Source organism: Anabas testudineus, chromosome 5, assembly GCF_900324465.2.
Source record: "Anabas testudineus chromosome 5, fAnaTes1.2, whole genome shotgun sequence".
Classification (NCBI taxonomy): Eukaryota; Metazoa; Chordata; class Actinopteri; order Anabantiformes; family Anabantidae; genus Anabas; species Anabas testudineus.
The window spans coordinates 22455294-22599472 of NC_046614.1; the positions used below are offsets into that span (position 1 = coordinate 22455294).

Here is a 144179-nt window from a genome sequence, read left to right on the forward strand (position 1 = left end):
TGCAGCCAGTCAGAAGGTATGAAACTGTAAAAACAATGACACTAAACAAGTGAGTACATGAATGAAAGAGAGAATGGGTTACTATTAGCAAAAATAAATCCCAATAATGATCCACTGTGATCATGAAAAATCTTATTAAGGACAAAATACAACAAATTAACTGCACACTTGATTCATGAAACAACATTTTAAATATGTTCAATCTGTTTATTAGTTGCTGTTTGTTGTTGCTGAAATACTGTTTGTCATTCTGGACAAAAGTCGACAATACATGCATTAATTTAAAAGTAAAATTGTAAAAGTATGTTAGGTTTAAATTAAAATGCTAAAGTAAAAGTTGTCTATGTAAATAAAATTAGGTAAATGGCTACTAAAGGTATGATGAAGGAAAATGTCATCTGTTCCAATGTAATACACTATATTATTAGATTATTTATATGTTTTGCTGTAAATTGTAACCATAATGTGTAATTATAATCACAATTAATCGATCAATTGGATTTGTGAAAATTCAGAAAATAGTGAGTCACAAGATTAAAAGTGTAAACATCAAAACAATAAATACAAATCTTTACATTTTAAGAACATTTTGTATTGAAAATAAAAAAAATATTTGATAATTAACTTTTAGTTAATTGTCAAATCAATTAACAGACAGATTGTTTCAGCTGAACAGTTTCATGTTTTAGGAACAATTCAACGTTGTATTCAAAAACCTTAATTTACTGTATGAGGAACTAATGTTTTGTGTGTAGTGAAGTAAAAAGTAAAATATTTTACCCTGAAATGTAGTGCAGTACAAGTATCAAGTGGTATGAAGAAGTAAATATTCAGGTCAAGTACTTCAAATGTTAAAGAACAGGTTAACATTTAATCTGTATAAATTAAACTTTAAACTTTAATGAAAGCTAATAAAAAAACTGTTACAACATCTGAAAAACATGTGACGCAAACAGCAGAAATAATGTGAGAAACAGCTTTAACAACAGTTTTGTGTCGTCTGTGTTCCTCTTTGTATTTTTCCACTGAGCGTCCACATCTTTAGCAGTAAACAACTATAAGGAAATAAAAGTATAACCGGACTAAAGTTCAGCATAAATCATAAAACATGAATTTGCAGAGTCACATGAAGAGTTTGTTAGAAAATGATCAAACTCTGAGCTTCAATGACTCAGAACAGGCTGAGAAAACAAGAGCTCCCACTCTGTTTACATTTCTAAACACCAGGTATAAAATATAAAATAAACCAGAAATCTAACTTAAATATTAACACAACAATGGTGAATTACTGAATGAACGGGCAGCCGCAGTATGAATGGACGACAGCTGCAGTGCTGAACACTCGTGATTAACTTCTGCTTGTTCTTGAAACCACATGATGGATAATGTGTGTGTAGATGATGATGAAGCTGTTTTCAGCTTTGCTCACTGGCTTGGATTTTACAACATTTATTACATCATACATTGTTTTATTGGGATTCAATAGCTGATAGTTCAAATTATGATGCAATATAAAACAAACTTTCACTCAGTAAAGTCAAATATTTGTACTTCAAAGGTCATACTTTAATAAGAGAAGGAGAATAAATAAATAAAATGCCAATTATTTATAGGAAAGAGCAGGAATGTGAGCTCTGGTTTTAAGAATCACCACAGAACGCAACTTTTCCAAATAAGCAATAATTAGCTACAGAAAATCCAACAATAATAATAATAATAACGATTTGCCGCTTGAATCACTGTGCAAATATTCCTCCAACAAGAAGGGGACATTCATTCACTTCCTGTTAATGAATGCTGCTCTGCACGTTTGTTACTGTTTCATAGCAGCTAAAATTTCCTTTTCTTTAAATGTGTTTTAACTTTTTCCTCTAATAAGATGGATCCAAGACGGCAGCTTCAGGTTTCACACAGTGTGGTGTGTAAAGGTTTTCATTTTAAGAATTCAATTCTATCATTTATTTATAATTACTGACTGTTTTGTCTTGTTTGTTTCAGTTATTTATGGGCATATTTGCTATTTAACTGTGTGATCACAGCTTTAGGAGTTGGGCTGGGATTGATGGGAGTTCCCCTGTAAACACTCATCCACGCCTGCAGGTTTTGGGGCCACTCTCGTTCCTGTTTCACCAAACCACCATCTCACACTGATAGACGATCTTTGTTTCTACGCCTGCGCCGCCGAGGGAGGGGTGGGAGACCGGGAGCGGGGCCGCAGCTGATTGGCTGACGCGCTGGCCCCGTGTGTGTGACGCTATATAAGCCGCAGCGTGCCGCCGGGCCGTCAGCTGCAGGGCTGCGCCGCACGTGTCCCGAGTCGAGTCGGACTGAAGCCGGAAACAAAGCTGCGAAATGTCCGAGTGACACAGAACCAGAGGAGCCGAGAGGACCAGACGCGAATCCGCCGCTTCCCCGAAAGGCTGCGACAGCTGGAAGACGACCCGGACCCGGACTCGGACTCGGACCCGGACTCGGAGACCCCCACCGTGAGGAACCAGCGCCACACGTGAGGAACCTTCATTTATTCTCCAACGCCTTCATTCATTAGCGGCGTGGTGCGCGTGTGGAGCGCATGCGCCTGGTTTCTGCGCGTTATTACGCGTTACCGAAGCGGTGTTTGTGCGTTAATGGTGCGAAGGAGGAGCGGGTGCGTGTCCTCGGTTCACACTGACGTGATGTAATGTCGGGGGGGAGAGGGAGGGAGGTGTGGGGTGGGGGCGGTAGTCCCTCTGCATAGGAGGATCCGCGTCACAGCCACATACCGGGATCGGCTCCCTGCTCAACATACACCCCAGATGACATAACAGCAGCACACCCCAGACTGCATTCAGAATGTATTCACTCTTATATCATAGTGAGTGGATTGAAGGTCAGAGGTCACAGGTAGCACCCACAACCAAGAGCTCAGACTGATCTGATTGTAATCTGTAAAATATGAGACCAGATGAAAGGCGGCGTCTGGAAGGAGCTCCATTACCATTGTTTCCTCTCCTTCTCTGGACAAACCCTGCTTTCATAGGTTCCAGCTGGGTTTTTCCGCTCAGAGGCCAGATCATTAAAATCCCATTAGCCGTCTGGCCGGTGCAGGTAGCAGATGGTCCAGCTGCAGGATCATTTCAGGGAGGTGTCAGGACAGGTGCCATATGGAGCCGGTGTTGGAAACGGTGTCATCGGGGTGTGGGTTTAAATAAAAGACGCGATCAGCTGGATGAGACTTTGCAGAAGTGGAGCACGAGTCCTGGCCCATTGTTCCAGACATTAGAGCTTCACACAATAAAAGACGACTTGACTTCTAACTGTGCAGATATGTGCTTCAATAGGTCTAAAAGGTAAAACTGTGTTTTAAATCTCAGTTCTTCAGTGTGGGTTTGTTTTGCAGAGCGAGCTTCACGTTTATGATCACATAGTGCAGTTATGAATGGAATGAGATGATTTGAAACATGACTTACATCATCACCATCAGAGAAAGTGTCAACACATCTCATCACCTTACCCAACAAAGCCTTGACACACTGCGTTGTGCACATGCACGCTGATTGAAAAGTGCTTGCTCATTGTTGCTGTGGGTGTGTTTAATAAGGTAATTACATGTTACAGCACTGAGGGATAAACACAGACGCACAATTAGTGTTTCTGTTCTAACTCCAAAATAAACACAGGAAGAACTGGAGTAGATTAAACAGAAATTCAAGTGAAGCGCCGTTGGTGATAAACATATTTTCACTTTTAAGTTATTACGTGGACTGAACCTTTAACTTTTTAACCTGCACTCAGGTGCAGTAAATCTAATTCTCCAGTTACGGTAAACGAGGAGCTGTGAGACTACAACATGTGTCCTGCACATCAGATTTTCAAAAGGCTTCATTATTTGCTTCTTTATTAAAAATAAACACAGCTAAATTCCCCCGTTTTTGGAATAATAAACACAGAGAGCAACAATGGGCTCCAGTACCTGTGACGACTCAGCTCTTTACTGTAACTCAGGCCTTAGTCACCTTTTCTGGGCGGACACACGCTCGGCCGAGGAATAAAGGAAAATTAATGAGCCTGTCAGTGAAGTGGGCTAGTGGGGCTGCTCCTAGTCACGTACTGTGTGTGTGTGTGTGTGTGTGTGTGTGTGTGTGTGTGTGTGTGTGTGTGTGTGTGTGTGTGTGTGTGTGTGCTCTCTAGTAAACCCGCCGGCTCTCTAACACACTCCACTCTGGGCTCGGTGCCAAAGTCTGCTCTGCCCTTACGTAACCTTCTTTATCTCTCGTTTTTCTCTCTCTCGCTCATTCTGCTTCATTCCTTCCTCTTTCCTTCGCCTTCTCGCTTTCTCTCCGCCGTTTTTCACACCACTTCACGCTATTGCTCTTCCGTCTTCCTCCTCTGCTGCGGTTTATCCTCTGCTCACCTCACTGTCTACCTTGTGTAAGCATGATTGTGCAGTATTTTAAAAGGCGGCCGCCACTGGCCTCGACTCACTCCACCCGCTTACAGTATGCTTCACTCCCTTCTGGCTCGTTGCACTCAGTCAGGAAACGTCCTGCAACTTGCTGCAACAACTCGAAGCATTCATCTGTTGCTGCAGAGACTGTTTGTTTGGGTGGATATTACAGATGTGCATATTTCACCTCTTGGCTTTTTGCTTAAGGCCTTATTACCTCTGTCAAATGGTGCACAGTTCATTAAAAACTCAAAGGAAAAGCTTGGACATCCTCCCCTTACTTAGTTTTATGTAATACTCCACACATCCGAACATAGAAGCTCCAGCTGCTGTTGTTATTACATAAGAGAGTCAGATTCAAGCTTGTGTCTCTGTAATAGCAGGAGTCCTGTTTCACGGCTGCAGATGCAGCGATCAGCTCCGTTTTAGTCTCTCATTTGTTCACCTGCATGTAGAGATATTGTCCAGCTGTCCTTCACTAAACCGTTTAATGTGTGTGAACCTGGCCGGCCGTTATAAATCACACGTCTCTGAGTTATTATTCGTACCTGCACATCCTGTTGGTTTAAGTTATAAAAATTAGAAACACCAGGTGCGACTTGTTTATAATGTCATGTTTTCTGGGTCATGACCCTTTGAAACCAAAGAACTAAACTAGTCAGATTCACCTAGAAGTTTTTTTAGCCGCACACTGTAGAAAATAGATGATAACGTGTCGTGTTTCTTCATCTCTGCCTGTGTACGTGGTTTTTAGTGCATGTCAAATCACCACGTCGGCTCTTCTGGTCTTTCTCTCTCTACACGAGGTCATGTTGCTGTGTTAAACTGCGACAGGGGAAGTGTGTGCGCGAGCGCGTGTGTGCACGTCTTCCTGTGGTTGTGTTTAAGGGTTTAGGTTTGACTCGGGTTAAGTTCGGGGCAACTGAAGGGCTGGCGTTGGGCATTTCAGTCGTGGTGATTAAGGTTTGGGGAATGTCTGAATCATTCATTTGATGAATGTCGTCATAGCTACAGGAAGACGAGCTCGAGTCAGTGGAAATGTACTGACTGATCAGGGCGACGGACAACAATCGTGTAATCAAACACCTACTTCACTTCACTGTGGATGTGCCAGAGTTCATCATCATTTACATATGTTCCACCTAAAAAGAAAATGACAGATTAAACATACAGCACTGATAAAGACCATTTAAAAGCATGAAGCAAGAAATAATATAAACACACAATACAACACAAAACTAGAGCATGAACAATATTAATGAGGATAAACTGACTCTGTAGAAAAAGATCTTACGTCTCTGTGATGATAAATTACTGTACATGATTATGGTCTGCAAGAAATAAAGAAAATACTAACAGCAGTATCCTTCTCTTCTCAGTGAATATGGATCTTCATGATAAAGAAATTCTCCCTGGAGAGATTTTACCTGTGGTGATCATCGGTAAGAAACACACAGACGCTTATTTGCACTTCATTTATTTATCTTTATGCTGTAAGGAAACCACATGCGCGGCTAGATTTGCATAGATGGTTGTAGTAACAACAGCATTTTGTAACCTTATAATGAGCACTTGCATCATTAACAGTTTCCCATGATACATTTTAAATCACATATATGGTCGACTGTGATTAGTTTTTTTAGCTGAGGTCAGGATTTAATCTGCTGTGAAACATTCAGATGGTTTCTTAAAAAGTGAAGTGAGTCACGATGACACAGCGAATGAAAGTTTATACTGCTCGTCGTTCGTCCTGTGTCCGTGTGGCCTTGCTGAGTCACTGGCCCATTGTGCAGGTTGACAAAGTAAATTAATTCTCGATGAGTCATGCTGTATTTTCTATCTGCTGTAGTTATTCATTAACTGTAGCTACGTGTATTTCTGTTTTCGGCATCACAGGAGCTGCTGTGTTAGGATTCATGTTAATAATCCTTCGCTGTCAGCAGAAACTTTTAAGTTCAGAAGACAGCTCGTTTTACTGCAGGCGTAACCATAGTAACCAAGTACAGACGCAGCACACGCAGGAAAACATCTACCAGTGCGACAGCCGAACAGTCCCAGCAGCACTCACCTCTGTCTCTCTCTGTTTTTGTTTCTCAGGTAACGGCCCATCAGGGATCTGTCTCTCGTACCTGTTGTCAGGTTACACCCCCTACCTGTCACCTGAGGCATCGCATCCCAACCCCCTGCTGCACAGCAAGCTGGCAGAGCAGCCTCACCTGTCGCTGCTGGAGCAGGTAAAACACACACACACGCACGCGGTTGGATGGTTACAATTAAAAGACATGTTTATTAACTCATGCATGTGTCTCTGCAGGATCTTGAGTACCTGTGTGAAGGGTTGGAGGGAAGATCGTCCAATCCCGTGGCCGTCCTCTTTGATTCCCTGCTGCTCCCCGACAGTGACTTCGGGTTGGACCACACCTCCCCCTTGGAATGGAGATATGAGCCGGAGCGCGCCATCCCTCACCTGGTGTTGGGGAAGGGTCCACCTGGAGGAGCCTGGCATGTAAGAAGTTAGAAATGACTTTCTGTTTGATACTAAAGCTGCTGTTGTTGGTACAGTCAAGAACGCTGATCTGTGAGAGCTGAAATTAGAGAAATATTTACTACCCACATACCCTCAAGATCATAAATCTGTTTCTAATCCACTTTAATATATTGAATTGTTACAACCCAAATACACGTGAAGACAAATTTACTCAGTAGACTTTATGGTAATGTGTGTAAATATGCTTTGTTTCCCTTTGTCAGCTGCTTAGCTGCACACATGATACTAGGTGTGACGCAACATGTGACAGAAGAGTCTAACAACCTTTGTTTGTGCCTATTTGTTTTCAGGCTATGGAGGGCTCCATGCTAACTCTGAGCCTGGCCAACTGGATGGAGCTCCCAGGACTCAAACTGAAGGACTGGATTCGGGACAAACGCAGGTCTGTCCCCGATGAAGCCGCCAAACTTGTTGACGTGGGCTAAATTCACAGCAGGGTTAATTAAACATGACCCACATGTTCAAAATGGGCGACAGAGGGCGACCTCTGAACGTACTGTAGATATAAGTAGTGTTGTTTGTATTTAATTATCTGTGTTCATATAATATAATAATATTTGATGTTCGTTTTATTCCAGAAACCTGCGAAATGACCGTGCCACGCCAGCAGAGATCGCCTCCTACTACCAACACTATGTTTCCCAGATGTCCCTGGAGCAGAGCTTCGCCTGTGGAACCACCGTTACATCAGTAACCAGGCAGCCTGGAAACCAGGACGGGTCACCAGCCTGCTGGAGGGTGATGGGACTGCAGCGCAGAGAAGGGGAAGAGCTGGCAGGTACGGTGAATAAAAACACTTAGTGTTAGTGCAAAAATGAAAATGAAAGTGCAACATAATCACCTTCATCTTCTCTCTCCTCTTTATAGATGGATCCTCTGTTTCGCAGGAGGTGCCGTTCTCCATCTTGGCCCAGAATGTGGTGTTGGCGACGGGGACCCATGACATCCCGGCCAGGCTCGGCGTGGAGGGCGAGTCCCTGCCCTTCGTCTACCACTCGTTCTGGGAGCTGGAGGCAGCCATCTCCCGCGGTGAGCTCGACCAGTCTTCAGACCCGGTGCTGGTGGTGGGAGCGGGGCTCACAGCGGCGGACGCAGTTCTGGCCGCCCATCACCTCAACACACCCGTCTGCCACGTCTTCAGACGCTCGGTCACTGACCCCGGTCTCATCTTCAACCAGCTGCCCAAACTGCTCTACCCCGAGTACCACAAGGTACGTTTCTTTGTTTCCTTACTAAATCTGTCGGGGTTCAAAAGTGAAGTGACGTCTAATTCGGTCCCTCCATGTCTTTGGTCTGCAGGTTCATCAGATGATGACACAGCAGCAGCACCATCCAAGCCACCAAGCACAGGACCAAGCCCAGAACCTCCATGGCTGCTCCAACCCTTCCTCTCCTTCCTCCCTCTCTCCACCCACCTCTTCCACCTCCTCATCCCCCTCCTCCTACCCAGGTTACCTGAGCTTCCCGCTTCACAGAGTTGTGAAGTTCAAACCTGACCGGAAATGTGTTCTGGAGTCCGACTCTGGCCAGAGGACAGTGGTCCAGATCTCTAAGGCGCTAGTTCTGATCGGTGCCCACCCTAACCTCTCCTTCCTGGACAACAAAGGGCGTTCGCTCGGCATCGACCCCAGTGAGCCAATTTCCTGTCGAAGGAACCCAATCGAAGTGGATCCGTTCACGAGCCAGGTGATTGCAGCAGAAGGACCGGGCATGTACGCCATGGGGCCGCTAGTTGGCGAGAACTTTGTGCGGTTCTTAAAGGGGGGCGCCCTGGCTATCGCTAGTGACCTCTCCAAGAGACAAAGGGAGGGAAGAGGAGAAGAGGATCTGACTATGGACAGATGGGTGGACAGACAGGTGACCACACAGACAGAGGCAGAGGTTTGTCTCCTGGACTTGTAGCAGTTTCACGTGGACTGAATGAAACCGATCTGCTCTTAACGGATCAAAACACGCACAAGTGGACGTTACAGCTGGACGTACGCTGCTATAAACAAGTCTGAAATGTGGTACCTGAGGCCTGCTGAAGGCTAAGTTGTCTTGAAAAATGTCCAGGTTTAACACACAGAAGTGGTTCTGGGATGTTTCCACCTACAGCCTGAGCAATACAGGATCTCTTATATTTGTTTTACATAAACAAAAATTAATAAGGATCCTTTAAACCTTTGCTAAATGTACTTTCAGTGCCATCTAGTGGTCAAATGCAAATGACCCCAACCCAGCTCTTTATGAATTACTACTACATTTACATACATGACCTGTTCTGCTGCAACATGTCGTTATTTACTGACTGCAACATTTGTAAAAGTAGAAAGAAAACATCACCGAAGAAATGTGAAAAACTTTCCAGTGGCCGTTCTGATGAGCTCATTGTTCCCTGATCACTACAGTAACTTCATCATACATGAGGAAAACCACACACATTTGTTTTACCCAGTTTTTCTCTGTGAAACTATACAGTCACAAAACAGACGAGCTAAATGTTAATTCCTGGTTCTTCCTTTACATAATTTGACATGTATGTTTTTGTACATTATGGGATTATTTCTCTGTGAATGTCTGGTGCTGAATTTTTGTCTATTTCTAATGATAATTTCTCTTGTAACAAGCAGCTATACCTACCTAGTATTGTAAATGTTTCATGATTATGAAAATATTTTGTACTTTCCAACAGAGAAAAATATTTATTTTCTAATTCCTCTCATTGAAGATGATTAATTTGCAGCTTTACTGTGAACGATGACAGAACTTTGAATGAAAACCAGCACTGATTTTATGCTGTGTATTAACAGATGTTATTTCCATGTGGCGCTATCGCTGCGACTTTCAGCATAGGTGTGGTTCCTTACTCTTATTTACTTTAACCACAAATTAAGTTGAAATATACACTTGATTTAATTGGGTGGGATCCAGATCTCTTGAGTCTCGAGTAAAGAAAAGCGAAATAAAATGATATAGCCCAGAATATTAGCTCCAGTGTAAATGTGGTTCAACTAGACGAGATGCTCCATGTTGCATATTCAGTTGCACAGCAGGACAAACCAATAATGCACTTACTGTATCTCATGCACTCTTGTTTTAACTGAAGAAGTTTAACAAGCCAAAAGCAGACGAAGCAGGAAACTAAAAAATAAAAATTAAAGTCAGTTTTCATTTGCACCGTTTTACTTTAAACCTATTGCAACAATTTCTAACATGAGGATGAAGAATAAAATAAAGAAGTTTGCTTCAGTCTGTTTAAATTTAACCAAGAGGAGGATGGTTTTCATTCTTTTCAAAATAAGATTAACAAACATTACTCAGACCAAAGGGACTATTTTTAGTGGCGGATTAATCTAGATTTGGGTGCTGTAGTATATTATGGCCATGGTTATTTGACACTGATTAAATAATCACATTTAAGAAGCTGCAATCAGACATGTAAATGACCAAATTTATGTAAAATGTTTGTTAATTAATTGGGGAATTACAGGTAGAGTTTTATTAACATGAGAGCCAAACAAACACTAACCATGCTTATTAATGAATGTGTTTTTATTTAAGGGTTGATTGTTTTAGCCTTTATTTTGTGTCATTTGATTCAAACGCCTCCAAACTAACACGTGATCTGCAGGAACCAGCAGTGCCTCAAGTTATTTACTTTACTTTAGTGTCACAGCTGAATGAAAACGCCAGAAAAAAAAGCAGAAGAAAAAATGTGTACAGTCATGTTTGCAGGTGATTTATAATCCCAAATAAATTTTCCATCTGCATAGTTGAAGTCTTCCATACTAATTTGTATATGGATTTCTATTAAAATGCCATTTTTCAGCAGCCGTGTTTGGATGTGTGCCTCTTTTTTTTGGGTGGTGTTTGCTGTGTGTTACTTTATTTAAAATCAAACAAACCATTTGACACCAGCAGATGTGGAGATGTTGGAGACATAGTTTAAGTCCAGTCTATTTATTTATCTGGATAAAAGACAGATCTGAGATCTGCAGCCTCATGTCCAGGCTGTACCCGGTTTTTACCCTGGGACAGACCCCTGGCATCTCTCTGAACACATGGTTATCGACCAGAAGTTAAAAGTGGCTCTGAAAACATTTCACCACTCTGACCCTTAGGGGGCTCCATAATAATATGTATATAAAGGTGTGTATGAAAACACTGAGGATGTCACACACAACAACAGGAAACGAGAAGACGACACACCGTGAGTCATTTCCTGTTTCAACGTGCTGATTTTTATGTTTTCAGTTTCACTTGGGGACTAAATGGCTTCTGGATCAGAGAACGATCTCTCCTGTCCTGTTTGTCATGAAATCTTTAAAGATCCTGTTCTTCTGACGTGCAGCCACAGCTTCTGTGAAGACTGTGTGGAGACATGGTGGAGAGGGAAACCAACAAAGAAGTGTCCTGTCTGTAAGGCTGTGTCTGGAAGAAAGAACCCACCTCGAAACTTGGCTTTAAAGAATCTGTGTGAAGCCTTTTTACTGGAGAGAGATCAGAGAGGATCTGAGGATCTCTGCAGTCTGCACTCTGAGAAGCTGAAACTCTTCTGTTTGGACCATCAGCAGCCGGTGTGTGTCGTCTGTCTACATTCAAAAACACACACTGGTCACAGATTCAGACCCATAAATGAAGCTGCTCAGGATCATAGAGAGGAGCTGAAGAAAACCCTGAAGACTTTACAAGACAAACTGAAGCTGTTTAAACAGGTTAAAGGAAACTGGAGTCAGACAGTAGAACACATTAAAGTCCAGACCCAACACACAGAGAAGCAGATTAAGGAGCAGTTTAAGAAGCTTCACCAGTTTCTACAAGAGGAAGAGGAGGCCAGGATCACTGCTCTGAGGGAGGAAGAGGAGCAGAAGAGTAAAGAGATGAAGGAGAAGATTGAGGCTCTGAGTAGAGAGATATCAGCTCTTTCAGAAACAGTCAGAGTCACAGAGGAGGAGCTGAGAGCTGAAGACGTCTCATTCCTGCAGAAATACAAAGCTGCAGTGGAAAGAGTCCAACAGCGCCCCCTGATGGATGATCCACAGCTGGTCTCAGGAGCTCTGATAGATGTGGCCAAACATCTGGGTAACCTGACCTCCAACATCTGGAACAAGATGAAGGAGATGGTCTGTTACAGTCCTGTGATTCTGGATCCAAACACTGGTAATCAAGAACTCGACATCTCTGAAGATCTGACCAGCGTGAGATGTGGAGTTCAGGCATTGAAGCTTCCTGAAAACCCAGAGAGACTTGATTACTTCTCTGTCCTGGGCTCAGAGGGCTTTGACTCAGGGACTCACAGCTGGGATGTTGAGGTTGGAGACAACACGTACTGGATTCTGGGTGTTGCAGTGAAGTCTTTTCGACTGAAAAAACTAAAAGTCATGAAGTCTGGAGTTTGGGCAGTGAAGTTCTTTGAGGATAAGTTTATAACGTTCTCCCGAACAAGTCCCCCCACTGTTCTTCCACTGAAGAAGAAGCTCCAGAGGATCAGAATTAATCTGGACTGGGATGGAGGACAACTGACATTCTCTGATCCTGATACTAACACACACATACACACCTTCACACACACTTTTGATGAGAAGGTGTTTCCACTTTTTACCACTTTGAGTGGTCGCTCACTGAAGATATTACCAGTGGTCTCTGATGACAGACATGATGATGACAGTGATGACAACAACAGCAGTGACTCTGATTCTGACTAAACTTATTTACAATGGTAATGATGTTCCTTTTTAACGCACATCCATGATAAATAGAAGAGTTCCTTTCAATCAAGTCAAGTTAAAGTTTAGTAACTCTGTTTAATTTTCAGTTGGGAAATTCAAACAGTGCTGTGGTTGTCAGATTTTTACAGTGTACTATCCCTCTTTAACTTGTTTTATAAATGTGTTTTAACTCATAACTGTAGTCACTTGTTTTGTTATGTGGGATTTAAATATTTGAAGGTTTAATGATTATAATGATTCACATTAAAATTAAAGGTGGAAACATGATTGTTGAAGTGTTAATAATTTTACACATTTCTATTCATATATTAATTTAACTTTATTTATTCTATTTACAGTTGTTTCAGCTTTAGTTGCCACTTATTTCTCTTAAGATGCATTTTAGAGACTCCCAATACTTCTCCCACCATCACTGTGATGTTTAAGTAGAAAATATAACGAGCGTGGGGGAGTCTATTGTTAGTCTCTTAATTCACCTCACAGTGGAGCTCTGAAAGGGGTCTAGGAAAAACTTTATGGAGGAAGGTGTGAGAATCCTTAAAATGAATAGAAAGGCAGACAATGGGACAACAACTTTGTCGCTAACACAGACAACGTGAGCCGTCCCTCTGATGTACTCGTTCCTTATTCTGTCTAACCTGGTCACTCCTAAGGAGAACCTCAACATCTTCATCTCTGCTACCTCCATCTCAGCCTCTTGTCTCTTTCTCACTGCTACCGTCTCTAACCCATAGAGCAGAGCTGGTCTCACCACTGTCTTGTACACCTTTCCTTTGAGTCTTGCTGACACTCTTCTGTCACACAACACTCCTGACACTTTCCTCCACCCGCTCCAACCTGCCTGCACTCTCCTCTTCACCTCTTTTCCACACTCCCCATCACACTGAACTGTTGACCCCAAGTACTTAAACTCCTGCACCTTCTTCACCTCAGTCCCCTGTAACCTAATGCTTCTACCTGGATCCCTCTCGTTCAGACACATGTATTCTGTCTTACTACGACTGACTTTCATGCCTCTTCAGTTATATGTTTCATTAAAACCAGATAAGATCAAACAGCTTAATAAAGTTAAGCAATGTGTAAAGGATATACAAGACTGGATGCTAATTAACTTCTAATACTAATTAACTACTAGTCATAGGACCACATGCAACTAGAAGCAAGATTTTAGATCACATCGTAACTCTAGATGGCCTTTCTGTTACATCTTCTGCAGCAGTATAAGACCTTGGTGTGATTCTAGATTCCAGAGAGCTTTCATTTGAAGCTCATGTAGATAATACCACCAGGACAGCTTTCTTTCACCTCAGAAATATAATTTAATTAAATGTTATTACAAAAATAAAACACACTGAAAACTCTAGTGTTGCTGCTGCTCTAACATAGAAAACTGAAACATCTGTTAAAAGAGCAGCTCATGATGCTAGTGATACCTCACAATACCGCACCATGTTCAGGAAACTACTGACCAGAGACCAGCATGAGAAGAAAGAATGAGACCCCTCATAGAGAGGTATCAGCACTAGAAACTATCAAAGCCACAGAAGACAACAAGACAAACTGAGAGCTGAGGACGTCTCATTCCTGCAGAAACACAAAGCTGCAGTGGAAAAAGTCCAACAGCGCCCCCTGATGGATGATCCACAGCTGGTCTCAGGAGTTCTGATAGATGAATCAAACACCTGGTAACTTGAACTTTAACATCTAGAACAAGATGAAGGAGATGGTCTCCTACACTCCTGTGATTGTGGATCCAAACACTGCTCACCCACATCTTAAACCCACTCACTGTGATAATAATGAACATGAATAAGAACCCATCCAGGTTCACAGCAGACAGAACCAGTCAGTGAAGCTACTGATCAGATTTGTGACTATATACCTGCAGCTCTGAAGCTTTATTATTACAGTCTGTACATTTCCTGTAACTCTGACATTTATTAGTTTGTGAGATATTACAGTGATTATTTGTCCTAGTTGGATTTATGATAAATTTATATAATTAAGAAAATGGAAACATTTGATTATAATAATAAGTTTGACTCATCAATTATCATGACTGTTAAATGTATCTACTACTTGTATCTCAGATTAATTGTGCATCCTGGAGTCTGCATTTGTTTCAATACTGCTCATTAGAAGCAGACAGACTCCTCATATTTCTATGTTAGTTGTTTAGCAGGGGTCACTTGATAAATGAAAGATACACGAGAAAATCAAACATGACTAAGTCTGATACTAATTTCAAGTTTCAGAGAACATTATTAATCCCAGAGGAAAATTCCTTTGCATGTCACAACTGCTCTATAAGGAACAGAACACACCCATAAAACCAAATCATCAAAACAGAAACAGAAACTTTATAATGCACCCGGGTGAACAGAGGAGGATTTATAAGAAACCAGCTAACAAAGCTCCACCCACACTCTGAATAACCTGAAACAAAACAGACTGAAAAGATTCAACATCTCACTCAATCCTCAACCTCCACAGAGGAATTATAATACTGGAAAACTAAACTACAACCTGAAGCTGACTTCAGCAGAGAATCATAAGTTGGACTGTAACTAACTTTAGAAACTTGCTTCATGCTCCAGTTTTCTGTTTGTTGTGTTTTCAGTTTTACTTGGAGACTAAATGGCTTCTGGATCAGAGAACGATCTCTCCTGTCCTGTTTGCTGTGACATCTTTCAAGATCCTGTTCTTCTGACGTGCAGCCACAGCTTCTGTAAAGTCTGTGTGGAGACATGGTGGAGAGGGAAACTAACACAGAAGTGTCCTGTCTGTAAGGCTGTGTCTGGAAGAAAGAACCCACCTTGTAACTTGGCTTTAAAGAATCTGTGTGAAGGCTTTTTACTGGAGAGAGATCAGAGAGGATCTGAGGATCTCTGCAGTCTGCACTCTGAGAAGCTGAAACTCTTCTGTTTGGACCATCAGCAGCCGGTGTGTGTCGTCTGTCTACATTCAAAAACACACACTGGTCACAGATTCAGTCCTGTCAATGAAGCTGCTCAGGATCATAGAGAGGAGCTGAAGAAAACCCTGAAACCTTTACAGGACAAACTGAAGCTGTTTAAACAGGTTAAAGGAAACTGGACTCAGACAGCAGAACATATTATTGTCCAGACACAACGCATGGAGAAGCAGATTAAGGAGCAGTTTAAGAAGCTTCACCAGTTTCTACGTAAGGAAGAGGAGGCCAGGATCACTGCTCTGAGGGAGGAAGAGGAGCAGAAGAGTAAAGAGATGAAGGAGAAGATTGAGGCTCTGAGCAGAGAGATATCAGCTCTTTCAGAAACAGTCAGAGTCACAGAGGAGGAGCTGAGAGCTGAAGACGTCTCATTCCTGCAGAAATACAAAGCTGCAGTGGAAAGAGTCCAACAGCGCCCCCTGATGGATGATCCACAGCTGGTCTCAGGAGCTTTGATAGATGTGGCCAAACATCTGGGTAACCTGACCTTCAACATCTGGAACAAGATGAAGGAGATGGTCTGTTACAGTCCTGTGATTCTGGATCCAAACACTGCTCATTGCCAAATCAATGTCTCTGAAGATCTGACCAGTCTGATACTTGGAGAGACATTGAAGCTTCCTGAAAACCCAGAGAGACTTGATTACTTCTCTGTCCTGGGCTCAGAGGGCTTTGACTCAGGGACTCACAGCTGGGACGTTGAGGTTGGAGACAACACGTCCTGGTTTCTGGGTGTTGCCGTGAAGTCTTTCAGATGGAAAACAGTAAAAAAGATGAAGTTTGGAGTGTGGATGGTAAATTTCAATCAAGGTAAATTTACAGCATTGTCTCGACCAGGTCCCTCCACTGTTCTTCCAGTGATTAAGAAGCTCAAGAGGATCAGAATTAATCTGGACTGGGATGGAGGACAACTGACATTCTCTGATCCTGATACTAACACACACATACACACCTTCAAATACCCTTTTGATGAGAAGCTGTTTCCACTTTTTACTACTACGGATCTGCACCCACTGAAGATATTACTGGTGGTCTCTAATGATAATGATGGAAACAGTGACCATGACGATGCAGATTAGAGTTATTCTCCTTTTTGATGTGAAGCTCGTCACACACTTTTACTCTCAGTGTATAAACCATGTCGCACCTTGTCTGAAACAAATAAAAAATTTTATTTATGCCTCCTCATTAGTAATTTGTTTTGCTAAATGATTCATTTGAAAATGCAGGTGGAGTTGTGACTGTCTTAATAATGTTACACATTTTTATTCATGTATTTATCTTTATTCCCAGTTGTTAGATTCTTAGTTTGTATTTGTTTCTATCAAAATGCACCGAAATTCACTCTTCACTTCACTTCAAGTCAGTTTTATTTATACAGCTCCAAATCACAACAGAAGTCATCTCAAGGCACTTTACAGTGTTTAAGATCTTACAGAATATAACTGTTTACAGAATTATATTGAAAACACAACAACCCCACTGAGCAGCACCAGGAGACAGTGGAGAGGAAAAAGCAGGAGCTGTGCAGGATATGAGGTGGAATAAACGCACATTGGAGATAATAACAATAATAAAGAAAATGTTCAACAGTAGACGCCTGTTGAATAATTTAAATTTATTGTTTAAACATATTCTGAAAAACAACAATAGACAATAGAGAGGAGTTAGTTTAGACTGGTGTTAATATCAGTGATGATTAATTATGAACTAATTTAATTAAAATTTTATTATTATTATTATTGTTGTTAGTTAAGTTCTGTGTGTTTTGAGGATCGTTGGTGACAGTGTTCCCCCTCATGGTCCAGATAAACTCTGATTCTCTGCAGCTTCGTCATCAGTAGGATAACCATATCTGAACCTGGTAGTGTGCATGTTGTGTATTCACCTTGGTAGAACCCCATTCCCCAGGAATGCGTCTCCTTTTCTGTGGACAGACTCTGCTGCTACACCAACCTTCCAGTGATTACCGTCTCCAACCTCGACGTCCCAGCTGTGAGTCCCTTAAACCCTCAGAGCCCAATAGTTCAATCTTTCCGGGTTGTCAGGAAGCTTTTGTCTTTCTCCACGTCTCACACTCATCAGATCATCAGACATAATGAGTTGTTCATGAGCAGTGTTTGGATCCAGAATCACAGGAGTGTAAGAGACCATGTTTCTCTGTGTGTTGGGCCTGGACCTTAATGTGTTCTTCTGTTTCATTGCATTTGTCTTTAACTTTTTTTAAAGAGCCTCCGTTCCTCCTGTAAGTGCATCAGAGTTTTCTGGAGCTCCTCTCTGTGATCCTGTGCAGATTTATCAATGGGTCTGAATGAGTGGTGGGTCTGTTTTTGAATGTAGACAGACGACACACACCGGCGGCTGATGGTCCAGACAGAAGAGTTCAGCTTCTCAGCGTGTTCACTGCAAAAGGCCTCAGACTCTGTTGAAGATCTCTGATCTCGCTCCAGTGAAAAAGCCTCACACAGGTTCTTTAACGGCAAGCAAACGGGGGGTTCTTCCTTTGATGCTCTCCTCTCCAAAATAGGACACTTTTTCATTAGTTTCTCTGTCCACCATCTTCACAGACAGTCTTTGCAGAAGCTGTGGCTGCACGACAGGACGACAGGGTCTTTAAAGATGTCATGGCAGACAGGACAGGTGAGATCTTCTGCTCAAGAAGTCATTTTCTCTCCGAGTAAAGCTGGAAACAAACAACAGACAGCATGAAAGTTAATCAGTGATGGCTTCACTCCCCCCCTGTAGAAAGTCCAATAAAAGTTACTTCACTTTAAATCAAGTTTGTTTTTTATAAAACTCACATGCAGTGTGTTGTATTTTAAGTTGTATGTAATGTTCCTGTATTCTCTACTGAAGCTGTCTTCTCTTTGTGGAAACTCTTCTCATCTGTTTTTGTGTCCTCATGGAGGAAATTCTGCCCGAGTTTGTTTTGGATGAGTCCAGTGGGAGGTGGAACTAAGACCTTCTCTGTTGATGTCTCTGTATGATCTCCTACACTCTTGTGATTCTGGATCAAAACACTGCTCACCCACATCTTAAACCCACTCACTGTGATGATAATGAACATGAATAAGAAGCCATCCAGGCTCCCAGCAGACAGAACCAGTCAGTGAAGCTACTGATCAGATTTGTGACTATATACCTGCAGCTCTGAAGCTTTATTATTATAGTCTGTACATTTCCTGTAACTCTGACATTTATTAGTTTGTGAGATATTACAGTGATTATTTGGATTTATGATTATTATTATTAAGAAGATGGAAACATTTGATTATAATAAGTTTGACATCTCAATTATCATGACTATTAAATGTTTCTACTACTTGTATCTCAGATTAATTGTGCATCCTGGAGTCAGCATTTGTTTCAATACTGCTCATTAGAAGCAGACAGACTCCTCATATTTCTATGTTAGTTGTTCAGCAGGGGTCACTTGATAAATGAAAGTTACACGAGAAAATCCAACATGACTAAGTCTGATACTAATTTCAAGTGTCAGATAACATTATTAATCCCTGAGGAAAATTCGTTTGCATGTCACAACTGCTCTATAAGGAACAGAACACACCCATAAAACCAAATCATCAAAACAGAAACAGAAACTTTATAACTGACACACCTCCAGGTGAACAGAGGAGGATTTATAAGAAACCAGCTGACAAAGCTCCACCCACACTCTGAATAACCTGAAACAAAACAGACTGAAAAGATTCAACATCTCACTCAATCCTCAACCTCCACAGAGGAATTATAATACTGGAAAACTAAACTACAACCTGAAGCTGACTTCATCAGAGAATCATAAGTTGGACTGTAACTAACTTTAGAAACTTGCTTCATGCTCCAGTTTTCTGTTGTGTTTTCAGCTTCACTTGGAGACTAAATGGCTTCTGGATCAGAGAACGATCTCTCCTGTTCTGTTTGTCATGACATCTTTAAAGATCCTGTTCTTCTGACGTGCAGCCACAGCTTCTGTAAAGTCTGTGTGGAGACATGGTGGAGAGGGAAACCAACACAGGAGTGTCCTGTCTGTAAGGCTGTGTCTGGACAAAAGAACCCACCTCGTAACTTGGCTTTAAAGAATCTTTGTGAAGCCTTTTTACTGGAGAGAGATCAGAGAGGATCTGAGGATCTCTGCAGTCTGCACTCTGAGAAGCTGAAACTCTTCTGTTTGGACCATCAGCAGCCGGTGTGTGTCGTCTGTCGAGATTCAAAAACACACACTGGTCACAGATTCAGTCCTGTAAATGAAGCTGCACAGGATCACAGAGAGGAGCTGAAGAAAACCCTGAAGACTTTACAAGACAAACTGAAGCTGTTTAAACAGGTTAAAGGAAACTGGACTCAGACAGCAGAACACATTAAAGTCCAGACCCAACACACAGAGAAGCAGATTAAGGAGCAGTTTAAGAAGCTTCACCAGTTTCTACAAGAGGAAGAGGAGGCCAGGATCAGTGCTCTGAGGGAGGAAGAGGAGCAGAAGAGTAAAGAGATGAAGGAGAAGATTGAGGCTCTGAGTAGAGAGATATCAGCTCTTTCAGAAACAGTCAGAGTCACAGAGGAGGAGCTGAGAGCTGAAGACGTCTCATTCCTGCAGAAATACAAAGCTGCAGTGGAAAGAGTCCAACAGCGCCCCCTGATGGATGATCCACAGCTGGTCTCAGGAGCTCTGATAGATGTGGCCAAACATCTGGGTAACCTGACCTCCAACATCTGGAACAAGATGAAGGAGATGGTCTGTTACAGTCCTGTGATTCTGGATCCAAACACTGGTAATCAAGAACTCGACATCTCTGAAGATCTGACCAGTGTGAGATGTGGAGTTCAGGCATTGAAGCTTCCTGAAAACCCAGAGAGACTTGATTACTTCTCTGTCCTGGGCTCAGAGGGCTTTGACTCAGGGACTCACAGCTGGGACGTTGAGGTTGGAGACAACACGTACTGGATTCTGGGTGTTGCAGTGAAGTCTTTTCGACTGAAAAAACTAAAAGTCATGAAGTCTGGAGTTTGGGCAGTGAAGTTCTTTGAGGATAAGTTTATAACGTTCTCCCGAACAAGTCCCCCCACTGTTCTTCCACTGAAGAAGAAGCTCCAGAGGATCAGAATTAATCTGGACTGGGATGGACGACAACTGACATTCTCTGATCCTGATACTAACACACACATACACACCTTCACACACACTTTTGATGAGAAGGTGTTTCCACTTTTTACCACTTTGAGTGGTCGCTCGCTGAAGATATTACCAGTGGTCTCTGATGACAGACATGATGATGACAGTGACGACAATAACAGCAGTGACTCTGATTCTGACTAAACTTATTTACAATGGTAATGATGTTCCTTTTTAACGCACATCCATGATAAATAGAAGAGTTCCTTTCAATCAAGTCAAGTTAAAGTTTAGTAACTCTGTTTAATTTTCAGTTGGGAAATTCAAACAGTGCTGTGGTTGTCAGATTTTTACAGTGTACTATCCCTCTTTAACTTGTTTTATAAATGTGTTTTAACTCATAACTGTAGTCACTTGTTTTGTTATATGGGATTTAAATATTTGAAGGTTTAATGATTATAATGATTCACATTAAAATTAAAGGTGGAAACATGACTGTCGAAGTGTTAATAATTTTACACATTTCTATTCATATATTAATTTAACTTTATTTATTCTATTTACAGTTGTTTCAGCTTTAGTTGCCACTTATTTCTCTTAAGATGCATTTTAGAGACTCCCAATAATTCTCCCACCATCACTGTGATGTTTAAGTAGAAAATATAACGAGCGTGGGGGAGTCTATTGTTAGTCTCTTAATTCACCTCACAGAGAAGCTCTGAAAGGGGTCTAGGAAAAACATTATGGAGGAAGGTGTGAGAGTCCATAAAATGAATAGAAAGGCAGACAATGGGACAACAACTTTGTCGCTAACACAGGCAACGTGAGCCGTCCCTCTGATGTACTCGTTCCTTATTCTGCCTTACCTGGTCACTCCTAAGGAGAACCTCAACATCTTCATCTCTGCTACCTCCATCTCAGCTTCTTGTCTCTTTCTCACTGCTACCGTCTCTAACCCATAGAGCAGAGCTGGTCTCACCACTGTCTTGTACACCTTTCCTTTGAGTCTTGCTGACACTCTTCTGTCACTCAACACTCCTGACACTTTCCTCCACCCGCTCCAACCTGCCTGCACTTGCCTCTTCACCTCTTTTCCACACTCCCCATCACACTGAACTGTTGAACCCAAGTACTTAAACTCCTGCACCTTCTTCACCTCAGCCCCCTGTAACCTAACGCTTCTACCTTGATCCCTCTCGTTCAGACACATCTATTCTGTCTTACTACGACTGAATTTCATGCCTCTTCAGTTATATGTTTCATTAAAACCAGATAAGATCAAACAGCTTAATAAAGTTAAGCAATGTGTAAAGGATATACAAGACTGGATGCTAATTAACTTCTAATACTAATTAACTACTAGTCATAGGACCACATGCAACTAGAAGCAAGATTTTAGATCACATCGTAACTCTAGATGGCCTTTCTGTTACATCTTCTGCAGCAGTATAAGACCTTGGTGTGATTCTAGATTCCAGAGAGCTTTCATTTGAAGCTCATGTAGATAATACCACCAGGACAGCTTTCTTTCACCTCAGAAATATAATTTAATTAAATGTTATTACAAAAATAAAACACACTGAAAACTCTAGTGTTGCTGCTGCTCTAACATGGAAAACTGAAACATCTGTTAAAAGAGCAGCTCATGATGCTAGTGATACCTCACAATACCGCACCATGTTCAGGAAACTACTGACCAGAGACCAGCATGAGAAGAAAGAATGAGACCCCTCATAGAGAGGTATCAGCACTAGAAACTATCAAAGCCACAGAAGACAACAAGACAAACTGAGAGCTGAGGACGTCTCATTGCTGCAGAAACACAAAGCTGCAGTGGAAAAAGTCCAACAGCGCCCCCTGATGGATGATCCACAGCTGGTCTCAGGAGCTCTGATAGATGAATCAAACACCTGGTAACTTGAACTTTAACATCTAGAACAAGATGAAGGAGATGGTCTCCTACACTCCTGTGATTGTGGATCTAAACACTGCTCACCCACATCTTAAACCCACTCACTGTGATGATAATGAACATGAATAAGAAGCCATCCAGGTTCACAACAGACAGAATCAGTCAGTGAAGCTACTGATCAGATTTGTGACTATATACCTGCAGCTCTGAAGCTTTATTATTACAGTCTGTACATTTCCTGTAACTCTGAGAATTATTAATTTGTAAGATTTTACAGTGATTATTTGGCCTAGCTGGATTTATGATTGATCATATTTCTATGTTAGTTGTTCAGCAGGGGTCACTTGATAAATGAAAGATACACGAGAAAATCAAACATGACTAAGTCTAATACTAATTTCAAGTTTCAGATAACATTATTAATCCCTGAGGAAAATTCCTTTGCATGTTACAACTGCTCCATAAGGAACAGAACACAACCATAAAACCAAATCATCAAAACAGAAACAGAAACTTTATAACGCACCCGGGTGAACAGAGGAGGATTTATAAGAAACCAGCTGACAAAGCTCCACCCACACTCAGAATAACCTGTAACAAAACAGACTGAAAAGATTCAACATCTCACTCAATCCTCAACCTCCACAGAGGAATTATAATACTGGAAAACTAAACTACAACCTGTAGCTGACTTCATCAGAGAATCATAAGTTGGACTGTAACTAACTTTAGAAACTTGCTTCATGCTCCAGTTTTCTGTTTGTTGTGTTTTCAGTTTCACTTGGAGACTAAATGGCTTCTGGATCAGAGAACGATCTCTCCTGTCCTGTTTGCTGTGACATCTTTCAAGATCCTGTTCTTCTGACGTGCAGCCACAGCTTCTGTAAAGTCTGTGTGGAGACATGGTGGAGAGGGAAACTAACACAGAAGTGTCCTGTCTGTAAGGCTGTGTCTGGACAAAAAAACCCACCTCGTAACTTGGCTTTAAAGAATCTGTGTGAAGCCTTTTTACTGGAGAGAGATCAGAGAGGATCTGAGGATTTCTGCAGTCTGCACTCTGAGAAGCTGAAACTCTTCTGTTTGGACCATCAGCAGCCGGTGTGTGTCATCTGTCGAGATTCAAAAACACACACTGGTCACAGATTCAGACCCATAAATGAAGCTACACAGGTTCATAGAGAGGAGCTGAAGAAAACCCTGAAGCCTTTACAGGACAAACTGAAGCTGTTTAAACAGGTTAAAGGAAACTGGACTCAGACAGCAGAACACATTAAAGTCCAGACCCAACACACAGAGAAGCAGATTAAGGAGCAGTTTAAGAAGCTTCACCAGTTTCTACAAGAGGAAGAGGAGGCCAGGATCACTGCTCTGAGGGAGGAAGAGGAGCAGCAGAGTAAAGAGATGAAGGAGAAGATTGAGGCTCTGAGCAGAGAGATATCAGCTCTTTCAGAAACAGTCAGAGTCACAGAGGAGGAGCTGAGAGCTGAAGACGTCTCATTCCTGCAGAAATACAAAGCTGCACTGGAAAGAGTCCAACAGCGCCCCCTGATGGATGATCCACAGCTGGTCTCAGGAGCTCTGATAGATGTGGCCAAACATCTGGGTAACCTGACCTTCAACATCTGGAACAAGATGAAGGAGATGGTCTGTTACAGTCCTGTGATTCTGGATCCAAACACTGCTGAACCACATCTCTTCATATCTGAAGATCTGACCAGTGTGAGATTTGGACAGAAACAGAAGCTTCCTGAAAACCCGGAGAGACTTGATTACTACTCTGTCCTGGGCTCAGAGGGCTTTGATTCAGGGACTCACAGCTGGGACGTTGAAGTTGGAGACAACACGTCCTGGTTTCTGGGTGTTGCAGTGAAGTCTTTCAGATGGAAAACAGTTAAAGAGATGAAGTTTGGAGTGTGGATGGTAAATTTCAATCAAGGTAAATATAAACCATTCTCCAGAACAAGTCCCCCCACTGTTCTTCCAGTGAAGAAGAAGAAGCTCCAGAGGATCAGAATTAATCTGGACTGGGATGGAGGACAACTGACATTCTCTGATCCTGATACTAACACACACATACACACCTTCAAATACCCTTTTGATGAGAAGGTGTTTCCACTTTTTACTACTACGGATCTGCACGCACTGAAGATATTACCAGTGGTCTCTAATGATGGACATGATGACGACAGTGATGACAATAACAGGGACGGTGCCAACAATGATGATGAAGTCAATAACAGGGGTAAACTTAATTACTTCTATAACTGCTTTAACCAAACTAACAGAAGATTATTTGACTGATAACTGATGTACAATGGTAATGATGTGCATTTTAACACATCCATGGTCATAAGACGGGTTCCTTCCAATAAGTCAGGTTGAGATTTAGTAACTCAGTTTAATTTATCCAGTGTACTATTTAAGGATATTTTAGAATAGAAAATCAGATTGAGGTTGATAACTGTTGTTTCATATGAATAGAAGATATTACCAGTGGTCTCTAATGATAATGAGGGAAGTGATGACAATACTGATGACAGTGACCGTGATGAGAATGATGCTGATGAGAGTGATTCTCCATTTTCCTTTTGAGTTTTGAACAATGTGGAATTTATTTCAGTGTTGTTCTCAACATACTGTTAAAGAAGAGAAGAGATGACCGTGACCTTAAATCTCCTGCAGGTTATGTTTACAGCTCCACTAACAACGTTTCCTTCTCTCTCCTGTTTTTGTGGTTTTCACAGACTCTACCTTCACATGGTGGTGAATCAATAGAAACCTCAGGATCAGACCAGGCAGGAGAGGAAACTGTGATTAAAGAGTAGATTACATTAAAATCCAGGCTCAGCACGCAGAGAAGCCAATGAAGGAGCAGTTTACCTCATAGAAAAGGACGAGGAGGCCAGGATCACTGCTCTGAGGGAGGAAGAGGAGCAGAAGAGTATGAGGATGGGAAGAAAGGAGGAAGCTCTGAGCAAAGAGATATCAGACAACCAGAGCCCCAGAGAAGGAGCTGAGAGCTGGAGACGACTCTTATTTTAAACCTACACTTCTATACTTTCATGGTTCCAGCCTCCTTGCTGCCTGGCTTTGCCCCATGCCCTTATTTGGTCAACTTCCTGTTTCCTCCTCCCAGCCTAATTACCCTCACCCCCTGATTGGCTGCACCTGGTTTTCCCTGGACTATATATACAGAGCTGTTTGTCTTTCCTCTTTCTGTCAGATAGTCTGATCTCAACCTCAGAGTAGACCTCTCCAGTGTTTCATTTGGACTGACACTTATTATATATTACGGATATTACGGACTGTGCCTGTCCTGGACCCTGTCTCTTGCCTGACTCCGGGGTACTGTGAGTTCTGCTCCCCGTCATTCCTCTGCTCACAATACCAGATCTGGACCTGTATCTGCCTGATTCCCCTTCCTCGACCTGCCTGACCTGACCCTGTTTTCTGTCTACCCCTGTTACAGTGAGTATTTTCCCCTGAACGGTTCTTTCCCTCCGTTGTTCTCTACCCTGCTCTAACTCTGTGTGGACCTCCTTGTGTTTTGACCTGGACTGTCTTTCTGTTGTGGATTTTGACTATCGGACTCTTGTACTGTCTTACTGTGTAAGACCTGGATTGTCCCTGACCTCTGATATCAGCCTGTTGGACTTATTGTTTGGACTGCCTATGTACATCACGCAGAACTGTTTCATCATCAGTGTTAAAGTTTGGACTGTTTTCTCATTGTGCTTTCGCAAAACTATTGTTACTTTACTGGACACTCTCCACTGTTGTCAGCTACCGTTCCCGGCATTCACCATCTCCATTCTCCTCCATGTGCTCAGTGTTGGTCGGCCATCTTGGCAGTGACGTCTCACCCCTCTTACTGTAAGCAACCACTTCCGGTTCTCACCCAGACCTCCATACTAACTCTACGCCATTTCCTCCCAACTGGTATCTGTAAAACTCATTGACTTTCCCTTGTACTCTTGTTATAAATAAAAGTTGAAAACTCTCTTCTGTACTCTGTTATCTCTGGCCATGGAGTCCTTCATCCAGCTCTTGACACATACTGTATATTACCCTGCTGCCGTTTATCATTTCAGGTGTGATGAGGCTGATGTTGATTCTTTTGACAGTACTGTAGAACCAACTTTGCAATTCAGCAAAAGGAATCATGTTCTGTGGTGTTTAATGTATCGCAATGTAAACACCATCAAATAAAAGATGACACTCTGAGCTCATGTCCGTCATTATGTACAGCTAAAACAGAAAACCTGGCCTTAATGATGCTGCTTTATAGGAACTGAGGAGACTGTGTCCTGTGGCCAATTCAGATGAATGTTTTATGTTAAGAGTTTAAATTTTAATCAGACAATTAGCCGGTGTGTGTCGTCTGTCGAGATTCAAAAAACACACACTGGTCACAGATTCAGTCCTGCCAATGCAGCTGCTCAGGATCACAGAGAGGAGCTGAAGAAAACCCTGAAGCCTTTACAGGACAAACTGAAGCTGTTTAAACAGGTTAAAGGAAACTGGACTCAGACAGCAGAACATATTAAAGTCCAGACCCAACACAAAGAGAAGCAGATTAAGGAGCAGTTTAAGAAGCTGATATGAGGCCAAACACCCGGCTAACCTGACCTTTAACATCTGGAACAAGATGAAGGAGATGGTCTGTTACAGTCCTGTGATTCTGGATCCAAACACTGGTGATCAAGAACTTCCTGATCCTGTCTGAAGATCTGACCAGTTTGAGATATACATGTCAGACATTGAAGCTTCCTGAAAACCCAGAGAGACTAGATCACTACTCTGTCCTGGGCCCACTATTTGAGAGCAGTGCTGTGTGACCCCAGGAAACATGCTTTTTGGCCGTACTAGAATAAAGTGTAATTGCACATCCAGTACAGTAGATGGCAGTGGCGCTCTCATTGTCAGAGTGTGTGCAGAGACTATTAGCTCTATGGTGTTATTGCACCGAGCATGCGCACATACTGCACAAAGCGGGAGGTATGAAGTGTAGTGAACAAACCCTCAAGAGACACCATGAAAAAACGTAACAGAAAATAACTGAGAAGCACTGCTTTAGAGGAAGAAACCTCCAGCAGAGCCAGGCTCAGGGTGGGCGGCCATCTGCCTCCGACTGGTTTGGGTGAGTGGAAAGAGGAGACAGAAAAGAACAGCAGGCAACAAAAACAACAAAGCAAAACATTAGGAAGGTCAACTGGATTCTGGAGGTATAGAGCTCCAAGGCCGAGGAAACCGGCAGAAACGTACAGAAATACAAAATATGGAATTATGAGGTGTGATGGCCGCACTTGCTGCCACACAATTGAGGTGTGGGTAATCCTCAGGTATTGGTTTAGATTTATATATACTTGTAATAAAATGTTGTGAGCTATAGTGTTGAAAGCAGCATTAAGATCTAACAAGTCGTGTATAGAGAGTAGTCCGTCCATTGTCTGATGCTAATAGAATATTGTTAGTCACCTTTACCAGTGTTGTTTCTGTACTATGATGTTCTCTAAATCCTGACAGTAAATCTTCATACAAGTTATTCTTGATGAAGAATATTGATACCACTTGATGTGTTACATTACAAAGACAATCATTATGCTACTCATTGTTGTTCCATTGTACTGCAAATACTCAACTATTACTCAAGAAGAAGAATTTCTTCCAACAGATCGTTTAGGATGTCACAGGCAGCTGAAAGTCAACCTTGTTATTTAGGATGTAGATGGATTAGCTAATTGCTAAAGATTAAGACACAAGATTCAGGTTAATATTAAAAATTTTAACTTTGGCTTAATGCAGCAACTAGTCAATAAAAGAAAATCTAAAGCCAGTTGCCCAAACGTGTTCTATTGTATCTCAGATTATTTGTGTTTCCTGGATTTTTTCCACACAACAAGAAAATGTTTCAAAATACTGACTAGTAAGATTAATTAAAAACCAAATATCAAAAGTGCTTGTTAAAAACATACAAACATATTTCTATGTTAGTTGTTCAGCAGGGGACACTTGATATATGGAAAATACACAAGAACGTCAAACATGACTAATAAGCCTGAAAATTATACTATTTTCACATTTCAGAGAACATTATTAATCCCAGAAAGAATTTCCTTTGAATGTTACAACTGCTCCATAAAAAAAACAAAACACACCCAGAAAATGAAATAATCAAAACAGAAACTTTATAACTGGCACATCTCCAGGTGAACAGAGGAGCATTTACAGATAACCATATTAACAGATAAGTCATATTAACAATGTATACTCAGCGCCGCGCTATCGCATTAAACGTACATTTACATCAACTACCGCACAGAGCTTTATTGTAATCTTCCAGAGTATCAACTTTGATTGGATCCCCGTCTGACACCAAGAACTTAGACCAGGCGATGAATATTCTCGAGTCGTCATTACGTTATACCTTAGATAAAGTAGCTCCAGTTAAAAGAAAAGTCATTAGAGATAAGAAACTTGCTCCTTGGTATAACGATGACACGCGCGTCTTAAAACAGACTACTCGAAAGTTAGAACGTAAATGGCGCCAAACTAAACTGTTAGTATTCCAGATAGCGTGGAAGGAGAGCATCCTGAACTATAAAAAAGCTCTTAGTGCAGCTAGATCAACGTATCTCTCCACTCTCATAGAAAACAACAAAAACAACCCTAGACTTTTATTTAATACAGTAGCCAAATTAACTAGAAAGAAAACTACTGCAGATATCTCCACAACAACGTTGTGCAGTAGTGAGGACTTCATGAACTTTTTCAATAACAAAATTGTAAATATAAGGCAGAAAATTCAAGCTTTAAAACCAGACAATTTAGTTGACGCAGGTGACGAGCTAACCTCAGCAGATCAGTACCTAGATTACTTTACTCCTCTTGAAGAGAATGAACTAATTTCACTCATCTCTTCTGCAAAATCTTCAACCTGTACATTAGACCCTATACCGACACACTTTCTAAAACAGATAGTGCCAGAAATAATAGAACCCCTGCTGACAATCATAAATTCCTCACTCAGCTGTGGGTATGTCCCAAAGTGTTTTAAATTAGCAGTTATTAAACCGCTAATCAAGAAACCTGATCTCGACCCTTGTCAGCTGTCAAATTACAGGCCGATATCAAACCTCCCCTTTATCTCAAAGATTCTCGAAAAGATAGTAGCTGGGCAGCTATCCTCGTATCTTCATAGAAATAACATACATGAACTCTATCAGTCAGGATTTAGGCCTCATCACAGCACAGAGACGGCCCTTGTTAAAGTAGTAAATGACCTCCTATTGGCCTCTGATCAGGGTAGTGTCTCTTTGCTTGTGCTACTCGATCTCAGTGCAGCTTTCGACACCATTGACCATAGTATTCTCCTTCACAGACTAGAAAATGTTGTTGGAATTAGGGGAACGGCCCTCTCCTGGCTTAGGTCCTATTTGACTGATCGTTATCAGTATGTAGATCTAAATGGCGATTACTCCACATGCTCTCCAGTGGAGTTTGGTGTTCCACAGGGTTCAGTTTTAGGCCCCCTGCTTTTTTCCCTCTACATGCTTCCTCTGGGCAACATTATCCGTAAACATAGTATTAACTTTCATTGTTATGCTGACGACACACAGTTATATGTTTCATCAAAACCAGATGAGATCAAACTGCTTAATAAAGTTGAGCAATGTGTAAAGGATATACGAGACTGGATGCTAATTAACTTCCTTCTGCTAAATCCTGATAAGACAGAAGTACTAGTTATAGGATCATCTGCAGCTAGAAGCAAGATGTTAGACCACACCGTAACTCTAGATGGCCTTTCCGTTACATCTAGTGCAACAGTCAAAGACCTTGGTGTGATTCTAGATTCCAGTCTTTCATTTGAAGCTCATGTAGATAATGTCACCAGGACAGCTTTCTTTCACCTCAGAAATATTGCCAAGATAAGGAATATTTTGTCACTAAATGATGCAGAAAAATTAGTCCATGCTTTCATCACCTCTAGGTTGGACTACTGTAATGCCTTACTGTCTGGCTGTTCAACCAGGTGCATAAACAAGCTTCAGTTAGTTCAGAATGCAGCAGCGAGAGTCCTCACTCGAACCAGAAGATACGATCACATCACGCCTATCTTATCTACACTTCATTGGCTCCCCGTGAAATTTCGCATTGATTTTAAAATACTACTTTTGACATTTAAAGCATTAAATGGTCTTGCGCCGCATTATCTAAGTGAACTGCTAGTGTCTTATGATCCACCACGCCTACTTCGCTCAAAGGATGCTGGCTGCCTGTCAGTACCTCGTATCCTAAAAACTACAGCTGGGGGCAGAGCTTTTTCTTACAAAGCCCCAAAGTTATGGAATAGCCTTCCAAATAGCGTTCGGGACTCAGACACAGTCTCAGTGTTTAAGTCTAGGCTGAAAACCTACCTATTTAGTCAAGCATTTGAGTAAATAGATCTGGGAAGGACTCATGGACGTAGAGCATTATGGTGAACTGGTATGTTTAGATGCTGTCTTCCCAACTCTCACTGATCACTCGGGTTTGTTGATGGTGAAGTGTTTGGTTGCTCTACATCCCAGTGCGCCCTCATGTCTGTGTTTCCTTCTGGCCCACCCGTTTAGTTAGGCTGTCATAATTAGTCCTGCCGGAGTCCCTGCTGCACTACACTAAATATACATTCACCTCAAACTTTATCTGACTGTGAATACAACTAACTGCAATCTCTCCTCTTCTCTCTCTGTCCCTCTCCCTCTCTCTTTTCCCTCTTCCTGTCTCTCTGTCGAGCTACACGTCATTCCACCCTTTGCCCTCTGGACCTGTCTGACTCGTCCTGATGCCCAACTTCTGGCTGGAGATCTCGTCGCCTGGATCCACCGTTGCCCTTTGGGATGCGTTTGGAGACTGGATTGGTCACAAGCAAACCAGCTAACAAAGCTCCACCCACACTCTGAATAACCTGAAACGAAACCGACTGAAAAGATTCAACATCTCACTCAATCCTCAACCTCCACAGAGGAATTATAATACTGGAAAACTAAACTACAACCTGAAGCTGACTTCATCAGAGAATCATAAGTTGGACTGTAACTAACTTTAGAAACTTGTTTCATGCTCCAGTTTTCTGTTTGTTGTGTTTTCAGCTTCACTTGGAGACTAAATGTCTTCTGGATCAGAGAACGATCTCTCCTGTTCTGTTTGTCATGACATCTTTAAAGATCCTGTTCTTCTGACATGCAGCCACAGCTTCTGTAAAGTCTGTGTGGAGACATGGTGGAGAGGGAAACTAACACAGGAGTGTCCTGTCTGTAAGGCTGTGTCTGGACAAAAAAACCCACCTCGTAACTTGGCTTTAAAGAATCTGTGTGAAGCCTTTTTACTGGAGAGAGATCAGAGAGGATCTGAGGATCTCTGCAGTCTGCACTCTGAGAAGCTGAAACTCTTCTGTTTGGACCATCAGCAGCCGGTGTGTGTCGTCTGTCGAGATTCAAAAACACACACTGGTCACAGATTCAGTCCTGTCAATGAAGCTGCTCAGGATCACAGAGAGGAACTGAAGAAAACCCTGAAGCCTTTACAGGACAAACTGAAGCTGTTTAAACAGGTTAAAGGAAACTGGACTCAGACAGCAGAACATATTAAGGACCAGACCCGACACACAGAGAAGCAGATTAAGGAGCAGTTTAAGAAGCTTCACCAGTTTCTACAAGAGGAAGAGGAGGCCAGGATCACTGCTCTGAGGGAGGAAGAGGAGCAGAAGGGTAAAGAGATGAAGGAGAAGATTGAGGCTCTGAGCAGAGAGATATCAGCTCTTTCAGAAACAGTCAGAGTCACAGAGGAGGAGCTGAGAGCTGAAGACGTCTCATTCCTGCAGAAATACAAGGCTGCAGTGAAAAGAGTCCAACAGCGCCCCCTGATGGATGATCCACAGCTGGTCTCAGGAGCTCTGATAGATGAGGCCAAACATCTGGGAAACATGACCTTCAACATCTGGAACAAGATGAAGGAGATGGTCTGTTACAGTCCTGTGATTCTGGATCCAAACACTGCTGCACCTTTCCTCATCCTGTCTGAAGATCTGACCAGTGTGAGATTTGGACAGAAACAGAAGCTTCCTGAAAACCCAGAGAGACTTAATCGCTGCTCTGTCCAGGGCTCAGAGGGCTTTGACTCAGGGACTCACAGCTGGGATGTTGAGGTTGGACAGTACATGTACTGGATTCTAGGTGTTGCAATGAAGTGTTTCAGATGGAAAACAGTAAAAGAGATCAAATCTGGAGTTTGGGCATTAAAGGTCTTCCCTAATAAGTTTGTAACATTCACTCGAACAGGTCCCTCCACTGTTCTTCCAGTGATTAAGAAGCTCAGGAGGATCAGAATTAATCTGGACTGGGATGGAGGACAACTGACATTCTCTGATCCTGATACTAACACACACATACACACCTTTACACACACTTTTGATGAGAAGCTGTTTCCACTTTTTACCACTTTTAGTGGCCACTTACTGAAGATATTACCAGTGGTCTTTAATGATTGAAATAACGATGACAGTGACGACAACAGAGGATTATTTGACAGATAACTGATGTACAATGGTAATGACGTGCATTTTATCACACATCCATGATAAATAGACAGGTTCCTTCCCATAAGTTAAAGTTTAGTAACTCTGTTTAATTTTCAGTTTGGAAACTCAAACAGTGCTGTGGTTGTCAGATTTTTACAATGTACTATCCCTCTTTTACTTGTTTTATAAATGTGTTTTAACTCATAACTGTAGTCACTTGTTTTGTTATATGGAATTTAAATATTTGAAGGTTTAATGATTATAATGATTCACATTAAAATTAAAGGTGGAAACATGACTGTCGAAGTGTTAATAAGTTTACACATTTTTATTCATATATTAATTTAACTTTATTTATTCTATTTACAGTTGTTTCAGTCTTAGTTGCCATTTGATTCTCTTAAGATGCATTTTAGAGACTCCCAATACTTCTCCCACCATCATTGTCATGTTCATGTTATCGTGTGGAATGATTCTGTTTAAGTAGAAAATATAACGAGCGTGGGGGAGTCTATTGTTAGTCTCTTAATTCACCTCACAGTGGAGCTCTGAAAGGGGTCTAGGAAAAACTTTATGGAGGAAGGTGTGAGAATCCTTAAAATGAATAGAAAGGCAGACAATGGGACAACAATTCAGCTCTGTCAGAACTAATCAGACAACTTCCACCAACATTATTTAATCCATATATTTACTCTTCATTTACCACTGTCAGGTGATTTCAAGATTTAGGTTTTACTGTAATTTATTAGCATTTTCTATGACACAGTCAAAACCTTTCTAAGCCTTATTGTCCATCCTCCTCCTTCCTTAATGTGGAATTTATTTCAGTGTTGTTCTCAACATACTGTTAAAGAAGAGAAGAGATGACCGTGACCTTAAATCTCCTGCAGGTTATGTTTACAGCTCCACTAACACTGTTTCCTTCACTCTCCTGTTTTTGTGGTTTTCACAGAATCTACCTTCACATGGTGGCGAATCATTAGAAACCTCAGGATCAGACCAGGCAGGAGAGGAAACTGTGATTAAACAGCAGATCACATTAAAATCCAGGCTCAGCACACAGAGAAGCAGATGAAGGAGCAGTTTACCTCATAGAAAAGGACGAGGAGGCCAGGATCACTGCTCTGAGGGAGGAAGGGGAGCAGAAGAGTATGAGGATGGGAAGAAAGGAGGAAGCTCTGAGCATAGAGATAACAGACAACCAGAGCCCCAGAGAAGGAGCTGAGAGCTGGAGACGACTCTAATTTTAAACCTACACTTATATACTGTATATTACCATGCTGCCGTATATTATTTCAGGTGTGATGAAGATGATGTTGAATCTTTTGACAATACTGTAGAACCAACTTTGCAATGCAGCAAAAGGAGTTATGTTCTGTGGTGTTTAATGTATCACGATGTAAACACCATCAAATAAAAGATGACACTCTGAGCTCATGTCCATCATTACGTACAGCTAAAACAGAAAACCTGGCCTTAATGATGCTGCTGTATAGGAACTGAGGAGACTGTGTCCTGTGGCCAATTCAGATGAATGTTTTATCTTAAAAGTTTAAATTTTAATCAGACAAATTAAGGAATATTCAATTAAATTCAGTGTTAATTGTATAGAGCCAAATCACAACATCATCTCAAGGCAAGGCACTTTACAGTATTTAAAGTTTAAGACCTTACAAAATAAAACTGTATACAGAATTATAGAGAAAACACAACAACCCCATTTGAGCAAGCTTTAGGCAACAGTGGAGAGGAAAAACTGCCTTTAGAGGAAGAAACCTCCAGCAGAGCCAGGCTCAGGGTGGGTGGCCATCTGCCTCGACCAGTTGGGGTGAGTGGAAAGAGAAGAGAGAAAAGAACAGCAGGCAACAAAAACAACAAAGCAAACATTGAGAAGGTCAACTGGATTCTGGAGATATACAGCTCCAAAGCAGAGGAAACAGTCAAAAGTACAGAAATAAAAAATATGGAAACATGAGGTCTCTAATATAAGATGGAGCTTGATTATTAAGTGCTTTAAATGCATGGAGAAGGATTTTAAATTTAATTCTAGATATTACAAGGGACCAGTGGAGAGAAGCTAAAGTAGAAAAAATGTGACCTCTCTTGCTAATTTCAGTCAGAAGTCTGGCTGCAGCATTTTGGATTAACTGGAGGCTTTTTAAGTAAATCCTCCAGTGAAGAAGAAGCTCCGGAGGATCAGAATTAATCTGGACTGGGATGGAGGACAACTGACATTCTCTGATCCTGATACTAACACACACATACACACATTCAAATACCCTTTTGATGAGAAGCTGTTTCCACTTTTTACCACTGGGGATCTGCACCCACTGAAGATATTACCAGTGGACTGGAATGACGGACATGATGACAACAATGATGATGAAGTCAATGACGGTGGTGAACAGCTTAAATTTCTATAACTGCTTTAACCAAACTAACTAAGCTTAATTTGACTTTGATTCTGACTAAACTGATTTACAATTGTAATGACGTGCATTTTAAAACATCCATGATAATAAGACGGGTTCCTTCCAATAAGTCAAGTTGAGGTTTATTAACTCTGTTTAATTTTCAGTTTGGAAACTCAAACAGTGCTGTGGTTGTCATATTTTTACAGTGTACTATCCCTCTTTAACTTGTTTTATAAAGGTGTTTTAACTCATAACTGTAGTCACTTGTTTTGTTATATGGGATTTAAATATTTGAAGGTTTAATGATTGTAATGATTCACATTAAAATTAAAGGTGGAAACATGACTGTTGAAGTGTTAATAATTTTACACATTCCTATTCATATATTAATTTAACTTTATTTATTCTATTTACAATTGTTTCAGTCTTAGTTGCCACTTGTTTCTCTTAAGATGCATTTTAGAGACTCCCAATAATTCTCCCACCATCACTGTCATGTTAATGTTATCGTGTGGAATGATTCTGTTTAAGTAGAAAATATAACGAGCGTGGGGGAGTCTAGTGTTAGTCTCTTAATTCACCTCACAGTGGAGCTCTGAAAGGGGTCTAGGAAAAACTTTATGGAGGAAGGTGTGAGAATCCTTAAAATGAATAGAAAGGCAGACAATGGGACAACAATTCAACTCTGTCAGAACTAATCAGACAGATAGTGCCAGAAATAATAGAACCCCTGCTGAAAATAATAAATTCTTCACTCAGGAGTGGGTTTGTTCCAAAATCTTTTAAGTTAGCAGTTATTAAACCGCTAATTAAGAACCCTGATCTCGACCCGTCAGCTGTCCAATTACAGGCCGATATCAAAGCTCCCCTTTATCTCCAAGATTCTCAAAAAGATAGTAGCGGGGCAGCTATGCTCTTATCTACATAGAAATAACATACACAAACTCTATCAGTTAGGATTTAGGTCTCATCACAGCACAGAGACAGCACTTGTTAAGGTAGGAGATGACCTCCTATTGGCCTCTGATCAGGGTAGCACTATGCTATGAAAATGGTTCTGGCTTCGACGGACGTCGGCAGCTGTTTCTCTGAGGTCTCGAGAAACGCTTGATGACTTGAATTTCCTACAAGTCTACCAGAGCCTCCAATAACTAACTGGATTCCACATTAACTGTTATACTAGACTGCCTGCTGCCTAACACAGCATGTAATCACCCATATGAGGATGGGTTCCCTGTTGAGTCTCAAGGTTTCTTCCTGTTGCCTTCTCAGGGAGTTTTTCTTTGCCACCGTCGCCCTTGACTTGCTCATCAGGGACAATCTGATTATTATGATTAATACACATTCATTGTTCATGTACTGTTCTTTGCTTGTGTAAAGCTGCTTTGTGACAATGTCAATAGTAAAAAGCGATATACAAATAAATTTTATGACTCCATGACTAATAAGTCTGATACTAATTTCAAGTTTCAGAGAACATTATTAATCCCAGAGGAAAATTCCTTTGCATGTTACAACTGCTCCATGAAAAAACAGAACACACCCAGAAAAAATCATCAAAACTGAAATTTTACTACTGACACACCTTCAGGTGAACAGAGGGGGATTTATAAGAAACCAGCTGACAAAGCTCCACCCACACTCTGAATAACCTGAAACAAAACCGACTGAAAAGATTCAACATCTCACTCAATCCTCAACCTCCACAGAGGAATTATAATACTGGAAAACTAAACTACAACCTGAAGCTGACTTCATCAGAGAATCATAAGTTGGACTGTAACTAACTTTAGAAACTTGTTCCATGCTCCAGTTTTCTGTTTGTTGTGTTTTCAGTTTCACTTGGAGACTAAATGGCTTCTGGATCAGAGAACGATCTCTCCTGTCCTGCTTGTCATGAAATTTATAAAGATCCTGTTCTTCTGACGTGCAGCCACAGCTTCTGTAAAGTCTGTGTGGAGACATGGTGGAGAGGGAAACTAACACAGGAGTGTCCTGTCTGTAAGGCTGTGTCTGGACAAAAAAACCCACCTCGTAACTTGGCTTTAAAGAATCTGTGTGAAGCCTTTTTACTGGAGAGAGATCAGAGAGGATCTGAGGATCTCTGCAGTCTGCACTCTGAGAAGCTGAAACTCTTCTGTTTGGACCATCAGCAGCCGGTGTGTGTCGTCTGTCGAGATTCAAAAACACACACTGGTCACAGATTCAGTCCTGTCAATGAAGCTGCTCAGGATCATAGAGAGGAGCTGAAGAAAACCCTGAAACCTTTACAGGACAAACTGAAGCTGTTTATACAGGTTAAAGGAAACTGGAGTCAGACAGCAGAACACATAAAGGACCAGACCCGACACACAGAGAAGCAGATTAAGAAGCAGTTTAAGAAGCTTCACCAGTTTCTACAAGAGGAAGAGGAGGCCAGGATCACTGCTCTGAGGGAGGAAGAGGAGCAGAAGAGTAAAGAGATGAAGGAGAAGATTGAGGCTCTGAGCAGAGAGATATCAGCTCTTTCAGAAACAGTCAGAGTCACAGAGGAGGAGCTGAGAGCTGAAGACGTCTCATTCCTGCAGAAATACAAGGCTGCAGTGAAAAGAGTCCAACAGCGCCCCCTAAAGGATGATCCACAGCTGGTCTCAGGAGTTCTGATAGATATGGCCAAACATCTGGGTAACCTGACCTTCAACATCTGGAACAAGATGAAGGAGATGGTCTGTTACAGTCCTGTCATTCTGGATCCAAACACTGCCAATCAAGAACTCATCCTGTCTGAAGATCTGACCAGTGTGAGATGTGGAGTTAAGACATTGAAGCTTCCTGAAAACCCAGAGAGACTTGATCGCTGCTCTGTCTTGGGCTCAAATGGCTTTGACTCAGGGACTCACAGCTGGGACGTTGAGGTTGGAGACAACACGTCCTGGTTTCTGGGTGTTGCAGTGAAGTCTTTCAGATGGAAAACGGTAAAAGAGATGAAGTCTGGAGTTTGGGTGGTACATTTCAAACAAGGTAAATATAAAGCATTCTCCCGAACAAGTCCCCCCACTGTTCTTCCAGTGAAGAAGAAGCTCAAGACGATCAGAATTAATCTGGACTGGGATGGAGGACAACTGACATTCTCTGATCCTGATACTAACACACACATCCTCACCTTCACACACACTTTTCATGAGAAGCTGTTTCCACTTTTTGTCACTTTCAGTGGTTGCTCACTGAAGATATTACCAGTGGTCTCTAATGGCAATGACGGACATCATGACGACAGTGACGACAACAACAGTGACGGTGGTAAATATCTTCAATTCAACAACAGTGATGACACTGATGACAGTGCCAACAATGATGATGAAGTCAGTGACAGTGATTAACATCTTCAATTCTATAACTGCTTTAACCAAACTAACAGAGGATTATTTGACTGATAACTGATGTACAATGGTAATAATGTGCATTTTAACACATCCATGATAAATAGACGGGTTCCTTTCAATAAGTCAAGTTGAGGTTTATTAGCTCAGTTTAATTTACAGTTTGGAAACTCAAACAGCGCTGTGGTTGTAAGATTTTTACAGTGTACTATCCCTCTTTAACTTGTTTTATAAATGTGTTTTAACTCATAACTGTAGTCACTTGTTTTGTTATATGGGATATAAATATTTGAAGGTTTAATGATTGTAATGATTCACATTAAAATTCAAGTAGAAACATGACTGTCGAAGTGTCAATAAGTTTATGTAGCCCCTAGTAGGCTTATACCCTACCCTGGCTATCAGCATCTATACTACTGAACGTGGGCTGAGTATCTAAGGTATCTGTTCTGTGTTCTACTAAATCTTAGGTCCAATGTGATTCATTTCTGGTCAGTTACTCAGATTCAAGGTTCTCCGAGTTCATCAATCACTAGCTTCGTTAAGGAGACTGGCAGTAGCACCTCTACACAGAGAGTGAAAAGACCTCCATCCCACTAGGAATCCAAATACACACACTTACAAAAATGGCAAAAGGAAAGTATTTATAAAAGGTTCATTAATAACAAAGGTGACCACCAAAAAAAAAAAAAAAAACTTTAGATCAATTCAAAATCAGGTTTTCAAACAAAATGATGAGTAAAACCAAAATTATCAGAAGCTCAAACAAGTGATAATCAACACAACATAAACAAATAAAACTGTTGTCAGGTGAACCCAAATATTCAGTTATCAGTTCTTATTGATCCTCACTTATGTTCCTCAATCCTTGTGGAATGATTCCTTTAACTGTCTCACTGAGTTGTATTCAGCCAAAATTATATCCGAAATATGAAATGAAAAAAATAGAACAAAAGGGTGAATTTCGCTGGAAGCGAGTCTCTTTTAATTTTATTCCTACCTCCGCCTTGGAGTGATGACCTGTGGTCCGTACAGAAGAAGAATTGTCCCTAAAAAAAAAAAAAAGAGTGTGCAGAACAATTGTCACAGAGTCCAAAACCTTACTTCAGCCTCTGATAACCTTTACACTACAATAACATATATATATGAAACACAGCTGTCATGTTTCCTTCTCTTTACTACTCTAAACATTTTTCCATTACATACGACTAATAATTCTAAAAGCTGTGTTACATGTCTTAGCAGAGTTCCAGTAGCTGCTGTACATGTACCAGTCACTTAGCTGTAGGCTTCAATTAGCCGGCAGAACCTAGCAGCTAATGAGTTTATTTAAACAATACAAACACTTTGTCCAACACAAAATCTTCATATCCAGACTGGGTTTAACTCTGAAATGTATTCAAAGGAACAAAACACACACTTTAGCTCTCCCAGAGTAAAGTTACCTGTGCTAACCAGCTAGTTTGGAAGCTAACTCACCTGGATAATCCACTTCATTAAGAGTTTTTTCCTCTCCTCTCTTCCACCTCAGTTTCATTTAGTAACTCCTCTCTGGCAGCTCCAGCTCTGTTGACTCTAGTGCAGCAAATGTCCATTCAGAAATATCCCACTTGATTTTTATAATTTCAACTATGTTTTTCCTGCTCTCACCTGTCTGAGTTGCGTGGAGTGTAGAAACCTCAGAGAGCATCTACCACTTACCTGTTGATGATGCGTTTAGGAACACTGTGTAATGCAGAGCTCCAAAGTAATAACCTGGGTTACATTTACACATTTTTATTCATATATTAATTTAACTTTATTTATTCTATTTACAGTTGTTTCAGTCTTAGTTGCCATTTGATTCTCTTAAGAAGCATTTTAAAACCTCCCAATACTTCTCCCACCATCACTGTCATGTTTATGTTATCGTGTGGAATGATTCTGTTTAAGTAGAAAATACAACGAGCGTGGGGGAGTCTATTGTTAGTCTCTTAATTCACCTCACAGTGGAGCTCTGAAAGGGGTCTAGGAAAAACTTTATGGAGGAAGGTGTGAGAATCCTTAAAATGAATAGAAAGGCAGACAATAGGACAACAATTCAGCTCTGTCAGAACTAATCAGACAACTTCCACCAACATTATTTAATCCATATATTTACTCTTCATTTACCACTGTCAGGTGATTTCAAGAATTAGGTTTTACTGTAATTTATTAACATTTTCTATGACACAGTCAAAACATTTCTGAGCCTTATTGTCTAAGTAGTTTGAAAGTAAAAGTGTGTTCATCGTCAGCTTCCAACAAAGATTAAATTCAACAACAGGGTTTATTGGAGTGTCCAGAGATGAGTGGACACATGATCACACCTTCATACACCCTGCAACAAACGGAGTCTATCACTAAAATGCTTTTTATCACTAAAAATGCTGTTGAATGGCGACTGGACTCACTTTAGGTTTTGAAGACATTTCACCTTCCATCCAGAACACTTTATCAGTTCTGGCTGGAAAAGCAGAGACATTAAAGATGCCCATAAACTGTCTTTAGGATAAGATATAGATTGTGCAGATTTTTAATTAAATGTCATTACAAAAATAAAACACGTAAATACTACAAACATACTACTACTAATAAAAAGTATTACGCATGTTTTTATAAGAATAACTATTGAGCAATATTGCTCTGTTAACACTGACAGCACTGGAGGTCACAGGACCAGTTAAAAAAGGTTTAAATTTGGTTATCCTTTTTGTTTATTCAAAATAGGATCTAGATCTTGTCACGAATTAAGGGGAAAAGGGGACGAGGAAGGTATGAACTAAAACAGGATTTATTAGAGAAAACTACACAAAACAGGGAACAACAGGGGGTGTCAACGAACACAACAAAAACAGGCAAAAAAAAAAAACATGAGGACAAAGTAACATAAAACTACCAATATGGCGGGGTACAAAGTAATAAACCAGAAACCAAAGTACAAAAGAAAACCGCTGCACTGCGGCGTGACAGAAACAGGAACTGGAGCCGGGCGGCCATGATTTTCTGCATGAATTGGTCATAAAATGTGCTCTGATCTTTATCTAAGTCACAACAATAGAAAAACACAGTCTGCTGAAAAATAATAGTACACAAACATTACATGTTTTCATGTTTTTATTGAACATAACATGTAAACATTCACAGTGCAGGGTGGAAAAAGTATGTGAACCTTTGGACTTAATAACTGGTTGACCCTCCTTTGGCAGGAATAGCCTCAACCAAACGTTTCCTATAGTTGAAGATCAGACCTGCACAACGATCTGGAGTCATTTTGGACCACTCCTCTTCACAAAACTGTTTCAGTGTAGCAATATTCTTGGGATGTCTGGTGTGAATGGCTCTAGAATTCTCCTTCTGTCAAAGGGCACAAACTTCATTACTTTTGCACTTTGTTTTATGATCTTTTTTCAACTTTTTGAGTTCTCTCTAACAAGCTGGACGAGCTAATGGCGCTAATGCGTCTGCAGCGCGTGTCTACCGGGAGAGCAGCCTGCTGTGCTTCACCGAGACGGGGCTCAACCAAGACACACCAAACTCATGTGGTCTCCGTTAACGGATTCACGCTGGTGCGGGCGGACTGGAGCGTGGCGCAGAGCGGAAAGAAGAAAGGCGGCTGACTGGCGGTGTTCGTGAACGACAGATGCTGGACCACATCACTGTTAAAGAACAACACTGTAGCAGGGACATTGAACTGGTGGCAGTCAGCGTTTGGCCGTACTACCTTCCATGGGAATTCTCCTATGTACTGGTAGTCACTGTTAACATCTCTCCATCGGTTGACGCCGCTGTCAGCGCTGGGAGCGCATGCACAGCATTGTGTCCCAGCTGCAGACACAACACACGCAGGCCCTGATTCTGATCTCTGGGGACTTTAACCATGCCTGCACCCCTCTCTCTGCCACCCTGCCCAACTTCACCCAGTACGTAAACTGCCACACAAGGGACAGTAAAACTCTGGACCTTCTAAATGCAAATGTCAACACCACATATACTTCTGCCCCCTCCCCCCTTTAGGACGCTCTGACCACAACCTGGTTCATCTCTCCGCTGTTTACACTCCAGTGGTGAAACAGCAGACACCACAGGTTAAAACAGTGAAGATCTGGACTGAGGAGGCAACAGAGCAACTAAAGGACTGTTTTAACACCACAGGCTGGGATGTTCTCTGCAGTCCACATGGAGAGGACATTGACAATCTCACACACTGTATCACGGACTACATACTTTTTTGTGTGGAAAACACCATGCCAACAAAGACAGTGCGGTGTTTCTCGAACAATAAGCCCTGGGTCACTCCTGAGCTGAAGGCCCTACTAAATGAGAAGGGGGACAAGGAGGAACTGTGCAGAGTACAGAGGGATTTAAAATAGTGAAGATCTGGACTGATAGTGCCAGAAATAATAGAACCCCTGCTGACAATCATAAATTCCTCACTCAGCTGTGGGTATGTCCCAAAGTGTTTTAAATTAGCAGTTATTAAACCGCTAATCAAGAAACCTGATCTCGACCCTTGTCAGCTGTCCAATTACAGGCCGATATCAAACCTCCCTGCTGCACTACACTAAATATACATTCACCTCAAACTTTATCTGACTGTGAATACAACTAACTGCAATCTCTCCTCTTCTCTCTCTTTCCCTCTCCCTCTCTCTTTTCCCTCTTCCTGTCTCTCTTTCGAGCTACACGTCATTCCACCCTTTGCCCTCTGGACCTGTCTGACTCGTCCTGATGCCCAACTTCTGGCTGGAGATCCACCGTTTGCCCTTTGGGATGCGTTTGGAGACTGGATTGGTCACAAGCTACTATGATGTCGGTCCCGGCCTCGGCGGACGTCGGAAGCTGTTTCTTGGAGGTCTCGACTCAACGCTCGATAGTCAAGGAATGGAACAAGTCTGCCTGCAATAACTAACTGGACTCCATATTAACTTAAAAGACATTAACTGTTATACTGGACTGCTGCCTACACAGCATGTAATCACCCATATGAGGATGGGTTCCCTGTTGAGTCTGGTTCCTCTCAAGATTTCTTCCTGTTGCCTTCTCAGGGAGTTTTTCCTTGCCACTGTCGCCCTCGGCTTGCTCGTCAGGGACAATCTGATTTTCATGATTCATACACATTCACTGTTCATGTACTGTTCTTTGGTTGTGTAAAGCTGCTTTGTGACAATGTCAATTGTAAAAAGCGCTCTACAAAATAAAATTGAATTGAATTGAATTGAATTTAAAATACAAAATCAGAAGGTGCAAAGACAGCTACAGGAAGAAGTTGGAGCATCGCCTGGAACAGAACAATGTGTGGAGAGGTCTAAAACACATCTCAGGCCATGGTGAGGCTGGAAATGGTCGCCAGGTCACAGGTGACCAAGCCTGGGCAAATGAACTGAACCTGTTCTTTAACAGATTTGATTCTGCCCAGACCCCAGTCTCCATCCACACGGCCCCCTCTTCACACCTTTCCAGTCTAGGCGTCTCCTCCCAGCTGCAGCTGTTCACACCTCAGGACCAAGCAGTCCACTCTGCCACCCCCCCCTCTGCCTCACTCTGAACCAGGTTAGTAGGGAGTTAAGAAAGACAAAGGTCAGGAAGGCAACAGGCCCGGATAACATCAGCTCCAGGCTCCTCAGCGAGTGTGCAGACCAGCTCTGTGAGGTGGTCCTGTGCATATTTAACATTAGCCTTAGCCTGAAGAAAGTACCAGAACTCTGGAGGACTTCCTGCCTGATTCCGAAGGCAGGAAGATGATGAAGGTTATGGAGAGGATCGTCCTCAGCCACCTCCGCACCCAGGTGAGCTCAGCACTGGACCCGCTGCAGTTTGCATATCGACTAGGCATCGGATTGGTTGACGCCATCATCTACCTGCAGCATCGGGGCCTGTCTCACCTGGAGTCCCCTAGGAGCACTGTGAGAGTCATGTTTTTTGATTTCTCCAGTGCTTTCAACACCATCCAGCCATCATTGATGAGGAGGAAGCTGGAGGTGGCAGGCGTGGACCAACATCTGGCTGCTTGGACCATTAACTACCTCACACACAGGCCACAGTTTGTGAGGCTGCGTGACTGTGTGTCTGATGTGGTAGTCTGCCACATTGGGGCACCTCAAGCAACTGTGCTGTTCCCTTTTCTGTTTACACTGTACTCATCGGACTTTAAATACAACTCCCACCACTGTCACCTACAGAAGTTCTTAGATGACAGTGCCATTGCTGGCAGTGTATCCGGGGGCGATGAGCAGGAGTATAGGGGATCATCTCTGACTTTGTGGGCTGGTGTGAAAAAAAACACCTGATCCTAAACACCAGCAAGACAAAGGAGCTGGTTCTTGACTTCAGGAAGTCCCCTCCACTACACTCACCAGTGAACATCCAGGGCTCAGACATTGAGACTGTGGACACATTTAAATACCTGGGTGTTCACCTTAAAAACAAATTGGATTGGTCTAGCAACACGGAAGCTCTGTACAAGAAGGGCCAGAGTCACCTTTACCTGTTGAGGAGACTGAGGTCTTTTGGTCACCTTGCTGCTGTAGACAAAAGAATTTCCCCATCGTGGGATAAATAAAGTCTATACTACAATACCACTACTACTACTACTACTCTCTCAAGGTCATACCACAGCATTTCAATCGGGTTGAGGTCAGGACTCTGACTGGGCCACTCCAGAAGGTGTATTTTGTTCTGTTGAAACTATTCTTTTGTTGAATTACTTGTATGCTTTGGGCCATTGTCCTGTTGGATCACCCATCCTCTGTGGAGCTTCAGTTGGCGGACAGATGGTCTTACGTTTTCCTGCAAAATGTCTTGATAAACTCTGAAATTCATTTTTTCATCAATGACAAGAATCTGTTCAGGCCCTGAGGCAGCAAAGCAGCCCCAAACCATGATGCTCCCTCTGCCATGTTTTACAGTGGGGATGAGGTTTTGATGTTGGTGTGCTGTGCCTTTTTTTCTCCACACATAGTGTTGTGTGTTTTTTCCAAACAACTCAATTTTGGTTTCATCTGTCATATTTTGCCAGTAGTGCTGTGGAACATCCAGCTGCTGTTTTGCAAACTTCAAACATGCTGTGATGTTTTTTTTGGACAGCAATGTCTTCCTCCGTGGTGGCCTCCCATGAACTCCTTCCATTCTTGTTTGATGTTTTCCTTATTGTAGATGTGTCAACAAAAATGGTAGCATGTGCCAGAGATTTCTGTAAGTCTTTAGCTGACACTCTAGGATTCTTCTTTACCTCATTCAGCATTCTGCGCTGTGCTCTTGCAGTCATCTTTACAGGACGTCCACGCCTAGGGAGAGTGGCAACAGTGCTGCAACAGTAAACCCAAAACTGGTGTGTGTTTTTAAAGGGTAGGACACATACTTCACATGCTTCACAATGTTTACATGTTATGTTCAATAAAAATATGAAAACATATAATGTTTGTGTACTATTATTTTCAGCAGACTGTGTTTTTGTATTGTTGTGAGTTAGACGAAGATCGGAGCACATTTTATGACCAATTCATGCAGAAAACCATGAAATTCCAAAAGGTTCACAAAGTTTTTCTTGCCACTGTATTGGAGTGTTCAGAGATGAGTGGACACATGATCACAACTTCATGCACCCTGCAACAAACGGAGCAGGGCCAGTAAACCAGTTCTAATGTGGTTGATCCAAAAAGTTAAATCACACAACATCTGTGCAAAAACAATAAGCATTTAAACATTAGTGAAGATTCTCAGTCATCCACATCATAGTCATCACTAAAACATGCTGTTCAGTGGCGACTGGACTCACTTTAGGTTCTTAAAGACATTTCACCTTCCATCCAGAACACTTTATCAGTTCTGGCTGGAAAAGCAGAGACAGCTGACAAAGCTCCACCCACACGCTGAATAACCTGAAACAAAACCGACTGAAAAGATTCAACATCTCACTCAATCCTCAGCCTCCACAGAGGAATTATAATACTGGAAAACTAAACTACAACCTGAAGCTGACTTCATCAGAGAATCATAAGTTGGACTGTAACTAACTTTAGAAACTTGTTTCATGCGCCAGTTTTCTGTTTGTTTTCAGTTTCACTTGGAGACTAAATGGCTTCTGGATCAGAGAACGATCTCTCCTGTTCTGTTTGCTGTGACATCTTTAAAGATCCTGTTCTTCTGATGTGCAGCCACAGCTTCTGTAAAGTCTGTGTGGAGACATGGTGGAGAGGGAAACCAACACAGGAGTGTCCTGTCTGTAAGGCTGTGTCTGGACAAAAAAACCCACCTCGAAACTTGGCTTTAAAGAATCTGTGTGAAGCCTTTTTACTGGAGAGAGATCAGAGAGGATCTGAGGATCTCTGCAGTCTGCACTCTGAGAAGCTGAAACTCTTCTGTTTGGACCATCAGCAGCCGGTGTGTGTCGTCTGTCTACATTCAAAAACACACACTGGTCACAGATTCAGTCCTGTCAATGAAGCTGCTCAGGATCATAGAGAGGAACTGAAGAAAACCCTGAAGCCTTTACAGGACAAACTGAAGCTGTTTAAACAGGTTAAAGGAAACTGGACTCAGACAGCAGAACACATTAAAGTCCAGACCCAACACACAGAGAAGCAGATTAAGGAGCAGTTTAAGAAGCTTCACCAGTTTCTACAAGAGGAAGAGGAGGCCAGGATCACTGCTCTGAGGGAGGAAGAGGAGCAGAAGAGTGAAGAGATGAAGGAGAAGATTGAGGCTCTGAGCAGAGAGATATCAGCTCTTTCAGAAACAGTCAGAGTCACAGAGGAGGAGCTGAGAGCTGAAGACGTCTCATTCCTGCAGAACTACAAAGCTGCAGTGGAAAGAGTCTGATAGGCGTACCGCGGTCCGCCTGTTAGTGATCCGGACCCAGAAACTGTCCCATACGGACCCGGAGCTACAGACCAAACCGAACGTTTTGATTCCAAATCTAGCGGGACACGTTAAATTTAGACGGCGCAGCTATTGCGATCGTTGCGGTGGTTATTTAGTGGACGCGAGAACGCATTGGCCAATTGAATGCGACTTAAGCGATCCCACGTGACTTCACTTAGCCAAACGATTCTGTGGATCACAGGCGGTAGAGAGACAGACGACAGAGAGGAGAGAGATACAGACGACAGAGAGGAGAGAGATACAGACGACAGAGAGGAGAGATACAGACGACAGAGAGGAGAGAGACAGACGACAGAGAGGAGAGATACAGACGACAGAGAGGAGAGGGACAGACGACAGAGAGGAGAGAGACAGACGACAGAGAGGAGAGATACAGACGACAGAGAGGAGAGATACAGACGACAGAGAGGAGAGAGATACAGACGACAGAGAGGAGAGATACAGACGACAGAGAGGAGAGATACAGACGACAGAGAGGAGAGAGAGACAGACGACAGAGAGGAGAGATACAGACGACAGAGAGGAGAGAGACAGACGACAGAGAGGGAGAGAGACAGACGACAGAGAGGAAAGAGATACAGACGACAGAGAGGAGAGAGAGACAGACGACAGAGAGGAGAGATAGACAGACGACAGAGGAGAGAGATACAGACGACAGAGATGAGAGATACAGACGACAGAGAGGGAGAGAGATACAAACGACAGAGAGGAAGGAGATACATACGAACAGAGCAGTAGAGATACAGACTACAGAGATGAGAGAGCAGACTACAGAGTAGGAGAGATACAGACGACAGAGATGAGATATACAGACGACAGAGAGGAGAGAGATACAGACGACAGAGAGGAGAGATACATACGACATAGAGGAGAGATACAGACGACAGAGAGGAGAGATACAGACGACAGAGAGGAGAGATAACAGACGACAGAGAGGAGAGAGACAAACGACAGAGAGGAGAGAGATCGAACGACAGAGAAGGAGAGATACAGACGACAGATAGGAGAGATACAGACGACAGAGAGGAGAGAGACAGACGACAGAGAGGAGAGAGACAGACGACAGAGAGGAGAGAGACAGACGACAGAGAGGAGAGATACAGACGACTGAGAGGAGAGATACAGACGACAGAGAGGAGAGATACAGACGAGAGAGAGGAGAGAGATACAGACGACAGAGAGGAGAGAGACAGACGACAGAGAGGAGAGATACAGACGACAGAGAGGAGAGATACAGACGACAGAGAGGAGAGAGACAGACGACAGAGAGGAGAGATACAGACGACAGAGAGGAGAGAGATCACAGACGACAGAGAGGAGAGATACAGACGACAGAGAGGAGAGATACAGACACAGAGAGGAGAGATACAGACGACAGAGAGGAGAGATACAGACGAAAGAGAGGAGAGATACAGACGACAGAGAGGAGAGATACAGACGACAGAGAGGAGAGATACAGACGACAGAGAGGAGAGAGACAGACGAGAGAGAGGAGAGAGAGACAGACGACAGAGAGGAGAGATACAGACGACAGAGAGGAGAGAGACAGACGACGGAGAGGAGAGATACAGACGACAGAGAGGAGAGACAGACGAGAGAGAGGAGAGAGATACAGACGACAGAGAGAGAGATACAGACGACAGAGAGGAGAGATACAGCACAGAGAGGAGAGAACAGACGACAGAGAGGAGAGATACAGACGACAGAGAGGAGAGATACAGACGACAGAGAGGGAGAGATACAGACGAAAGAGAGGAGAGATACAGACGACAGAGAGGAGAGATACAGACGACAGAGAGGAGAGATACAGACGACAGAGAGGAGAGAGACAGACGAGAGAGAGGAGAGAGAGACAGACGACAGAGAGGAGAGATACAGACGACTGAGAGGAGAGAGACAGACGACAGAGAGGAGAGAGAGACAGACGACAGAGAGGAGAGAGACAGACGACTGAGAGGAGAGAGATACAGACGACTGAGAGGAGAGAGAGACAGACGACAGAGAGGAGAGATACAGACGAGAGAGAGGAGAGAGAGACAGACGACAGAGAGGAGAGATACAGACGACTGAGAGGAGAGAGACAGACGACAGAGAGGAGAGAGATACAAACGACAGAGAGGAGAGATACAGACGACTGAGAGGAGAGAGACAGACGACAGAGAGGAGAGAGAGACAGACGACAGAGAGGAGAGATACAGACGAGAGAGAGGAGAGAGAGACAGACGACAGAGAGGAGAGATACAGACGACAGAGAGAGAGATACAGACGACAGAGAGGAGAGAGAGACAGACGACAGAGAGGAGAGATACAGACGAAAGAGAGGAGAGATACAGACGACAGAGAGGAGAGAGAGACAGACGACAGAGAGGAGAGATACAGACGAGAGAGAGGAGAGAGAGACAGACGACAGAGAGGAGAGATACAGACGACAGAGAGGAGAGATACAGACGACAGAGAGGAGAGAGTACAAGACGACAGAGAGGAGAGATACAGACGACATAGAGAGAGATACAGACGACAGAGAGGAGAGATACAGACGACAGAGAGGAGAGATACAGACGACAGAGAGGAGAGATACAGACGACAGAGAGGAGAGAGAGATACAGACGACAGAGAGGAGAGATACAGACGACAGAGAGGAGAGATACAGACGACAGAGAGGAGAGAGAGACAGACGACAGAGAGGAGAGATACAGACGACAGAGAGGAGAGATACAGACGACAGAGAGGAGAGATACAGACGACAGAGAGGAGAGATACAGACGACAGAGAGGAGAGATACAGACGAAAGAGAGGAGAGATACAGACGACAGAGAGGAGAGATACAGACGACAGAGAGGAGAGATACAGACGACAGAGAGGAGAGAGACAGACGACAGAGAGGAGAGATACAGACGAGAGAGAGGAGAGAGACAGACGACAGAGAGGAGAGATACAGACGACAGAGAGAGAGATACAGACGACAGAGAGGAGAGATACAGACGACAGAGAGGAGAGAGATACAGACGACAGAGAGGAGAGATACAGACGACAGAGAGGAGAGATACAGACGAAAGAGAGGAGAGATACAGACGACAGAGAGGAGAGATACAGACGACAGAGAGGAGAGAGACAGACAGAGAGAGGAGAGAGAGACAGACGACAGAGAGGAGAGATACAGACGACTGAGAGGAGAGAGACAGACGACAGAGAGGAGAGAGAGACAGACGACAGAGAGGAGAGGGACAGACGAGAGAGAGGAGAGAGAGACAGACGACAGAGAGGAGAGATACAGACGACTGAGAGGAGAGAGACAGACGAGAGAGAGGAGAGAGAGACAGACGACAGAGAGGAGAGAGATACAGACGACTGAGAGGAGAGAGACAGACGACACAGAGAGGAGAGAGAGACAGACGACAGAGAGGAGAGATACAGACGAGAGAGAGGAGAGAGAGACAGACGACAGAGAGGAGAGATACAGACGAGAGAGAGGAGAGATACAGACGACAGAGAGGAGAGAGAGACAGACGACAGAGAGGAGAGATACAGACGAAGAGAGGAGAGATACAGACGACAGAGAGGAGAGATCAGACGACAAAGGAAGACAGACGACAGAGAGGAGAGATACAGACGACAGAGAGGAGAGATACAGACGACAGAGAGGAGAGATACAGACGACAGAGAGGAGAGATACAGGAGAGAGATACAGGCGACAGAGAGGAGAGAGTCAGACGAAAGAGAGGAGAGATACAGACGACAGAGAGGAGAGATACAGACGACAGAGAGGAGAGATACAGACGACAGAGGAGAGAGAGACAGACGACAGAGAGGAGAGATACAGACGAGAGAGAGGAGAGAGAGACAGACGACAGAGAGGAGAGATACAGACGAAAGAGAGGAGAGAGACAGACGACAGAGAGGAGAGATACAGACGACTGAGAGGAGAGAGAGACAGACGACAGAGAGGAGAGAGAGACAGACGACAGAGAGGAGAGATACAGACGACTGAGAGGAGAGATACAGACGACAGAGAGGAGAGATACAGACGACAGAGAGGAGAGAGAGACAGACGACAGAGAGGAGAGATACAGACGACAGAGAGGAGAGACAGACGACAGAGACAGCAGAGGAGAGATACAGACGACAGAAGGAGAGATACAGACGACAGAGAGGAGAGATACAGACGACAGAGAGGAGAGAGAGACAGACGACAGAGAGAGAGAGATACAAACGACAGAGAGGAGAGATACAGACGACAGAGAGGAGAGATACAGACGACAGAGAGGAGAGAGAGACAGACGACAGAGAGGAGAGAGAGACAGACGACAGAGAGGAGAGAGATACAGACGACAGAGAGGAGAGATACAGACGACAGAGAGGAGAGAGACAGACGACAGAGAGGAGAGAGAGAGAGACAGACGACAGAGAGGAGAGAGAGACAGACGACAGAGAGGAGAGAGACAGACGACAGAGAGGAGAGAGAGACAGACGACAGAGAGAGACAGACCAAACACAAAGGTTTTGAACACACATACCCACTGAAATCTGAAGTGCGATCACAGAAAGTTTCTAGTCTCAGAGTCCAGCATGACCAGTCCACCAGGATCTGGAGCCACATGCTCAGGTTGATATGACTTATAATAATAATATGTATAATAATAAATTTGTCAAAAGGTTTTTGAATTATAATGAATTAATTTTATTTGACAGTCAAGTATTGATTACATGCAGGCTACTTGATAATATATCGCGGTACATAGTTAGACATCATAATCTTGTGGACCTTTTCTTGTAAAAATATTGTGTAACTGGACCTCTTTACGTTCTAGTTGAACACCCCTGGTCTAGGCCATGTTGTATTTTACGACAGTAGGTGTCAGTGTGAGTCTGTGGTTTACGGCAGAGACCGCAGCCTCTAGTGTGTCTCGCGCCGTCTTTCCTCATAATGGCGGAGAGCTCAGCGGAGGGAAGACACGTCTCCCTGTCTCATCAATTCTTTCCTGTATTACAGGTTAGTAACGTGTATAAACTTTGCAAAAGTTCTGTTAACAAAGTACAAGAGATGATGATGATGAACAGTTTGTTTGTTTGCATTTGTCAGAACGGTATTTACCGCGAGTTGTGGCAATGGCGGCCGCACATTGGTTTAATTGCTAGTTAGCATGCTAGTCGGCGATAAACGATTAGCTTGGGCCACATGTCTTCACTAATAGTTGTGTATCTACACGGGGACTACGGCTCCTTATCCATATGTATATTCATTGTCGTGTTTGAATTCAGTTGTGTAAGTGTGAATTTAAGAGTTTGAACATGTTTAAGATTTGTTTATTAATTTATTAATTAACTTTAAGTTGTATGTAATGTTCCTGTATTCTCTACTGAAGCTGTCTTCTCTTTGTGGAAACTCTTCTCATCTGTTTTTGTGTCCTCGATGAAGAAATTCTGTCTGAGTTTGTTTTGGATGAGTCTGGTGGGAGGTGGACCTTAGATAGACCTTCTCTGTTATTCACCAGGTCAAATTACACTGAAAACTCTAGTGTTGCTGCTGCTCTAACATAGAAAACTGAAACATCTGTTAAAAGAGCAGCTCATGATGCTAGTGATACCTCACAATACCGCACCGTGTTCAGGAAGCTACTGACCAGAGACCAGCATGAGAAGAAAGAATGAGACCCCTCATAGAGAGGTATCAGCACTAGAAACTATCAAAGCCACAGAAGACAACAAAACGAACTGAGAGCTGAGGACGTCTCATTCCTGCAGAAACACATAGCTGCAGTGGAAAGAGTCCAACAGCGCCCCCTGATGGATGATCCACAGCTGGTCTCAGGAGCTCTGATAGATGAATCAAACACCTGGTAACTTGAACTTTAACATCTAGAACAAGATGAAGGAGATGGTCTCCTACACTCCTGTGATTGTGGATCTAAACACTGCTCATCCACATCTTAAACCCACTCACTGTGATGATAATGAACATAAATAAGAAGCCATCCAGCTTCACAACAGACAGAACCAGTCAGTGAAGCTACTGATCAGATTTGTGACTATATACCTGCAGCTCTGAAGCTTTATTATAATCTGTACATTTCCTGTAACTCTGACAATTATTAATTTGTAAGATTTTACAGTGATTATTTGGCCTAGTTGGATTTATGATTATTATTATTAAGAAGATGGAAACATTTGATTATAATAATAAGTTTGGCTTCTCAATTATCATGACTATTAAATGTTTCTACTACTTGTATCTCAGATTAATTGTGCATCCTGGAGTCAGCATGTATTTCAATACTGCTTATTAGAAGCAGACAGACTCCTCATATTTCTATGTTAGTTGTTCAGCAGGGGTCACTTGATAAATGAAAGATACACGAGAAAATCAAACATGACTAAGTCTGATACTAATTTCAAGTTTCAGAGAACATTATTAATCCCAGAGGAAAATTCGTTTGCATTTTACAACTGCTCTATAAGGAACAGAACACACACATAAAACCAAATCATCAAAACAGAAACAGAAACTTTATAATGCACCCGGGTGAACAGAGGAGGATTTATAAGAAACCAGCTAACAAAGCTCCACCCACACTCTGAATAACCTGAAACAAAACAGACTGAAAAGATTCAACATCTCACTCAATCTTCAACCTCCACAGAGGAATTATAATACTGGAAAACTAAACTACAACCTGAAGCTGACTTCATCAGAGAATCATAAGTTGGACTGTAACTAACTTTAGAAACTTGCTTCATGCTCCAGTTTTCTGTTTGTTGTGTTTTCAGTTTTACTTGGAGACTAAATGGCTTCTGGATCAGAGAACGATCTCTCCTGTCCTGTTTGCTGTGACATCTTTAAAGATCCTGTTCTTCTGATGTGCAGCCACAGCTTCTGTAAAGTCTGTGTGGAGACATGGTGGAGAGGGAAACCAACACAGGAGTGTCCTGTCTGTAAGGCTGTGTCTGGACAAAAAAACCCACCTCGTAACTTGGCTTTAAAGAATCTGTGTGAAGGCTTTTTACTGGAGAGAGATCAGAGAGGATCTGAGGCTCTCTGCAGTCTGCACTCTGAGAAGCTGAAACTCTTCTGTTTGGACCATCAGCAGCCGGTGTGTCTTATCTGTCGAGATTCAAAAAGACACACTGGTCACAGATTCAGACCCATAAATGAAGCTACACAGGATCATAGAGAGGAGCTGAAGAAAACCCTGAAGCCTTTACAGGACAAACTGAAGCTGTTTAAACAGGTTAAAGGAAACTGGACTCAGACAGCAGAACACATAAAGGACCAGACCCGACACACAGAGAAGCAGATTAAAGAGCAGTTTAAGAAGCTTCACCAGTTTCTACAAGAGGAAGAGGAGGCCAGGATCACTGCTCTGAGGGAGGAAGAGGAGCAGAAGAGTGAAGAGATGAAGGAGAAGATTGAGGCTCTGAGCAGAAAGATATTAGCTCTTTCAGAAACAGTCAGAGTCACAGAGGAGGAGTTGAGAGCTGGAGACTTCTTATTTCTGCAGAAATACAAAGCTGCACTGAAAAGAGTCCAACAGCGCCCCCTGATGGATGAGCCACAGCTGGTCTCAGGAGCTCTGATAGATGAGGCCAAACATCTGGGTAACCTGACCTTCAACATCTGGAACAAGATGAAGGAAATGGTTTGTTACAGTCCTGTGATTCTGGATCCAAACACTGCTCACCCAGAACTCATGCTATTTGAAGATCTGACCAGTGTGAGATGTATATTTCAGACTTTGAAGCTTCCTGAAAACCCGGAGAGACTTGATTACTTCTCTGTCCTGGGCTCAGAGGGCTTTGATTCAGGGACTCACAGCTGGGACGTTGAAGTTGGAGACAACACGTCCTGGTTTCTGGGTGTTGCAGTGAAGTCTTTCAGATGGAAAACAGTAAAAGAGATGAAGTTTGGAGTGTGGATGGTAAATTTCAATCAAGGTAAATATAAACCATTCTCCCGAACAAGTCCCTCCACTGTTCTTCCAGTGCAGAAGAAGCTCCAGAGGATCAGAATTAATCTGGACTGGGATGGAGGACAACTGACATTCTCTGATCCTGATACTAACACACACATACACACCTTCAAATACCCTTTTGATGAGAAGGTGTTTCCACTTTTTACTACTACGGATCTGCACGCACTGAAGATATTACCAGTGGTCTCTAATGATGGACATGATGATGACAGTGACGACAACAGGGACGGTGCCAACAATGATGATGAAGTCAATAACAGGGGTAAACATAATTACTTCTATAACTGCTTTAACCAAACTAACAGAAGATTATTTGACTGATAACTGATGTACAATGGTAATGATGTGCATTTTAACACATCCATGGTCATAAGACGCGTTCCTTCCAATAAGTCAGGTTGAGATTTAGTAACTCAGTTTAATTTATCCAGTGTACTATCTGAGGATATTTTAAATAGAAAATCAGATTGAGGTTGTTGAAACTGTTGTTTCATATGAATAGAAGATATTACCAGTGGTCTCTAATGATAATGAGGAAAGTGATGACGATACTGATGACAGTGACCGTGATGAGAATGATGCTGATGAGAGTGATTCTCCATTTTCCTTTTGAGTTTTGAACAATGTGGAATTTATTTCAGTGTTGTTCTCAACATACTGTTAAAGAAGAGAAGAGATGACCGTGACCTTAAACTTCCTGCAGGTTATGTTTACAGCTCCACTAACAACGTTTCCTTCTCTCTCCTGTTTTTGTGGTTTTCACAGAATCTACCTTCACATGGTGGTGAATCAATAGAAACCTCAGGATTGGACCAGGCAGGAGAGGAAACTGTGATTAAAGAGTAGATTACATTAAAATCCAGGCTCAGCACGCAGAGAAGCCAATGAAGGAGCAGTTTACCTCATAGAAAAGGACGAGGAGGCCAGGATCACTGCTCTGAGGGAGGAAGAGGAGCAGAAGAGTATGAGGATGGGAAGAAAGGAGGAAGCTCTGAGCAAAGAGATATCAGACAACCAGAGCCCCAAAGAAGGAGCTGAGAGCTGGAGACGACTCTTATTTTAAACCTACACTTCTATACTTTCATGGTTCCAGCCTCCTTGCTGCCTGACTTTGCCCCATGCCCTTATTTGGTCAACTTCCTGTTTCCTCCTCCCAGCCTAATTACCCTCACCCCCTGATTGGCTGCACCTGGTTTTCCTGGACTATATATACAGAGCTGTTTGTCTTTCCTCTTTCTGTCAGATAGTCTGATCTCAACCTCAGAGTAGATCTCTCCAGTGTTTCATTTGGACTGACACTTATTATATATTACAGACTGTGCCTGTCCTGGACCCTGTCTCTTGCCTGACTCCGGGGTACTGTGAGTTCTGCTCCCCGTCATTCCTCTGCTCACAATACCAGATCTGGACCTGTATCTGCCTGATTCCCCTTCCTCGACCTGCCTGACCTGACCCTGTTTTCTGTCTACCCCTGTTACAGTGAGTATTTTCCCCCGAACGGTTCTTTCCCTCCGTTGTTCTCTACCCTGCTCTAACTCTGTGTGGACCTCCTTGTGTTTTGACCTGGACTGTCTTTCTGTTGTGGATTTTGACTATCGGACTCTTGTACTGTCTTACTGTGTAAGACCTGGATTGTCCCTGACCTCTGATATCAGCCTGTTGGACTTATTGTTTGGACTGCCTATGTACATCACGCAGAACTGTTTCATCATCAGTGTTAAAGTTTGGACTGTTTTCTCATTGTGCTTTCGCAAAACTATTGTTATGCCCCTGGACACTCTCCACTGTTGTCAGCTACCGTTCCCGGCATTCGCCATCTCCATTCTCCTCCATCTCCTCCATGTGCTCAGCGTTGGTCGGCCATCTTGGCAGTGACTTCTCACCCCTCTTACTGTAAGCAACCACTTCCGGTTCTCACCCAGACCTCCATACTCACTCTACGCCATTTCCTCCCAACTGGTATCTGTAAAACTCATTGACTTTCCCTTGTACTCTTGTTATAAATAAAAGTTGAAAACTCTCTTCTGTACTCTGTTATCTCTGGCCATGGAGTCCTTCATCCAGCTCTTGACACATACTGTATATTACCCTGCTGCCGTTTATCATTTCAGGTGTGATGAGGATGATGTTGATTCTTTTGACAATACTGTAGAACTAACTTTGCAATTCAGCAAAAGGAATCATGTTCTGTGGTGTTTAATGTATCACGATGTAAACACCATCAAATAAAAGATGACACTCTGAGCTCATATCCATCATTATGTACAGCTAAAACAGAAAACCTGGCCTTAATGATGCTGCTGTATAGGAACTGAGGAGACTGTGTCCTGTGGCCAATTCAGATGAATGTTTTATCTTGGAAGTAAAAATTTTAATCAGACAAATTAACGAATATTGAATTCAATTCAGTGTTAATTGTATAGAGCCAAATCACAACAGAAGTCACAACAAGGCACTTTCCAGTGTTTAAAGTTTAAGACCTTACAAAGTAAAACTGTATACAGAATTATTGACCTTAACTTTGAACTTAAGCCTTGCAGCCACAGGAAGCCAGTGCAAAGATCTGAAGAGCGGTGTGACATGAGACCTTTTTGGTTGATTGAAAATGAGGCGTGCTGCTTCATTTCGGATCATCTGTAGGGGTTTGGTCATGGATGCCAGTAACCCCATCAGCAGTGCATTGCAGTAGTAGAGACGAGATAAGATCAATGCCTGTACGATGAGTTGGGTCGTGTTCTCCGTCAGGTAGGGTCTGATCTTTCTGATATTGTGGAGGGCATATCTACACGACCTAGAGACTGTGGCGATGTGATCTGTGAAGGTCAGCTGATCATCAATGATGACCCCCAGGTTTCTGGCTGACTTAGTGGGGACAATCACTGCAGATCCAATGTTAATGTTGATGTTGTGTTGAGTTGAAGGTCTGGCAGGGATTTGTTTCTTCTGGTTTCATCAATAATTAAAGCTGGCTATCATCTGCATGGCAATGTAAATTTATAGAGTGTGTGTCCTAATAATATTGTCTAAAAAGAATCGGTCCAAGCACAGAACCCTGTGGAACTTGTGTTCATGGAAGACTCATCATTAACATGTAGAAAGTGGAATCTATCTGATAGATATGATTTAAACCTAGTGCTGTTCCTTCATTCGTCATGACATGTTCCAGTCTGTGGAATAAAATGTTGTGAGCTATATTGTTGAATGCATTATTAAGATCAAACAAGACGAGTATAGAGAGTAGTCCATTGTCTGATGCTAATAGAAGATCATTAGTGACCTTTACCAGTGCTGTTACTGAACTATTGGTTAATGGAGCAACTAGTCTATAAAAAAAACCTAAAGTCAGTTACACAAACGTGTTCTATTGTATCTCAGATTATTTGGGTGTCTCAAAATACCGACTACTAAGATTACTTGAAAACCAACTATCAAAACTGCCTTTTAAAAACATACAACTAAAACATGTTTCTATGTTAGTTGTTCAGAAGGAGTCACTTGATCTATGGAAAATACACAAGAATGTCAAACATGACTAATAAGCCTGAAAATGTTACTAATTTCACATTTCGGCGAACATTATTAATCCTAGAGGGAAATTCCTTTGAATGTTAAAACTGCTCCATAAAAAAAAGAACACACTCAGAAATTAAATAATCAAAACAGAAACTTTATAACAGACACACCGTCAGGTGAACAGAGGAGCATTTACAGATAACCAGCTAACAAAGCTCCACCCACACTCTGAATAACCTGAAACGAAACTGACTGAAAAGATTCAACATCTCACTCAATCCTCAACCTCCACAGAGGAATTATAATAATGGAAAACTAAACTACAACCTGAAGCTGACTTCATCAGAGAATCATAAGTTGGACTGTAACTAACTTCAGAAACTTGTTCCATGCTCCAGTTTTCTGTTTGTTGTGTTTTCAGCTTCACTTGGAGACTAAATGGCTTCTGGATCAGAGAACGATCTCTCCTGTTCTGTTTGTCATGACATCTTTAAAGATCCTGTTCTTCTGACGTGCAGCCACAGCTTCTGTAAAGTCTGTGTGGAGACATGGTGGAGAGGGAAACCAACAAAGAAGTGTCCTGTCTGTCAGGCTGTGTCTGGACAAAAAAACCCACCTCGTAACTTGGCTTTAAAGAATCTGTGTGAAGCCTTTTTACTGGAGAGAGATCAGAGAGGATCTGAGGATCTCTGCAGTCTGCACTCTGAGAAGCTGAAACTCTTCTGTTTGGACCATCAGCAGCCGGTGTGTGTCGTCTGTCGAGATTCAAAAACACACACTGGTCACAGATTCAGTCCTGTCAATGAAGCTGCTCAGGATCATAGAGAGGAGCTGAAGAAAACCCTGAAGACTTTACAGGACAAACTGAAGCTGTTTAAACAGGTTAAAGGAAACTGGAGTCAGACAGCAGAACACATTAAAGTCCAGACCCAACACACAGAGAAGCAGATTAAGGAGCAGTTTAAGAAGCTTCACCAGTTTCTACAAGGGGAAGAGGAGGCCAGGATCAGTGCTCTGAGAGAGGAAGAGGAGCAGAAGAGTAAAGAGATGAAGGAGAAGATTGAGGCTCTGAGCAGAGAGATATCAGCTCTTTCAGAAACAGTCAGAGTCACAGAGGAGGAGCTGAGAGCTGAAGACGTCTCATTCCTGCAGAAATACAAAGCTGGAGTGGAAAGAGTCCAACAGCGCCCCCTGAAGGATGATCCACAGCTGGTCTCAGGAGCTTCTGATAGATGTGGCCAAACATCTGGGTAATCTGACCTTTAACATCTGGAACAAGATGAAGGATATAGTCTCCTACACTCCTGTGATTCTAGATCCAAACACTGCTGAACCACATCTCTTCATGTCTGAAGATCTGACCAGTGTGAGATATGGACAGCGACAGAAGCTTCCAGATAACCCAGAAAGGTTTGACTATTATCCCATCATTCTGGGCTCTGAGGGTTTTAACTCTGGAACTCACAGTTGGGATGTCGTGGTTGGAGATAATCAACACTGGTTTGTGGGAGTGGAAGCAGAGTCTCTGCAAAAGAAAAGAAAGCCAGACATAAAGTCTGGGGTATGGGCAGTGACATTTAATAATGGTCACTATACAACATTCTCACAACATGCCTTCAGTGCATCTTAGGATAAAGAATCTCAAGAGGATCCGAGTTTGTTTGGACTGGAACAGAGGAAAACTGTCTTTCTGTGATCCTGATACCAACACACACATATACACCTTCACACACACCTTCACTGAGAAGCTGTTTCCATGTCTTCTCACTTGGCATCAACTCCCACTGAAAATATTAGAAGTGGTCTGATGGTGATGATGATGATGATGATGGTGGGAATAATGTTGGCAGTGGTATAGCACAAATAACAAAAAGATGAACTAAGAGAAAAGAAATTTATAGAAATTGGACTCGTAATTTTTCTGACAAATGTTATATGTTTGTTATATAATGTTATATTAAAACTGTAAATATAGATGGTTAGTCAGATGTTCTTATTTTTATTCAGATAACATTTTTAGATGCATTCTGTTTCTCTTCTTCTCTTCCAGGATTTGTAACTACAAGAAGAAGGAAGACAAATATTTTATAATACATTTTATGTTTAGTTATAATTGTACATTCCATATTAAAAAATGTAAATGTAGTAACAGTTACTCCATCTATGTTATTACTCATATTAAGAGTATTATAATTATTATTAAATTTATTATTAAAAGAGGGTTTTATTGGAGGCACAGCGCATGCGCGTCTTAAACTCCTGTGGCTCTGCGAATCAACTCCAGGAGGTTTAAAACTACAACCTGGAGCTGGAAAAGCTGCTTATTTGAGTTATCAGAGAAGCTGTTTCCTTGAATGTGCAGAGAGAAACTGGGCTCAGGCCTTTAGTGGTTATTACTGGAAATGTGATGCCATTATTTATACTGTGTTTGAGAAAGTCAATTAAAGTAGTCCTGCTTTTTTTGGCAGCCGATGTTTGCGTTTGTTGAGGTAGGAGACAGTAAGTGATGATACTCAGAGGTGGGTAGAGTAGCCACAAATTGTACTCAAGTAAGAGTAGCTGTACTTCAAAATAACATTACTAAAGTAGAGGTAAAAAGTAGTCATCCAAAATATTACTCAAGTAAGAGTAAAGAAGTATTCGATGAAAAGACTCAAGTACTGAGTAACTGTTTCATTGTAATGTCCGATTTATTTAGTTATTTCCTTAGAAACTATGTAAACACTGCAGCCAGTTAAAATGGCAATGCAGAGATTTCAAATAATAAAATAAGATGAATGAAATAAATAAAAAGTAATGAATAAAAACAAATCACAGCATGAAGCACACATGTTTGAACAATCAAACTTTTCCCGTGTATGTTGAGTTGAAATTACAAAATCCACAACACAGCCACAAACACTACAGAACCGAAACTGAAGAGGATTTAAACGTTATTAACGATATAATAAAGAAATCGTTTGTTACCACGTTTCTGTATTTACTTATCCAGTAGAACAAATTTAAGAAACTTGTGTTTGTAGCCTCTAGCTTACTTGCTAATTAAACATGCTAACATTGCAAATGAAACAGCTAAACTTACCGCGACGTTTCCTCAGATTAAAGGAGTTTTATACGCTGAAATGTTCAATGTTTGGCAAACAGAGAAGACGCCGCATGATGAATCTGTTCGTTTTCACTATCTGTAAACGAAACAAACTTTTAACATAAGGCCGGAGTTGTTCATCCTCTTCGGTTGTAGCCTCGCTGTTAGCTAGCTCCGCCATCTTTGTTCCTACCAGGACTGACGACTATTTCCCGCCGAGTGCAGCAGAGTAAGAGAAGAGTTAGTACTTCACAAAAATACTCAAGTAAAAGTAAAAGTATGGTGCAGTAAAACTACTCATAGAAGTACTTTTTACACCGCTACAAGTCCGCTTCACACACACTGTTTTTACCTGTAGTCTCAGGTGTTTATTACTTTAATCACTAGTGGACGTCTGAAATCTCTTATTATTATATTATATATTATTATTATATATTATACTGTTATATGACCCTGGTTTGTCATGTGATGGCTCAAAGTCCAGGTACAACAGAGGTTGTACATCGTGGAAATGACTGATTTTAATCAGTGAATAAGTTTTGTGTAGGTGAAATATTAGCAAATGCAGTTCGCTCTAGTGTGAGCAAAAATATCCAAACATGTGACTGAGCTGGAACAACAACACGTGTCCAGTGAGACTGATTCTCACTTAATAATTCGTTCTAAATTATAACTCGTAGTAAGAAGAAAATGCATGAGAGGCACTGCACAATTCATCAATTTGGAACAGCCCTAAAAAGAAAGAAACCGCTGGTGTAGTGAGCGACATTAAAAAAACCCAAAGACAAACCTACACTACAAGATGCAAAACCCCTCATCAGCAGAAAGAATGTAAGAGTTGGAATTCGCAGAAACGAACAGAGAAGAGCCGCAAAAACTGTGGAAGAAAGTTTTATGGACTCATGAGATCAAGATTAATGTGTGACAAAGTGACAAAGGTCAAAATGTGGAGGGTGAGTTCATGATCCAAACAATTTGTGAGGCTGATAAAGGTATAAGTCATGACTGCTACCCGGCTGCTTCTGGAACAGATTCATCTGAATTCACTAATATTTTCTTCTTTCTTCTAAACTTGCTTGTTATAATAAAATTCTATGAAAAGTACAATAAAAAACGCTGTATTACTGTAGTTCCTAAACAAAAAAAACTTTACTAGTTTAATGCTTTATCATCAGTTTGTACAATTAAACAGTATTTTACTCAGGATCTTTAGAGATTTAATGTCTTTTTTTTTCTTAGTGGATGCAATACTTAGATTTCCTCTGCTCAGCAGGTGGCGCTGTTGTTTAAGTGGAGATTCAATACCTGCAGGTTGATGGAAATAAAAAAAAGATGTAAAATGTGAAAATGAACTGTAGACGACTTTAGTGCAGTATTATGACAGAACTGTGAAACCGTATACTTGTACAAATATGAGCACAAACAACTCGTTATACTTTTTTGCTCTTGTTAGAAGATGTTATGATGCTAAATATTTATGTCCCACTGCAAAGGATTCTGTCACTTAAACAGAAAGGTCTCATTTAAAACATTCAGGTTACTTCAGAAGATAAAAATTTGTGATTAGTTATAATATAGCTTGAAGTACAGAATAAGTATTTTTGTCATTCAGTAAAAATAAGTAAACATGTGAGAAAACATGTCAACAATGAAGAAGCATCACAGTGGAGCCAAAGATGACCTCACTCTAAAATATTTTGAGCATCCCTCAAAAGGAAAGGTTTTAAAAGTTGTAATGTGGTGGCGACAGAACGGACAGATGTTCATCTTCTTCATAGAGGCTCACAAACTTTCTATTATAACAACTCTCTGTCTCTTCGTAATTGACCTGAACCATTTATTTTCTAGTCTGTTAAGTCAGATTCAGTAACATCTTCTGTTTCCTCTGATCGTGTTTGTTGCTCATCATGTGTCTTATTATTCTGTACGGATGCTTTGGTCTCCACGGAAACCACATCAGTGTTGGATGGTTGTGGTCCTGTGTGATTCAGTTTAACACACTCGCACACGTGCTGCTGTGGCATGCTGGTTGCCGTGGTAACCACAGTGTTGTTTCTTTTCCGGTGACTCAGCTCGTTGCAGGATGAATCAGTGAAACACACACACACACACACACACACACACACACACACACACACACACACACACACACACACACACACACAGAGTGTCGATGCTTGGTGTTTATTGTCAGCTTGTTGCTACAGAATCAGTGTTTGACTGAAAGTATTTTAGTTAAAGGTAGAAAACATACAGGCCACATACAACAACTATTATTGATCAATACGTTTATATCTTATTTAATCATAGCTCACATTGTTTATTATTTATTATTATTACTGAACAATACTTGTCATTAAAAACATATTTTATACGATCACTGTTGGGATTTACTATATTGACATTAATGATCTGTTTATACAGCAACATCAGGGGCACAAACTCTGTGTTATTACTTAAATAGAGTTACATATTATTACATTTATACACCTAACCTTTGTTAATTAGACATTTAATGAGTGTTATTTAATCTGTTCATTCATGTATTGTGTTGATATTACTTCAAAAGGTTTCATCCACTTATTGCAGTTTATTTTAATCCGTTTTTCAGGTTTATAACTCTCTCTCTAAAGTTTTTCTCTGCTCACATTTGTAATGTCCTGTTATTATCAGCTTGTCAGTCACCTGTGAAGAAGATTATTTGAACTGCATGAACCTGTTTGGCAAGAACTGTACAAATAATAGTTTAATATTATTATTTTCTAGAGGCTCCGTTCACCTGTAGCAGCCCCCAAATCCCATTTTTTTTGTTTAGTATCATCACAAATAACAGTGACAGCTTGTGTGCGACTTTTAGACTTCTGATTTCCAGCACATCGTGCAAACTGCTTCTTTCCTCGTAGCCTATTACATTTTAATCATATGCTGTGCAGGCACCCAGTGGAGCCCACATGCAGAACTCCTGCTGAGCACTGAAATTGGGTGCGTGCAGCTTTTCTCCATCCTGACGACCTAGTTCGCCTCAAAATTTTGAAAAATACAGTACGGGGAAATGGATCACAGACACACAGTGCAATGCTCAAGGCAATTACACCAAACTCTGGGTTTAAAGTTCTATAATTATGATCTGCTTTTCATTCTCATGGTCTTTTAGTAAATGTTTCATGGGTCAGCTGCTAGAAAACCATAGTCTGAACCTCTTCCCCTTTTTCCCTCAGTACACCGTTTTCACATTTTATACTTACATCTCATATATTTATATAATTCAAGTTTCTTCTACATCCCTACTGTTAATTTACACATGGTTCACTGAGTTAATTACCCACCAATACATTTTTTTGTTTGTAGTTTTATTTTGAAACACTATATGGTACAATTAGTGCTTATGTTTGTTTATCTACAGTTTATATGAGTAAATTCTTTCCTCTCTATCTGTTTACTATTTTGTGCTGCAGCAACTCTTAGAAACAGAAACAGATTTATTTGTTAAGTTTCAACATCAACATTGAGCGATAACAAACACAGACATGAACTAAAAGGCGACAGTAGAATAACACCTTTTTAATTTTAATTCTAAGTCTGTATCTCCGCCCCGCCGGGCTGTCGCGTCTCCCACACACATCAAACCTCCTCCATCCACACACTGTACCACAAACACAACAGAGTCAAGTGAATCAAAGTGAGCATCGACCGGAAACTGAGCGGCATTCAAAATAAAATTCGTATATGTTTAGGTTGTTTAATTTGCATTTAAATGTAGTTATTTGGCAGATGCTTTTATTTAAACTTTCTCATTTGCACTCAGAACTCAGAAAGACAATCTGCAAGCACATAAAGATTGTGTCCTGGTGTTTGCTTTAGAAGTTTAACAGAGTGGAATTAACAAAAACGTAAAAGAAAAAAAAAAAAGAAGAATTAAATGGGAAAAAATTTCTAAAGACAATTGGATCAGGATGTGAGCTTTTTTAATTTTAAATAATATTGCAATGAAATGCAGCAGACAGGTAGATGATAACAGTAGAGGTGTACGATGTCAACAAACTCAGCAGTGACAGTTTGGTTGCAAAGGTCAGTTTTAGGAAACAGGGTTGCAGGTAAATACAGGTAATTCCAGATAGTGCCACAGTTAAACAGGGTGTTATAACATAGACTGTAAAAACAACAGTATAACAGTATTGTAGCATATTTATTTTCTTTGCATTACTCAAGCAATTGTTGAGGCACCAGTAGCTCAGCTGGGAGAGCAGTCATGTGTGACCCCAGGGTCAGTGGTTTGGCTCTGGGTTCTTCCTGGCTATGATGAGGTGTTCTTGGATAGGACACTAGTAGCTCTGTCACATTATTATTATAATGTACTAATTGTGCACCTGTAAATAAATAAATAAATAATTAATAAATATCACTAAGAGTATAACGGAACTAAAGGATTTAGCAGAGATCTTGTGTATACTGCATTCTTTGTCTGAATGAGACTTGTGTAGTTACCTACCCAAATTGTGTAGGCTCACACATCTTCAAGTGAAATTATAACATGAGGTGACCTGGTCTTATTTTGAAACCCCTCACCGGATGCGGATGTGGTCACTGCGGCCGCCTTGCCGCGGAGCTGGAGGACACTGGTTCACTTTAGCTGGGAAACCAAGTGGAGGAACCGGGGAAAACGGCTGGCTGCGTCGCCAAAACTCGCAGGAAAACAACGTGAATCAGTCGGATACGGCTCTGGAAGCAACAACCGGAGGAATTCAACCCGGAGCTGGATGCTAGATAAGATGAGCGGCGGTTTGCTGAGTGATTTCTGAGTGTGCGTGTGTGCGTTTGGACGGACGGACACTCTCAGTCACCGGTTGCTAGCGGAGTTAACGCTAACCTAGCTAGCCGAGTTAGCCAGCTGCGGTTAGCTGTGTTTTCCTTTTCCCCGGGTCTGAAACCAGCCGGGGTTAAACTAAAAAAAGCTGTCAGACATTTTCCAGGCGCTGTGCTGTGTGATTGAGTCATGATGTGCAGTTTTTTGGGACGTTTATCGAGTTGGCCGGCTGCTAGCATCGGCTGACTGAAGCCCAACATTAGTGCGAGCGTCTCCGCGTCTTTGACCCATTTTTCGTGTTTCTGTGTTTCGTTTCGTTTTTTCTCCTCTTCCACCGCTGTGTGTGTTTTTAAAGGAGGACTTTACCCTCGGGGTGATTTCACCCTTCTCCTGTTAATTGAAACCCTGCATTGATTGTTCTGTGGGGAAACTTTCTCCTCGTTTTGGAGAGCAGTGAAAAGTTTGGAGCTGGACCCGGACTTTTTTCCGAGCCTGTGGAAAAATGGATGCGGGAATAGAGAAGGAATGCAGCGCCTTGGGAGGGCTCTTCCAGCTCATCATGAACGACATGAAGGTAGCAGACACACTTTCCTACTCCTGGGTTTTACTTTACTATCCATTCATATAAAGCTTGATTTGTCTGCACTTGTCTTTTAAAATGCATTCACAAAACAGGTTTTACATGAAGTCTCATTTTCATTTCATACTTGTTTTATTTTTCAGTTTTAATTCAATTCTTCTCATAATATACACCAACACTTCACAGTTTGACAGTTTTATCAGCTGTGTCCTGTAGAAAATGAACCTTCGGGCAGCATTTAGTGGAATAACAATGAAAAATAAAGTCGAGTTGATGGAAATGAATAAAATGAATAGAATAAATAGGATCCTGTCAGAAGTGGAGCCTGAGTTGGCAGCTTTGCTCATTTTCAATGGAGATTTCCCAACATTGCTTCACTTGACATTTACACTTCCCTAATTATAAAAACGTTTTTTGGTTTCTTAGAAAACTAGTCAAGTAGTTGATGAGTTAGCAGAAAAATATGCAACTACTACTACTACTGAAAACTGATTCATCATTTCTGCCAGTTTCTCAAACCTTTTTCTGATAAAAGCTTCTGAAAACTTTCCATGTCATGCTTAAATATTTCTAATATGTTTTAATGTAATGATTTTCTTTTTATATGTGACTGTGAACCGACTTTGATTTTGGACTCTGCACTGTTGGTCAACTAAAACATGCAGTCTGAATTGATTTATCTTTCCTGTATATTGAGCCTCCTTATCTGTTCAGTGACATTTCATAGTCAAGGCCATTCATTGGAATAACTCTGATTTCTTAACTTTTTCATAGCGATCGCAATGTCTCAGATTTGTTGAGTCATAAAGAATTGAGGAACTGAAATTAATGCTTAAAAACTGGGTGTATTCTGATGGAAAGACTAATGAATAAACCTCTGATGCTTAAAAACTAAGTTATTAATGACTGGATATAGAAAGTCTGGCTACATGCACTGGTGATGTTGATGGGTTAATGAATGAGCAGAGGTTAAAACTGGAAGAGGGCCATCTGAGAGGGTAACAGGGCAGGATGGGGGTGGATTTTACCAGCTGTGTGCTCTTTGATGTTTGTTAGCAGGCTGCCCTTTGCTGCCTGCTCCCTGCCTGTCTGTCTGTGTTTCACTGCCCTCACATGTTCATTGTTAGTTGCATCCATTTTCAAGTCGACCTTGAACGCATCTTTTTCCACAAAATCTTCAGCACAGCTTCTGCTGCTACTGGAGCATCTGTTCTGAATAGAGCTTCACCAGTGTGACGGCGTGACTGGTTTACTGGCCAGCTACACTCACAACCGTGTGTACATTGGTCAATAAGTAACAAGGGAGGGCAGAACAGTTAGCAATGTCAGATAGATATATGTAAAGAAAGGATATGGTGTAATATAAACATGAAGAAGCTGCATGTAAAAGTAATCGGCTCATATCTCGTAGCTTGTAGGGATCTGGTTCAGTCGCATTGTGTTGTATCTTAGTCCTTTCGGATCCCTTAGTGAAAACGGTTACAACTGTTTTAAACTTCCTTTTAGCCTGATGGATGCCACCTGTTCACGAGGAAGTACAAATCAATGAGGTTTCACCTCTATCATAATCAACAAACCTCAAAACGTCATAACTTGGGTACTAACAGAGATTAGTGTGTGGATACGTTTGAGCCACAGACTGTCTGGCTGATTTTTTTATCATTAGCAATTATTTTTTTGTCTGAAAAAATGTACGTAAATAATTTGTCTCCTGAAAATTTCTATTCAACCTCAACTGTATTGAATAAAGTACTAAATTTATGAGTGGAAAGCAATAAGCAAGGAGGTGGCTGGGACGGATGGAGGGCATATAAAGAGCAAAAGTGACAAACTGCAGACCTGAGTTTGAGTCCAGAGTCCCATGTGAGGTTTAGTTCAGGCAAATAAAAGCACTTTTCATTATGTAAACAGAAATTTTGATCAGGTAGCAAAAACATATTTGTGGTTGCAGTTTAGTTGTATAGAAACTTATTTTTTAGGAGATTGTGTTAAAGAAAATGCCTTTTGTGATTTTTCACATACTTTTTACATTTCAGTAAGAAAAGCATCAAATCCTCACATTTAGGAAGTTTGAAATAGCATGTTTGGCACCATTTACTTATAATCACTCATCAATTGCCAAATTTTTAATATGAGAACATTTGCTGACATCTTCGTGTCAGGGAAGTTGGTGTTGGTAAATGGACATGATTGCGTCCGATCAAACCTCAGATGATTCATTCTGAAAAAATACAGGAATATTTTGCAAGAGTGATGTCAGTTCTGGTCCAGACCTCTTTGATAGGAAAGTTACATCTGTCGTGTAGGTGTGTAACCTGAGAGGTTACAAGTAGGATCTCTGTGAGGTGATGAAACTGAGAAAAATTCAACAATTCTCATTTCATTCTCAAGTTAAAACATTTTGTATTCGACGTGATGGAACTTGCAGACATCCTGTGGTGAGAACAGCAGGCAGTACAAATGAGTCACTTCTGCTGTCAGATAACAGGGAAGAGGGATGGTTATGGTGGATTGTGTGAGTGTGTGTGATTCAGCGCTCGTGGCATCATATCCTGGTATTTTACCAACATGGCACAGAACAAATAAGGGCACTCCTGCCATCTGCCACACACAAAGAAGTCATGTCTAATTAAGTAGAAAGCTGCTGTTCAGAGAAATCTCTCCTCAGGGCATCATAACACGCCTGTGAAGAGCTTGCACTCTGCTGCAGATTATAGATCTTTTTGTTTAACCAAGCAACCATTTAAAGAAAAGCAGATGATTTCAGTATTTCCTTGTGTTTTGTCCCCCTCAGCCCGCTAGTGTGGCAACTCTGCTCTTCTGAATAACTATTTTTCATGAACTTTAGTAACCTAGCTGCAGTCGGCCTTCTTTAATAGCTGAGCTTTCATATCTGCCCATGTTTGTTTTGCAATGCTATTTTACCCAGCAAAAATATTTTAAAAAATTAGTCAAGAATCTGCATCTTCTAGCAGTAAACAGTTAAAATGTCTCAGTCGTGCTTCCAAATAAGTCTGATGTTCTGCATATGTTCATGGTCAGAAGTTTTGGCTGATAAGGCAAAAACGGGTCTCCATCAGTCATGATTTGGCCCAGAGGTTGACACCCAGCTGCCACAGCCAATTGTAGCAGTCATGAAGTAGAAGGGTCAAAGCTGTAAATATCTTTGCAAAAATTGGATTTATTGGCAAATAACATCGCAACCACTTATAATTGCTCTTCAATATACAGAGATGTGGAAAACAAATCTCAGAAAACTCAATCAGCAAAGTTTGCAAAGCATTTGTGTCACTTAACAACACTTCTGGTTATGACCGTATAGATGTGGATTTACAGTAAACAAAGTACTTCATCCACTTTGTTTACATCCACTATGGATGTAAACAATCTGAACTAAGCCACTGAAAGCAGAGCAGGTACTTAACATCGTAAAATGGTCCATAGTTATTTTATTATTTATTATGGTATTATTTATTTTGCTGCATGTAAAAATGTTGCATAAAGTTAAATTCTAAACATCATAAAGTGGTTTTGTCCACATCTATAAATACAGATGTAAAAGATGTAAAAATCTTAATGGGATTTTGAATGAGGTTTTCTGGGTTTACTTTAGATTAGTGTGATCAGGCGTCCTCTCAGACTGCAGAAATTATGAAAATTGTTTTAATGGTCTAACTCTAGAATTCAATAATACATAGTTCAGACTTTTTACACATCTTTATCAATACTACATAAAAAAATGTTTGATGTTAACATACAAACGAGGGATTTCACTTTAAATATAAGTGTTGGGTTGGATTAGTAAATACCTCATTATTAGGTACCTGGATGAGACTAATATATCATCTTCTGGTATTTTACAGACATGGTCTACAACTAGCAGGGTACCCTACCATCTGCCACACACACAGAAGTCATGTCTAATTAAGTAGAGAGTTGCTGTTCGGTTAAATCTTTCTTCAGGCCATTATAACACGCCTGCAAAAAAAGCTCGCACTCCAAATCAGCCTTCACACGAAGGCACAGAGGCCTGTTGTAGATGATAGGTCATTTTAACTCAAGCTGCCATTTAAAGTAGAGCAGAATATTTTTGTCATGACGTGAATTTCTATGAGCCATCCAACTTAAATGTTGAATACGAGTTATGCTCCAACTCAAAGCGTTGAAATCGATTACATCCTGACAGCACCAACATCACTATACAGGTGTAAGAACATCTACAGTGTGCAGTGAGCAAAACACATTAGATGTAAAATAGCTATAAGGTTTGTCCTGATAGTTCAAAGATGATGAGAATGAGAAAACATTTCCTTTACAAGACTTAAACCAATGTACATTAACAAAAAAAAGTAGTTTTGCCAATGTTAGAGAGTGGCTGCAGAAAAGGCCTGAACCAAAGTTGAACTTCAGTGCAAGATTAAAAATCAATTTAAAAATGTAGGAAGATGTCACACACCTTTATTAGCATCATCTGTCTATGTGATTACATGCAATACAAGTTTGCCAAAACCTAGTTAATTATGGCTTAAAGTATTACTTTGGTGGTGAAAACTTACCCACAAATGTGCTCTGGACAGGATTAAAATCACTCGCCAAGACAAGCGACCCACCTCCTCTTAAAGGAGGAAAAAAAAAAAAACTGGAGCATGGCACTAGTGTGGGCCTGTTTCACCATGTGGCATCTCCTATGTTAAAGTCGGGGTAATGAACTAATAACTATGTGTTCTGGGTTTGGCACACTAAAAGAAAATGAGTTTCTCAAATTTAGATGATTAACAAAGAGCAGATGTTTAAAATTTAAAATTATGATAACATAGGCAGGACTCTGCTCTGAAATGCTAGGGGGTGTGTCAGGCGAAGTACTTAAAGCTGTAACATGGTTTTCTCTATCTACATAAAACTCAGCAGCGTTGTCCTGTTAAGTCATTATTTCAGTGTTCTAGCTGTAACCTCTGCTGTCGAAGAACGTCCGCTCTGTCCTGCTGTGATTCCAGTCACGTCCCAGCTCTCTCTCACACGTGTACTCGACTTTTCTATTGAGCCGTGATGTTTAGACTTTGAATGCCTACGCTTAAAAAAATGAAACCATCAATGTAGAATTTTAGTATGTGTTGCAATGACGTCCTCAGAGTGTGTAATCTTGCTTTAGTCTTGCTAGTGCAGACCGGTCCCCAACCCTGGTCCTCAAGGCTCACTGTCCTGTTCCCATGTCCCAACTACTTCTGATGACCTGGATCAGGTGTTTTGGAAAACACGCAGAACAGTGTGCCTCGAGGACCTGGGTTGGGGACCATTGGTGCAGACACCAGTGTAATAAAATCTTAGAAAAGTGGACCCAAGCTTGAAAAGAATGATATGTCAGACTCACTGAAAATCACCACCCTGCAGCAGCTTCATGGGACCTTTAAGTTCTGCTCAGAGAGACGGACAGCGTATTGATTTGTCTCAGCCCCGTCAGGGGGTGACATTATGAGCCATCGACCTTTCACATTCGTCCATCACTGCTTTCATCCATCCTGAAACTCTGAATACATACCTTCACTCTGACTTTCTCCTCTTTCATGCTCTGACCTGTTTGCACTCTGTCCTCTCTCTCTATTTGTTTCTCCACCCATTCCTGTCTTCACGTTTTCTCTTCTCTCCCCCTGATGTAAGTCACTGCTTCACGAGGATTTGATTTGCGTTTGCAAATTGATTTTATCCTCCTCTTTACCTGTTGACTTTAAAAGACCGTGTCACTCAGCACAACTGCTGACGTGTCCTCCTTCTGCCAGGAGTGTGTTAAGTGGAAATGTGTGTGTTGTTACACTGTGTGTTTACACACACTGTGCACGTGTTACCAATCCAGTACTGATCATGAACTGAATGAGATGGCAGCAATGTGTGTGTGTAGAATAGCAAATACAGCAAGCGACGGTTGTGTTCAGCCTTTAAATGGACACACACACACCATAGTAAACAAGGGTTATGACTATGTTTTATAATCACTCCTGTCTATATATAATTAACTGTGTGTGTGTGTGTGTATAAAGTAAAATACAGGCTTTCCCCACATCTGTTGTTTTGAGTTGAATGACAACTGTGCACAGTTACACACACATATGTACAAAAACACACCCTGCAACTAGAGGCCATAATCTGATGTGGTGACCTGAAAGCTTAGTCACAACACAAATATGATACTTTATAGTTCCTAGATAGTTAGTTTTGCGTGTGTATGAGTGTCCGTGGGAGTGGTTGATTTCAGAGAAGTTTCACTGCTGACAGGGAAATAGGCAGCCTCAGGTGAATGTGGGTGTGGACACATGCGCTAAATGCACCCACTGCTGCAAAACTGACCAAATACATATTATAGGAAATTACGTTGCCACGCACAGTATTTTAGAAATGCACATATAACCACACACACACATAAATCTGTGCTGTTTCTGAGTGTTAGCTGCTTGAGAGGTTTATAACATGACCTTGGATTTGACTGATGGAAAATTGAGTGAGTTTTGTAGTGCTGATCTAAATAAATACACAGACAAGTAGTCAGTAATGGACAGCAGTCAGACTTGCTGGCACGACTGGAGACAAAGATATACACAAATAGTATGCAAAGACACAGGACAGACAATAGTCACATGGACATCAGTCCCAGATTACTTCCTCCTCTCCACACCAACAGGAACCCATGGAAATACTCTGGCAAAAAGATAAAAGAGAAACATGGAGGGAAAAACAGAGGAAAACAGTTTGCTGCTGGTTGAAGACAGTTGCACACAGTAATGAATTATTCATGTTTTTAAGAAGGATTTTGCCATGAAAGCTCCACAAATATTCACTCGCATCAGTTTCAGTCACAGCTATGATGCACTGTGTATATTGTTAATCCCAGTTATTGGCAATAGTAGGTAAGACACGTTTGAAAGGCTACAGTATTATATCATCACTTAAAAATGACCATATTAAACAATAAAGGTGTGCTGACTTATGTCCTCCCACAGGAATTATTTTATCAATTCTTCTTTTGGTTTTATATTTTGGCTCGTGTTGTGTGTCAAACTGTTGGCCCAGATGAGACCGAACAGAAACAGAAAAGGCTGAGCAGGTGTTGCAGTTATTTATGGAAGCATCTTTTATTCTTCTTCCTGTATGAAACTAATGACTTGAAATATAAATGCTTACATTATGTCACCAGCAGTGGATGACTACATCTCTGCAGGGGTGCCTGAACCAAAATTGTACAGTCGCAAGACCTTTGAATTGACGTTGTTTGGTCGTCTACCAACATTAGAACCAAAGGCTGCGTGCCCTCAGACTAGTTTGGAAATCAGCTGATTGAACTTGAGCTTTGTGTACAACTTAGATATTAGAAACACTACATGCAGATGAGGATGTAATAACAGCTGGGCTCATTCTGATTATCTGCTTGCTGTTCATATTTAAGAAAGGAAACATTGTGAGTTACAGAAGAATGACAAATGGAAAGTCCTTCCTTCACATTGTCTGATTGACTCACTTAATACAAACCTCATTATTACACAGATAGAGGACCGGGCAGTGGACAGTGCTGAACAAACCATTAACCCGATGTTGACACACCCTACCTGTCTGCTTTCCCCTCTGTCTTCTCATTTGTGTCTCTCTCTTTCAATCAACCAGTGCTGCTCAAACACAGCATTAAACAAACCATGAAGCTGCTGTTTGATCAGTGTTGACCTCCCTTGCCCTCCCTCACTTTCTGTAGCTTCAGCACAGCTACTACAACATGGCCACTGTTGGTCTGAAACGTAATGGCCTGAGACAGGACAGAAAGTCCAGGGTGACACTGTAAAGATGTAGAATCAGTTTTTTCATATTGGGGATCCTCATGTGGCTGCTCAACAGGAACATCACAGTATTAATCCACCACTAAAAATAGTCCCCCTAACAAATGGGCTATTTCTTCTTTTTCTTAGAAATGAAACTATGCACACAGCCACCTGTTTAGTAGGTACGCCTTTCCAAACCAAATGCAGTCTAATACACTAGTAATGCTAATGCTTTTATAAAAAGGTTGTCTTCATTAAAAACCTTAAGGATGATACTGGTTATCAACATGAACAGTTCAGGTACTAAATAGAAACCACTTTGATGGAAGTTGAGCTAGAGTGGAGCTAGAGTGTGTGTGTGTGTGTTTAAGCTGAAAGGATTAATTGACATTAAGTGCAAAGAATAAACAACCATGGAGAGCAACAAATGCCCCTTTTATTTCATGCATGAAATCCAACAGGCCATTAGTACAAATACAAAGCCTACATGTTGTTATCACTTAATTAAATGAAAGATTAAACTAAGTTTAAGATCGTTCGTGATCAACATCTGTGTTGAATAATTGTTAGGTTTCAGTCTGAAACCAGTTTCAGAGGAATTTGCACCATCACATTCTTCTGTCAAATACCTTCTCCGCTCTGTGACAGTGATTTATAGGAGTGTGACTATTCCCATACATATCTAACCAGAACATTTCCCATCCTGCAGACATTAAGTCAGTGGTGTAAGACAAAATAGTTGATTCTCAGTTCACACTGGTGAATATCAGAAAATTGATATAAGAGATTTGTTTGTTGTGTTTCTATTGTGGAAATGAACTTCAGACCAGCTCATGTGCTACCAGCTTATTATCTGTTACCTGCCACACAGTGAAAGCTGCAGGTGAGTTATGTATGTATTCTACCTCTGTGAAGATACACATAACGCCTCTTAAGATTTACAGAGATAACCTGAGCTGACGTAAATCTTTACCATGCTTTTTTCTTCAAAACAATTAGTTATTTGCACTTTTGCCAGCGTACAGACAGAAGCGTGTTCCAGCCTTTAGCCTTAACATAGCTGAAGTTGAACTGTACAACCAGTTCACTGGAATTTGCTTTGAACATGTTTTCACAGAAAAAATACTTTCCACTCTCCCAGTAATGCCCACTCCTGTCCAAACTGTTATCAGGTTATTGGGAAGATGACATGCCAACAAACAAACGCACCATCTGCGGTTACTGGGCAGTCACTTTCATGCATATGTTGCATATGCAAAGAAACGACAGAAAACTGTTTACACATTCAAACAGATCACGTCATGAACACGTTTTTACAAGGCTTCTCATTCAGTTCTCAGGGATTCAGGTAGAAGTTGGATGCCTGAGGATATAAGAATGACAGAGAGAGGATGCAGAGAAGGAAACCCAGCTTCTAGTAAATTCAGCAGTCGGTCACAATTCAGCTTTTCTCTAATATCATCAGTTCCCACCTTAAGATCTTGACCATCCTTTCAGGCTATCCCAGGCTTCAAGTTGCACTTTTCACACTTTTCAGCCATAATAGTTTGCAGTGTGTTTTGACAGAGACAGTAATGCTAATTAGCACACTGTAGATACTCATTGCAAATACATTCACTTTCAGTTTAGGTCTGTTAGTTGGGCAAAGAAAACTGTTTTTAACATACAGACTGTGCAGTGAGAAAATACAGCAAATATGTGAACTGATAATAAAAATAATCATTGTCCACTTATTCCACGTATATATTTCAGCATCTACTTTTTGTTCTATGTGGTGATTAAGTTGACTAAAGTTGACTAAATAAGGTCTTTTTAGGGTCAGTCAGGACCTTAGAAATGTTATTTTCCTAACATGTCTCGTCAGTTTCTTCTCGGTTCTCTGACTCCATCCACGCTGTTTTTGTCGGTCAGTAGCCCAACTCGGGATTATCATGGTAGGATTAGACACTGATGGCAGGTGACTAAACACACACGCACATACTAAAGTAACTGTATACCTGTTCATGCTGCATGGTTGACTAAGCAGATAGGGTAACAGCTCTGTATAGCTTCTATACATGTAGAGCTCAGGCTCACTGTGTCAGTACTGGAGGAGATGATGGACTGCTTCCACTCAGGTAAACCGAGGTTGTCTGAGGTTTTGAAATGTCTAAAATAAAGACAAGTAGTCACTACAAGTTCCCAAGCCTAAAGCTGAATAAAAAAACTATCCTGAAAATGTTTATTTCATAAATTGTTTAGTTTTACTCCCTATACTCAACAGCTGAAAACAGTGCTGCAGTTTTTGCCGAAGGACCAGTGTTGAGTTTAAGAGGAACTGTACTCCAACACAATGAATTTTAAACATTATCTTGAATGTTTTCAGAACAATGACACGTCAAGATGTCATTTTAAGATTAGGGATCTTGTGACAGGTACTTTTACTTTCACTGCACAAACATTTGATGGTTCCTGCTTCTCCAATGTGAGCTTTAGCTAGTCTTTTGTTGTTGTAAATGTCTTTGGGTTTGGGACAATTAATCAAACACAAAATGTTATTTGAAGACATCATGGGCTCTGGGAAATGATCTTTAATTTTAACTATTTTCTTATGTTTTACAGACCAAGGAACTGTCAACGAATCAAAAAGTAGTTCACAGATTAAAGGTTGTACATTATAGCCCTGCTGCTAATAAATTAAACAAAATCGATTGGCTCAGACTAACATCGTATCCATTATGCTTTTCGCTCACTGCTTTTGATGCATTTCCTCCTGAACTCCAAATGTATTCCAGTTTGGATACAACAGTAGCTGAAAAGCCAGATGATAGTTGACAGCTGTTTTCTTGGCAGCTGTCTTTTGGACCTAGGGGTCAGTAACCCTTGTAGGTCCTGGGGACCTAATTTAGAAACCACTGCTCTGAAGCTCTTGGATATCGAGCTGCAAGGGACCCTGATACTCTTGTCTGTCGGAATATTTTGTCTGCAGCTGACTGTGACATTCCTGGCAGTCACAACAAATCCTGGCAGAATTTAAGGTTTAGGCGAGAAGTGTTGAGGGAACAGGAACAGTCGTCCAAGAGCTGCTCAGACAGAAATACAAACTGGAGATACATTCTGTATTGTGTAGTTGTTTTGACCCCAGTGACTGCCAAGAAGAATAAACTTCTTTTTTAAGAGACTTAAGAGTCCAGTGTCAGAGCTGCAGTATGTCTCCTATAAACAGGAGTGTAGTGGTGTATTTGCATATTTAAAGGTATTAACATGTGTTTACGATAAATGATGCCTAACTCGCCATTTGTGTTGTTTTTGCTGTAGTAATCAATTAAAAATTATTAACTTAAATTACTAACCAGTGGATTGTAAAAACATTGCAGGTTCTACCACCTCTGGTTGAGTTTTGTTAATTACACCAGACGGCACTTGACTGGTTTGCTCTTGAATTTATAATTAAGCATGTGCACAGATGCAAGCCCAAGTATATTAGACTGATTTGACAGTAACTGTTTGATCACATGTTGCTTTGAACCGGGGAAGGACATGAACTGAACCAAATTTACTGTTCTTAGTGGTTTGAAATTGCGTATTATTACGGTTAGCGAAGCATAGTCAGACATAAATGTACAGAAATGCAGTAGGAGCCCAGTGGGAGAGCGGTGAGATTTGGTTCCATACAAGTCGAGGCAGATTTATGCATAAGACAATTTTCCATGCATTAATTTTTTTTTGGAAAGATTAATACAAGGAAAACCACTTTGAACAAGATGAAGTTTAGGAAAGATTAAAGTACATTATAGATGCCTTCATTTCACAGCACTATAACATTGATCACTCTCTTATTAACTTCATTAACCAACAACACGAGTCCTGCTGCATTTCTATTCATACAAAGGTTTTTACCGAACGCTCTAAATGGGCTTCATCTTAAATTTTAGTTATGAACTTATGTTTTTCTCTAAATCAAATACAACTTTTGTTCCAGCCACATCATTTTCTCCATAGGGATCACTGAAGCTTTTCTGACTAATCTTTTCCTATCCATTTCCTTCCTCTTCTGTTTTTCCCAGGTTTTCTGTTAGTTGTTCCTCTGAGATATTCAGCTGTTCACCTGCAGTATTTCATCATGGAGTGCTAAATCCATGCAGCAGTAAACCTGTCAGCCACATGCTGTGTGCATGCCTGGCTAGCTGTGACGCGGGGGCCTGACTAACGGCTTTAGCAGTGTAGAGCTAAGAGGCTAATGGTGTGTTGTTAGGGGTTAAATCGGTATTATCCTCTCTCTGGTGGACCAGTAGAGACAGAGGAGAGACAGGGTGACTGGGTTCAGGAAAATAAAGAGAGAGAAAGTGGGTATCAGCCCTCTGTTTTAGCTGGGCTTTCCTGCATTTTTAATTCAATAACCAGAACACAGCACCAGCAGCTGCTAGTCACAGCTGTAACCCAAGGTCAGAGTCTGCAGCGTGAACCAGACGTAGATTATGTAATCAATCAGCTGCTGTTACAAAAAGCAGACAGAGAAATGGCTTTTACCCCAAAATAAGGAAGATATTTTTTAAACCCCTTATGTAGAGCTTTTGAACACCTTTTTTTTTCCCCGTGTTGATAATGTTGGAGCACGTTACTGCGATGTGGACGTGTAATCTTTGTCTTGTCCATGTGCACAATGTGCTGTTTTCCTATCGAACCTGTGGTGTTTTACATACACCCCTGCTGTTTCTGTTGTTTTTTCTGCTATTTCCTGCTGTAGTAGAGACCTGTAATTGTGCAGAGGAAATCAGTGCTGCACATCCGAATCGTATTGTGTAATGCAATGTTTTCTCCATCACATCATCTTTTTTGTTCATGCACAAATGTGAATGACAGCTGGTGAATGGAAATGCACTGACGCACTGTCAGCTCAGTTTTGTTAGTATTGTGCCTGCACATTACAGTCCTGACCGGTTTAATTCTAAGACTTTAATAATGGTTATAAGCTCTTCAGGATTATTGGTATAAAATTCATATTGTTAAAACATTCAGGGTTAATATTTCTCTTAAACACGGTTACACTCAGTTAAAATGCTTTTAATTTGATTTTTGATGCTGTTTCTGCTGTGGCACCTGAATTACCCCCTTTAGGGAAACAATAAAGTGTTGCCTTACCTTACCTTATCTGAGTGAATCTAGTGAATCCTGTGTAATGTCATTATGGTTCTCTGTGTTTGCTGCAGGCCAGTTATCCAACATGGGAGGACTTTGTGACCAAAGGGGCCAAGTTACAATCACAACTCAGGTAAGTAACATGCACACACAATAAAACTCGAAGGGTACTCAGCTTTCCTCCAAGTGTCCAGCAGGTCATACAACTGCGTACTCCTACCACTGTACATAAATCAGAAATTTTCTGACCAGACATACTCAACATTATTAATGATGCAGTTTCACATGCAGAGCAGATTTGCAAGCATAATGCTCTACAATAATGACAATAATGTGACTTTCTTATAGGGCTCACATTTTGGACTATTTAATCAACATGCAAAAGCTGATTTGCACATAAAAAAAGTGTGAATCCTGTTCAGTCCAACCCTGGCTAGTTTAGTAATGAGGATCAGATTATCCTTAATCATCTAATTTGAATGACGTGCTTTCAAACAATGCTGGAAATCCGTAGTGGTTGAAAATGTTTGAGCTGAAGTTACATGTTTTTTTTTTTTTTTCATTTACAGTCACATTGTTGCTCTGTGAAGACAGGAACAATGAAAAATTAAAAAAGAAATTTTCAAGACAAGTTCAAACAACGTGAATCTTTAAATTTCTGACCAACCACAGTTGGATAGCTGAAAGTCCTACACTGTTGAACTTTCTGAGAAGCGCTGCTCAAGAAGCAAACTGGGCACTTAACACAATGCAGAGAACCTCTATGGTGTGGCAGAAGATGTAGCTGAGTCTGGTTTTAGAATATTAGATATTTTAGATCCATCTCAGTTTTTTTTAAGTTAATACCGTTGCTCTTTGTATTAAAATAACACAACTGCAGAACTGTGTGAATTTTGTCCTTTATACCAAACTAAAGCATGTTTCTGGCAACTTCATCGAAGCATTAAGAAAACAGCTCGGTTTTCTCCCCTTTGTCTGGTGCTCATAAAGTGGTGCCTCACCAGTGTCTGACTTACTCCTCACTTACATAATAACATGTTCCGGTTATTGTTCTTTATTGTTCTTTTACATGAAAGTTGCGTATGTTCCACCTGCAACTCTCTGTCTCACAAGCAGTGACCCAGAAGCTGGCTCAGTATCATAACAGTATAATGGCTGCGTTTCCCAGTAGGCCCGTTTGCGTTGATAAGCATCACTCTGCCTGCTGCAGCCAGTTACAGTCCATTAGCCCTGCCAGTCATCCAGCTACCGAACACACACTTACACAGATGAAGGCACAAATAGGACATCCACACTGTTTAAACCGCTCTAATGTTTAATGCTACTTAAAAGATGTGAAGCGGATCATTTCCACACATAAAGATTTAATCCAGAGTTTAACTCAGTGTCCTTATATGCCCTTTCAGATATGAAATATAAAAACAAACACATTTAAGAGGTTCATATAATATGTTATAATTGGCCTAAATTATGAATTGGACCCACAAGTGTAGAGTTTAGCAGTAGAACTGGGAATTCTGTAAAAAATGTTTTTGAAATCATTATAGTCAGACTTTTAGATCAGTAGATAGTAGTTATTGATTCAAGGTCTGCTTATTCAAACTGATATATAGATTATCTACAGAAAACTGTTGAGGTTGAAGGAGATAATATTGCATATCATATAATTAATTGTCAACATTTTATTAATTCAGCAATATGAATTATTTTTGTATTATATCACAATATCAGTGTAAATTCATAATGTTTGTTTAACATCAGTGGTATTAGAAACAAACGATTTGTGAATACACCGTGATGGTATCACTGTTTGGAGCAAACGTACTGTACATACTGCCTTCAGCTATAGATGCTTTTACTTTCAGAGGCGTTTAATGAGATAGTCTGTCGTGCAAAGTCGGCATGTTTAGCAGCTGACTTCTTGTATTAGTCTTCCCTCTGAGGATGCAGCACAATGACCTTTGCTAGAGAACATTATTTGGGTTGGGAATAATTAGACATTTGCCAGTAGGGTTTTAAGTGTTTCGATGAGAAATGTCCTCCAGCATCACCAGAATTCAGGCAGTTGACGATCATGGGACATTTCTGTTCACACGTGAGGCCACAGTACTCTTTTGGGGACTATTAACTTATTGGGAATCTTCTTGGTCTTGTACCTCATTCTAACAGGTAGGGTTGTTGCAGCATTGCTACTTATGGCTCTCTTTAAAGATTTAATTGTTTGCACAGTGCAAACTTTGTGTTTGAGTCAAGTCTTTGGTCTTAATATGAAATAGAATTTCCACTGTGGTGAGACGCACACATACGCACATGCACACAAACTATTGACAGCAGTGTCATCTGATCTTTGTAGTTAGGTTTTCAGGGGGTAATGACTGTGTGTGTGTGTGTGTGTGTGTGTGTGTGTGTCTGCACAGCTATAGAAACATAGACCTGACTGGTAATGGGACACACACACAGACAATAGGTCCATTGAGGTTGATGGTGATGTGTGTGTCAGACGGTCTCCAGTTGCACTCCTAACACTGACCTTTCACAGCGACTAGGCTCTCTTCTGGCTCCACCAGTCCTGCTTCCAAAATAAAAGTCATTTTTTAAAAACCTTTGATAGGTTTGTTAGTGTCTTTTGCTGAAAACTGTGAGCCGCCTGCTTCTGCTTCCTTTGATCTAAACTGGAGAGCATATCTATTGTGTTTTTGTGGTTGACCCTGCCCAGTTATAAGCAAACAACACTCTCATTGCTTATATTTGTTACCAGCCATCTATTCTGCAAGAGTCAGCATTGCAGTACTAGTTGCTGTAGGTTTTCATGTGTCCGACTCTCATCCAAACTGCAGGTCATATCCAAACCAGTGTCCCCCACACTGACTTCCCACCAACAAACAGCCATGTTTGTTATATTTTTAAGAAACCACAATTAGTCACATAGAAACTAGTTTCTGTTGTTTTTGCATGTAACAAAAATGTTGCTGGTTTTCTTCTAAAGTGCGTTTCTTGCGTTTTTTGTTGTTGCTTTAACCAGACAAGCTTTGTCATACCAGAGATTCTCAGTCTTTCCCTCCACTGTGGATCATTACATATTGTAAGAGGGGTTGTGGAGTGGCTCATAGAAGGCCTGCATGACAAATTAGTGAAGTGCCAATTGTATACCCACCCACCTCCACCACACAGAGCTTATAAGAGTCAATGCTCCTTAAAAAGTGACTGAAATAAAACGGCTCCCGTTCAGGATGAGGCGGAACGTGTGTACAGACATCACTCGCATTTTCTTTATTTCCAGTAGTTGGTTCAGATGACACTGTGGCAGCTAATTAAGTGGATCTCACTTCTTGACAAAACACTGCTGCAGCATTTTATTCACTGTGAGACCCATGATGTTAGTCTTTAGTAGACCTTATCACCAGGACTATACTGCGTTTCTCATCCTCTACACATTTGTCAGACACTTATCAACAGTAGACTACTTCTTGTATATTTAATGGATTCAGCTAATTTACGTGTGGTGTTTTTCTTTTGATTCAGGACGACCATCGTGGTGATCGGAGCCTTTCTGGATGCATTTCAGAAGGTGGCAGACATGGCGACTGGGGCCAGAGGTAAATACATGCACAGGCGCATAAAATTGTATTTATTTGTTTTGTTCGAATCAAGAGGAAATTTTTGAGATCAGCTCTGTGTTTGTATGTAAATGTATGACCTCATGCAAGTAAGTAAGAGAAATGTTTTCCCTCTTGATCTGTCTGTAACTTCCTTCCTTCTCAGTGATCTTGAACTCTGTCTCCCCCTTTTCATTAGAAGGAGTGAGATCATGAGGGAGCTGATTAGTTCCATTAACTCTCTGTAGAACAGGCGCTGTGTGTGTATTTAATGTAATGTAGAAACCACAAAGAGCGCGCTACTGGAGGCTGAAATAGGGCAGGAAAATTGCCAAGATAATTTTTATTACATGTCTCTTCTTTTTTACTTTAGTCTGTCTGATGTGTTTTCATTCCAAGTTTCTTTGGCTAATTTTTCTGCAGTTTCACAAAATCAGTTTGTGAAGTATAGAGGTACACTTAATAACCAAAACAAACATACTTAAATGTGACAGTCACACTTTTTAATGGACATTAAGACGGTATTCTGCAGATTTAACATTGTTAGATTGCCAGAGGAAAGTTACCCAGCCTGGTTTCTACATCACTACTAATGGAACTCAACTACCAACAGTTTGGTTGACGATTTGGCAGGGGTGTGTTAGTAGCTGCTAATGTAGCCTGGAGCTACCTAGTCTCAAACAGACGTGAGTAGCTAGAGTGGTTTGGTAAGCTCATTTCTTTGTACTGCCACACCCCCAGATTTTTATTATTTTCAAACAGGCTTTTGTTTCAGATATGCAGTCATACAACGCAACACCTGTAAACAGACTGTTTTTTTTTTGTTGTTTTTTTAACCTGGCTCCAGGGATTTTCTCCCATTCAGCCACCAGTGTAGTGAGGTCGGGCCCTCATGTTTAACACTGGGACACTGTCTGTGTTCATCACAAAGACATTTAATGTGGTGGGGTTCAGGGCTCTGTGCAGTCTGAACTAGGAACTGTTTCTGGGTGACCTTCCTTTGTGCATGTAGTTATTGTCTTGTTGAAAAGGAAAAGGCTGCCCCCAGATTGCCACAAAGCTGCACACTTCAGACCCAAAATTCTCCTGCGTGTGCACAGTATCAGCACTAATAACTGCTTAAACTCAATTGGCAGTTTCTTAAATGCTCCAAGCTAAAATGCATTCTAATATAAAAGTCACTTTGTGAATATTCGATGTACTTTCATGAACATTTCTTTAATCGCCAAACACAGATTTTCATCTGTAGTTCCTTGCTATTTGCTACACCTTCCTTAAAACAGAATAACAGTAACACATCATAACATCTTAAAATAAACCACACTAAATACACAAATAGTAATGTTAATACAAAAGAATGTAAAGAGTGAAAATGTATCTATGTAACGAGACACATACCTAAATGATAAGAAAGAAAACCTAACAAATACTACAGTGGTAAAACCAAACTACACAGAAAGATAAGTTACATTAGTAAACTAAATGGTAAACTAAAAATGAATGATGTCCTCAAGACAACAGGAATGAATGTGCTTCTAATGATCACAACAGGATTGGTTTTGAATTGGCCTAGTCTTGAACTAAGATTTAAAGTTATGCATGCAGCATGCAAAATATTTACTTCATTTACTAATAGTAGGAAGAAGTGCAGTACAACAACAGAAAGCATGGCAAACATTTCCTATATTTTCTGGGGTTGGGCTGAGCTGAGCTGTTCAGCTGAAAGGGAACTCCCACTAAATTGCTGTGAATTGTGGATGCTGCCCTCCCCCACGCTCACTGAACACAGACAGTGGAGGAGTCGCAGCCAAAGGTGAGAACATTCACTGACATGTTTTAGTGACTCACCTCAATTAAAGTAGTTAATAGTAAAAGGGCATCTGAAAAGTCACTAAATCCAGTGACACAGGAGCTAAATAGGCCACACTGCACACCAGAAAGCCATGAACGCCACAGGCTCTACTTCCTAAACAGAGACCGTCTGGTCATCACTTTATTATCATTGTAAATAATGAGCAAACAGCACAGAAACAAAGAACAGGTTGTCGTGTTTATGAACGTACTAATGTATTTAATTTAATTGCAGTAATGTAATTGCACAGACTGACATCGTCATTGCGATTAAATGAATCATGCAGCTCTAAATTGTAGGCAGAAAGACAGGTAGAACACATGAACAGGACTCGAGAGAGAGGAAAGGAACACAGGAGAAGGTCGTTGCAGCATTGTTTTATCAGACTCACACACTGTAGTTTTAAGTCTGTGTACATAATGAACCAACTGAAATAGGCTATAAACACAATACACAACGGATGTGGACAGGGAATAACAGTGTATTTGGAGCTGCAGTGCCTGTGTGTTGGGGCTTTGTTAAGACAGTCAGCTGCTGATATGATTATGTAACACACAAGTCAGTTGGTATTTAAAGGAAATCCAGTAACATGTGGGTGTATGTGTGTGTGTGGGAGATGAATCATGGCCGCTCCCCTCCACGGAAGCCTCAGCGGATCTGCTCTGTCATGTCTTGAGTGTTCATGTTTGTTTATCAAAACAGAGGAAACACATGTTAAGAGACAGCATATAAATATATGGATTTTGCTCTAAGCTGCAGATGAAATTGTATCTGAAGTGGCCATACAGGTTTCTAATTCCAGCAACGTGAAACACTTAAGAACAACTACAAATCAAAGATGCATAAAAGTCTTTTAATTATAGGGTTTAATGAGAGATAAACAGCTTCAGGCAGTTTCAGGTCACATTCTGCAGCTCATGATATCACCCGAAGCATAAATACTGAACATCTCTACTGACGTTTCACCAGCACAGTATCATAAGGTATCGCCATCATCCCTACCACAACACAAGACATACAGCACAGTTCAACAGCAAGAGGAGAACTTTTTGGAGATGTTGTCACACACAGCACTGTCAGCACTTACAACACGTGTTCATCTTTGCCTGTGTGTCATTCTGTTAACATGTGCACACTGCCTCATATCAGAATACTGTATTTACTTTGTGCGTGTTGCTAAAATGTGGTAAGCCTTGTAGAAGTCACCTGTCAGTAAAGTCTCATGTCTCAGTTTGGGTCACAGAAAAGTCACAAGCTCAAATCCTTCTGCCTCTAGTGTGTCCTCCCTTGTCAACACATGCTCAGGCAAGGCTCTGTATCTCCCCACCTGCCCTCTGTGGATGTTTCTCATAGCTCTGCGTAGAAAGATATGAAATAAAGAAACTCGTGCCACATTCTCATCACAAGACATTATCTTGCAAATCATGTGGGATGGGCAAGATTGTCATCTAATGACTTGTGACCATTACTGTCATCAGAGAACTCAAGATAGCAGCTGCAGGTCTTTCCGTGCTGCTGCTTCAGTCATTTCTAGAGTCTACAGTCTTAAACTCAAACAAAACAAAATAGAGACAAATACTGGCGACATTTCTTCAAAGAATCAGAATCGGCTTTATTGGCAAACTGTGTAGAAGGTACCCTCCACCACGGCTTGGGAAGGAGTTTTTGTTCAAGGGTAAAAAAAAAGAGAGATTTGTCATCAGAACACAGTTTCTTTAAAAGAAGCTGACTTAATTAGTAGGACTGTGGGAGTTTCATATGAGTCTCAGCGTAACTTGTGCTCAGAACAACAACAACAGTTACAGCGGGACCTTTTGTCATGTACATATAGACACCTTAATATTCGATTAAGACCAAGAACCATCTTGAGACGAGTTTGACTATTCAGTGGATACAGGACTGTTGTCATCTATCAGTTTAAAGTGAATGCAGCCGTTACATACCATGCATTGACCAAACTCTCTTTCTGTATATGTATGTGTGTAGGTGTGTTTGTTTACACCTGTGTAGTGTGATTTGACAGCTGTGTCCTTGTCTGTTCTCTCTCTCTCCTTCAATATGTCTTCTACAGCATGTGAGAGAGAGAGAGGAAAAAGGAATGGACCAACTGACTTTAAAGGATGCCACTACTGTAGTTACCTCTGTAACTACTGTAACACGCATATGCACACAGAAATGTTGTATACTGTTAAGCTCTTTGCACTGACAAGTGCCGTCAGTGTAAAGACACCTAATTGTTTTCTCTCTTCAGCCCCTCATAACAGCTGCAGGGGACTGTGTGTGTGCTAGAACCGGTCTGGTAGGTCTGTTGTTGGTTACCATCCTAACGCCCATGTTGTCACCTTTCTGTAAAATGCTGTGTTCAAAATTGTTTACCTGGATAGGCAGAGAAAGGGCGCCTTGGTGAAAGGCATCTCAGCCTCATGCATACACAAAGTTGTTTTTCTTTATGTAGGAATATGTTGAAAATGATTTCAGTGTCAGCTAAATTTAAGACAGTGACTAGCATCGACTGTTAATATCGGTGTATAAGGAACAGAACGGCGAAGTGTGTGCTGTAAAGCTTCTTGTAGAGCTTGCCACAGTTCTTCAGTGGATTTCGTCTGACTTGGTGTCTTCTTTGTCTTCATTTAATTTCAAACTGTCTGTAATGTTGGTATCAGGGCTCTTTGGGCACTGTACTATCTGTTGTTGGACTCCTTGTTCTTTTTGTCTGTGAAAATAATTGTGTTCTCTGCTGGCATTACGTCATGGAAAATAATCTAATGTGCTTAAATCATTTGCACAGTACTGTTTAAAATAGTTGTTGTACATCTGGGCAGAACTAAAATGTGAGAACTTTGTGTACATACATTGCACACAAGAAAGAAAACTGTCAAAAGCAGTAGCATTGATAATAATATATTTATATATTATAATATATTTTACTTTTAATGAGATAAAAAATCATTATGAGGTGACTTTTGTTATTATACGACAGAACCAGTTGGCTGTGATGACCTAAGAATGACAAACTCAAACGATCTTAGTCTCATAAAGTTAACATTGGGACATGGGATTGTTTAACTTCTCATTTCTTACAGTGACATTTTGGAAGAAACACAACATAAGTCTAGACGTTTTTTTTCCATTGCACACTATTGGTCCATAAGAAGCGACAGAAACAGGATTTAACAACCTACTTGGTCCTGAGCAAATGTCGGGAAATACTGATATATTACTTTTCCTCATATCTTTTCCATGTGTAAAATTAAATCAAAACCACCACATATTCAAATGTTATTCCTTTAAACAGGCAAAAGTATTGTAAAATACACTGACACTGAATAACTGGGCGTCATCAGGACTATGTGAGTGTGGTTGGATCACATTTGATTGACCAAACAACCCCACAGTGTCACATGATTAATATATTGTTAAATAATGATTAGTGCACAGAAATATGAACTGACTTGGCTCCTTCCACTTTAAAATAGTGAAAATGAATACAAACAACCAAGAAATACATAAATCTCTAAAGTGAATAAAACAAAACTGTTTTTGTGTGCTAACAGTGAGTTAATGTCGAGACGCTTATTAAGAAAATATGTTTTGGGGCCTTTAAGACCACTTGTGGAGGGATTGATTTCCAGATTGGCACCTGATCGATCAGAGTGTCCCTAAATAGAATTTGCAAGGCGTCACTTGGTCTCCCTGCTTTGCTCTGGATGATGTCAGCTCTGTTCTGACTGTGTTTGTGTGTTGGTTTATATCAGATTGAATTTACATCAAATTGAATCACATCTTTTATATGACAGAAATATATCTAATGTATCAGAATATCTAAATTCCATCATTTAGTGTTCAAACTTTTAAATTAAAAGCACATAACCTACACATGGAACAAGTTGATTTAATGACCTGGGGCATTGCATTTGTTGGAAATAATTTTTTTAGAATAGTCTTATATTAGAGGACAGGACCAAAATGATGTCACAGACGACAAGCTCAAAGGAAGTCTGACCAGAGTTAAATTCAGTTCAGTTTATTTATATAGCACCAAATCACAACTAAAGTCATTTCAAGGCACTTCACAGTGTAAGGTCACAATCCCAATGAACAATCAACAATGAGCAAGCACTAGGTGACACTGGAGAGGAAAACCGCCCCTTAACGGAAGTAACCTCCTTGGAATAAGAATTTATCTGTAACTGATAGACATAATACGCCGATGCAGGCTTTGCTTATGAAATGCATTTCATGTCCAAGAGAAAGCAGTGAGGACTCTCTTCTTGAATTAATAATTTCTGTAACTCTAGAGCACTGACTGTAATAATATCAGCATGAATTATTATGCTAATAAAAGCAGCATGATGGCTAAAACTTGGCATTAATTTTGTCACAATCTGCTGACGTTTGAAAGCAGGTTCTTCTCCTCTCTTTTCTGGTGATTCCACATGACTGGTTTCCCCAGTAACCGAGGAACTGTTGACGTCTTTGGCGTCATGGGGCTTTTAAAGCGTGCACGCACACGCAAACACACACACACGTATATACATGTACACCCAGATCACAAGACGGCTGACTGAGGACTTTCTGGCTGTAACGGAGGTTTCCTGGGGTCAGCGTTCTGTGTGCGTTTGCTGAAGGATTGCAGAGGTTAGGAGACAGTTTGTTCCATCCTGATTGACCGGTCAACGGGTCCTTTAATCAATAACTGGATCACAGAGTGGGTGGCTGAGTTGGGCAGTGTTACTGTTCCACACTGTACTTGTTGTCTTGGTGACCACTTTACTTTTGATGCAGGAAAACTGCAGTAGATACTGTAAGTGAAAGAGCAACAACAGGCGATATGGGGAAACGCCCCTTCACACATATGGATTCAGTATGGCTTTCAGTGCACTTTAAATGCAGCTTTGCACTGCCTGCAGAAAGCTACACTGCAAGGGAAAGTTGGGAAAGGCTGAAAATGCAAATGTAGGTTAACATAGTGCATTGGAAGATGTGTTCGAAAACTGTCCAATTGGAGCACAGGATGTAAATTATGTGCTTAACACCCAGAACAACACGTTGATGAAAGATCTGATGCAGCCATTTGTATTTGTATGTGTACATTATTGTAGCATTGACATTGAAGTTGTTGTCAGAGCTACAATCACGAGCTATAGCTGGAACATTTGTTCTATAAGTAAGAAAAGCTCAAAATCCCATTAAGACTAAACTAAACATCCAGCCTTGACACACAACCTTTTATATAATGGTGCTTTGTGTAACTTACTAACATAAGTGCTGGGATAAGTATGCTAGGTTTTTTAAAAGACATCTTATTTATCTAATTAGTTTTTTAGCAGTCTTTAAAAACCTCATGCGTTTGGGGCTAAATATCACAGTTCGACACACGAGGAGGAATCTAACAGTGATTCGACTGTCTGTAGTAACAACAGGACAGATGAATGGGGTTTATAGCTGCTCTGCTAGCTGCTAGTTTGATTTTATGGCAGCTGTTGGATTATGCTGCTTTTGGATTATTGAAAGAAATTTGAGGAACAGACTTATATGAAGAACTCTATAAGCAAAGTTTAACTGGGGTTTGCATTCAGTTGCTGACGCTAATGGAACAGAGACTAGATGCAGGTAAAGACTCTCTATTGTCAAACTGCGACTCTCTACTGAGTGGGTAACTGTGTTGTAGCTGAGCTAAAGGCTCTGTGTCTCTACATACCCTGTTCGTATTGGTTAGAGAGCTATGTGGTGATGCTTACGGTGCAAAACTAATTTAGTGTGAGTGTCCTTTTAAAACATTACTTGGTCATGAATTTCACTTTGCATGTTTTAAAATTTACTTGCAGAATTTCAGTCTAGCTTGAGAGTTGGACAGCAGTTTGTCTACTGACCATCACATGCAGAATGACAACAGAGTTCATGCAGTAGATTCAGAGGAAAAGAGAAAACAGAAACCTAGTTGTTTCATGGAAAAACCTGAGAGCAGAGAAAACAACAGGTTTTAATGCCTACATACACACTCTCATAGACCTTTCTCAAAGGACCACGTTATGAGTGTTGAAGAGGGGGAGTGATACTGGAAAATCTGGGTTTAGGTGGGTGAACAGTTCTCTGTCTGTCTCTCTGCTGGAGTGTCTGTGGAAAATAGAGGGAAAAATATAAACGACTGTAGCAGATTTATATTTTCCTCCTTTTTTTTCTACCTTTAGAAGTTATGACAGATTTACTCGTACTCATCATTCTTATTTGACATTTTATGCATGGTATTTTATGCAATGTCGCAAAACAGCAGAAGTAACAGACACAATCTGTATTAACTTTTCTTGTGACCATTTCCTAGTTCACTTAAAGGATGATTGACCAAAACAGTGAAATCTGATTTATTTATTTTTTAATATGCATTTGTGACTGAAAGCAGCATGACATTGCCCCTGTTCACAAAGCTGAACCCATAAACAAATGGTGAGCTTAGTTTAGTGTAGTAGAATTTGACATGCCTGCACACAGTCCTGACCCCAAACTTAATCGTCATCTTTGGGATCTGGAATACCAGCCGGGAGCCAGACCTTATCACACAACATCAATGCTGGACCTCACTAATGCCTTCGAGGCTTAATGGAAGCAAATCCTTGCAGCAGGTTCCACAGTCTTCTAAAAGGTGTTCTCAGAAGAGCAGAGACTGTTTATAGCAGCAGATTAAATGTACCCTGTGGAGTTTTCACCACTAGTCATGCTGTGTAGTGATGTTTTGGTGAGTGGGTTCCTGTGTTGTTTGTATTTTGAGCACAAGCTGTGTATGGAGCCTGTGTACAGTCTTATGAAATGCTGCCCATGATCACAAAGCTGATGTGATCTGTATTTCTGCTTTATACTTTACCGCTGATCTACAGGTGGTATCAAGAATATTCATTGTTTTACATGAGACACTGAATACAACAAGATCTTTGTTTCATGCTCGTACTTTTGACTATGCTGTGTATTTTTTAGAAACTCTACACTCAAAACGCTTTCCTATCAAATATCACTTTGGTTCGGTACTTGCAAACTCTAATAGATCCCTTATTAAGCTCATTCAAAGTCATGATTCAACAGCATATTAAAGCCAGAATCAAAAACAAACTCACTCCCACACTGAGTCTGATCTTGTCAGGTTACATTTTCCTCTGAAGTCATCCCCATTACACTCTGAGGTCCATTAAACATGTCTGAACACAAACGCAGCAAACGCCTACAGTCTTTAGCACCTGGCTGCAACACACTGACGCACACATGTATACACACATACTGTCACATGTGTTGTAACCCATGTGTTCCCTAGTGAATGTTTACACCTTAAGACAGGGCTGTGACAGTGTACATGTGAAATATCTTTGACTTATTATACGGTTGTCAGTGTATCTGATAAATATTTCCTCATAGTGAAATGTCACAATGAAGCAGTAATAAACCTGTTGAGATAACCAAATGACACTAGACTGCATTTGAATGAAACATCATGCACCATCACATACTGTTAAACCTTTTAAATTAAAGGTAAATTGGGGGCTTTATTTGTATTTTTAAAAAATAATCATAGCACTTTTAGCAATTTAGTGATTTGATTATAGTGATTTAATTTCACTGTGCTGTTTGAAAATGAAAAAGTAAATGACCACCTCCAGGTTCAGCTTTAAACCAGCAAGCGTTTCCTCTGTTTCAGCTGCATCCACTTTCATTTTGACCTTCAATTAAAGTGTTTTAGTTCATTTGGATGTACAGTTGTGTAAGTCTCAATTTGAGATATTCTGACAGCATACCAGACTTTTGTCTGTGATACTAATATGACCAACTAACGCAGCATTCTCATAGTATCACTTTAAAACGTTGGTATGCACATTGTGTTGTGTTATGACTCAGTGTTCACACCAACATCGAGCAGCGAATGCGTGTGGATCATAGAAATGTTGAGAATGAACCAATTAAATGTAAATGTTATGTAAAAACGTAACATGTCAAAGAACTATAAACTCTATAAGGTGAGACTTGTTTTTAACCTCTGACAACAACATTGGGAAGTTTTTAAGCCAACACATCATGTTCTCCGAGCTCAGAGCTGAAGTGCAACAGGGAGGAAAAGGCAAATAAAGTGAACACACCTAGCCACACCTTAACGATTAACCAATTCCTCATGCCTCGCTATGTGTGCATGGATGTGTGTGTGTGTGTGTGTGTGTGTGTGTGTCCATCTGCCCACCCTCAGCCACATTTCTGCGTGATTGCTTGTGTGAAGCTGATAATTAATGTTTTGTTTATTAGACAGCAAAACAAGAGGATAGGAAAAGGGAAATAAACCTGGAGAAGAAGGTGGAGGACTCGTGGAGGATACTGGGAGAAAGGTGCATAGGAAATGGAGGCAGATGGAGGGATGGATGAGTTTTTGTAGGAGCAAAGCAAAGAAAAGGAGAAGCATATGAAGCATTGCTGCTCGGTAAACACACAGGAGGAGAGTGAGATGGAAGGAATGAAAGCTTGAAATGACTGTGTACAGTTAGTGCCAGGCCAAGTTTCACTCAGACACTTTCTGTTCATACTGGAGCTGTTGGAAGAACACACACCTGATCTTTCACTGTGATTGTTCTTTATTTTATGTAACTCAGCCGTGACTCAGCGTTGTGTGTGTGTGTGTGCCTTTTTCCTTGCAGCTCTCAGATTTAGATATTCAAATGACGTGAATAGAGTCAGTGTGATCTCGCAGACACTTCAGTGAAAATCTGCTGTGTCACTTTGTTCCATCACAGTATAAAGCTGAGTGGGATGACATTAATGTGACTGTATGTTTGACTCAGTATGAACATTTAAATTACAGACAGTATCAAATCTTGAGTCTATTTTCTTTATTTGTTGTTTAGTCTTAGAAATATAGAAATATACAAACAGAAATGGAGTACAGATTAACTGCATTTGCATGCATTTAAGTAACCTGGTTGGCTCCCATCTTCCATTTGTTAGTGTTCATGTGCATTATAACAAGTGCACGTTGAGAAATTAGCAGAGTAGATGAAAGGAGAGTTTGTCCATTAAATCTGAAGTGGTTTCCACTGCTAAATATTTGAGTATTTGTTAAATTCAGACAGTTTGTGCTGGAAAAGGAGCATTGTTCTATGTGCCCGCCTCTTTCTTGCACTGTGCTGTCAGTGTGCTTCAACACACAGGAAAAAAAAAAAAAAAAACACAGTCCGGAAACGTTCTTTTATCATTGTTTTGTATAGTTCAAATCTAAGAGCTATGCTTCCTGAATATGTTTTGTCTGACCAACAGTTAAAAATACACAAGTAAATTCAGTTTATGCTATAAAACTAATAACCGAGTGCAGCAGATGTTGGCATTTGAGCTGCAATGATCATTAAATGAATTGCTTTTAATAGTGAGAACTTTAGTCTTTATTGTTTTGACTTGTTTTAAGTAAAATAAATTAGTTTATAGCTTGTTAAATTTTAATATTTTTATTTTTATTATTACCGGTATTTTAATAAGTGGGAATCTTTGGACTGTTGACTAATTAATAAAAAAAAACTTTAGACTGATAAATTAATAATGAAAACATTTAATTACTTAATTACAGCCTTTTTTTTTTTTTCATAATATCACAGAAAAGTACCATAGAACTGGTCTGTCTTTTTGTCTTATATTCATTAAAATGCTTTAACTATTTGAGCAATTTGCAATCCTGTGAAAAACACCAACAGCAGCACATGGTACATGTCTGTGTGGAGTTTGTGTTAGTGTGCGAGTAACCAGAGGTCAGTTTTAAGAGGAAGTGTCATGTCCACATAGAGACCGGGTGCCACAAAGAAACCATTATAAGGAGCTTGGATGCCTTTCTGTGTTTAAAGATGACAGAGGGCCCACTGTGGAAGTGATGCTGCTCTTTCCTTCATTCACCGTCTGTGTCAACATTTATATTTCCTTCCAAATGTTGCACAGATCTGAATAAATGTTGAGTTGGCAAAACAAAATTTCCAGCAGCTCTAAATGAAACTCTTAGTGCTTACGGTGGCGAGGAAACGTCTGTAAACAATGTATGAAATGACCTTTTTGTCTGCATTAATCTGACATCACAGGTGTAGACAAACACAGGGTGCTAAAGCTAATGACACATCTTTTATGAGTTAAACACTCACAGCAGTTTTGGAAAAAGTGGATTTAAATGATTAATAACTGAACATACTTTAGCAGTAATAACCTCAAACAAGCTTCCAGCAGCTGCAGACCACATTTACACAATGTTCAGATACATTTTGGACTTTTCTTTCTCACTTAAGCTCAGCCATACTCTCTGGTTGTCTGGTGCTTCTCACTTTAGCAGAAAAACATTGGTTTTATTGAACTGCTGACGTTTCACCCTAAATTTCAGTAAATGTCTTAAAAGGGACAAAACGACAACAATCTATTAACCAGTGTCACTAACCAATCAGTTAGCAGACTTTTATCTTTGACTGGTCATTTGTAAAATATCAGAACAGTCACATTAACATGATGAGTGACTCACTGTTTAGTTTGATGCACCAATTCAAAATGTGCAGTACACCATGTAGTTGGAGATAAGCTTAGTGTGTCTCTGCTAGAATATAATCGTGTTAATGTGTGTGTGTGTGTGTGTGTGTGCATGAGAGATGGGGCTGGTTAACATTAAGTGTTATGTTTATGTGTTTAATCATGAGCTAGAATGTGGGGTTCACATGATTTATCATTGTCTTATTAAGTGGTCTGGTTTATCTTAATATAATGTTTGTGAAATCTAATGTTGTTACATCCAATTAACTGAGGCCGTTGGCTGTGATCTCTGTCTTGCATAATTCTCACACAAAATAAGACACACACCCGTTATTTCAACACACATAACAACACTCTTTGTTAGATCTTAATCCTTTATGCCACTTGTTTTCTCATTTGGTTCATTACTACTTGAAAACCCATTTGGCTGATGAAGTGGCGACACCACACTCCTTTTTAATACCACATCATGAAGCACCAGTCACTTCGTTTGGGTGCAATTTTGTATTACACAAACACTTTCTAGTTTCAGGGCTCCACACTGAGCTTTACTTGGAAAAAATATTTATTTTTACTAATTGGCAGAATAAAACTCATCTAAATGTGTTGTTTTTTTTATTCCAGGTGCCACGAAGGAGATCGGCTCAGCGCTAACCAGGATGTGTATGAGACACCGCAGCATTGAGTCCAAACTCAAACTATTCACCACGTAAGACACACAGTAGAATAACGTGTTATTTATTACAAAGGGAGGACGGGTGAAGGTGTGATGATACCTTTTTATTTGACAGCGTGGGAACTAGACACAATAATTATTGTCAACTAACAAATGCTCATATGTGCATTGAACCAGAAAGTGTGTATGTGACAGAAGGAGACGTTCTAGTTGTCTTTCATTTGTCGTTTCTCTGTTATTACTGTTTGCTCTCCTTAGAAAAGCTGTCAGTCAGATGACGCGCACACAATGTAGGTTAGGGATGTCCTGATTTAATTTTTTAGTACTGACCTGAGTCATTTCATATCGGATATCTTACATTATCCGAAACTCTGTATTACCGAGGAACTAAATGATGCAAATATTGTTAAATATATAAATTTTTGCATCTTGTGGTGAGATTGCAGAATTCAACCCTTTGATCACCTCTCACTACTCAAGCCTGCAGTGTCTGTGATGACTGCCACTAAATTCAGGCAAAATGCAATTTCCTTTCTAGAGCCAGTGTTTGGTTTATGCATTCTAAACATGGCAGCCTCCACGTGTAGATATAAAAAGATCTTTGTAAGCTACAGAAAACACAACAGTTTATTTTGTATTATGAGGTGATTACACACGAATGGCCACGTATTCAGGATTCTGGATCCGGACATCTTTTGTTTGAGTCCAACATGAATGCACCATGAAAAGAAAAGTATTTTACTAACTAAACCTGCCCCAGACTCTTTAGTAGTTAACATTATACTTTACCTTATGGGATTCATTCAAGAAAAAGGTGAATCATAATGATTGAGTGAGTTTTTCCCCACTTTCAGAGCTCTCTCAGAAAGTCTCATCACTCCACTGGAGTTGAAGATGGAAGAGTGGAAGAAAGTCGCCAGTCAGCTAGACAAAGATCATGCCAAAGGTGAGGTAACATGCTAACAGACGTGCACACTCACCTGCACACAGACACCAACTCTCCCTCACTCTCTGCATATATTCTGTTTTCAGAGTATAAGAAAGCCAGAGCAGACATAAAGAAGAAATCATCAGACACCATCAAACTGCAGAAGAAAGTGAAGAAAGGTAAGAAGACGGCTCCAGCATTGTTTTCTCACATCCAGCAGCAATGAGATGAACACCGCCACATAAAATTATCAGTCAAATTATTTTAGCAGTCAAAATCAAAAAGAAAGTTGCACATTAGTGGTGAAGCTGCAGAGAAATCTGAGCTTGTTTGCCTCAGAGTAATGGAGCCACCTGCTAAATATGAAAACCATCCTCCTCAGAATGAGAAAATCCTCCACAGTAAACACGAGGAGCCTGTTTGATCCTGCCCTTATTGTGCTGAGTTAAGTGTTTTCAGATCTCTGCTGTTACGTCATGCTCTGCCTCCTGTCAGTCACCTGACATCCCGAGGGAAGACATAATCCCTCTGAAACATGTTTTCTTGCCAACTTAACTGCCACATTCATGTTTTATGTGGTGCTATTTTTAAGCCAGCCAGGAAAAGGAGGAAATTTTATCCCGTTAGGTTTTGAAGGAAGTGAATAGTCCTATTCTGGCTATAAAGGCAGGGAGTCAGTGCTCCTCAGCACTAATACTCCACTTACCATACGATATATTAGTTAAAGAATAGTGTGCAGCTTTTATGTATGACAATGTACAATAAATGATTTAATATGTTTCCCATTTGAATACCCGTCAGCCTGCCTAGTGAGGAAAAAGGACATGGACTATGGACTTTATGATCTTGATTTGACTCTCATAGCACTTGTTGGTCTTTAATGACTTAATATCTTTTTCCAGGAGCACATGTTTTATTATTTTTATTTGTTATTGTCATAACAGGTACTTTTAAATCCTAACTCAGCATTTGTCAGTTCAGACTGAAAGACAAAAATATAATTAGTTTTTTAATCTTATTGAAATAGCTTCAACACTCTTTTTGGGTTTTAGACATGAAATCTGGATTGAAGTTTCTGATATCTGACTCAGATACTCAATGAGATGTACTGTACTGTGATACTTCGGTTTGACTGTTGCCATAGAAACCCGGACTTAATGCTAGGTAGACAACTGGACCACACCCTTCCTTTATCAAAGCAACACACCCTGAGGTTGCCATGGTTGCACCTGGTCTTGCCATCTCATAACCAAAGACACTGAAAGCTCTCCAGGGAGACCTTCAGACAGTTTTAGAGCGATAAAGGGAAAACGCCCAAGCACGTGCACAAACACACAATCATGCATGCATAAACACACATCAGGCTTGAAATGAAACCTCGTGGCCTTTTATACAAATATCCTCTCTGTCCTCCAATAAGCAAATGCGCAGGCACAGAAATAGTCCGTACACACATCACATGTGCACAGTCTCAGTGCAGACACGCCCATGGTAAACTCTGATGTGGCTTTAACATTTCTGAACATGTTTTCTGCTATATGTATTTTTTCTTTCCTCCTTTCTTTCATTTTACTGCACCATTCCCTTCACATTCTTTCTCTCGCCGTTCAATCCGTCTTAAGCATTCACCCTTTGATTCTGTGAAGGTCGTGAAACAGTGTTTGACTATTACAAACACCACAAACACAAATGTCTTTGTCATTTCTACATGGTCGTCACTTTGCAGCTGAAGTATCAGAGAAATGAGAATGTAAATGAACGTTCAGTATGCAGGTAATATTCAGATATATGTGCATATGTGTTCCTTTTGTACTTGTATAATAGACCATCAGTGTAACCTGTGTAATAACTGTGAATAGAAATGAACTTTGAGTTGGTGAACACAAATCTCTACACTCACAACTACAGTCATTAGTTGACTAGGAGAGGAGTAGAAGTAGACGTGCTCACATTTTCTAAACTTGTCTGTTAGCCACTCCTCTAGCTGCGCCTCCCTTTCCGTTTCATCTTCTACTTCTTTCAATCCTGCCTCCCCTGACTATAAGATTAAATGTTATCTGATTGATTTCCTTTGATTTCTCGGCCCATAGAGTGGATAATATTGTTTGTACTACTGTATGTTATATATATATATATAAAAAAACAATGGAGAAGCTACTTAAATAAAAGGTTTCTGCTCTCTGTCGGGCTCACAGAAGTAAACAAGTAAGCAAAAGAATTTCAAAGGCAGAGACATAGCTTTAGATGTTGTCACCACGTAATGACACAGCACGTACACACCCATAAGAACACAAATTTTTTCCTTCACAGTGTACCAGAGCTGTTTCTGTACACTCACCAATCAGTGCTTCACATTGTAATTATCCCTGCTGTTCAGTGCTGTGTCTGTGTGTGTGTAGACACCATATAATAAGTAAGGACACACATAAAGACTCCACTGCTGTAGCTGTTGTCAGTAGAAGAAAATTACTCGTACATAGAGTTGAGTTTTTGGTGCGTAAGCTACAGTAGATTGAAGATTGTGTTTTCTTATCAGTCTTCACAGTCCAGACAGCGATGCCGTTATATCATGGCTGCTCCTACATGAAAATATTTGTTTTTAAACTGTTCTGGCTACAAGTCTGTCAAGAAATTCTCACAAGCTCTGATTTTATTACATTTTCTTTTTGTCCTCCTTCATTGGGTATTTTTTGGAATAAAAAAGAAAAACGTTGTAACAGTAAACATCTGTTCAATCACTAATCATCCCATATGATTCGCCGTGCTCTGTCATTATGTGGTGTGTAACCACTTCAGATAGGGAATCTCCAACTGCTCAGAGGCAGATGATGGGAGGAGAAAGTCAAGGGACAAGAAAGACAGACATAATGGTGCTATTGTTTAACCATTCCCTTTTATGTATGGAAACTAATTAGATGCTTGTGCCTTGTATGCTTTTTTAAAATATTACTTCATTTTGTGAAACTCATTTAGTTGGTCCAGCACCATCACTTGGTCACTAAAGAAGCAACAAAAATATAGTTCCCAGTTTCGTTGTACAGAAGCTTTGTTGGGTCGGATCTTAAAGATCCAGGCAGCAATGGAGAGTTTGTTTTACAGTTTTATTTTACAGCACTCCTCTGTAATGTTGGGGAGAATAGGTAGACAAAAAAAGAGGCAACTGACATGAAATAAAGGGTGCAGAAGGATCACAGGATAGACGATGGCTGATCATCTTCTCTTTGTGGCTGTGCCGAGAAGAGAGGGGTGGAGGGAGGAGCTGAAGTCATCCTCTCCATGACTCTACTGCACTTACTGTGGTTAGAAAGGTAAGAGGAGAAAGATGGAATAAGAGATGGGAAATGTGTATAATAATACAGTTTGAAAAAGAATAAGGAATAAAGTGTAAAAGAGGTTAAATAAGGAGCGCTGGTGTAGATGGTTCGAAAGGGATCGAGTGAAGGAGGAGGAGGAGAAAAGAGGCGGGGGGAAAAGTGGTAGGTGTATTCTGCAGGAGGAGTAGCAGGGAAAAGGAGAGAGGTATGAAGAGAATGAGGATAAAGGAAGTGAAGTATATAAAATGTTCATTTCAATCTCCAGGTGTTTTTTTCATTCAGTGTCAAGTCTCAACCTGTCTCACGGAGTTCCACAGAAACACATGTAATGCCATTTTTTTTCGTTAAAAATTCTTTTTGCTTCCCTATTCTTCCCCCGTCTGTTGCTTATGTGTCACAAAACTGAACCCTTATTTCTCCTGGCACTTTGCTTTCAGTGCCTCCTCCCTCAGTTAACTGTTTTACTTTGTACCTTGCTTCTAAGTTACTTTGGATTCAAGTGTCAGACAAATGACTTGATGTGAACAGTTCAACAGCTGTACTAAACTACCAGACCACCTGTTTGACACCGATGACATGATCAGGGCATGACACACATGGTCTAGACTGTTGGATGAATGCGTTTTAGTACCAACAGCTTAATGTTGAACGTGTGAGAGTATGATTAGTCATGGTGATACATTGATACTGCAGGAATCAGCAGTAAACTGATGTGATGTGTTGTTATAAAGTGTTTCTGTTCAGTTGTACATTTAGTAGCTGATGATGGTCAGACGTATTGTTGGGATCATCGTTTGTGTTTGCACACTCTCAACACTGTTTGCTGTGATTTGTGGCTAAAGATAACCTAGATTTACTAACCAACCATTGTAATGTTACACTAAACACAAGGTTTCATCGTTTATAACTGCAGATGGACTTTTTGCTGCGTGGCTGCAATAAACTTACAAGTATGAAGGCGCTTTAACCTGGACTGAGGCTAGCAGTACTTGTGTGAATAAGGAATGCTAACAGACTGGTTTATGGGAAAAGAAAGTGCAACTGATGATGTTCTAAAGAATTATGGACTCATAACTTCTAGTTTCACTCATGCAGACTCCATATGTTGTTTCTCTGTCATGTTTTCAACAATTACTAATTTAATCTGTACGTACACAAGTTCCTTTTTTTTTTTTTTTTAATTAAAACATATCTAGACATTTAGTACGAGAGACTAAGCTCTTTAATAGAGAAGAATAAGATATCAGAGGCCTTGATTACACAGATAATACAGGCTATTGGGAATTTATCTGTATGTATGTCTGTGGAAAACTGTTTTTGATCATTTCATAGGATTTATTAACATAAAGGAAAAATAAGACTCCTCCTTTACATTCTCATTTTCTCATTTGAACTTGAGACGTGTGTAATTAGCACGAGTGGCGAGCTGCCAGGGCTGAGTGGCGAAAGTTAACTGTGAGAAACTCCATCAACAGACAACACTAGACAGAAGATGCCACATGTTGCCCACATGGCTTGATGGACATATAATTTCTGGGAAGGGTTTTCCAGAGCCACAGCAATGGGAGAAGACTCATCTCATAATAACTATAATAACTGCTACTATATGTGTCTGACTTAAATAGAATTAAATTAGGATTAAGTTACTTAGACTTTGGCTGACGTGATGCATCACGATGTGGAGTTTTCAGTCACTTATGTATTATTTGGTGCTAAGCTAGATACATTGGAGCTTTACACTGTTATTATAACCACAGGATCAGTTACTCCAAGTCAGATATAGATAATTACTATAGCTTAGTTTCCATATTATAAAATAAGGAGCTGGAAACGTACGTGAGGTGTTATTACGGTATATTTCCCAGCTGGTGAGAATTAGCTTCGTCTGAACTGCGTTTCACCTTTTAACAAAGTGAATGAGGCGACTCTGTGCAGGATGGAGTTTCTGAGTTGAGGTCTTTGTGTTTTTGTGGGTGTTGAGCCAGAGTCTTGTAGCCGGTCCGACAACACGCAGCCTGTCTGTGTGTTTCCACAGAGGCCAAACGTCAGCACAACGACACTGAGCTTCTGTTGGCAACGTGGAAATTATCCTCTGTCCTCTCCATGCTCTCACACACATACACACACGCACTCACCTGAGTGAACAGGCCGTGTTTAGGTTGAGCTCTGTGATACAAAGTCAGCAGTGTGTGTTTCGCTGTGGAAACTGCTCCTCCAGTGTTTTACTTTGGATTTACTGTCCGTGTCTCTGTTTGTCTGCCTCTTTCCTTCTCTTGTAGGTAGAAGGAGCTTTTGTTTTTACTCTTTACTGGAAAAATATCTACAATTTTGTTTAACAACAATTCAGCTAAAATTAGATGGAGATCTCTTATGAGTTATTGCTTGGTGTTCTTGCGGAAGTAACAAAACAAACATGCTCCCTTTGAAGCAAAGGTCCTGCAAGTAGTCATTTTCATTGTGTGGCAGAATATATACCAACATATGATGCATGAACATGTGAGCAGCATTTAATAATTAGCTGAGATAATTATAGTTTATATTCATTGTAACTATAGCTACCAAGAACTGTAGATGAGTAACAAGAGACATATTGTGTGGAGTGAAGAAGAAAAATGGAAGTACTGCAGAAGTACAGCATTAAATAATAAATGATACTCTGAAGATTGAACCATGACAGAGACTGAGATCTGTTCATTGTTATTAAACTTCTCTGTGTTGGTGGAAGTCTGGGCTCCTTCCACCACCTCTGGACTTATTTTTAAATGAAGTGGGTGTGTTTCCAAAGCTGGGTGGTCTGCAGGTCAGAGCTCCGTCTGTCTTCTGTACCTGCAGGTCTGGACTGACCACACTCCGAAGGGATAAACACTCAACCCACACACCCTCAGCTCAGCTCTGTCAGTGTGTCCCCCATGGTCTGAAAACAGAGATGACTCTCATTTATTCAACGCGAGGAACGATTTTCTAAATTATTCAGCTTGACTTTTCTAATATGATGAAATAAGAGTTTAGTTTTCATATTTAGCTTTCCATACCAAGGTTTGTTTTATTTCATGTGGCCAATGTTAGAAAATTACTGTTTGAGTCATGAGTCTGCTTATTCTAGTCGAAATGCCGCTATGGTTAATTGTCATTAGTTTGTCAGATTTAAGGTTAAGATGCTTTAAAGATGTGAAACAATGGAGATTTCTCAAGGGGATCTTTATGATATTTAATAACATCTCTGAGAGAAATGCCCTCTTTTTCCTGTTTATACTCAAACAGATGCACACACACACACCTGGACGCTCTCCAGTACAACCAATCTGATCTGTGGGCCGCTCCAGCTCCACTGGAGTCTCCAAATGCTGCTTAAGTACATTTAAACAGAGGAGTGAATGCTTTTCTTTCACTTCGGATTACACTAGTAGTGTGGAGTTTGAACCTTGCTACGAGGACTGAGTGAGCTAATTATGTACCTGTTAAATTAAAAAACAGCCACAAGATGATTTTATAGACTTTTTTTTTTAGTTAAACTGCTCCAGAACGTTTCTCTGGTTGATGTTGTAAAAGAAAATGAGGGTAGTTCATCTACAGGACAGTGATGGAGACAATGTAGGTAATCTCATACTCTCCATCTCCTACAGAAACTCTGTTAGTGTGTAGATACTGGTGCTCAGGCACAAACAGTGGGACAACGTGAAGCATGTGTGTGATAGCTGATGTTCAGCATAGTGTGTGTGTGTGTGTGTGTGTGTGTGTGTGTGTGTGTGTGTGTGTGTGTGTGTGTGTGTTCACTGTAGTTAAATGAGTTGTGTAGTGTTGTGCTGACCCCTGCTGGTCATGTGTTTGTCTCATAGCCTGAGTCTGTATACCATCACTAATACTGCTGATACTATAACACTGTCATCATTGAGAGTTTGTCTATCGGAGCACCGGAGTATATATTGTTTATATATCCAGAATTACATCTTTGCTTTGGTTAAAGAAAAATACAGGTGAGGTTTTGTTAGCAGTGAAGACGAATAACTTCACACTGTTCAAACTAAATTTATAAATGTATGTTTTCATCTCCTCCTCTGTGTGTTTCTGTAGGGAAGGATGAGGCGCGGGGCCAGCTGGACTGTGCGCTGCAGGATGTCAACGTGCGTTATGCTGTGCTGGAGGAGACGGAGAAGAAAGCTGTGTGCAGGGCGCTAATAGAAGAACGAGCACGCTACTGCAGCTTCGTTAGCATGCTGAAGCCTGTACTGGTCAGTGCTGCATGTGTGACGAATCAGATCCACCAGCACACGATTCGGGCATCTTTTAAAACCTTTTTAATCTAAAACAACTACGCTAAAAATAATGTGTGTGTATGTGTGTGTTTGTAGGATCATGAGATCAACATGTTGGGTGAGGTGACCCACTTGCAAACCATTTTAGAAGATCTGACCAATCTGACAGCTGAGCCCACTAAACTCCCACCAGCCAGTGAGCAGGTACCCTCCTCTTCCAACCTGTATTCAAAACCAACCATGTGTCACATGTATTGTTTGTAGCCACATCAGTAAGTGTTCAAAAAAAAACAAAACATATTCACTAGAGTTGCTGTTTGTCTTGATCACAGGTGATTTTGGATGTGAAAGGTTCTGATTTTAACTACACCTATCAGACACCTCCAGCTTCTCCCAGCAGCACTATGTCCAGGAAGAGCAGCATCAGCAGGTAACACACACACACTTTAAACTACACTTTATTTTTTATGGAACTCTTAAGACAGGTTAGTGCAGTTCAAAGTGTTCACAGGTGACTGATAAGCTGACATCAAGATGAAGTAAAAATATAAACTGTTGAATAAGCAGCTGCTGACTAATACACATTCAAAATAATGTAAATAAAAAACAATCTACGACACCTCTCTCTGATCAGAACATAGACAATTACACTGTGTCTCAGTTATTTAAATTTTTATATCAATCTCCATCAATTACAACTAAAAAACTGAATTTTTCACTATTATTTATTATAATTATTTCTTAATTAACTGAGTCTATGATACAAAGTAAAGCAACAAATCCTCAACTCAGACATGATGCCCTAAGCATGTGATTAATTTCTGATTAATCGTGCAGCTGAACGATCGATCTTTACCTGCAGTCTTTGTGTCTTTCTGTAGTAACTACACCTCTGGTTCAGTGAGACATGTTCCCTCCTTGGACTCAATCAGCTGTGCTGTTGATGGGATACACATCCAGGTAACACAAACACAAAATGTATCTGTTGGCATCTTAAAACGATTCTTGTCCTCAGAAATACCCAAATTATTTAGTTGGCCTTGAACCTCTCTGATATTTGTTGTGTACAAACACCTTACACTGGCTGTTCAAACTGTAAGCAGACTGGCCACCAAATACTTTATTGTACTTGTCATGTAGTGACTGAGAGAATTTCAGTCAAACACTATAAATTAATGCTTTAAAACCTCAGTTCCACTAAAAGACAAATTCTGTTGAGACATGTAATACAACACTTCCACAACAACCCTACTTCCACCCTTCTGCCAACGCTCCACAGCAAATGGAAGTGTTGACTGTGAGGACTTACAAAATAAAAGTCCTTCACCCGGACAAGAACAGAAACAAGAACACACACACACACACACACACACCGCTTTAACCCTCTCCTGTGTGTAGCGCTGCTCCTCTCCCTATCTGCTGATTGACTGTGATGAAAGTGGGCGGTCCCTCAGCGAGGGGAACTCCCCGTCTCGCCTCGGCCGTCAGGGCAGCCGTGGTCGCTACGCTTGCGGTGCTGGCCATGGCCACCGGCCCACGTTGAGCCGTCGCGTTAGCCGCAGAGATATGACCACCGTGAGAAAAAACTACAACTATTACAATCCTCACAACCCGAGTACTGTCATGTGTTGTAACCGTGTTTTAACCGTGTGTCTCTCGTTGGTTTAAATCTTACTCCATCTCATTACCTCCACGACATCTCCGTGTTTGTGTACGCCATCACTTCACACTTTGGCACTGACATTAAACCCTTGACCTTTAATTTCATCCACTTCAAGTGTCTGAGTGAATCTCATATAATGTCGTACAACTCAGTGTCATCCCATAAAGTCAGATTTTTTAAATTTAGATCTTTATGACATGTTGTTTGTGTGTTTACTTGTGCTGTGTATCAGGGATGTGTCAGTATTTGCCTGTATGTGTATTTATGATACATGGTTTTGTATATGTGTGTATTTGGTATCTGTCACTGTGAGTCTTGTCTGATATGTTGTTGTGTATTTCATTAACAATGTAGTTGGGTCTTCAATCTTTGGTATTACTTAAAGCTGCAAGCCTGTAGCCTCAGAATGACAACTAACACATTTGGTTAATGCAAAAACTTCGAAACTCACTGAGTCGATTTCCAGCCACAGACAACCATGACTTAAATAAAATTAAAAACTATCGTGTAATCTTCAGCACTTAAACATGAATATGCTTCCACTACAGAAACTGCATGGAGGTCATTATAGTAATGAGGTCATTATAGTATTAACTAGCAGGCAAGAAAAATACTAGCAAAAGGTTATGAACACCTCAGTGGCTCACCAAATGTATGTACTGACCTTTCTAATTTCTCATTAGTAGCTATATAAACGGATAAATATGCACTATTTATAGTATTAGTACTTTGTACACTGAATATCCAATTTTTCGCATGTGATCATCTCGTCTCGCCCTGCAAACCTCCACCTCCCTTCGTCCCACTGTCCAATACCTCGTCATATCTCTCTCTCTCGTTACCAAGATGCTCTCTCTTGTCGTGGAAATCTGGTGTAATGCCCCTTTACCCTGGTGTTAATATTGTTGTCAGTGACGTCTTGTCAGTGGTCCTGTGATTGAGTAGCGATTGAAATATAGAAAATTGATGTGGTTTAAAGTGAAGAAGAGTTTATTTCAAAAGTTGTGTAAGAAAAATACACATAAATCAAGTTAACTGAAGTTTAAAGCGATTTGCTGAACCTTAAATGCCACTGTTAATGTCTATTATTTTAAATTATAATTTAGCACATTTATTGTCAATAAATCCAATGAAAAGACCAAACCAACAGTTTTCTGTTGGTGAATTGTAGAAGTTTCACTTTGGAAAGAAACTCTTCATGTACAGCTGGTTATCGATCAGTGGTCACAGGAAACAGCTCCTACACGTCCTGTAGTTTCTATTAAATACCCGGTTAGTTTGTCTGTGTGCTTTGGTAATTACATTGTTTGTATTTACAGCACATGTTCATTAAATTTACTCTGGTTTATCTGTGACAGGACGCAGTTGGCTCCAACAATCAGCTGGCTGCTGGGGGCGGAGGTGCAGAGAACGGCCTCATGCCGCCGCCACACAACGCCTACATGAACCATGGAGAAAGAGCTCGAGCCATGTCTGCGTCCTCGAAGGTAAAACCCAAAGTACAAAAAGCATCTTGGGAGAAAACAATCGATCCACAACAGCCACTGGAGGGCAGCAGGAGGCCAGAGGAAGGATTTCCTCTCCTTTCCTTCTCTCCTTCCTTAGTCATTCCTCATCTCCTTTACTCTCCTTTACACCTCCCCCACCAGCTTCTGTCCTTGTTTACTTTCCTACCCTTGTTTTTTCCACTTCTTATCTCCTGTTATTTTATACCATCTCATCTCCTCCTCATTTCCTCCCCTCTCTCATTCCTGTTTTTCTGTTTCCTTTTATTTTATCACCACATTTCTAACGCCTTTTTCCTCCCCTTGACTCATCTGAGTCCTTTCATCTCCACTCGTCTTCTCATTTTCCTGTTCCGCTCCTATTTTTCCTCCCCTTGTCTCATCTCATCATGTCTTTCCATTACATTCTCTCATGTTATTTGGAAATTGTAAAGTATGCACTTAGTAAACTCTGTAAACTTACTGTTCTCTCTCTTTGTCAGTCCTGTTCAGCTCGGGATCAGCTGGCGCTGACGTTGGGTGCGTTGAATTCGGACGCTCCGAGGAGCAGCAGAGACTCTCTGCACTGTTCCAGTGGCTACAGCACCCAGACCACCACCCCGTCCTGCTCTGAAGACACTATACACACACACAGTGAGTACAGAGAACAAAACATAAAGTACTAACACACACTTTGGGCTAAATACATTAATTTGAACTTCACACATCCAAAGACTTTGCGTTTCCTGTTGCCACCAAAAATCAGGGGAAGAAAAAATGTGAACACGCTTTAAGACCTAGAGAAACAATCCAGTTATCATCTGAAGAGGCAACACTCTCACTCAGGGAGCTGTAACCTTGGTGAATGGGTCGACTGTCTGCCTCAATCTCCCAGCTGTCCTCTGTTGTATGTTTTATTTATATTTCCTGTTTTGTTTGGAAGAACGTGACTCTGTGACTTCTCCATCACCTAAGTTATTTACTTGTCTCTTCTGTATTTCTCTGGTGTGATCTTCCAGTAGTTTTGTGTTTTCTTGGTTAAATTTCCTTCCTTCTCTTCCAGCGTTAAAGAGAGATCCTCCCCTCTATGGTAGGTCTCTGACCATCTGTCTCCAAGCTAGTGTCAGGGTTCGATTGCATGTCATCACATCTTTAGTACAGATTTATTCATGTTTTTGTACAATCAATATTTTCTTCCCTCGTTCTGATCAGATAATAATAAAAATCAGTGAAATAATATGGATATCCTCTAAGTAAGATCTGAAACTTATATTTACTTAAATATTGATAATTCAGTGCCCTGGATACAAATTACAGTTTAATAGCTGTAGACTCTTTAATCAGCTTCAATCAGCTTTTTTTCTTTTATTTTTTGATTTTTGCAGAGAAACGTACATGTATGAAGCATTAAAATAAGTGAGTTATTAAACAAATACTTGCAGAAATGTTTATATCATAAAGTAAATAATGTTTAATTATATCATTCATATATTTTATGAGGCAAATGGAGGAACTGTTTTAGAGCTTAGACTAACTCCTCTCCTTAATCGGTGTACGCAGCTGGTGTTTTTACTTCTTACCAAGTTCAGGATGCTTCATTTCCAAACGTTTTTGGAACCAAATATTTAGAATGATGATCTGCTTGTTTGACCTTCGTCAGCGTTGTTCAGTTTTACATCATTCACGTGAAGTGACGTGCACGTCTGTTTTTAAATTTAATTATTCAGAACATTACTGGATGTGTGTGTTTGGCTTAAATGTAATTTGGTTGCATGTTCCTGTTGTTTTTTTTTTTTTGGGTTATTTGTTTGAGATGAGTTTCCATGATGATGCATCCCCTAATAGTTCATTCACATATACAGAATGAGTCACTGATGTAATTATGTGATCCTGCTGCTTCTGTCAGATGAAAACGGTATCAAATGTCATCCAGATAACTGAATGTACATTTGCAGTTAATGTTTTCTTTGTCTCTCTCTTCCTCTGTAGTTGACTACGAGTCCATCTCTCTGCACGGAGACGTGGACTATATCTCCTTACATCACCTCTCCCATGGTAACAGCCAGTCAGACTTTGACAAGTCCTCGACCATCCCAAGGAACTCCGACCTCAGTTTACAGTACAGGAAGTTTGCTCAGTCCAAGCGCCCCGTCTCCACTGTCAGCTTATTGGCCGAGAACGAACTGATTAGTGGGTCCGTCCGCCAGCTACCCTCCCATACAGCCACAATCAGGCGCAAACCATCATCTAAGCCAGGATTTCGCAGGGGCACGATCAGCGGAGGGGTTCCCATCCCCATCTGCACCCCGCAGGTTCCTATGAAAGCACTAGTGGGAAACGGTGGGAGCGATGAGAATGTTTTCACAGCGCCCTCTGCTGGAGGACCAGGAGGTTTAGGTCACAGTAAACTCTGCACCTCCACGCAGAGCCTCAGTGCTTTACCTCCTTCCTCTTCCCCGTACTACCAACTGGTCCCAGGTCAGATGCCCATCCCTGTACCTGTACCCACCGTACCTGTACCCGCCCACTCCTTTCCACTAGAGAGCAGCAATGCCAAACAGCAGCAAATCAACCACCACCAACTAAATCATCAGCAACAGCTACAGCAGTACAACCAGCAACTCCAGATTCAGCAACAGCAGCAATATTATAAGCAGCAACTACAGCAACAGTTTCAACAGCAGCAGCAAGCCTTACAGTATCAACAACCAGTGCTTCAGCAACCCCAGCAGCTGCAGTATCAACAAGATCTCCATCAGCAGCCAGACCAATATCAACAGCAGCTCAACCAGCAGCAGAAACAGAAGCTGTTCCAGCAGCAGCTGTCCCAGCCTTCTGCTTCCCAGGGTGAGCCTTCCAGTCTGGGGCAAAGCACTCACTACCAGCCCCAGGCTCCTCCACCCTCCAGCCAGGACCAGAACCCACAGCAGCTGAACCAGGAAGGAGAAGGACAAGGTGGAGGAAGAGACATGCTGTCCCTCATCAGAGGAGTAAAGCTCAAAAGGACCGTCACCGACGACCGGTCAGCCCCTCTTCTGCCCCCTCCAACCAATCACAAATGAGGCTGAAGGACAGAATGTTTTGTTTCCCTGCTCGTTTAGTGGGTTCAGTGCCCAAAAGAGTCACCTGAGTGTGACGGGACAGACCAAAATCACACACATGGACTTCCTGTTGAGGGCACATGGTGAACTTTACAAACACATTGATTCATTGCTGGAAATTGTTGAGTGTATCGTTTTATTTTTTATTTCTGCTTCCGTTTAGGCTGTTTAGATTTGTTTGTTTTGAATATTTTTGTGAAATCTGTAATTTCCTGTTGCTGGAGCAACCATCTTTTGCCTTTTTGTTTTGGTTCATGTTTGCATTTCGATAAAGTCTTTTTGTTGACCCAGTCTTACAGACAGAACTGATGTTTTAGTTTGGACTCTATTCCTCGTTATGTGGCTCCTTAATTAGCCAGACAGGAAGTCGTTAGTGTTTCAGATCCTCTTTAGTCCTAGGTGTGTTTGATTTGCCTTTTGCGTAGACTCCCAGGAGGGTGGGGTTGATTAATGGGTCCTTTAACTCCCTCCAGTCACCTGGTTGAACCAGGTCTTTACAGATTGTAGGTTAGTGTTGATCCAGTGTTTCCTTTAGTCATCTCAAAGAGTCAAACACCAAACCTTATGCCCATGACTTTAGAGTTTAATGTCCACGGGGAAAATAGATTGTAAATATTAGAACAAAAAAAGCTTTAGGAACACACAGGGAGGTCGGATGTTTTGTTTAACCGCACGGAGTCCGACAACGACGGGTGAGGAAACAGATTGGAAAATGATGTTTGGTTGGCTGTAAATAATTAGCTGATTAAAAGGAGGAATAATAACTAGAAGACGGTGATTTTGCAACTTTTAGAGGCAACATGTTTTACGATAAGCAGATCTGTATTTTTACAGACAACATAGCAGGCTATGAGAACTAGAACAACAAAAAGAAAAGTTGAGTTGAGTCACAGCCACATGAGTCACATGTCTAATGGTGTGACCGTGGTTATCAGCAGATAAAGTTATCCAATATTTTCACATTAAAAATATTTTGATCTTGAACATTAAAATTGTATCACTAAGATGAAAAGACACTGTCTGATTTGGTGGATTTATATTTTAGACATTTCTGGTTAGGGTTAGATTCTTCTTTTACAACAGTCCAATATCTGCTTATTTCAAATATAAAAATGCCATCTGCTTTAATTTATTTTATCATATAGCACTGACAAATTTATTTTTACACTGTAAAATGTCCATTACATGTTTACCAAATTTAAGATCTCCTTATTAAAGTTTGTTTGTTAAAAAACATATGGGACAGTTATTATTGTTGTATTGACAACAAAACTTCAGCCTCAGTCAACATTGAGCAAGTTTCATTATTAATTAATCTATTTACTTTGCAAATGACAAAGTTAAATTTTTGCTGATTAATATTCAGTAATCTTAAGATTCATCTAACACGGTAACGTTTCTATTAGTCTTACAGTCTTACACTAAAAGATCATTATTGTCTTTTTATAGATACAGAAACTAACATGTTCAATGAGACTTTAAAGTTTAGTTTGTGAATTTAAACTAGTCAGAATTTGAACTGGAAACCTATCTGGACAGATTAAATCTTTGCCTTTACGTTAAACCATATTTATGTTGAGTGAATTTGGTTGAGCTCCTTTAGCTGGTTCTATTTTGGATCCTCTTCCAAGTTTGTAAAATACTTCTATCTGTTCATTTGTCAACCTGTAATAGCTTTAAGTTTGATATTCTGTCATTGGCAAGCAACACGTGTGCGTTAAAACAACACACCTTCATATGCTCTTATAAACGACATCTAGACCAAAATAATACTCATCTGCCAAATGCAACACGGTTTCAGACTGATTAATAATGGATTTGATAAAATCACTCAGCTGTTGATTCTGTAGAGACATTTGCCTCTGAAAGTTGCTTATTGAGCGTCAGCATCATAAATTGAGCTGCTGGGAAGCAGGGCTGTAACTCCCACTGAGGCCACATCCTGGGTTTGAATGACAGGAAAATAAATTTAATATAGTTGCAGATAATGACAAGGTACTGCTGCAAATTTCTAGTTTGACCCAAAAAGATTCAATTTACTGAGCAGTCACTGTTGACTAAACAAAAAATAAGAAACAAAAATAAGACAGCATTTACATTTAAAAAGTTAGATCCAGTAAATGTTTTCTCAAAAATATCTTAGAATTATTGGATTATCAAAATTTTTGGTGATTAATTTTCTTATTTTTATTGTCCATGTGTTTTTTTTTTTATAGGACATTTGATATTTGTAAACTTGCATATATTAAGAATATAATAAGAAAAATAAATGCACAGTTCAAAATGTGACTTTTTCTAAAATACTAAAATAATTGAACAGAGTTTGGTTGGAGCTTCATCAAACGTTTCTTCAGTGTTTATCGAATCCTGGCCACAGCCCTGCTGGAAAGCTGCCTCACAGACACCAGCTGCCTGCTGGGAAATGTAGTCCAGTCTCTGGTCAGCTGGTCCTGGTCTGTTCTCAGAGGAATGTTTCTGTGATTTTGGGGATTTCCCGCAGCAGAAGTGTTTGTAATGTTGATGAGACGGAAACAAAACTGCCTTCTGCTCCATCTGAGAGCTTTTGATATAGATTTGATTGACTGGACCCAATAAGCCCGACAACATCTGTGTGTGTATATATTAGTGCTTCTTTTCCTGGGATATATATATATATATATATATATATATATATATATATATATATATATATATATATATATATAAAATGTGTGTAAACATATTCTGATTGTATTTTTGTTGATTTATTGATGGGACGACATGAAGCTTTAAAAAGGAGGAAACTCAGTGAACCTCCTGATGTTTGAGGATCTCAAACCTGACTGGATGTCTGACAAGCGAGCGAAGGACTGATGAACCAACAGAATGTAGAAATACTTTGCTTTTCATCTTTTGATGTTCGCTGTGGGATCAATAATAATAATAATGATGATTGATTCACTGACTCTGGTCTCTCTTTTGTGTGTGTCCTGTATTTACTCTCATCTGACTGCTGCAGTGTTAAAAATGTGATTAAACTGTGAGTGGCTTGTAATTAACAACTATTATATATTATCAACTAATCTGATGATTGTTTTTCGAATCAATTTTGTCATTTTCAAATCAAGAATGATTTTAATGAATAGTTAGTTGGTAAAATTTATAGATTTTTTGTTAAACCATCTAATGGAAATCTCTGAGATGAGACTGGACTGAAGCATGGTTAAATATTTGATTTAGTTATGACAACTAAATCCAGCAGCATCACCACAGTTTTTCTGACACAGTAAGAAATTCTTCGTACATACCAGACCTGATGTGACGTGCGGATCAGACGTGCAAACACCACCTGAAAAAAACAACAACAAAAACACAAAAGCTGTCAAAAAAGTTGTGGTGATTTTACTGGGAGCATCAGAAATAAGTTTAAATAAGTAATACTGATTTGCCTCACTCCTGAAACTGGATTACTAATAAAATACTAATATATGTATTTATAATAGTGATATCGGAGAGCAGCTGTAACTGTATATAAAGTTGTTCATTTTCTTCTCCAGCATTAATTCTGCTGATACACACATGATTATGTATTCACATACAGTACTTCTGTACAATAATTAGTAATTTGTGTTGTGTTGTGTTTCTTCAACCAGCTGTTCCTTGTGTCCAGCAGTATCAGACTGATAATTATTATTCATTCTGTTTTAGCTCCATTTTTGGTCTCCACCAGCTGCTCTCTACCTGCTGCTCTCTACCTGCAGCTGTCTGCTGATTGGCTCTGAGCAGGTAGCGTACAGCGGCGTGAAGGTGAAGTTGTGGGCCGGACAGCTCCAGTAAACGAGGAGCTCAAAATCACTAGACACAGCGCCGCAGCTCTATAAAACAGCCAACAGGATACAAATCTCATCCTCAGATTAGTTTTAATGAGCGGCTCCTCCTGACTCACACTGTGGTTAAACATCGGCAGTGAATACCCATGAGCCTCAGGGTGTAATTTAGGCCAGGGCGGGGTGTACAAACACCAGGCTCTCTGGGGGTTCATAATGAACACACTAAACACTGTGTGTGTTTGTTTTAGCCACTTGCAGCACTTCAGTAAGATATAATTTCTTGTTGTCGCCTCAGTGACTTATTTTCCACATGGGAAACACATGTTAGGAAAAAGTGAACTCAGACGACCTCGCTGAACCTTATGTGTGTTCGAATTCACAGGTTGAGAAGAGTTTAATACATTAACACAACAATGTCCCACAAAGAAACTAATTAAACAACAGTTTAACAAACCAATCCATTTATTTTATATTAATATTAGTGATTAACCACAAATAACTTCAATACTTCACTAACAGCGAGCGACAACATCACAGCCTCCATCACTATGAAGGACAATCAGAATAATAATTATTGCAGCAGAAGCTGTAACATTACACAAGACGTGTGTTTGTCCAAGTTGTTTTTCCACGTTAAGGTCAAAGATACAGATTAAATAACAGCAGCAGGCAGGAGACTAAAGCAGTGACTCAGCTCCCACATCAACAACAACAACAATGACTCAGGCATGTTTTATTTAGCCTCTTCTCTCTCTCTCTCCTCTCCTTCCTTTGCTTCACCTGCTGTCTGCGTCTTAATTAGAGCCGAGTCATCTGATGCTGAGAGGCAACAGGTGGGAGGCGAAGGACTTGGATTACACACACACACACACACACACACACACACACACACACACACACACACACACACACACACACACACTCTCTCTCTATCCAGTAATTCAGATTTCACTGTGTTGCAGCAGCCACTGAGCTCCCAGTGCTCCAGACCTTGGTAACTTCTTTGTTCTTCAGTTTAACATCAAGTTATGAAGTTATGGGACATATAAAACAGCACATTACAACCTTTTTAATCAAGACACACAATCTATGATTAACAACGAAAACTAATCTTAATCATGATACCAGATCTTCAGATTGCATTCTGCTGCTGTAACATCTGTAATTCAGGTATAAAAGAGTTCAAATTCAATGTGTTGATATAAATTCAGTTAGCGGGGTGATATATACTGTGCTTTTTTAATGTGTAACTTTAGGAAACTGTGTGTAGAAAACATGATTTGCATAAATTCCATCCTAAACCTGTTACCTCTCAACACTAAAAGCTGCGACCACACTAGAAACATCTTTTAACATTTTCTCACAAATACTGAGGTAGTGTTTGGTTATTCAGCTGATATCTGGAGTCATGATTTCATTTAGAAGCATGTGAGAAAGTAGGACCAGAGAAAAATCACATACTGTGTTTCTGTGAGACGTTTAATGTCAGAATCATCTGATGCTGAGCGGAGGAAATGAAAATGAAGCAGCTGATGAAGACAAAGAGACTCAGACGGAATAAATGTGCATTCAACAGTAAAAAGGAAGCTGCTGTTAAAAGGTTGAAATCCATTTGTTTGCAGCTTTGCTTTTGGAGACAAACAAACACGTGAGCCGGCCCGGATCTAAGCGCTGAGTCATGGTTACAAAGATCCTGTGACAGCGATGAGTCACTCTGACCCTGATACTGAAGGAGATAAACTCTCGCTCTCTCTCTTTCAATCACTTTCTACCTCAACCTCTCTTCTTTCCGTGTGCCAGTTGCTTGGTGACTCACGGTGACTCTGCACAAATGTGTTGATGTGTCAGCTGTGTTGCACTAGTGTTGCAACAGCTGCAGTTCCACTCTGCACCATCAGGGGGCACAGCAGACCACACCAGAGGTCACCTAACTACCAGAGGCTTCAATATATTTCACAGAGCTGAACAGAAAACTTTAAGAGATGTTCCATTTACTGGACCTACAAGATACTCAACATGTTTTTATAATAAATGAGCAAAAACGTCAAATTCAAAAACTGAAATTGTTCTTTTATATTAGTTCAGTAGTTTCTAGAAGCCACTGAATCACAGCTCTGAATCCTCTTAAATAGGTCTCAGGAAGTGTGTGAGCTTCCATTTTCAGATGTTTGATGTGGTTTCAGTTACAGATTTGTCCTAAAGCCTCAACCTCAGGTCTCTTGAAGGACGTCTCTGTATTTGGCTGCATTCATCCTTCCTTCCCTTCTCTCTAGTGTTTGCTAGATTCTTCTCAGCTCATGAGGTCACTCAGACATTCCTGGGAACACTCGACGCTTTAGAAAAGGCTTTTTACCAATTCTCTGATCTATGACTCACCACTAAATGTTATTTTTGGAGGTCGACAGCGAGTCCACTGGTTCTTTCCTGACGCACCAAGTGAACTGTGGGACCCTCCATAAACAGGTCTGAGCCTTTCTAAGGTTTGTCCAAATAATTCAATCTGCCACAGATGAACGAGCGCCACGGCAAAGAGGTCTGAATAGTTTAAGTGTTTGATTTTTAATACATTTGCACTTTGTAATTGAAACATTTCAAATAAATGTTTAACTCAGTGAAGTGTTGAAAAAGTAAAGAGGGTCCCTCCGAAGTGTCACAGAGTAGACGAGCAGTAGACGAGGCAAGAAGAGAACAAAGTGAATGAATGAACAGACAACGGTGATACAACCAGGAAGGAAGCAACATAATCAATAAGATGTAACTGGATTGTTTGTACAATTTATTATTAGACGTTGGGCAAAGAGGCATGAAGTAATAAAAGTATTACTTATACTATTAGTAATATAAAAGTAATACTTGTGATCCAAGGGGCCAAGAGAGGGTTACCTTAAAACAACAGACACACAAACAGTCCAGTCGAGTCTTACCTAACTGACCTACTGAAGCAAAACAAAACACACAGTTCTCTAAAGAAGGAGCACCTCAATTAATCCTCTGCTGTGTGGGAGTAAATGTGAACAAGAAATCCTTGAAAACCAAACATTGCCACCAACTACAGCAAAGCAGCTCAACTCTAAATGTCCTAAAACGTTAGAGCGAAGAACAACGGAACATGTAGTGCATACAGACACAGAGGTTTAGCTGAGGACACTCACAGGGCTCCAGTCTATCAAGTTTTTCAGTAATGTGACGACAAGGTGACGGAAAATATTGTGCACATGATGAGTCATGATATGATAAGATGACGCTGCACATTTGCAGCAAGTTGATGGCTCAAAATGAAACAGGATGAACGTACAGGTCGGCTGCAGCAGCTGCTCCGACATAATTCAGGTAACAGAAGTCATATTTAACTCGTCGCTGTTTAATTTATTAATGTTCGTTTAGAGACTTATATTTATATTCAATGGTTTAAAATGATCTCTCAATAGTCTGAGAAGGATCAGTGTGATATCTAATACAGGCCCTTCCCTGTAGTCTTCATCATCATCATCAGGAAAACACTGAATAACCACAGTGTGCATGGCAGAGCTGCATGGAGGAACTCATTACTGTCCAACAAGACCAGTGCTGCCCATCTACAGTTTGATCAAGGACATATTAAAAAGCCAGACGGTTGAGTACGAGTCGACTCTGAACCTGCAGGAGTGGCTGAGATGGCGGTGACCCAGCAGCTAGAGCAGGACGTCTGGGTCCTTCTGGACATATTCTGAGGACAAGACACTAAATCTTCATAGCAGAACCATATGTGCAGCTTCCTTAGTGTATCCAATAAGAAATGGTTGAAGCAGCAGAAATGTGTTTAAAGCAGGATGTTTTGAAACGATGGAGTAAAGGTTCTGATCTTAATCCTACAGTAACGCTGCAGAAGGTCCTGAAGCAGACAGTTCAAACATATAATATCATCATTAATTATCAACTTTAAAATAAAAACTGAGAAATTCCAACAGTGTAGAAGCAGAATTCATAGAAGAGCTGCACAGTGAACATTACAGCAGCTTTTAACCAGACAAATCTGACACGAACGCCACTGTTGTTTTCATTTCAGTTCAATCTGTGGATACGTGTCAGAAAACAGGTCACCACAAAACACAAACACAAACACAAACACGAACACGAACACGAGCCATCAACACATCGACACAAAAAAATCAGGTCTGATGAAAATTATGATCTTTTTTGTGTCTTTGAGATCAATTATTGTGCCGTTCACATCCTCCCATCACACCTCAGTGTCCTGACAAGCATCCACCGGAGGATCCTGTATCTTCTGATGCTGAGAGGTTAAATCAATCTGTCACTTCTCACTAATGTCATCAGGACACAGTGAACATCATCCTACACATCAACACACAAACAGAGACAGCACTGACATACTGTTCACACCTTGACACATTCAAGGGTCCAGTAGTGTGACTTAAATTCATATTGAAGTATATTCTGCCACCATTATCCGTCTTATATGGAAATACATTAAAGACATTGAAACAACGACTCACGTTTGATTGACGCTTCAGTTTCTTCTGTCTGAGACACGAACAGGTTAAATCCTAAAATCAGGAAACTCCACTCTGGTTCATTTCAGGTTCAATTAGTTTGACTGTTGACGAAACACACAGCTGACATGATTCTTAGAAACTGGACAACTTTCTACTCGACGTGTTCGTCGAGAGGCCAGAGAGCGGCTCACCTGTCCGGCTCACCTGTCCGGCTCACCTGTGACTGACCGGAAGTAATTCGCTTCACCTGCGGAGTTTGTCTTTCACCTGTCGTGTGTGAACTCTGTCATTATTATTACATATTCTACCTTCAACAAACCTTTAGAGTCACAATTACTTAGATTAGACTCGAAATTAATATCCTACAGATGGAGAGGGAGAGTCTACTGCGCATGTGCAGAAACAGACAAGTAATCAGCAATGCAAAGGAGCCATGGTCCAATTAAAATAACTTTATATGTCAGATATTTAAAATAATTAACCAAATATACTCAACAGCAACAAATACTGATAAATCATTTCTAAAGGGATTCAAATGCTTTTATTTTTATTATTTACTCATTCACATAAAACCATGTTTGAAAAATGAAATCAAAGTAATTCCATGTAAAAAACTCTGAAGAGAGAAGAGGAATACGTTAAAACCTGTGGGTTCTTCTTTATCAGACACTGGTTTTTGCTCAGAATGAAATGATTTGATCTGCTTGATGATTTGGTTTTCGTTCTAACGTTCAGTGTGAATTGTGGCGCCCTGCAGAAACAGGTGAACACCTTTCTGGACTAACCTACCACATGATGATCAATAAGAGCGACACTGGTTGAGTAACTATTTTCTATAATAGATGTACTCTCACTCAAGGTGAACGTTCAGTGTAAGAAGTTCCCCGTCCTCTGATTTTGATTTGTCTTGTCGGTTTGGACATTTCTGCTTCATCAAAAAGACGTTATAAATTTCACTCAGACAATTAGTGGAGTTGGAGGTGTTTTCCATGAGCATGAGAAGGAAGTGAAAGTCTGTATTGACTCATGAAGATGATGGAGCGTGTGATGTGTGTATCCGGGCGTATTTAACCCTCATTAACCGTTCTAACCATCAACTCATCAAGCACCTAGTTGTGGTAACACATCATGCATCAAGAGCAGAATATTACCACTGTGTGTTTCTTTAGACTCAACACCTATAAATCATCTGAAGGAAGCTTACACATATATGGAGCTAAATAATTAAGTTCATCAGTGGAAATCTTTTATTTGTACTTTGGCAGATAAATAAAAGATTTAAGAAAACTGATGAATCAGATTTTTTTTTGCCTGCCGTCCTTTGAATAGTGAATAACTCTAGTGATGATATTAAGATACCAAGTGGGAAGTGTCAATAACTGATGGGGTTGGGATTGGACTGTAGATAAAGGCTAACAGTTAAAAAGGTGAGACAGTACCTGCCACCCAAGTGAAATCAAGCCATCTGTCTCCAGACGTTTTTCCTAACCAGGAGTATTCACATCAGTCCTCTTGTGTTACTCTCTGCTGGACTGTCTACTGTCTGTGCAGCCAGTTTCCACCTGTTGTATAACCAACTGTGTGCATATTATCTAACTTTTGGATTTTGCCTCTGGTTGGACGATTGATAAACGCTTTACCTGCACTTCTTCTATCAGTATCTGCATCTGTTATCTTGCTGTTAGATGCAGCTGGTGTCATGTTGGAACTGCCTCACTTGTAAAGAGGAAGCAAACAAATCAAACAATTAAGAATTACAACATCTGCCAACAGTCAAAAAAGTAAAACCTCTAAAGGAAAAAGATTTGGATAAAGGGAAGCGTTTTTATCAAACGTTAGACAGCAAACAGTTAGTCTGAACAACAATCTGCTGAACTAGACATGGAATAAATGAATGAAAGTGAAGTTTAAAGTTTTGTTTCTCTTCATTTCCAGTAAGGACCTGCTGCTTTCTCTCTGTTGTGCAGCTATTGTTTGATTTACTATTTCAGAACAGTTAGAAAGTTCCAGGTTTAACGGCTGTAAAGTGAGAAGAAAGTGAAACGGTTCAAGCAGTTTCTGTATGAATCGACAGAAACGTTGAACGTCCACATCAAGCAAGTGTGCGTGCGACCAGACGCCCAAAGATTTCGACATGACTGTTCAGAAAATGCAGAAATGTATGAAAACTTGCAGATACTGGTGCATCAAAACTAGAATTATTATGAAAATCAAAACAAACACGATAAAAACCGCCGGCAGGGCTGAAAACCAAACGTGTCTCTGTCTTTAGTCAGATTTAAAAAGCTGTTTCTTGGTTGATGAGAGAGTTTTTCTCGCCCAACAAAGCTCTGCACAGTAGCAACAGCGGGAAGAAGAGCTCATTTGTTGTGGTGTTGTGAACAATTTGTCTTCATTTTTATTTGAATGTTTTGCTAAACGAAGACATAACTAATGTAACTGTTCTCTCAGTAAGTAAACATTTTATAGTAGACTGTTTCATATTCCTGACTCTATCATTTAGCACCTTATTTGTCATCATGGGCTGCACAACAGCCACGAGCTATTTCACCGTGTTCTACACATAATAAACATTGATTCATGCATCATGAAGGAGTTTGAAAACTGTGCTGAATCAATGTACAAATCAGTCACACCACTGTTGACCCCTTATAAGAAAAGCTGAAAGAGATGGAAGTAAGACTGCAGAGTTGTGAGAGCAAAGTGTTTGTTAAATGTCCCATCCTATCAAACATCATCAAATGTAACAGGAACAACGATTCTGTTCTAAGTTCCACATCCAAGAACCCTGATCACATAGTTTTGAGCTCCAGAACACGATTGATTTGTAACCGTCTGTGCAGAACTAATATCACAGACCCACACCTATCAAAACCTTGCAGAAAGAACTTGTTTTGTGGTACCTCTAGTAGCCATCAGCCATTTCAAAAGATGCTTTGAATAAGTGCCCCCCTTTGCCTAACCCACCTTTGCCACAATCCAGGAAACACAGGGTGTCATTTCTCACTGCTCATTTCCACAGACAGAGTCAGACCATCAGGAGGAAAACTGAAAAACTGCCACTTGCACCTGCTGCTGACTTCACACACTGAATGTGAGTTTACCTCTATCTTAAATAAGAAATTATGTAATTTGTTATTTGATGGAGTCAAATATTTTTTTTATAATTTATTTGGATCATTTTATTCTAAGAAAAATGCAAATGTAAAGTAGCAGGCAGAAGCTCCCTGACCACGTCATATCTTTGTGTTTGGTGTGTTTTTAGCTTCTCTCCAGAGAAATGTCCGTCCAGTTGGAGAACGATTTCACCTGTTCTGTCTGCCATGACATCTGTAGAGAGTCAGTTGTCCTGTCATGTGCTCACAGCTTCTGTAATGGCTGTCTGAAGACATGGTGGAATGATAAACCAGTACATGAGTGTCCAGTTTGTAAGGAAGTCAATTGGCTAGCTTTGAAAAATGTCTGGGAGACCTTAATACTTGAAAGAAATCGTATGTTACAGTCTGATGATTTCTGCAGTCTGCACGCAGAAAAATTCAAACTCTTCTGTTTGGACCATCAGCAGCCGGTGTGTGTCGTCTGTCGAGATTCAAAAACACACACTGGTCACAGATTCAGTCCTGTAAATGAAGCTGCTCAGGATCACAGAGTGTTGCTCCAGGAATCCCTGAAGCCTCTACAGGAGAAACTGAAGCTTTTTGAACAAGCCAAAGAAAACTGTGTTCAAACTGCAGAACACATTAAGGACCAGACCCGACACACAGAGAAGCAGATTAAGGAGCAGTTTAAGAAGCTTCACCAGTTTCTACAAGAGGAAGAGGAGGCCAGGATCACTGCTCTGAGGGAGGAAGAGGAGCAGAAGAGTGAAGAGATGAAGGAGAAGATTGAGGCTCTGAGCAGAGAGATATCAGCTCTTTCAGAAACAGTCAGAGTCACAGAGGAGGAGCTGAGAGCTGGAGACTTCTCATTCCTGCAGAAATACAAAGCTGCAGTGAAGAGAGTCCAACAGCGCCTCCCACTGGATGAGCCACAGCTGGTCTCAGGAGCTCTGATAGATGAGGCCAAACATCTGGGCAACCTGACCTTCAACATCTGGAACAAGATGAAAGAGGTGGTCTCCTACACGCCTGTGATTCTGGATCCAAACACTGCTCATCCAGAACTCATCCTGTCTGAAGATCTGACCGGTGTGAGACGTGGAGAGAGACAGAAGCTTCCTGAAAACCCAGAAAGGTTTGATTCCACCATCGCTGTCCTGGGCTCAGAGGGCTTTGACTCAGGGACTCACAGCTGGGACGTTGAGGTTGGAGACAACATGTACTGGTTTCTGGGTGTTGCAGCAAAATCTGTAAAAAGCACAAGGAAGATTCAGGTCAGACCTTGGGCAATAGGATTGTGTAATGGGAAATATATGGGCTTCTCTCCATCAGCTCAATCAGTCGGTCTCTCCATCAAAGGGAAGCTTCAGAAGATCAGAGTTCGTCTGGACTGGAATCAAAGACAGCTGTCGATGTCTGACTGTGACACCGATGAACACATACACACCTTCACAGACATTTGCACCGAGAAGCTGTTTCCATACATTAACAGTGGAGATGAGTTCACAATAAAGATTGTACCAGAGGTTAATAAGAGCGACGATGAGAAACGTGATGAGGAGAACGACAAACACCAGGATGATCAAGTGGAGAACGACAACAATGAGGATAATGATGTTAATAACCAGAGCCATGATGATGATAACTAATCCCTGTGGTGTCTTACCTGTGTGTCAGGATTGATGAGTTTAGAGGCTGTGTCAGATCCACCAGACCTGGTCCTGTCTTTATTAAGTGAACCTGCATCTACTGCCGTCCAATCTGCATTTCTCATCAATTTGATGTTTTTTTCTTTCATAAACAAGTACATTTGACCCCAAAGTGACCCCAAATGTTTTAATTGTGTTATAATGAGTGGGATACATCATGTGAGCACTGATGTTCTCTTTCTGTGCTGTTGGACGTAGGTACGATTACAGGTGTGCAGTTTTTTTTTATTGATAGCCAATCATTAAGACGTAAGAGCTAACATCCGTACCTCAAAGACTTCCTGAACAGTTTCCTCAGAGTTATATGGGTGTAATGTTTAACATTTAACACTATATAAACAATAGCATGTAGACGTTTTATGACACTTCCACTCCTACAATGTCTGACTCACAGCAGTTCCTCTGTAGAACAGTGCAGCAAACACACACACACACACACACACACACACACACACACACACACACACACCTGATCACATGGCTGCACCAACACACACAGCAGAGAGCAGTCACATTAAAAGTTAACTAATAACATGAAGCTCAAACACTGACTTACAAGTTTTATCTGAAACTAAACAGCAGGATGAAGGAAAACACAAATGCTTGTAGACTTGCAGAGATAACAGGGGGGCGGGGGCGATGATGGACCCTGGCCAAGATCCTTGAACGAGCTCTTTAATCAACTGATTACGTTCCTTTCTAAGAATGACCTCCTAGATGTGAACCAGTCCATATTTAAGAGTGGTCACTCCATAGAAACTCCACTCCTGAAGGTTGTTGAATCCCTCAGGCTGCAAAAACTGGTTCAGCTCTGTCCTGGTTTAAATCCTACTTGGATGAACCTTCAAGGAATCTTGGCAGAGGCAGGTTTCTAACTTTTACTCCCTCTCCACTGGCGTGCCGCAGGGCTCAGTTCTTCTACATACTACATTCCTAAGTTCCATCATCAGTCGCATGGCTTTTCCTATCGTTGCTATGCTGATGACTCACCGCTCTTTGTGTCATTTCCGCTGTTTCACTAAACCTCTCTGCACGACTCACTGACAACTCGGCCTGGACGAGAGAGAGGCATCCTCAGCTCAACCTCTTCAAGACAGAAGTTCTCGTCTTCCCAGTCGGACCTTCAATAAAACACAACAACGACATAGGGTCCACAGTGATTGTCCTCACTAAATCTGTCATAAACCAGGGGGGTGATCATTGATGATCAACTGAGCTTTACCGACCACATCTCCTCCACATCATGCAGATTTGCCCTTTTTAACATTGGAATAATCAACTCCTATTCAACTATTCAGACTACACAACACAACTCATTGTGCAGGCTCTGGCCATATCTGGTCTCGACTACTCCAGATAATCCAAAATGCTGCAACTCATACAATTTTGATCAGTTACGCTGCTTTTCAGATCTCTACACCGGCTTCCTGTAGCTGCTGCATCATGTTCAAAGCCCTGACCCTCACCTACAAAGTGGTCAACTCAGCAGCACCTATATATATATAAAATGCATTTATACCCCATGAAACTGAAACAGCTCTTTCTAGAACCCTTTACTTTAAAGTTTGTCTCCTTGGCTTGTAAGCAGCGCCCTTCTAAGTTTCTGTTGTGTTTGAATTTGCCGGCCTGTGTGACGGCTGTAGTGGCGTCTTTCAGGGGCTAATAGTAGCTTGAAGCTAACTCGGTGCGGGATGAAGCATATTCCCACTTTCTGCTTTGTCCTTCTCTGATTGGTTAGAAGAGTGAGGCTCACTCTGACATCACCTCTCACTTTGACATGTAATAATTACTTAATTAATACTTTTTATTGTGTTTCTTCATTTTATTTGTTGTTATTGTTATTGTGTTTATATACAGTATTTAATATTGTTTGTAGTTTCACTTGAGGAATGACTGAAGTGGACAGTTTCTCTTTTGTACTGTACAAACACACACACACCCACAGTTCCCGCCAAACCTGTCCTCAGGGTCGGTCGTTCCCGGGGAGAGTGTACCGTCTCCTTCTGTTGGACCTCGCCATGGAAACGATTTGTCTCATGTTTCTGCGGCGCCACGTGACGACAGCGCTCTGCAAACACAAAACACACTCCAACACGCACCACTGATCCTGAGTCTGTTGTACCAACACACACACTTTCTGTATTTTTACGCTGAATGCTTTTCTACATCTAAACAAGTGTAACTGTGTGTTTATCTTGTTTTTCACTGTGTTTCTTCTTTTATTAAAAAATAAAACACATTTGCCTACTCATGCAAAACGATGTCCTGAAATGAGTTGATATTACAGTGTGTTATAAACAGCTGATTACATGTCAAAATGCCAAATAAGTGGACAGGAGAGGAGAGATTAGAAATCAGTAAAACAAATTACAAAACTAAATTAATCCAGAATTAATAACAGATAATAACGAGGATTAAAGAGCCTTCAAAATAAAAGCTTCAGCACTAAGGGTGGGATCAGCTGAGTGTCTGCTGGCCACTAGAGGCCCTCGGTGGTTCAGTCTGTCTCCTCTTTGTGTCTCACCCTCTATTTGTATTTCTCTCTAACTCACTCGTTCTCGATCTGCTCTGATCCGTTGACCAAAGACAAAACCTCTGATCCGTCGAGCAAACAGACGTCATTCTGTTCCAAACTTTCTGCCAAGTTTCACCACACACTGTTTGCTTTCACTGATCTTCCTTTTCTCTTTTTCCAGCACTGATAAAATGTACAGTACACGTCCAGCTGTTGATTTCATTTGAATCCAGAACTAACACGATGACCATCTGGACGTTTTCATACCAAATTTGGTTAAATTAAACCAAACACTCAAATCTTAATTAGCAGTGGAAACACAATTAGATCCCAACTTACAGTTTCCACAGTTACTTAACCAAGATGAAGACTTCACATGAACTAAACTAGTGTGAATGAATGAGCTCAGGCTCTGAGGACACTTACGAGGTGTGTGACATTTGATATGAACAGGATCAGGTGATATCTGGTTGTACAAGGTCCAGATATTTATAGAGGTGAACTCGGTTACTAAGTAACACAGGGGACACTTTAAATGACCTACTTCTAAAATAAGCTGCCCACATTATGACGCTATGGTTTGACAAGGAGGCTGCCTTTTTTTTTTTTTTTTTTTTTTTTTACATAGACTTACACAACTCATTGGAACTTTTGTTAAAGTTGTAGTAAAACATCTCTTTTTTTAAATATTCTGTGATGCTGGTCTAATAAATCTACCACAAAATTTGACCTCTGCAACGTGATCAAGCAGCCAAACAGTTGAGGACAAAGCTTATATGCTTATATAATATAAAAGTAATTTAGTCCAGAGACTCCATAAAGCAGAGGGATGTGTGAACGGTTGTCTCTGGGAGGCAGTGGAAACAAATTGTGAACACAGCGCTGAGAGATCATGTCTGATGAATGTGAAATCTGTTATCAACTCTCTGCGCGCTCTGTTTTTGGGCTCCACCAACTCCTGTAGGGAATTTCTGGTTACTTAATGCTGCACTGTGTTCACTTTCTAGTTGCTACCCAGGTTTATTTGCTGTTTGGTGCTAAGCAAATAGTGTACAGCGGTTTTTCTAAGAACCTTTTCTCTGAGAGGAGATGGGTGCTGTGGCTGAAAATGATGCTAAGAGAGCGGTGAAACTGTTAATTTGCGGTTTGGACACTGAACAATGAGCTGAACTCACTAAAGAGCTCAGTAAAGTGAAGAAGGGCTTAAAGTTCAGCTGCAAGTGACTCACAAAGAATTTTTTATACTCTTACTGTAAAAATACAGATTACAGCAGCTTTGACTGTAGATGGACGTGTATTCTACATCACTTCTCTCTTTTTCTGCTCCTCAGACCCGTGAGTGTCCTCGTCTGTGGACTCACACAGGACCCGTCCGTCTGTGGAACCGTTTCTGTTCCAGCTGCTGGTGTCGGCCTCTTGGCCTCGAGCCGGCGACCTGTTTACAGAGCAGGTTGTGTTCGGGGATGTGTCGCCGGGGCAACCACCCTGCTGAACTTTTGTTTCTGTGTGTTTCCTCGGTGTAGTAGTCACGAGGAGGAGGAAAGCCCGCCAAAGTGAAGCAGCCAATCACAGGCTGAGGAGGTGGGGACCAAGTGAGCAGCGGGGAGAGAGAGTGTGTGGGTGGTCACACACTGCAAAAAATGACACGCTGCACACACACGGAGTCAATAATAATCACAAACGAGAGGCTATTTATCTGTTATTTACTGTAACACACAATAATTAGTTAACAAGATGTTCTAAACGCACTATTAGTCTTAATGTCTCATCTAATATCTGCTTTTAGACGTGTCTGTCTGGTTTCTTTCTTGAGCAACATTTGCTAAATATCATCAATAAAAATAAAAACATTAAATTGCTTTTGTGCATCGTCATCACAAACTCAAACAGGTTTTAAAGTGACATAACTCTGCTGTGACTTCAACTTTGCCTCTTAATCAGTAACAGTTTTATAGTGTAATACTTCATATTTTATTATTTAATAGTCTCACTCGGGGCAATTCGAGTGGGTGATCCAGGACATCAGAGAGTCTATAATCTCACACCCTCCTTTTTAACATGATATTCATTCTGGTGCCTCTGTGGTGTCCGTGCTGTGTTGTCAGTCCGGTGGCCCCTGCAGGAGCCCCACCTCACACTCTCTTAACTAACAGTAAGGACTGTACTGTACCGTACACTCACTTTTTACAGCGTGGGTGTGTGCATGTGCGCGTTTTCCCGCCACTTCAGAAGCTCCTGGAGTTCTGCCAAGAATATGTTCCTCTGAGAGCGAGAGGAGGAAGGAGACAGAAAGTCTTTCAGCCACAAATGTGGGCATACTCGTGGCATTCACGGGAACTCTCTCTCTGTGTGTGTGTGTGTGTGTGTGTGTGTGTGTGTGTATTCGTTTTGCCTGTTAGTAAAAATGTTTAGAGTTATGCCTGAAGGGGACGTGATACTTTAAATACATGAGAGGTTTGTGTGTATGTGTTTTTGCATGTGCTGCTCATGTGATCTATAGATTACAACGGAGGCTTTCTCATCTCACAAAAATCTATTTATGTCAGATTATTCATGCATTTTTCTACAACATATAATTAAAGAGAATAAAAATGTGAATACGGTAAAAGAAAACCACATCCACACAGTCTGTTTTACATGCAGAAAAACTAGCAAAGACAACTTCATTAAGCTTTTTACATCTTAACCTTGTTTTATTCTGTATTTTCATTGTGTAATAACTTTTTCCTCTTTCCAAAGGATCTAAAAACGTTTATAGTTGTTCTTAGATGAGTGGGCTGGGTCGAATTTAAATTGCCTCCAAGTTTATGTATGTATATATATATATATATATATATATATATATATATATATATATATATATATATAAAAATATATATATATATATATATACACACTGTGGCATGTAAGCAGCATGTACAGTATGTACTGCATGTGTGTGTTCTCATATCACATACAGAAATACTGCTCACGTTTTCTCAGCCGCTGACACACGTTGATCAACTCACATGTTCATGTTCCCACACATAGACTCACTTTCACCTTTCACACACATACTGTGCTGTACACACACATGACTCTCTGTAGTTATGAGAGGACTCACTGACATCGCACATTCCACATCCCCTAACCTAATTCCAACCTTTGTCCTAACGCCCCGTCTAAATATTCAGCTGAAGTTCTGAGGAATGACCAAAATGTCCTCCCGACAGTGGCTTTCAACTAAAATATGACCATGCAACCACAGAAAGACACACACATGCAGCGCTGTGCATGATGTGGCTTGAACGTGGAAGTATTGACAGAGACACATGTTACTGTATAGAGTGTCGGTGAAACTATGACGTGTGGAGTGATGAGGGAAGGATGGAACCAAAACCTAAAAGTGTGCAGAAACTAATTATATCAGATTATCTGACTATGAATAACTTCTTCCTATGGACCGAGAAGTAACTGTGGATCAGCTTGATCAGCTGGAAACTTGTTCGTCACCGTTTTCCTCCACATTTACCCAAACTTTAGGCACTAAAGGTTGGTGTACTGGAGTTTGAATTAGCTTTATTCTCTCTCTCTACATATATTTTCTATATATACATAGTATTTAAGTATTTAAACAGTACTGTTGTAGATGATACCTAAATCAGCTGGTTAATTGGAAACAGGTGAAGGTATAAAAGGAGCATCCACCAAAGTCTGTGTGAGCAGTCATGGTTCATGGTTCACCACATGAAATAATTGTTAGTCAATTCAGAAACAATATTTCTCAATGCAAGATTGCAAATAAATTAGGTCTTTCATAATCTACAGTGTGTGATATTGTAAAAAGATTCAAGGACAAGGATTTCAGAGAGACTTATTCTGCTAATGTGTTCTAACAGAAAGACAGACTCTGTTCCAGATGTCTAAATATGTGGAGGGCATAAGATCACCATCATCATCATCATCTACACATTCATATTTACTAAATGAAAAGAAGTTCTTCAGTCTTTGTCAGATGAATAAAGGTGAACTAACAGAAGACGTGTTGGTAAAAATCTGTGAATGAAAAAGAACAAAGGGGGAAGTTAAAGGTTGCACATGAAACAAGAGAAGAGTTCATGTTTCTGCAGAAAATACAAAGAGGAAGCTACAACTCCTGTTAAGAAGCAATAAGCAGGGTCAAAGGTGCAATTCAGATATGAGACAAGACAAAAAGGTTGAGAGGTCAAGTTTAAACACCAGAGTTACGAGAGGTTTAACCTTTAACGTGCTGAAGGTTCAGCTCTGTCTGAGGGACGAGGTTCAGAGGATGGTTAACGAGACGGACAGAGACGCAACGAAGAGTGAACAGAGAGAATGAATTCATGTGCACAGGTACTGAAGCAACACCTGAAAAGTCTCTGTGAGGTCAGAGGTCACAGGTGTGGCGAGGGCAGCAATGGCAATGATGAGCTGAGTGACACAGAAGAATGACTTGTCACTCAATCTGTCTCTGAAATCACACACACACACACACACACACACACGCACACACACACACACACACACACCCAGCAGGATTTCTCAACAGGATAGTTCATTAAACACATGTACGAACATGTGTGTTCACACACACACACACACACACACACACACATACATCTGCAACACAGGAAAAATTTCACAACACGAACAGCAAAAGCAAATATTTGCACATTAAACACACACATACTCATTCACAGGCACTTTTACACACACACACACACACACACACACACACACACACACACACACACACACACACACACACACACACACACACACACACACACACACACACACACACACACACTAATGACTCAGGTTGGGCCTTCAAACATACGCTGCTTTAAATATTAATTTTAATTAAATTATATTAGAACCCTAAATTGATAGTAACTCAAACCCAGCACATCTTTTTATTAATGTGTGTTTTATTATCATATTTTAATGGATTCGAAGTATCTACACATCCTCTGATTGTGCTGAAACACCTCCTCAACTCATCTTCTGTGCATTTCCTGCTCCAGCTGAACCCCCTGGCATTTTAATCAGCACACCACTGTGCATGAGTTTATTGTTTGTAGTTAGTTTCCCTTCTCCTCTTCCCCCCGATCGACACACTACAAGACATCTACTCTGTTATAACTGCAGCCTCGCCGACTCATTTCATGTCATTGTGGGTTATGTCATATGAATCATTACAGTGTTTGAGTAAGAATAGACACGTCATTAACTTCGGTCATTTTTCTCTGTTTTAGTCACAGCTTAAGAATTCTGCAAAGGAAAAAAAGCCTTTGACCACAAAGCTGAAACTTAGAGTCATATCCACTGATTTGTTTGTTATCTGTCTGAATCTTATTCCCATTGTTTGCTTAGTAGACAAGTCAGAGCTTTGATGCACACAAACTTTAGTCTCTGAAGACCTGAATGAGCTTTATGACATGAAAGCAACTGGATTTATTTCTCTAGGGGAGAGTGGGTGATTTTAATCCCATCAGGATTAAAATGTAAAACTAATTAGAGCTGTAATTACCTGCTGCTTTTGGACCAACTAACTCATCCTTCGCTCCTGTTATTGGACGAGAGACGCTGGACGCCAGTCGGTCGCTTTCACACTGTTTAACATTCTTCAGACCATCCTTACGCTGGGAACCATACATAAAATCTGCTTCAGAGGATCAAACTGAGATTGGTAGACGACTGCTCGACCCCCTAAAGCCACAACCACCAAGACTGAAGGAACCGATTCTCATATTTGGATTTGGAGTTGTAATAAATCTGTCCTCCTATTTGTGGAGCTAGTCTGACAGTATTTGGTGTTTTTGAAGGACTGAACTTTGAAACATCTTGACTGAACTCCATGTGTTACAGATGAACTGTCAGTTTCTACTCTACTTTGTTGAACAGCACGAAACGCCTCACGGTTTCCAAAGAATTAAGAAGGAAAGAACATCCGTCAGTTACAGTAACTTTTAATGAGGCTCACTAGTAGTTAGTAAACTGGTTTTAGAGAACTGCTCTCCTCCCTCAGCACCAACCAACCAGCAAGACTTATGTAAAATAACAAACAAACCCTGAACACAACAGAAAGCACAAACATCTGTTGGGCTCTCTGCACATTCTCTGCTGCCAGTTTGCATCTGCTTATAAACTCATTTTCACATTGTGGTTGGGAAAGGACTTAATGAAGCGAGGTTGGGTAAGGGTTTGAGGTTTGGAGACTCGTCTGTTTGTAAGAGTCTTACATCACAACAACGTTTTAAAGGTTATTCAGGAGTTCAGGATTTGAGCAAAGTTTTTACTTGGGTTTGATCAATTCTGCTGTTAGAATCATTCATGTGACAATAAATCATAAAATAGGTAAAAGGTAAATGTTCCACTAATCATCCAAGTAGGTTCTTGTTGGTTACTAAATCCAAATCTACCCTCCAGTATGCTTTTGTTCCTCACCTGCCTAGAACAGGCTTGTTAGGTAGGAATTAGAAGGGTGTGTGTATCCGAAGGATTAATACTACACTTAACGACCCCATTAGGGGGTGTAATGGGTTGTAGGAGTCATGATTGTTAGACACGTCTTAGTCATCTTCTGCCTTTGTTGTAAGAGCACCCGACTAACTGCAGTAGTTTGGTTTGTAGTGGCCACTTACCGAGTATTATAACCGGTAATGTGGACAAAAGCATGAAACCATTTCAAGCTCCTTTCTCTCAAAGATCAGTTTCCCATTGGCCAACACTACAATTACACGCATGTGAGTCAAAGTTTGTGGAAATCTAAGTATTTAAACAGTACTGTTGTAGCTGATCCCTAAATCAGCTGGTTAATTGGAAACAGGTGAAGGTATAAAAGGAGCATCCACCAAAGTCTGTGTGAGTAGTCATGGTTCATGGTTCACCACATGAAATAATTGTTAGTCAATTCAGAAACAATATTTCTCAATGCAAGGTTGCAAATAAATTAGGTCTTTCATAATCTACAGTGTGTGATATTGTAAAAAGATTCAAGGACTCCAGGGAAATCCTACGAACTAAAGGCCACGGGTGGAAACCACTGTTGAATGTTCGTGACCTTTGTGTTGTATAACCTCAATGAACAGCAGCACTGTTTAAACATGGGCATCAGATCATCATCATCAACACATTCATATTTACAAAATGAAATTAAGTTCTTCAGTCTTTGTCAGATGAATAAAGGTGAACTAACAGAACTGTGAGTGAAAAAAAAATCTGTGAATGAAAAAGAACAAAGGGGGAAGTTAGAGGTTGCACATGAAACAAGAGAGAGTTCATGTTTCTGCAGAAAATACAACGTGTGAGTCAAAGTTCACCAAAGCTGAGCTCAGTACAAACCTCTGGGAATAATAACTTTGTCTCTACAGAGCATAGTGATTGCACAGATATGAACTAATTTCAGTTTGAAGTGTTGCTTTTGCAGATAAAGATCTGTCTTGCAACCCAGTCCCCAACACAATATTGTTGTAAAACGTAGAAATACAGATATTTTGATTTAGAAACATCCTGAAAGTATCAAATGACCTATAAAATATGGTTGTGAATATTTCCCAGAGGTCTCGAGGCTTTTGCTGACAGTCAACATGACTGTATCCCGGCACATTTACACCAACAGAGCACATCATCACATGAGCACATGATCAAGGTGATTCACTGTAACCCTCATCCTTTATTCTTTATTTTATTTATGACTTTTATTCCACACACATCTGCATATTCTGAAATAGCTGCTTCTTAGATAGAACACTCTGTGAGAACATTATAGTAAATATAGTGAACACACACATACTCACACTAGTTTCTATGACCTTCACCAGGTACATTGTGCACACATTAACCTGCAGTGTTGCTCAAGCAGATCCAGAGTCCTGATGTGGGTCTGAAACACACCAGCTGACGGACTAACTGATGGTGTAACCCACATCAGTGCGTGCATGCTGAGGGTTGTGCCATAATAATGAAGACATTAAAAATAGTATATTGCATGGAACAACATGGGACCTGAACATTAGATTATGAGATTGCATGTCATTTTACTCTTGGAAAAGGTCAGAGTGTCATCAATCACCAGAATTCATCCTCTGGGAATGAAGAGCATAGACTGCGAACAAGGCCGCAGTGTTACACATCATGTGTTGACACACGGAAGTTCAAATAAGGTTAATGTGGACACTGTGAATTTCATTGCAATCTTCCAGACACTCTAGGGATGGTAATGTCTTGTGGCTCTACTGTGTTTTGTCCAGAAATAACACAGTCAACACAGCTGTGTGTTTTCTGTCAAGTTTCTTTTACAGATGGAAATTTTGATCGTGGAGACGTCAGGCGGTGGTTTCTAATTCAGCAATAAGTCAAGGTGACATTTAGCACAGAGCGGGGATGGACGGGACCTGGAACACAGACTACTTTCTGGTGAGATACAAGGATTTTAGTAACAAAAGAAACAGGAATGCAGTGGTAGCTGAACGCTTATTGCACACGCCACATAACCACAACACCCCCGCTTCGAGCCTGCCTGGAGACCTTCGCTGCACGTCACGCCCTCTCTGTCTTCCCATATTTCCCGTCTGCCTCTCCACTATCAAAACTATCAAATAAAGGCTAAAATGCCAAAAAATACAGAAAAGACCAGACTCCTTAGTTCTTCTATAGATGGAGATGGAAAAATCTGAGCTGCCTCAAATGATATGGCACAAAGAGAGAGAGTCAAAATAACCGAGAGCTCTGAAATATCTACTGAATAAATACTGAAGTAAAAAAAGAACTGAGTCTAAATACTCAAAACAAATGGGTTAAAACACAAGATGGCTTAAAAAACTCAGCAGCTGTCCCACTGACCATGAGTGGGATGGTGAGATGGAGACACTGTAGGTGCAAAGCCGATCATTACAGTAAGTCAGCAACGAAGCAGAGAGGATTAGGAGACATGCAGAAAATAGTGTGCAGCAGAGAAGACAGACATATTATGTATTAATAAAGTTGCCACAGAGAGACAGAGACAGGTGGACGCTGGGTGTGCAGAGTTCAGGTTCATATTCAGAGTCTGTGGTTTGGTTTAGGCAACAAAATCCCATTGGTTAATGATAAGGCGAGGTTGTGTTTTCAATTAAATGTGCTTTTAGTTACTGCAAACATTTTCTGTAATAAATCAGATTTTTCCCAACCAAGAGCTGTGAGTGCCAAACGTGTCCATAAAAAGATGAAATGTAGGCAGTTCTGTTTGTTTTGCAAGTTTAAGTTTTAGTGCAAACACATCACATCAACATGTTTTCAGTCAACATTTCACTAACATGTTCAGCATCAACGTTTTTGTGTTATTTGCATAGATAAAAAACAATATTTCCTTATTATCTTACAATTACAAACAGAATCCAGATAACACTATGTTTTCTTAAAACATACTAACTGTTGAAAATGTGTTGTGGAGGACAGGACGTGTTGTGTGATGGAGACATTGACCGGATACCTCAGTCCTAGTTCCCATTGCAACGGCAGCAAAAACGGCTTTCAGTGTCATTGACTGGTGTCAATAATTATTTGCTGTTGTTGCAGTTTCAAATTACGTTAAACCCACAGGAGATAGACAGCGTGCTCAGACTGACTGAGTCTGTGTCAACTTTAATTACCAACACACTTAGTTTTAGTTCACTTTACTCAAAAATTGTCTTTAAGAAGCCTTTAAAGGGTGAAAACTTTAATTTCTTAACTGCAAAAATAATAAATAATTGCATCTTACAATAATACTGTAAAAATACACTTAAATTAAACATTTTTTAAAGCATGCAGGGCAATATTAAATGATGTAATAATAATAATAATTATTATTGTATATGAGAGTGAATAATAATTTCGCTCTCATATACACTAAAGAGAAGTGGATATTTTTTATGATACAAAATTAAATAGTGCTTAACATATAGTTGATATAATTTAAGAACTCTTTATCATTCTAATATATCCTACTACTACCTAAATGACCGACTGCATTGTACAATGTAATTTAGCATTTGTTGAAACAGCGCCCCCATGGCAGTAGGCATATGTTGAAATTGCATCCATTTGGCAAAAGGCACCAAAATGGATATTGGATGGATGTCCGGCTGAAGTGATGTATTTTTAAAGAAAAGTGAGTCACAAGAAGGAGGTTGGGGTTCAAGTCCAGAGCCTGTGTGGGGTTATGTTCAGGAAATAACTTAGTTAAGGATTATGAGGTTGTAATGATGTGTTTCGGTTTAAATTTTGATACACATTTATTCGTATTAGGCCCAGTGCTGTGACCACCTGAATCACAATAGGCCAACTTTAAAAACGCTGGAGTCACAAAACTGGATGTTTTTCCAAAGGAGCTGATATTTCTTGAGTAAACAACACATGATGTTGTAGATTGAATATTTTGGTGGACACAACCCTAACCCTGTACATTAAATTATGTGTGTGTTTGTTTAAACCTGCCTGCATGTCAGCTGGAGGGCACATTTCTTGCTAGTTTAGATTGTGATGTAGATAAAGACTACACACACCTATTATATAAGACAGTAAAACATTTACAGGTGTTGGTTCACATCTGTTGGGCAGCGTGGCAGTTAGAGGGAAATTCTGTCTAAAGGTAGCTAATGAAAGTGTTTCCTCTCCATTAACTTTAACTGCTTACAATCCACTGGAACTCGTCTCTTTATCTTGATTGTTACTTAATTTACATGAAACCACAGTATTTTAGTATTAACAACTGCAAAGCGCTCGACTGTGCTGATGCCAAAATCATCTGGTTTAACAAGTCATTTAGTTTCCAATTCATCCATAAGCGCTAGTGGTACATCGATTTTTAGGAATATTCTTGGATGTAAAATGAGGGATAATCAATACTAAATGAAAGTTTTTAAGTTATTAGTATTTTCTCGTTTTCGGACTACTTTGTTTTAGTTATGATAACAAGCGATATCTTGTTTTAAAGTCTCATTACAAGCATTTGAACTGGTGTCTCTCCTAGTATAATTCAGAGGATGAGTGCATTAATTGTAGGGTCAGCACATCTCATCACATCACTGGCTAAGCCTGAAAACAAATACAAACATCAAAGCACAACAGGTATTTACGACGGTGTAAAAGTGAAGTACACTACATGACTGCAGGGGGAGTCAAATAGCAAAGCAATAAATCTTACTAATTGGGCTTTAAGTAACTTTTTCAATGCAAAACCTTTACTCGAGTACTTCAGTACATACAGAGCTACAGCAGCTCCTGTTTTTGTTGGCTGTATCCTGGAAACTCACGTTCTCTGTTTTTAATAATAACGACACACTTTATTGATGCCCTCTGGGAAATTAGTGTTTGGACAACGGCAGCAGATGACGGAGCTGCTTTGAGGTCCTGGTGTGTTGTCATACCAACATGTGTCTGGGTCTTGACTTGAAGAAAAACAAGTTATAACGTGCTAATGAGAACAAATATCACCAAAGTCATGAATAGATAACGAATATTCAAGTTCACAGTTCTGTTTTGCGTTTGTTCAAATAAGAACTTCCTGTTCTCCTGAATCGTCGGTTAGGAAAATGATTAACTGCCACAAACACTGACAGTATAACTATGGATTTATTGTGGTTTTCCCTATTTGTTATAGCAGGCGTGGATGAGCTGTGAAGCAATAAAAAAAGTTCAGCTGGCTTAAGTGACTTATTGCGTATAAAAATTTATGCCTATGGTATTTATGACATGATGATACCTCATATTTTAAAAGGACATCGTGTTGATTTCCAAAGTACAGTATGTGATGAATAAAGGTGAATATTGGAAGATAATGTTGTCCTTTCTTGAAAAATACTAAAAAATAAAAAATGCAACTTGTACATTTATGTATTTAAAGCTGTGATGATGATGTACTAGTGAAAACCTGCTGTTCAGACTATATAAGTTTTACAAAGTGAAATGATGACGGTGTGATAGTTTGTTTATTTATTCAAACTAAAGTTGAAAAGGTGCATTTACAGAATTAATAATAATTTAATCTCCTCATACTTTACTTTAATTACACATAGTCTCTTCCACAGAGGGTTTAAAGTTGTAATTTTAAACATGGGAGAAAACACTGAAATGCTGTAAAGAATAAATCTGTTCTGTCTGTCTAGTAATCAGTGAATTATATTCATATTTTTCTGGGTTCTTCTTTGTTCTGTAGCTGATTTTGAAACAGTTTCACATCAGTTTCCTTTTCTGGGAACTGATCAAACAAGTATAAGATGTTCCTCTTGGTTTCTTATGTAATGGTGTAAAACGTTATCAGTGGTTCTATTGTCTGTCAGGTAGTTGGGAAGTTTTCTGAGCCAGTTCTTGATGTGATGACTAATCGTTATTTATCCAAGGAAAGTTAACTAAACAAGGTGTTTCTCAGCCACACCCTCCATTCATAAAGAGAATGCCACTGTGGGATCTGGAGTGTTAAACACCTTGCTTAAGCGAAAAGGGCAGAGCGCTGCAGATGACGGATGCCCAGTGTCTGGATTTGAATTCAGATCTGAGAAAATCTAATTAACACTTCAACAGCACATGGAGTTTGACATCGGCCATAACAGATTTTCTGATATTGAAATGTTCATTTCACTTTAAAATATGTCTGCGTGTTCACAGAGTTAATCTTATAAGTGGTGCAAAAAATACAAATGTGTGTGCATATGGGTCACAAATGTTTAAATTTGAGCAGAAGTGTCGTTTATGAAGTTAATTCATAGAGAAAGAGAATAAAAAAATGAGTATTTACTTGTACATGGCACCCAAAAGTAAACAGCACATTCACCAATTCTATAAAATATGTTTGTAATGATATTAACAAAACTGTCTGTGTGTACATGACCTGTGTGATTTGTACCAATCTAAAAACCTTTATTCAAAATATGAAAATTCACTTATATTTTTCCACAGTTTATCTATTTACTGCACAAAGCTTTGGCTCGTGAACTGCTGCTTTAACACCCTCCACTCCTCTGATTTAAAAAGGTCACATATGCATATTATATCATTTCTTATGTTTAATCACGAACGAGTGAGAATAAATGAGTCACTTGTAGCTTCAACCTGTAAAACCCTCACTCTTTCCTTGTGGTTGACCATCACCCTTCAGCAGTCGGGAGACCGCTGTGCATGTTAAATGTGTTGCCAGCTGCGGTCTGTGGTTCCTCTCCTCTGATTCAGAGAGGGAAAGTGGTGATCTTACTGGGATTATCAGCACTTAAAACTGGTTTCACAATGACTGTCACCATATGAATGTCAGTACATGTGAGGTTTCTGTTTGACTGTGAGCTTGTGAATGAGTGACACACACAATAGGCAGCTTATCTATGGCTGTTACTGTGCGGCTGTCTGTCAGCTATTAACAATACAAATTTTATGATCTTTCTTTGGCTGCAGATTAAAGCTCTGATCCCGACAGGAAACAGTTTGGTGCTGAGATTTACGCCTCAAAGAAAGGACATCACGGCACAGCTCAGTTTATTAACCCAAACAAACGGAAGTACCCATCTGTATCAGCTCTTTCAGCACTTAGATGATCATAAAACACACAATGAGCAGCTCTGTTGCAGTAAACGTGTTCAGTTTAATATTTTTAAAGATATTTTGGGGATGATGCAGGTACAGTACACTACTGCTGTCGCATCAATCACGGCAAGGAGAATTGGAGTGAGTGCACTGATTACTGGGTCAATGAACAGGTGACTACTGTAAATAGAAGGGAGCATTAGATGGAATCAAATAAGGAAGAAAACGTAAACATGCTAGGAAATTATTAAAAGCAAAGCAATCAGTAATTATTGGTTACGTACATCATTGATTTCTGGGTCACTCAAAGAGCAAGAAGACGTGTTTTCTTTTGCTTTAATGCTGCAGAGAGACCTGATCTACGAGCTGGATTATTGGAACACGGAGCCAGTGTGTCACAGAAACACACTAATCCAAACTGGTGAGTGAGTCACAAAAACAAACTATGTGATAAAACATCTAGGTCAATCACAGGAGACTTGACTCCAGAGTTCAACCTTTAAAAGTTTCTTTAAACAATCTCTGATCTCAAGCGTTGACCTTTACAACACGGAGCTTCTTAGTCATAATTTCCTTATCATTGCTCCTTGATCCTAACTTGACCACAAAGTCGTCTTGAACGCCGTCCGAAAGTTCTTCTAACTGTTGAAACTTCACAGCTTCACCGCAGATTTATCTCAGAGTGGATATCTCTGTCTCTCTCTCTCCACGCGCCTTCAGGCGCACGGAACGACGCAAGCGAGGGAAATGTGGCTGCTATTAAGGGAATTTAAATGTAGCCCTGATGAACGTCTTCCTTCCTCCGATTTGACCAACAGACGTTCAAAATAAGCAGAGACATTTCCTTTTCCTGTGTGTGTTTCCATGGCTGTTCTGACACACACACACACACACACACACACACACACACACACCACGATCTGTCCAGAGCCATGGGAGGTCAGTGAAGCACCATCGACTTCTTTTGTTCAGACTGACATCAAATGTGTCTCTGTCTTTGTGTGTGTGTGTGTGTGTGTGTGTGTGTGTGTGTGTTACAGAGCACAAATGAATCTTGACATGTTCGACAGCTTAATGGGATGTTCATCCACACACACACACACACACACACACACACACACACACACTGCACGTCCCTCTCTGGTTACACCCCTCTTTCTCTCTCATAACAAACTGAGTGAGGGTCTCTCTCTGTCTCTCTCTGCTCATGTCCAGACATGTCTCCACCCTCATTGTCCTCATTATTATAATAATAATGATAATTACTCATATGAGGTGTTTAAAGCAGAGCTGCAAATTAATTCTCATCTAATAGCTCATAAAAAAATGAGTTGTTCAAAACGAATATCCAACAAAGACACAAACATTTTGCTAACAGAGGATTTTATGTGTTGTAGCTAAAGCAGAAACAAACACACAACATGCAAATGTGATCTCAACATTAATGTAAATGTGCAAAACAATAAAACACAGAATAAATGACACACTAGCAGTGTGACAACGTCAGTTAAAGAACAATCTGGTAGAAGCGTCGGTCGTTGTACTCGAGTTGAGCGTGTTGCTGTTTCAGGGCTGCAGGCTGCTGCTGACTGTGCAGTTCCACCGAGCAGCCAGACACAAGCTGAAAGCAGCTGAGATGTCAAACAGCATGTGCCGGCCGGCTGTGTGTGTGTGTGTGTGCATCCTTAATGTATTTGACCGTGTGCACGTGTGTGTACATCCACTGCGTTTATCGGCTTGCTGTGCGCTCATCTTGCAAGCTTAGCATCTTTTGGACGTTTATACAGTGATTGATTGCACAGAGTGCTGTTTGGGTCTGTGCCACATTCATCATCCTATTTCTCTCGTCTGTCTTTCACTCGGCTCCACCCTCCGATCTTCTCAGCTTTAGAGAAGCTTTCCAGTTTTTGTATATTTCACCACATTTCACCTGAGTTCCATCTGCCTCACTGGAAGAATTCAATCTTAATGAGATGTGGCCTTTAATCAGAAGGAGTTCACATTGTCAGCACCACAAACTTAAACTATTCTGAGCCAGAAATAGTTCAGAACCTTAAATACACTTCCTTTATTTTACAAATCAGAACTTCTGTGTTTCTAAATGTTCAAACGTTCGGATTGTTTCCAGGTTCACACGACTATCACACCTATACGTACTGTATATGTGCACTACTCATACTACCGCAGGCTGATCCCCAGTACTTGTAACCCCCACATGTCATCTTTAAAACATCCTTGACACATCCCTGAATCAAGCTGAATAGATGTTACAACTTGTTGCACATATTCTTTGAAGTATATGGTTTTCACACTGACAGACGACATTAACGACCTTCCCTCTGGTAGGTGATATACAATCACTAAGACCAACCGCCCTAAGCTCCTTTCTCTATAAGACGGCTGAATAGATGCATTGTGTAGTCTCACTAATCGCATCACTGTATTATGAGCTTTAAAAATAATTTTTCTTTGTGAGCTCAGCTGTAATATTGACCTCCGACCTCTGTGCTGTTGTAAATGATTAATTTATTTACTTATCTTTGAATGATTATGAATTTCCACCTTTGTCATTTTTATTATTCTTATCTTTTTTAGCTTTGAACTAGTTAATGAGTACAGCCTCATGTGTTCTATGTACAGTATCTAAGGGTGTGTGCATGTTTTTCATGAATGTTGTATTTGCAACTGTGTGCTCTTAGTATGTTAAACTAAACAACAATAAAAAGAATCCATCCATCCATTATGTCAACTGCTGTTCCTGTTAAGAGCTGCAGTAGTGTTGGAGCCACTCCCAGCTGTCACTGGGTGAGAAGCAGGGCCTCGATTCACCTGATGTCCATCAGTCTGCAACCTGC

General features: G+C 40.6%; 11 protein-coding genes across 17 annotated transcripts; all 11 read left to right on the forward strand.

Moving 5' to 3' along the window:
* The first annotated feature begins 2286 nt into the window (after window positions 1-2286).
* Window positions 2287-10787, forward strand: osgn1 (oxidative stress induced growth inhibitor 1). The gene is made up of 8 exons (XM_026349595.1): window positions 2287-2506; window positions 5806-5868; window positions 6524-6660; window positions 6741-6932; window positions 7265-7356; window positions 7553-7752; window positions 7842-8185; window positions 8274-10787. Exons 2-8 carry the CDS (start codon window positions 5811-5813, stop codon window positions 8874-8876), a joined length of 1626 nt encoding a protein of 541 aa, XP_026205380.1. The 5' UTR covers window positions 2287-2506; window positions 5806-5810; the 3' UTR covers window positions 8877-10787.
* A 186-nt stretch (window positions 10788-10973) lies between these two features.
* On the forward strand, window positions 10974-12898 carry LOC113155089 (nuclear factor 7, ovary-like). The gene has a single exon (XM_026349606.2). It carries the CDS (start codon window positions 11228-11230, stop codon window positions 12659-12661), a length of 1434 nt encoding a protein of 477 aa, XP_026205391.1. The 5' UTR covers window positions 10974-11227; the 3' UTR covers window positions 12662-12898.
* A 1158-nt stretch (window positions 12899-14056) lies between these two features.
* LOC113155090 (nuclear factor 7, ovary-like) lies at window positions 14057-16801 on the forward strand. Its single transcript, XM_026349607.1, has 2 exons — window positions 14057-14370; window positions 15306-16801. Exon 2 carries the CDS (start codon window positions 15323-15325, stop codon window positions 16733-16735), a length of 1413 nt encoding a protein of 470 aa, XP_026205392.1. The 5' UTR covers window positions 14057-14370; window positions 15306-15322; the 3' UTR covers window positions 16736-16801.
* A 2110-nt stretch (window positions 16802-18911) lies between these two features.
* Window positions 18912-21451, forward strand: LOC113155087 (nuclear factor 7, ovary-like). The gene has a single exon (XM_026349601.1). It carries the CDS (start codon window positions 19540-19542, stop codon window positions 20971-20973), a length of 1434 nt encoding a protein of 477 aa, XP_026205386.1. The 5' UTR covers window positions 18912-19539; the 3' UTR covers window positions 20974-21451.
* A 1705-nt stretch (window positions 21452-23156) lies between these two features.
* On the forward strand, window positions 23157-34488 carry LOC113155085 (tripartite motif-containing protein 35-like). 4 transcript variants are annotated; one of them, XM_026349596.2, is made up of 2 exons: window positions 23157-24923; window positions 34195-34488. In XM_026349596.2, the coding sequence occupies exons 1-2, from the start codon at window positions 23474-23476 to the stop codon at window positions 34266-34268; spliced, it is 1524 nt and encodes a 507-aa protein (XP_026205381.1). In that variant the 5' UTR covers window positions 23157-23473; the 3' UTR covers window positions 34269-34488. The 4 variants fall into 4 exon arrangements, 3 of the variants coding, with proteins under 3 accessions (XP_026205381.1, XP_026205382.1, XP_026205383.1); XM_026349597.2 differs by lacking the exon at window positions 34195-34488 and adding an exon at window positions 25426-25719 and having other exon boundaries at window positions 23158-24923; XR_003298101.1 differs by lacking the exon at window positions 23157-24923 and adding an exon at window positions 31609-33270 and having other exon boundaries at window positions 34195-34322.
* Window positions 34489-37117: 2629 nt separating this feature from the next.
* LOC113155086 (nuclear factor 7, ovary-like) lies at window positions 37118-39340 on the forward strand. Its single transcript, XM_026349599.2, has one exon. The coding sequence runs from the start codon at window positions 37510-37512 to the stop codon at window positions 39013-39015; it is 1506 nt and encodes a 501-aa protein (XP_026205384.1). The 5' UTR covers window positions 37118-37509; the 3' UTR covers window positions 39016-39340.
* Window positions 39341-46921: 7581 nt separating this feature from the next.
* On the forward strand, window positions 46922-47853 carry LOC113153505 (tripartite motif-containing protein 35-like). The gene has a single exon (XM_026347164.2). It carries the CDS (start codon window positions 47110-47112, stop codon window positions 47851-47853), a length of 744 nt encoding a protein of 247 aa, XP_026202949.1. The 5' UTR covers window positions 46922-47109.
* A 4970-nt stretch (window positions 47854-52823) lies between these two features.
* LOC113155088 (nuclear factor 7, ovary-like) lies at window positions 52824-57903 on the forward strand. 3 transcript variants are annotated; one of them, XM_033325999.1, is made up of 4 exons: window positions 52832-52906; window positions 53333-53753; window positions 54682-56145; window positions 56649-57903. In XM_033325999.1, the coding sequence occupies exons 3-4, from the start codon at window positions 54699-54701 to the stop codon at window positions 56669-56671; spliced, it is 1470 nt and encodes a 489-aa protein (XP_033181890.1). In that variant the 5' UTR covers window positions 52832-52906; window positions 53333-53753; window positions 54682-54698; the 3' UTR covers window positions 56672-57903. The 3 variants fall into 3 exon arrangements, with proteins under 3 accessions (XP_026205390.1, XP_033181890.1, XP_026205389.1); XM_026349605.2 differs by lacking the exon at window positions 53333-53753 and having other exon boundaries at window positions 52824-52906; XM_026349604.2 differs by having other exon boundaries at window positions 53526-56145.
* A 1731-nt stretch (window positions 57904-59634) lies between these two features.
* LOC113153785 (nuclear factor 7, ovary-like) lies at window positions 59635-61139 on the forward strand. The gene is given in 2 exon segments (XM_026347597.1): window positions 59635-60620; window positions 60622-61139. Coding segments are annotated over 2 exon segments (1191 nt in total). The 5' UTR covers window positions 59635-59834; the 3' UTR covers window positions 61027-61139.
* A 5945-nt stretch (window positions 61140-67084) lies between these two features.
* Window positions 67085-112898, forward strand: mtss1 (MTSS I-BAR domain containing 1). 2 transcript variants are annotated; one of them, XM_026347595.1, is made up of 14 exons: window positions 67085-67859; window positions 80851-80912; window positions 84302-84375; window positions 97367-97451; window positions 98273-98364; window positions 98451-98525; window positions 105732-105889; window positions 106010-106117; window positions 106246-106343; window positions 106795-106873; window positions 108935-109063; window positions 109564-109714; window positions 110124-110150; window positions 111050-112898. In XM_026347595.1, exons 1-14 carry the CDS (start codon window positions 67788-67790, stop codon window positions 112120-112122), a joined length of 2283 nt encoding a protein of 760 aa, XP_026203380.1. In that variant the 5' UTR covers window positions 67085-67787; the 3' UTR covers window positions 112123-112898. The 2 variants fall into 2 exon arrangements, with proteins under 2 accessions (XP_026203380.1, XP_026203381.1); XM_026347596.1 differs by lacking the exon at window positions 110124-110150.
* Window positions 112899-123508: 10610 nt separating this feature from the next.
* On the forward strand, window positions 123509-125384 carry LOC113154683 (zinc-binding protein A33-like). Its single transcript, XM_026349012.1, has 2 exons — window positions 123509-123560; window positions 123732-125384. Exon 2 carries the CDS (start codon window positions 123747-123749, stop codon window positions 125211-125213), a length of 1467 nt encoding a protein of 488 aa, XP_026204797.1. The 5' UTR covers window positions 123509-123560; window positions 123732-123746; the 3' UTR covers window positions 125214-125384.
* The last annotated feature ends 18795 nt before the right edge of the window (window positions 125385-144179 follow it).

What these genes read in the sequence shown, in the direction of transcription:
- osgn1 (XM_026349595.1), top strand. Translation starts at nt 5,811, where the DNA reads ATGGATCTTCATGATAAAGAAATTCTCCCTGGAGAGATTTTACCTGTG. An exon ending in ACCTGTCGCTGCTGGAGCAG is followed by an intron (nt 6,661 to 6,740) that starts GTAAAACACACA and finishes GTGTCTCTGCAG; the next exon opens with GATCTTGAGTACCTGTGTGA. An exon ending in CACCTGGAGGAGCCTGGCAT is followed by an intron (nt 6,933 to 7,264) that starts GTAAGAAGTTAG and finishes ATTTGTTTTCAG; the next exon opens with GCTATGGAGGGCTCCATGCT.
- LOC113155089 (XM_026349606.2), top strand. Translation starts at nt 11,228, where the DNA reads ATGGCTTCTGGATCAGAGAACGATCTCTCCTGTCCTGTTTGTCATGAA.
- LOC113155090 (XM_026349607.1), top strand. Translation starts at nt 15,323, where the DNA reads ATGGCTTCTGGATCAGAGAACGATCTCTCCTGTCCTGTTTGCTGTGAC.
- LOC113155087 (XM_026349601.1), top strand. Translation starts at nt 19,540, where the DNA reads ATGGCTTCTGGATCAGAGAACGATCTCTCCTGTTCTGTTTGTCATGAC.
- LOC113155085 (XM_026349596.2), top strand. Translation starts at nt 23,474, where the DNA reads ATGGCTTCTGGATCAGAGAACGATCTCTCCTGTCCTGTTTGCTGTGAC. An exon ending in TGATGAAGTCAATAACAGGG is followed by an intron (nt 24,924 to 34,194) that starts GTAAACTTAATT and finishes TGGTTTTCACAG; the next exon opens with AATCTACCTTCACATGGTGG.
- LOC113155086 (XM_026349599.2), top strand. Translation starts at nt 37,510, where the DNA reads ATGGCTTCTGGATCAGAGAACGATCTCTCCTGTCCTGCTTGTCATGAA.
- LOC113153505 (XM_026347164.2), top strand. Translation starts at nt 47,110, where the DNA reads ATGGCTTCTGGATCAGAGAACGATCTCTCCTGTTCTGTTTGCTGTGAC.
- LOC113155088 (XM_026349605.2), top strand. Translation starts at nt 54,699, where the DNA reads ATGGCTTCTGGATCAGAGAACGATCTCTCCTGTCCTGTTTGCTGTGAC. An exon ending in TGATGAAGTCAATAACAGGG is followed by an intron (nt 56,146 to 56,648) that starts GTAAACATAATT and finishes TGGTTTTCACAG; the next exon opens with AATCTACCTTCACATGGTGG.
- mtss1 (XM_026347595.1), top strand. Translation starts at nt 67,788, where the DNA reads ATGGATGCGGGAATAGAGAAGGAATGCAGCGCCTTGGGAGGGCTCTTC. An exon ending in AAACTCAAACTATTCACCAC is followed by an intron (nt 97,452 to 98,272) that starts GTAAGACACACA and finishes CCCCACTTTCAG; the next exon opens with AGCTCTCTCAGAAAGTCTCA. An exon ending in AGACACTATACACACACACA is followed by an intron (nt 109,715 to 110,123) that starts GTGAGTACAGAG and finishes CTTCTCTTCCAG; the next exon opens with CGTTAAAGAGAGATCCTCCC.
- LOC113154683 (XM_026349012.1), top strand. Translation starts at nt 123,747, where the DNA reads ATGTCCGTCCAGTTGGAGAACGATTTCACCTGTTCTGTCTGCCATGAC.